This window comes from Ovis aries, chromosome 3 (genome assembly GCF_016772045.2).
Source record: "Ovis aries strain OAR_USU_Benz2616 breed Rambouillet chromosome 3, ARS-UI_Ramb_v3.0, whole genome shotgun sequence".
In the NCBI taxonomy this organism is placed as follows: domain Eukaryota; kingdom Metazoa; phylum Chordata; class Mammalia; order Artiodactyla; family Bovidae; genus Ovis; species Ovis aries.
The window spans coordinates 170734953-170879131 of record NC_056056.1 but is presented as its reverse complement, the minus strand read 5'-3'; the positions used below and the strand labels follow the sequence as shown (position 1 = coordinate 170879131).

The window sequence follows — 144179 nt, the reverse complement described above, 5'->3', positions numbered from 1 at the left end:
ATCTAAATGTAAGATCAGAAACTATAAAACTCCTGGAGGAGAACATAGGCAAAACACTCTCAGACATAAATCACAGCAGGATCCTCTATGATCCACCTCCCAGAATTCTGGAAATAAAAGCAAAAATAAACAAATGGGATCTAATTAAAATTAAAAGCTTCTGCACAGCAAAGGAAAATATAAGCAAGGTGAAAAGACAGCCTTCTGAATGGGAGAAAATAATAGCAAATGAAGCAACTGACAAACAACTCATCTCAAAAATATACAAGCAACTTATGCAGCTCAATTCCAAAAAAATAAATGACCCAATCAAAAAATGGGCCAAAGAACTAAACAGAAATTTCTCCAAAGAAGACATACGGATGGCTAACAAACACATGAAAAGATGCTCAACATCACTCATTATTAGAGAAATGCAAATCAAAACCACAATGAGGTACCACTTCACACCAGTCAGAATGGCTGTGATCCAAAAATCTGCAAGCAATAAATGCTGGAGAGGGTGTGGAGAAAAGGGAACCCTCCTACACTGTTGGTGGGAATGCAAACTAGTACAGCCACTATGGAGAACAGTGTGGAGATTCCTTAAAAAATTGCAAATAGAACTACCTTATGACCCAGCAATTCCACTGCTGGGCATACACACCGAGGAAACCAGAATGGAAAGAGACACATGTACCCCAATGTTCATCGCAGCACTGTTTATAATAGCCAGGACATGGAAACAACCTAGATGTCCATCAGCAGATGAATGGATAAGAAAGCTGTGGTACATATACACAATGGAGTATTACTCAGCCGTTAAAAAGAATTCATTTGAATCAGTTCTGATGAGATGGATGAAACTGGAGCCAATTATACAGAGTGAAGTAAGCCAGAAAGAAAAACACCAATACAGTATACTAACACATATATATGGAATTTAGGAAGATGGCAATGACGACCCTGTATGCAGGACAGGGAAAGAGACACAGATGTGTATAACGGACTTTTGGACTCAGAGGGAGAGGGAGAGGGTGGGATGATTTGGGAGAATGACATTCTAACAAGTATACTATCATGTGAATTGAATCGCCAGTCTATGTCTGACACAGGATGCAGCATGCTTGGGGCTGGTGCATGGGGATGACCCAGAGAGATGTTTTGGGGAGGGAGGTGGGAGGGGGGTTCATGTTTGGGAATGCATGTAAGAATTAAAGATTAAAAAAAAAATAAAAATAAATAAATTAAAAAAAATAAAAATAAAAATAAAAATGAGTGTCTCTGGAGAAAACTGGGGACTGGGTACCAAAGATGCGAGACTTACTTTTCACTATATACTTTTTGATATTCTGAATTTCTTTTTTTATAACTTGTATTATCTAGTTTTAAAAGCATTAAACCTTTAAAAAATTATAGGCTGGCATTTTATCATATAACACTGTTTAATATATAGTTTCCTCGCTTGTCCAAAAGAAATGTCACAAGTAAAAATAAAGGTTACTTTGAAAACAGGTAAGAATATTTTATTAACACCTATTCTCAGTAGAATAAAGAAATCTTAAATGTTGACAAAAGAAAAACAAAAGACCTTAAGCATGCATTAAAAACTGGCTGTTTGTGGCCTTTAAAAATCATATTTTAAACAAAATTACCTCTTGTCTGAAGTCTATTCAGATTCCAGAGGAGTTTAGCTCTTTTTTTTTCTTAATATATTTATTTTATAGAAGTATAGTTGACTTACAATATTTTAGGTACACAGCAAGGTGATTCAGTTATATATATACATATATTATTTAAAAATTATTTTCCACTATAAGTTATTATAAGATATTAACCATAGTTCCCTGTGCTATTTAAAAAAATTTTTCCAATTTTTTGCAGCATGTGGGACCTTAGTTTCCTGGCTAGGAATCTCAGGGATCAAACACACTTCACCTACAGTGGAAGCAGAGTCTTAACTGCTAGACCACCAGGAAAGTCCCAAGTTTAGCTCTTTTAAAAGTTGAGCTGACGAAAGTTAAAATCTAGGAGAAAAAGTCCAAGAGTCATAGAACTTAATATGAGTTAGGAAAGTTAAATTTCAAAAGCCTTACATAAGAAGTAGCAGGGCACAGCAAGAGCATAAACTTTGAAGATTTCTCACCATGTAATAGTTACAGGAATTTGAATAATGGCTTACCTATTGGTTCATTTTCTTATCTGTGAAGTTTATCAACTACCTGACTCCTTGGCTGTTTTGGATCTCCTGAGAATACACACCCCAGAATGGAGTATTGAACAAAGTTGGTTTTCTCTCTCTTCCCTTGGTATATTGTCACATAGAAGGAACTATGATGATACAAATGCTGCTTTTACTTTTTTTTATAATAAGAAGAAAATGATAAAATAACACTAAAGAAAATATATGAATGATAACATATGAAATGTTGTTCATCAGTATCATTGTCATTGGGGAAATGCACATTGAAAACCACAATGAGCTACATCTACACACATACTAGAATGACTATAATTAAAAAGATTGATAATTAACAAGTATCAGCGTGGATATGCAGCGATTGGAACTTTCATAAGTTGCTGGTGGGAATGTCAAATGGTATAGCCATTTGGAAAATAACTTGTTAGTTTCTTATAAAACTGAACATGTGTACCTCCTGTTATGACCCAACCATTTCACTCTGAAATAGTTGCCTGAGAGAAATGAAAACATGTTTAAATAAACACTTGTATGAAAATGACCATAGCAGCTTTATTCATAATAGCTCCAAACTGGAAAAACCCCAATTTCTATCAACTCATGAATAAGTAAACAGTTTGCTATATAGCCATGCAATGGAATTTTACTCAAAAGAAAAAGGAACAAATTATTGATACACAGTCATTCAACATGGATAAATCTGAAAAGCATTGTGCTAACTGAAAGAATCCAGAAACAAAAGACTACAAACTGTAAGATTCAATTTATATGAAATACCAGGCAAAATGGTAGTGTCAGAGACCAGATCAACAGGTGTCTAGGGTTGGGGACTGGGGGAAGGAACTGGCTATAAAGGAGCACAAGAAAAATCTGGGGGAGGGGATGATAAATATTCTATATCATAATTGTGGTGATGGCTGCACAACTGTACGAGTGCTAAGTCGCTTCAGTCATGTCTGATGACTTTATGAACTGTAGCCCTCCAGGCTCTTCTGTCCAGGGGATTCTGCAAGCAAGAATACTGGGGTGGATTGCCATGCCCTTTTGTAGGGGATCTTCCTGACACAGGGATCAAACCCATGTTGCTTACACCTTCTGCATTGGTGAAGTGAAGTCACTCAGTTGTGTCCGACTCTTTGTGACTCCATGGACTGTAGCCTACCAGGCTCCTCTAGTCCATGGGATTTTCCAGGCAATAGTACTGGAGTGGATTGCCATTTCCTTCTCCAGGGGATCTTCCCGACCCAAGGATTGAACCCGGGTCTCCTGCATTGTAGACAGATGCTTTACCGTCTGAGCCACCAGGGAAGTCTAGATGGGTTCTTTACCACGAGCACTACCTGGGAAGCCCATATAACTGTATACATTTGTCAAAACTCTTTGCACATTTAAAACTGGTGAATTTTATTTTTTGTAAATTATACTTTGATACAGCTGATTTTTTAAAAACTGATAGAAGATATAATGAACAACCTTATGTCCAAAATTTAAGTTTAGATGAAATGAGCAAATTCTTTGAAAAACATAACTTACTGAGGTGACACAAATAGGAAGGTTTTCTAAACTAAGTACGTTTGTGAGAAAGAAGCTAATACTGGCAAACAAACCAGCATCATACTTGTCAGGAGCATTAGAGGATGCAATTAGGACTTGTTATTTGTTGTTATTGTTGCTGTTTTGTTTGTTTCGAACTAGTATTTTGAAACCATATTCATCCCTCCTTTCTCTGTTTGCTTTTTTTTTTTTTTTCCTGCACCAAAAGGCTTGTGGGATCTCAGTTTCCTGGCCAGGGATTGAACTCTGGCCACAGCAGTGAAAGTGCCTGAATCCTAACCACTAGATCACTAGGGAACTCATTATCCCTCTATTTTCTTAGGAACTTTATCAATGAGTACTCTATTGCTTTCAGAAAAAAAAAATCAACTACATTTGTTTACCAGAAACCCGGAGACATGTATTGTTAAAATCAACTATGAAAACCACAAAAGAAAAACAAATGATTAAATATATGAAAGATATACATAACTCAGTGTGAAAATAAGTATATACCCAGGATATTACAAAAATTATAGTAGAAAGAATTTTTTTCCCCATTTATCCTGTCTTTGTAATTTCCAATTTGGTTTCAGTAGAAAATAAAATCTTACTTAATATGTCTTTATGAAGATCTGGTAGTGGGTAGGAGAGGAAGGTAGGTCTCTGGGTTGAATTTTTGCTTTCTTTAAACAGAAAACTATTAAAGAGATTATTCCTACCCCCATTTTTTCTTCCCCTTAAAAAAAGATAAAGCTAAAGTTGAATCTGTAAGTTATTGACCTTGCTTTTGTGTATCTGCACTCATTCAAACTTATTTACATAGTGTACTTCCTCTTGGATATCTTCTCATCTATTTTTGCTCTTTTTTTTCACTCAATTTAATAAATCAAGAAAAATCATCCAGGGCACAGACTCCTAAAGTTGGAGACAGATTCCTTGGGTCAAAATCCCAGCTCTTCCATTTTCCAAATTCAAATTTTCCTATGCCTAATATTAATAACAATAAAAACATCACTGACAGTTATTTACTATATGGCATAGAGCAGTTAAGTAACTTGGCCAAGGTCATGTAGCACTCGCTACCTGGGAAAAGCCTCACCTTTATGGAAATTCTATGCAGAGGCAAATTAATCTAGACACTCCCATTCAAGTCCGGGAAGCAAAATTCCCTTCAACCCACCATTGTTGATTGAGCAGCCACGGAAACAAGACAAGACTTACAACCCTAGGTCCTTGATCATCTCAAGGGGAGGTGAATGAGAAGACAGCCCAGTAGTTATGTGTGAGAAACAGACATGGGAAGAAAATTGGGGAGCTGATTTAAGTATGGATCTGAGGTCCTAGAATAAATCAGTAAAAGCTACGGGACATTGGAAAGGCAGCCTTAAAACATGCTCTTTAGAATCACCTTGGGGCTTCCTAGGTAGCGCTAGTGGTGAAAGAACCTGCCTACCAATGCAGGAAACATAAGAGACGAGGGTTCATTCCCTGGGTCGGGAAGATCCCCTGGAGGAGGGCACAGCAACCCAATCCAGTATTCTTGCTTGAAGAATCCTGTGGACAGAGGAGTCTGGTGGGCTACAGCCTATAGCGTCACAAAGAGTCGAACGTGGCTGAAGCAACTGAGCACAGAATCACTTTGAACCTACAGATGCTGCCAATGTCTGCTAACACAATTTTTGTAGTGGTTCTTCCAAAGTGAATTGACAAAGCCAGTCTGGTGAACACAGGGTTCCAAGCTGTTTACCTGGGACTGAATGGTCTCCCAGGATGTGGGACTTTCAGTTTTGAAACTGAAGAATTAAAGCAACCCTGGTCAAACTGGAAGAGTTAGTTGCCACTGCAGAAGTAAACTATAACAATGTTTGCTAGCATCTGTTGATTACCTGTACTGTGTTAGGGGCTTCTCAGGTGGCTCAGTGATAAAGAATCCACCTGCCAATGCAGGAGACACAGGAGATGCAGGTTCGATCCCTGGAGGAGAAAATGACAACCCACTCCAGTATTCTTGTGAGGAAAATTCCATGGACGGAGGAGCCTGGTAGGCTACAGTCCAGGGGGTCACAAAGAGTGGGACACGACTGAGTGACTGAGCACGCATGCCTACTATGTTAGATGGACACTGTTCTAAGAATTTTCCATATGTTTGTTCATTTAACTCTCCTAATAACCTCACCCACCATTTGAATACTATCAGTAGCTCCATTTGGAGAAGGAAATGGCAACTCACTCCAGTATTCTTGCCTGGAAAATCCCATAGATAGATGAGCCTAGTGGGTTACAGTTCATGGGGATGCAAAGAGTTGGACACGACTTGTTGACTAAACAACAACAATTAGCTCCATTAGGCAATGAAGGACACAGATGCTCAAGGTCATTGTTCCAGGAAGTGTTGGGACCAAATCCAGACATTGTCCTTCTGGGGTCGACCTTCACATTGTTCTATCCTGGACAAACATCCAAATATCCAGCTGTGCTTTATGTCTGAGGTTCTTGGATCCCCAGGAAAAGCAGAAAGGTCAGATTTGTAGGGGGCCAGTATTACAATGGATAATGCGTCTGACAAATGATCAGAAGAAAGGTCAGACTTAAGAACCAAAGCATTAAAAATGTCTCTAAATTTGAACCCAGGACTGCTAGACTGACAAGTCCATGACTCTCTAGGGCAAAATTCCTTCTGCTTTGGATGAAGTTCTAGGATGAACCACTTTGCAATTGGTTCTTATGGGCTCTGACTTGTTCCCAGACAACAATGGTTTAAATAGGACTCAGTCTCAGTACTGCTTAGCCAATATTTTTCTCTCTTTAAAAAAATAAGTTATCATTAGTTGAGAATGTACTGTGTGCCTGGAATTGTTCTGAATACCTTGCCTATATTAAATCATTTAATCCTTATTTCTTGTAATGAGTCATATGCACACCTGCAGAAGAGAAATTTGAAAGTTATCTCTTTACCCTCTTTTAAAATCGATGATGGCTCATGAGGAAAGGGAAATGTATATATTTATAGCTGATTCACGTTGCTGCATGGCAGAAGCTAAACAACATTGTAAAACAATTATCTTCCAATTAAAATATAAATTTAAAAAATAAGAAAAAAAATAAAATTGATGCTGGCTAGTTGGATAAAATAAATTGATGGAGAATGGAACATGTTGATACTTCAATTAATATTTCTCCTAGTATATAAGTAATTTTGTTTTCTCACAGATAATCTCTGCTTTTGCAATATTCTGATTTATAACCTATTTGTTTTCCTTTTAAACACAATTTAATTCTCCCCATCGAAGTTCTATAGAAGTGTTCTTGGTGATTTATAAACTCATGATTTTGGTGTTAAGGAGCTTTAGAAATGTTGGTTTGCTTGTTCACAGAGGTTTTATCAGGCAGTTTCTATGCCCCCATGCTTTAGGGGAGAATGAGAAACCACCAGCATCTGTGGAATCTGTTGAATAATTTGGCTTAGAGCACTAATACTTGGGGAAGAAAGGATTTGAATGGAGAGGGCTCCGCCCCCCACCCCACCCCTGCCCATTTCTCAACCACTCTACCAGAGCCTTGGATTTCTGTTGCTAGAATATTCTTGCTTTCAAGTGGGATTTCCACTTCTCAATTTTTATGTTGCCATAGGACTAACAGTCATAAAAATTCATGTCCTCTTCCAACCACCCCATTTTTTTTTCTCCTTCAAAAAAAGGAGGACTTTCCTGGTGGTGCAGTAGATCAGAATCTGCCTGCCAGTGCAGCGGATGTGGGTTGGATCCCTGGTTCAGGAAGATTCCACATGCCGAAAAGCAACTAAGCTGATGTGCTGCAAGTACTGAAGCCCAAGTGCCCAGACCCCATGTTGCAGTAAGGGAAGCCACTGGGATGACACTGCAGCCAGAAGCCTGTGCACACTAACAAGGAGTAGCCTCTACTAGACTCCACAATTAGAGAAAGCTAGCGGAAAGCAGCGAGGACCCAGAGCAACCAAATAAATAAATTAATTAAACTTTAAAAGACCTTTAAAGAAAAAAGCCTTCTCTGGTGGCTCAGACGGTAAAGCATCTGCCTGCAATGTAGGAATCCCGGGTTTGATTCCTGGGTCTCGAAGATCCCCTGGAGAAGGAAATGGCAATCCACTCCAGCATTCTTCCCTGGAAAATCCCATGGGTGGAGGAGCTTGATAGGCTACAGTCCATGGGGTCACAAAGAGTCGGACACGACTGAGCGACTTCACTTTCACTTTTAAAGAAAAAACCTCCAAGGAGGGAGAGACTAAAACTTTCCTTGGAAAACCAAGACTAGTGAATCAAAAGCCTTTATGGTAAGGAAAGGCAGTCACAGCTTGGATTTGCCAGTTAGTCTCATCAATGGTGAATTATATTTATAGCATTTTGTATAAATTCTTGGCAAAAATGTACTGTCCTATGTCCAGAGCAGAGCCTTCCACCAACCAATAAGTGCATTTTTTTTCTTTAACATTTATTTATTTGGCTGTGCCAGGTCTGAGACATGTGGAATTTTTTAGTTGCAGTATGCAGGATCTAGTTCCCTGATCTTGGATCAAACCTGGGCCCCCTGGATTGGCAGTTTTGAGTCTTAACTTCTGGATCACCAGGGAAGTCTCACAACTTTCTGTTTTAAAATAATTTCAAACTTTAAAGAGTTGCAAGAATAGTACAGATTCAGCAGTTATTAATGATTGCTACATTTGCTTGTCTTTTTTTATTTTGGGGGGCCCAGCTGAGATCTATTTATTATTTATGCATAAATTTTTAATAAATCAACAAATATCATGCTCCTTTATGTCTAAATAGTTTGGTATCTATGTCCTATAAACAAGGACATTCTCTTATATAGCTGTGAGGCAACAGAAAACATATATTGGTCTCTGCCCCCAATTCCTGAAATCTTTGTAAATTCCTTCGTGATAAGACAGAGTACTAGGTACATCTTTTGTTCTATTGATGTGACTGGATGACCTCCCTGGATGGCTCCTAGGTGTGGGCTGGTCACCAGAAAGACCAAACTGTGATTAGAGGCTTGGAATTTTCAAACCCAGTCTCCATCCTCCAGAGAGAGGAGGGGTTTAGAAACAAAGTTAATAACTGATCATGCCTACACAAGGAAGCCTCCATAAAATCCTGATAGTGTGTGGTTTGGTGAGCTTCCAGGTAGGTCCTCAATGGGAGGGTGACACACCCCATCTCCATGGGGCCTGAAGCTTCTGCATTCAGGATCCTTCTGGACCTTGCTCTATACTCTTCATCTGTCTGTTTACCTATATCTATTATCATGTCCTTTAATAAACTAATGAACATAAGTAAATACATCCCTGAGTTCTGTGAGCTACTCTTACAAATTAATGGACTCCAAGGAGGGGGTCTTTGGAACCTCCCACCTACAGCTAATAGTGAGAGGCACAACTGGTGTTAGAAATTAGTATGTTAGCTCACGGGGTGAAGGGCAGTCTTATGGAACTGAGCCCTTAACCTGTGGAATCTGATGTACAGTTGTAGAATTGTGTTAAATTGCAGGACACCCAGGTGGTGTCAGAGAATTGCTTAGTGTGGGGAAAAAAAAATTTTTTTTGGTGACCAGAAATGGAGTGTTTGGGACTTCTCTGGTTGTCCAGTAGCTATGACTTCATGCTCCCAATGCAAGAGGCATTGTTTCAATCCCTGGTTAGGGAATGGATTCCCACATGCTGCAAACAATGATCCCTCATGCCACAATTGAAGATCCTGCATGCTGCATCCAAGATCAAAGATCCTGCATCTCTACAACTATGACCCAGCACAGGCAAATAAATATTAAATTTCAAAAAGTGAAGTATTTTAGTTAAGTAGTAAAGGAGACTCATAGGGAAAAAACATAAAGGTGGAAAACTGAGTTTTTTCCCTTTTAATAACCATGGTGTAATTTGGGAAATTTGTTATTGTTATAATACTTAATATATTGTTCATATTTGAATTTCACCAATTGTCCCCAGTCCCCTCATTTGGAAATTGATCATAGTGAGAGTATATGTAGTTCATTTATCTATAATGAGGTTTTGTAATAAAGCACTTAGCTCTTGGCTTGACACAAAATAAGTGCTCAATAAAAATTAGTGATTGTTACTATTATCATCAACCTGTACAATGGCAGGCAGAGATAGCTAGTTCTCCTTAAAATTTTCTCAACTTTCGCCATTGGGATGGGGCCATGTGATCCAGTCTGGCCACAGGACTATAGGTGGAAGTGCCATGTGCCACTTCTGGGCTGAGGGAGAGCTTTACAAGCTGGGGCTCTTCTCCTGCCACAGTGACCCTGGAGGCTTTGTGTTCTAAACGGAGTAGCTACAAGGTGGAGATAGGCTGCCTATTTAAGTTGGTGTTGGAAAAAACTCTCTTGGTGACCAAAAGTGTCTTAAGTGGGGTGTTCTATATGAGTAGTAAAGGAGAGGAAACACACAGGTGGGAAACTAAATTTAAAATAAATAAGAAGTAAACTTTTTTGTCTTAAGCCATGGATATTATATTTTACTACAGCAACACTCAACATTTCCTTGATTAGGTAGCATGTCCACATAATATGTGAACAATAATTTGACAATTATTCAAAAGACTAAAACATACTGTTAATTCTATCTTTACTGCTGGTTGACTCTATGTTTATTGAGACTGCCTGACTGTCCTGCCAAGTGGTGATGCAAAACCAGGGTTCCTGTAATTGTGAGTATAATAGTCTAGTAGGGGAAACAGGCATTAATCAAATAATGGCATAAGCAAATGCAAAAATGTGACCAGCTTATGCTATGAAGAAGGGAGAGGACTGTAGTGCTACAAGAGGCTATGATTGAGAAGCAAGATCTGACACCAGCAATGTCATCTTGGGTAACCTGGCTTGTTGTTTACCTGCTAAATCGTATCCAACTCTCTTGCAACCCCATGACCTGTAGCCCACCAGGCTCCTCTGTCTGTGGGATTTCCCAGGCAGGAATACTGGAATGGGTTGCCATTTCCTTCTCCAGGGGATCTTCCCGACTCAGGGGTTGAACCTGAGTCTCCTGCCTTGGCGGCAGATTCTTTACCACTGAGCCACCAGGGAAGCAGCCTGGCTTAGTATCCTTAGTAGTTTCTCTATAAAATGAGTACATTGGCCTAGTTGATCCTGAAGGTCCCTTCTTTTTTAACTCTCATATTCTATATTTCTGTGTGGATTCCTCTTTTCTCCTTGTTTGTGTGAGCACTTTTTAATTAAAAAAAAAAAAAAAAAACAAATTTAGCAGAAAATTTGGCTAGCACATGAGGCAATGTGACTTCTTTCTCTATAGCTAACTTAAATTCAATAGTGTTAGGCAGCCTCCCTCAATGTTTTTGCTGAAACTTTGGAATAATGCTTACTAATCATCTGCAGGGGAAACTTGTGAGCCATGAGTAAGCAGTTTCATTGAGTGACAAAGGCAGGCGGCTGACATCCATTTAGCAAATTCTCTGGGGTAGAATTTGAAAAGTCCATGAAGAAATCTGAGGGTGGAGACAATATTTCCCGCTTTGGCTACCTGAATTCCCATATTATTCATAACTTCATAAAATCTTGAAATAGCAATGAGTTTTCTCAGGAGCATCATAGTTCTTTTTTTCTAATGCTTCAGTGTGAATGTTTTGTGGTAGCTGGAAGTCACTGAGGGATAAAGAAGAGAAAGAGCTCAGAAAAACTGAGCTTATGGTAGCTCAGTCACTGAGGGACTTGGCCAGAGAATGCAGATTTGAGTCTGTGTGCTGAGGTCATATGCTCTAGGAAGGCCCTGGCTATCAGGCTAAAGAGACCACCCACAATGAAGGATCCAGGGACACAATCCTACCTCACAATGTTGCCAAGGACCAACAATGAGTACCTGGCTTGTTCATTATCAAAGTTCACTACCTCATACCAAGTACCATAATAACATGAAATAGTGGACTTAACACAATCTAAAGAAAAAAACAAAGTACTCTGAGTAAGAAAAGCAAAAGGCGTGATTTTCCCCCCTTTTTGCTAAATGGATGTAATGATTGGAGGTCTTTGCTACGAGTTTCATAACACTTGTCTGCCCTAGATAGGTGTCAAAGAGGAAAAAACAACAGAAAAAAATTAGCACAAACTTCAGTTCATGTGACTTTGATTCCCACGTTGATGGCAGCGAAAAAGCCAATACATAACTGCAAAATAACTTTAAAAAAATTACATGACTAAGCAAAACTGGTATTAATAAGCCAGTTCTTCTTTTTATAAAGGACTCGAAACTTGCTAACATAATAGGAGCAGTTTTCTCATGCCCATAGAACCATTTTCACATCCCACATCTTGCCAGTTTGATATTTCCTTCCTTTATTGCTTAAAAGATTGTCAGACATTTTTGAAAGGAGAGAAGTCAATTAAAATACATTTAGACCATTCTTTAAAAATTCTAACAGGACAAGGAGAATTTAAAATATCAAAAATGATTAAATATGACGAGTTTATTTTTTGAGAAGGCAAGGAACTTTGGTTAATGTTCTGTATCTCTAAGGGAAAATACTATATTTTGTTCAAAGTAAATATGGTTTTTTGATTCACTCAAGCAAAGAAATTTACTTTACTTCATATTCTTGAGTTGTCTCAAACATTAAGTCCACATAAAGTTCTTCATGATAATACACATATCTAAGATGGTATGGAGACTTTGGGGACTCACTGACTTTCAAATCCTTTTCTCTTTTAATCAATGGAACTAGTGTCTCATGGGAAATGTCAACATATGAAACATATGAAAGCCACTTTGATGGGAGAGATGGCTGAAGACCCACCTCAAACTCAATCCAATATTCATGTCAAATAAACTTCATTTCACTACTTTATCACCAGAAACCAACAAAGTATCTGGCACAGATGTTTGTTGGAAGAATATGTTATGCTGCTTCAGTCAATATCAAATAGAGATCGCTTATAATACATATTACAAAAATTATAAAAATAAATAAACCCCAAATATTCATCAACAGATGAATGGATAAAATATTACATATATATATATTTTTTATATCTGCAATGGAATATTACTCAGCCATAAAAAGAATGGAATTTTGTCATTTGCAGCAACATGGATGAACATGGAGGATATTACACTTAGTAAAATGTCAGACAGAGAAAGACAAACACTGTATGATATCACTTATATGTGGAATCTAAAAAATACAGCAGACTAGTAAGCAGAGTCACAGATGCAGAGAACAAACTAGTCACAGATGCAGAGTTACCAGTGACGAGAGGGAAGGGGGAAGGGGAACATAGGAGCAGGGACGTAAGAGATACAAACTATTAGGTATAAAATAAGCCACAAGGATATATTATAGAACATAGGGAATGTAACCAGTATTTTGTGACTATAACTGGAGTATAACCTTTAAAAATTGTGAATTACTATATTGTACACCTATGATGCATAATATCAAATAGCAAATATACTTCATTATAGAAAAAACAAATTAAAAATAATGTAATAACAGAAACTACCATTTAGCATATTCTTTTTAATAATAGTAATTAGCCAGGTAACAGCCTTTGAATACGTTTTAGTTCTTGGCAAAGCAATGTGAATTCATTTTCATTAGAGAAACATATTTTGAGCTCGATAGGGTACATGCATGCTTCTGTTGTGCATGATTCTTTGGAACCCTATGGACTGTAGCCTACCAGGCTCCTCTGTCTGTGGGATTCTCCAGGCAAGAATACTGGACTGGGTTGCCATGCCCTCCTCCAGAGGATCTTCCCAACCCAGGGATCGAACCCACGTCCCTTATGTCTTCTGCATTGCCAGGCTGGTTCTTTCCCACTGGGAAGCCCCTCTCAGATGCTACAATGAACTGAAGAGCTCAAGTACCTGGTGACCACTTTGCCTGGACACTCTTCTCTGGTCTTCACGTGACTGGCTGCTTCTTCTCTTTCACCTTTTAGGCTTCAGCTAAGATGTCACTTTCTTCCAGGCCTTCAGGGATCCTTCTATCTAAAATAAGCCTTTTCCCCCAGTTATATTTTATCACACTACCCTACCCATTTCCTCCACAGAATTTATTGCAATCTATATGTACCTTGTTTATTTATTTGTTTATGTGTTGAAAGTGACATGTTCTGCCTCCTTTGCAGGTGAAGCCCAGGGCTAGGCACAGTGCCTGGCCTATTGTCAGGGCTCAATGAATAAAGAACCAAACATGTAGTGCCCCAAAGTACATAGCTGTCCATGGTGAGCTTAGAATTTAATAGGAGTTTGAAAACAGTTTTTGATTGGAATGGCTGCAGATGGAGGGGTTCCCAGCCCTGGAGAGGCAGTCTGGAAGGACAGAAGACTTTAATACCAATTGATTAATATCAGCCCCCTGTTTGAACATGCCAGACCAACTTCTTCCCATCCATGGTATTGAACCTCACTTTCTCCAACTGTAAATGAAAATAACATCAAATTTGATGTCTATTGATAAAAACCTTCTCTTCTCCATGCATACTGATATATTTCGCATGAGGCAAGGGGACTCTATGGGAGCGCCTCATAGTGTATATTTAGGAGATGGGAAGTAGGGGGTGGGATGGCTCATTTTGAGCCAGTGAACATAGTTTTATTACGTAGATTGAAATCCAACTGGGAATAGTTGGACTTTAGTTAGAGAGGGTCTACCAGTTTGTCTGAAAGACTCAGGAGCTTCCTAAAAGGCTCTTATTTCAGGGGAATTAGTTACTGGAAAAAAAAAAAAAGCCAATTTCGAGTGTTGTCTATCGTTTATCAGTCAGATTGAAGAGCTTGTGTATCGTGTCAAAAGCAAGAACTGGACAAGCTGTTTTGACACAAAGGTTTTAGTAGGACATAGTGGGGGAAGGAATGTCCCGTTGTTCTCTGTAGTGCAGTGATAGGGTTACCGAATCAGGTCCAGCTGCTTAGTACTCAAAAATCAATACTCATGAGACAAACAAATCTTGGTAGGAAAGGAAAGTTACTTCTAATCAGAATGCCAGCAATCTGGGGAGATGGTGGATTCAATGCACGCCCCCCCCCCCCCCCACACCCCTTCTCAAAACCAGCTCCAAAGATTCTGCTCAGCCATGAAAGTTTTTAAAGGGAAATAATCTCAGTTAATCATTGAGATGGGGGTGTGGGTCAGAGTTGCCACCATCCCCCACTGTTTGCAGGCTTGTCGACTTTAGATGCTCTCTTGTTCACACAGTTTGTTGATGAGGTTACTGAAGGGGAAGCTAGGGAAGAGATCCGGTCATCTGTTAATTATTTATTCTTCATTTCTACTTCTTCGATCTACAGAAAGAATCAACAGATTAGGTGAGGTATTGTGTGGTCAAAAAGATCTGAAATGTGTCCTTAGGCCAGAGATGAGTAGAGTGTGGGGGTGCCTGGTTTTGGGTTAGTAACAAGACAAGGAGACCTCCTGCAGAGAGCTCTGTCTTTACAAAATCTGCTTATAAGAGCACAGTGTGAACTCCCTGTATGATGGCATGAGTATCCACCTGTATCTACTCCCATTAACTGCAGGTTGAGAGGACATGTCTGTGGACTTTGCAGGGGGCCTAGGAATCTTCTAGTCACATCTAGAAGGTAGAACCTAAGAGATGCTCTTTATTACTGTTACTCAGTTTCCAGCTTTTCATTTCACTTTATTCCTCTATGTCTCCTCAACAGAACATTTTGCGAGTGTTAAAGAGAAGGAAGTAAATCTATGTGTGTTGATACAGAATATTCTCCAAGTTATATCATTTAAAAAATTTTTTATTGGAGTACTATTGATTGACAATGTTGGGTTACTTTCTGCTGTGCAGCAAAGCAAAGCAGTTACACATACACACACACCCACTCTTTTCTAGATTCTTTTCTCACATAGGTCATTACAGAGTATTGAGTAGAGGCCAAGATATATTCAGTGTAAAAAAGTACAGAACAATGTAAATATTATACTGCCATTGATAAATAAAGGAAATATACATATAATGCCTAGAAGACATTGGAAGGATACACAAGACCACTCAGATCAGTTCAGCCTCTCAGTCATGTCTGACTCTTTGCAGCCCTATGGACAGCAGCACGCCAGGCTTCCCTGTCCATCACCAACTCCCAGAGTTTGCTCACACTCATGTCCATCAAGTTGGTGATGCCATCAAACCATCTCATCCTCTGTCGTCCCTTTCTCCTCCTGCCTTCAGTCTTTCCCGGTATCAGGGTCTTTCCAAATGAGTCAGTTCTTCACATCAGGTGGCCAAAGTATTGGAGCTTCAGCTTCAGCATCAGTCCTTCCAATGAATATTCAGGACTGATTTCCTTTAGGATGGACTGGTTAGATCTCCTTGCAGTCCAAGGAATTCTCATGAGTCTTACTCTAACACCACAGATCAAAAGCATCAATTCTTCAGTGCTCAGCTTTCTTTAGTCCAACTCTCACATTCATACATGACTACTAGAAAAACCATAGCTTTGATTAGACAGACCTGTGTTGGCAATGTCTCTGCTTTTTAATAGGCTGTCTAGGTTTGTCATAGCTTTTCTTTCAAGGAGCAAGCATCTTTTAATTTCATGGCTGCAGTCACCATCTACAGTGATTTTGGAGAATAAAGGCTCTTTAGTTTGTAGTGATTAATTCTGAGAAAGTGACTCTAGGTGTGGAAATCCGGGGAGAGAGAGACTTTTTTATTATTTCTTTTTCAAACATATCTACATATATATATTATCACATATCTTGTATACATATAACTTTTAAAAACTATGCATTGCAAAAAATAAAATTAAAAATGACTGATAAGGAGAGTGAAAAAGTTGGCTTAAACCTCAACATTCAGAAAACTAAGATCATGGCATTTGGTCCCATCACTTCATGGCAAATAGAGAGAGACTTTATTTATTATTTTTTTGAGCTCCAAAATCACTGCAGACGGTGATTGCAGCCATGAAATTAAAAGATGATTACTCCTTGGAAGGAAAGTTATGACCAACCTAGATAGCATATTCAAAAGCAGAGACATTACTTTGCCAACAAAGGTCCTTCTAGTCAAGGCTATGGTTTTCCCAGTAGTCATGAATGTATGTGAGAGTTGGACTATAAAGAAAGCTGAGTGCTGAAGAATTGAAGCTTTTGAACTGTGGTGTTGGAGAAGACTCTTGAGAGTCCCTTGTGCAGCAATGAGATCCAACCAGTCCATCCTAAAGGAGATCAGTCCTGGGTGTTCATTTGAAGGTCTGATGTTGAAGCTGAAACTTCAATACTTCGGCCACCTGATGCGAAGAACTGACTCATTTGAAAGGACCCTGATGCCAGGAAAAATTGAAGGCAGGAGGAGAAGGGGACGACAGAGGATTAGATGATTGGATGGCATCACCAACTCAATGGACATGAATTTGGGTAGGCCCCGGAAGTTGGTATTGGACAGGGAGGGCTGGCTTGCTGCAGCTCATGGGGTCGCAAAGAGTTGGACACAACTGAGCGACTGAACTGAACTGATAAGTTAGTCTGAACTTTCTTATATTGACTATTGCTATCTAGCCTAAATAAAAGGAAAAGAACATACCATTTAGAAAATAATATGTAAACATTTTCAGTTTTCATATATATGAGAAATATTTTCACATACACATATATGTTGTCACTAAGTCATGTCTGACTCTATATGTGTATAAATATATGTATATATACATGTATATACACACATACATACATATATTATTATTATTTTTTAATAAGGAATTTTCTTATTTTGGGTAGGCTGGTTTCCTTCCCAGAACAGAACATAGCAATACTGCTTAAGAGGTCTGGCTCTAATATCAAACAGCTTGAGATTTAATCTTAGGTATGCCACTTACTAACTATGCACCTTGGGTAACTTAACCTGTCTAAGCTTCAGTCTCTTTGCCTTTGAAATGTGGGAGAATAGTCGTACCTAATTTATATGATTGTTAATGAAGATTACATGAAGTAATGCACTTGAAGTGGTTAGCGTATTGGCTGACCCAAAGTAAGCACTTGATAAGCATTATTAGAAAATGCATGATGAAAATGAAGGGCACACAGCAGTGAGGATTTGTGGGAAGTCAAATCTGTTTTCCTTTTTGAAAAATGTGGACATCCAGTGACAAATATCGATAATAAAACACTTTAAGAGAAATTCCATTGTGTAATTAATAATCTAGTAATTTCCAGTCACTGCTTGAAGTTTTGGATGTGGATTAAATGGCAGGGCTCAGTCAGTTTAGAAGAGACTGTATTACCTGTGTTATTGACACGTCTTTCTGGATGCTCTCACTATTCCCAGTTTTCCCATGTGTCACTTAACAAGGTGGATAGAACCAGGGAACAAAGAGAAAGAGAATAGTCCAAGCCTGATTATAACTAATGAGCTAAGCAACCTCAAGGCCACACTGGCCCCACTTGCAAAACAGGGAGACTGGCCCAGATGATTTCTCAGGTTCTTCTAGATCTAACAGTTCTACAAAAAAGCCATGCCTGCTTAAGCTCTCCTGGTCTCTACCGATTCTATATCCTGTGTTACTCCATTCTGATGAACTCAGGTTATGAGGTGACAGAAAGCTGTGTAAAGCGGGAGCTAAAAATAACCTCTTCCCATAAATATTTTATCAAAAGCTAGAGAGCTAAATAAAATAATTAAAAATCAGTATTAATGTCTGTTTTCTGAGAATTTTCACTTTGTTATTCATTTTGTGAAGAGAAGTTTCCACCAGAAACTAAATTAAGAACGAAAACCTTCAGAGTTTAAATAGAAGAAACAGACTTAAGTGACTAAAATCTACTAAGAATCATTCTGCTTTATATCTACTATTCAGGTGACCCAGTACTCTTTAACAGGTGTACTCATTTAGCTCATATTTTCTAGCATTTTGTAGAAATGTTATAAATTATGTGTAATAATGATTAAATGCTTTGCATTTGTGGAATTGGTGTCTCATAGTTTTACCAAGAGATTTTTACAGTTTAATAATTTACAATCAAAACACCTGTCTGGTCATGAATTTGATAATATACAACATAGCTCTTTTCTCTTGTCAAAATGATAAATTGATATTTGAGTTAGGGTTTATTTTATTTTATAAAGCAAATATTGCAAATTGGTTAAAAAAAAACTGTTCAATAGAAATGCAAAATAGGGTGGTATGTTCTGGAATGCTTCTTTTTTCCCACAATAGTGAGTTAGGCAATATTCAAAGAACTTCCTTATTTTAACTTTAAAATTTAAAACAACTTCTCTATATCAATAATAAAGTTTCTTTGTTTTTTACCAGGCAGGGAGTTCACTTCATTATTTGATATGCAACATGGGATTTGGTATAAAGCCTGTTGTTTAACCAGGCTACTAAAATCATGTTATGATACTAATTCATATGCTATAGGACCAATCTTTTATTCTCTATAATGCTGAAGTTCTCATACAAACTATGTGCTTTTGGTTTTGGAAGTTGTGACAGAAACAGCAGTAGCAAATTTCATTGTTTCAAATACCAAAGAGAAAATTTTATAAACTCATTTTAGGAATTTTAATATTGTTAATTTTTGAATAGATCAAATTATGGGGAAGTTCCGCATTGCCTCTTTCCTCCATGTTCTGGAAAATGACAGTATAGACAAGCAAAGCACTTGATTTATCTTTGGGATAATAATGCTGAAGTGAGTCATTCAGTCATTCAACAACACTTTATTGTATATTTACAATTTCTTTCCTCACAGGAAAGAAAAAGAAGTATATAACTGTGTACTTGCACATACACAATGATAATCATTAATTGCTTGTAGATGATGGTTTCAAACTCCAAGTACCAAAAATGGATACTCTAATAGATTAAAACAACAACAACAACAACAAAACACTGGGAGCAGCAGCACTAGGTTAGCCAGGGAAGGCTTTGTCCAGCACAAAGAGCTGGAAAAAGATGGATTGAATTCAAACAGGGGGAAATAAATGGAGGAAATATCCCAGGGACAAGAAGCAATATATAAAACATTATAGTATTAGTCAGGCAAAAGACATGTCCTGAAGATAGTAAATAGGTCACAAAGCATAGAGCTTAAGGGGTGGTTTGTGGACCAGTAGCATTAGCATCCTCCAGGAACTTGTAGATCTACAGAACCAGAACCTAATTCCACATCTTCAAGGTTTTTGAGTGCTCTGTATCTATATTAAGGTCTGAGAAGCTCCAGTCTACAGGTTCTTCATTTCATGGAGGAATCTGAACTCCAGAGCAATTGGATGTCTTTCCTGATGAAAATGCAAACTGTACTCTAGAACCAAAATCTAGCCATTCCTGGAAATGGTGAGTTTCCCCCCAAATTCCACAATGCCTGCCTAGTTTGGAGAGAGGAAGTAAGTCAGATATGATTGTGAAAGTATTTGATTGCCAAGCTAAGAAACTCAGGTCTCATCTACTCATGAATTCAATAAACATTTATTGAACTCCATTGTGATAGCACTGGGGATACAGAGAAGAATAAGAAAAGCCCTGCCCTTAAGGAGGTCACAGTCTTATGGAAAACTAAGTAACCAACAATTATAAATATCATTGTGAAAAAGAATTTTAAAGATTTATAACTGAGAAATTAATGATTTATTCAGTTAACATTTACTGAGTGCCTAGTATATGCAAAATGATGGTATTCAAGCATATTTGGGACTGGGGAGAAAAAGAGATGGAGCAATTAAGTGGCTACCACCTAAGAGTAGGAAATAAAGGAAGAATAAATAAAGTTTGGTTCCTGTGAATTTGATGGAAGGTCAGAGAAGAAGCAAGTCTTCATTAACTCAGAGGTGGTGGGGTGAGGTAGAATTTGGATCACTGAACAGAGAAACAGGAAAGTGGAGAGAATGAACCATATTTTGGGAGGTTTGTTTTTTACTTTTTAGCTGGGTGACAGATATGTTGGACTTTAGATATGTGAATCTTGAATGCATGTTCAAAGAGAACTTTCTAGTAAGGAGTGGGAGGTTCAGAACTGGAGCTTAAGAGAAAAACAGGGCTGGATAAATGATTGATCAGATGTTTTTTCTTCCTAACAGATCATTTGAATCATTGGACAGTAAATAGGATTGATTGTGCATTTTGAAGCTGTCTGTTGCAGGTTAATTACATTTTGTTTAAAATAAATCTTCAAACTTTCCTTTCTTAGCTGAGAACAACACACGCTAGTTCAGTGATCTCAATCACAACTATTATGTTCACTAACATCACTTTATTTCCTTTTCCTGCTAGTGCAACTGTAACAGCAAAAAAAAAAAAAAAAAAAAAATTACAATAGCAAGTTTTTCTTTCAACTCCATTTGCAAAGTCCTACTCTAGTACATTTCGCCTGTGTTCACTTTTTAAATGTGTTAGCTAACTTCGGAAACCACAGCTGTCTTGTATCCTACAAAATGTGAACAACTGTATCAACGGTTATTACAGTCAATGCGCAGCTGAGTGACTCAAATTTCTCAAGAGTTAATCATGCAATTTAATTTTAACATGCAGATTTCATGCTATATTTACCTATTATGCTCTTGCTTTCCCCAAGCTTCTGGCAAGATTTATTGACAGATTTATTCCAACTACCAACTTCTACGTGGTATTCTCATTTGGTAGGGACTGAGTCTTATTGTGGTAGACTTGGGGGATGGAGTGTCCTGGGGTGATTTCTGAGCACTGATGCCACCATGACTCAGCGGTAGATTTCTCCTACATACCTGCGGTGTTGATTCAGTTCATATAATGGAGCTTCCATGCTGGTTTTCAGAGAGACCCTTGCAATGTAGACAAATACATTCACTTTATAGAGGAAAAAACTGAGACTCCACACAAGGAAATTCAGAGTTACAGCTGATGGTATGGGCTTTGCTGTTAGACTAGGACTTGAATCTAGGCTCTGTCACTTTTAACTAGATGACCTTGGACAAGTAAAAAGAAACAAAAAAGTCAGCTAGTTTACTTTTATTAAAAGAGTAATCCATGTACATGGTATAAAATTCAAACAATATAAAGGGTATACAATAAAAAATGTCTCCCTGCACTTCAAGTCTGTAGTCCTCTGTGCAGAACAACCATTCTTAAGTGTTTCTTGTGTAAATATTCAGAATGTCATGCATTTGCAAGCACAGCATAGTACAAATGTGGCTGTGCAAATGTGCAAGCATATGTATAATTCCTACAGCTGACATTTTGGTCAGGGGTATATATATTTAAAATTTTGTATGTAGATCCTGCCTAATGGTAAATGCACTGTGGATGAGAGTGACAATTTTCCCACACAGAACTACTTAAAAATTTTACAAATTAGATAGGTGAATGTCATCCTAATGTGCTTCCTTCAAATTATTTTTTAAATATAACACACAGACAGGAAAACACACAGAATATAAATATGCTACTCAGAGAATTATTAAAGAAGCAAACAAGCCAGGTCAAGAAAGAGAACATCTAAATATTCCAGAAACTTTCCTCATGCTTCTTCCTACCCCATTTCTCCTTTCCCAAAATTAACATTATAGTTCAGTCATGATAGCTTTGCCTGATTTTGAATTTATATCCATGGAATCATACATAGTATGCTTTCTTTGGTGTCTGCTGCTTTTGTTCAGTAATGTGTTTATGAGATTTCTCCAGTATACAACTCTAGTGCTTTTGTTTTGTTATATAGATTTCCATTATGTAAATACATGGCAATTTATGAATTCTTCTACTGTTGAAAGATAGTTGGGTTGCTTAGTTTTTTATGAATAAAGCTACATACATGTTTTTGTACATGTCACTTGGTACACATGTGCATGCATTTCTGTTAGGTCTACACCTAGGACTGTAGCACTGTCACGGCCATGTCAAGATCAGCCTAGCCTTTGAGAAGATGAACCACCACATGCAGAGAGAAGCCAACCACCTCAGCCAATGTACCAGTTGCATATAGCTGCGTGAACAACTTCCAGCAAGATCAGGAAAAAAACTGCTTAGCCAATCCATATGATGGTGATAAATAATACTTACTGCTGGTTTAAGTCCCTACATTTCAAAGCAGTTTGTTACACAGCAATAAATAACTGACCTAGAAATTGGTACCAGAGAGATATGGTACATAAAAATTGCATTTCCCCATGTAAGGAAATGGCAACCCATTCCAGTATTCTTGTCTGGAGAATCCCATGGACGGAGGAGCCTGGTAGGCTACAGTCCACGGGGTCGCAAAGAGTCAGACACGACTGAGCAAATTCACTTCATGTACATGCATTGACTTGGGAACCATACTGTGAGTGGAGGCTGGAAAAACGAAGAGGTTGTTAGTGAGAGCTGGAGGACTGGCAAAAATTATTTTAGGAAAGGATAGAAAGGTGGTGAGAAAATATTAACGAAGGCTTGGAAAAGAGTGAACTGTGGCAAACAGTTGTGGAACAGTGGATAAAAATGCTGCCTGTGGTAACTTGAAATAGAGATAAATGAACTTGCTGAACTGATATATTTCCAGGAAGAAAATTGATAGTGTCATCCGGCTTCTTAGCACTGAGTTTGATAAGGTATGGGAAGAGAGAAAGGCACTAGAGAGCTTTTCAGTTTGTAAGAAGAACTTGGAGGAAATACAGAGAGCCCAGACTTCCTGGGTCAGAAAATAAAACTGTTTCTTATCCCAAGTTTTTCCAGCTGGCAAGAATTTCAAAATAAGAAATATCCCCTATTCTATAATGAGGTTTGAGAGGAAATAAAGCAATGAGAGTAAAGCTCTCACTTCTGGTATAATAACTTTGATAGAGAGACAAGCCAGTCTTGCCCTTGGGGAAAAGGGGAAGGTGGGAGGAAGGGGTAGGGTTGGTCAAGAGGGCAGTCTATAAAAGAGACCACAGACCCTCTGCTACTGTGGCTTGTGTTGTGTCCTCTGGAACAGGGGATGATCACAGCAAGACGTAGTTTAGGAAGAGCCATTAATACTGTACCTAATGCCTGCCACATCCACCCCAAAAGGACAAATGCTGGTATTAGAAAAGAACTATAATGAATACCTATTGTGTCCAGCTTCTATAACTTCCCCATTCCTGCACCCTTATTCATGCATATGGTGCATATGAAAGCAAATATGATTTTCCAGTGGGCACTGTTCTGAGCGCCGAAGAATTGATGCTTTTGAACTGTGGTGTTGGAGAAGACTCTTGAGAGTCCCACCAGTCCATCCAACCAGTCCATCCTAAAGGAGATCAGTCCTGAATATTCATTGGAAGGACTAATGCTGAAGCTGAAACTCCAATACTTTGGCCACCTGATGTGAAGAACTGACTCATTTGAAAAGACCCTGATGCTGGGAAAAACTGAAGGCAGGAGGAGAAGGGGACGACAGAGAATGAGATGGTTAGATGGCATCACTGACCCAATGGACATGAGTCTGAGTAAAATCCGGGAGTCGGTGATGGACAGGGAAGCCTGGCGTGCTGCAGTCCAGGGGTTACAAAGAGTTGGACATGACTGAGTGACTGAATGGAACTGAACTGTTCCCCTAGCCACAGCTGACAGGTCCAAGTGTGAGCAGCCTCATTACAAAGAATTTAGTGTGTGGGTGTGGGGAGAGTGGGTGCAAATGGTAGGGATAATTATCAAGCAAGAGTGACTCTGAAGTATGGCCATAAATTGATGATTATTACAGACGAGTGTTAAGTGCATGGGTGTTCTTTGTAACTATTCTCTCAAGAGTATTTTGAAATTGTGTATCAAATGAGAGTATGATGGAAGTGCTAGATTGTCTTTCTGGGAAAAAATGCATGCATACAGAAAGAGAAAATTCTAGAGATAATTTCAGTAGGTTTACAGTCTCCCACAAGTCTATCTATGGATTTCTATGATGTCAAGTTAAGAACCCTTAGTCTCAAAAAAGCTCAAAATATTCAGGAATAAGTTTAACCAAAGTAGTATAATACCTGTACACTGAAAACTACAAAATATTGCTAAAAACAAGTAAAGATGACCCTAATAAATGGAAAAACATCCCATGTTTGTGAATGGGGAAGACTCACTATTATGATGGCAAAATTTCTCAAATTAACCTATAGAGTCAGTGCAATCCTTACTGAAATTCTAATTGCCTTTCTTTGCATTAACAAACTGATCCTAAAATTCATATGGAAATGCAGGGGATCTAGAACAGCCCAGACAATCTTGAAAAAGGACAAAGTTAAAGAATTCACTCTTCCTGATTTCAAAATCTAACACAAAGCTACATGATGGTATTGTATGAGAACAATACATGAGAACAGATATAAACATCCCTGTACTAGAACTGAAAAGTCCACAAATAACTGAAAAGTCCACAAATCTGTACATTTATGGTCAACTGGTTTTCAACAGAGTGAATGACATGACCATTTAACAGAAAAATCAGTTTCAACAATGGTGTTGGAACAGCTGAATATTTACATGTAAAAAAAATGAACCTGGGCTCCTACCTCATAAATTACACACAAAAAAAACAATTAAAAATGGATCAGAGACATAAATGTAAAAGACAAATCTACAAAACTCTTAGAATATGGGTGTAAATCGATGTGAGCCTGGATTAGGCAATATTTTTTTTAGATATGACACAAAGAGCGCAAGCCAAAAAATAAAAATACATAAATAGGGCTTCATCAGATTTTAAGTTTGTGCATTAAAGGATACTATCAACAAAGGGAAAACACAATTCACAGAACTGGAGAAAGTACTTGTGAATCATGTATTTGATAAAGATCTAGTTTCCAAAATGTATAGAGAACTTCTACAACTCAACAATAAGATGACAAATAATTCATTAAAAAATAGGTAAGGGATTTGAGTAGACATCTCTCCAAAGAAGATAAACACATAGCCAATAAGCACATGAAAAGATGTTTAACATCACTAGCCACCAGGAAAATTCAAACCAAATCCACCATGAGATATCATTCCATACCTATAGGATGGCTATAAGTTAAAAGTAAAAAATAAGTGTTGGTGAGGAAGTGGTGAAATAAGAACCCTCAAATGTTGGTTTGAGGGAAGCAACCAGGGCAGTTTCCTTGGGGGGAGCAGTGGGGGAGTTATTGCTTAATGGGTATAGAATTTCTGTTTGGGGTGATGAAAATATTCTGGGATTTGATAGTGGTAATAGCTGCAAACTTCATGAATATATGAAAAACCACTGAATTGAACACTTAAAAAATGATACTATTGTATGTGAATGATTTCTCAATTAAAAAAAAGACCACATAGTCTAACGAGAAATTCTCTGACAAAGTACATATTATTGCAAAGAAACATCTGAGATGTAACACATATGTGTGAAAATCACACATCTAGTTATGATTTCAAAATGTTGCTTAGTTTAAAAAACAATTATAAATGCACAGTGTGAAAAGCCCTTCTGAAGCTTATATTTACTATACTTTTATATTTATTATATTTCATAGGTTCTGCTTCATTCTGCTTGGAATTTATTCTGCTTGGAATAAAATCTAAGCAAAGAATGTAACTTTCACTAGCAATGGAACCCACTTAAATCTTAAGTTTCTAACTTCGGAAACTAGAGAAAACTACAGTATGGTAGTTTGCAAATCAATTTACCAAACGTACGGTTACAGAAGGCATCATAACGTAGTTACTTTAGGTCTGGAAGTTAAATGATCACAGTAGATGTCCTAGCTCTATCGCTTAGCTCTTTTCCACTTCATCTGTGACTGAGATAGGTGGAATTGAAGTTCCTTCTAGCTTTAACATTTTAAACTTACTCCATCTAATTGTGGCTTTACAGTCAAAAGAATTTTGGAATTGTTTTCCTTGCTTGGACTGTATTAAAGTGTTCACATTTTAAAATTTAACATATTATTATTGTACCATAACATTTGAAAGGGATTAAATCAATTAGACCAACTGATCTCATTCCGCTGAGAATTGGCCTGAGGCAATACCACCATCTGGTGGTTTCTCTTCAAACATAACTTTCTAGAAGACGGTTTGGCCTCATCAAATTAGGACAGGTGGTTTACATATGCCTATTTTAGGAAACAAATTTAATAATGTTGCATATGTTTTAAGTTAACTAATGCTTATGTAATTGGTCTTAAAAACTTGTAATTCAACACATTGTCTCAACAGCTATTTGTTTAGTGCCCAATTATAAGAACAAAAGAGCAAACAAAATAAAAAATACTTGCATTCATAGATGTAACAGTCTAGTGAGAGAAAGTAGACAGATAGGCATAATAAGTAAGTAAATTATGTTAACTGGTAAGTTCTACTAAAAATCAGGATAAGGCGGATGTAGGGTAGGTTGCAATTTTAAATAAAATCTGAACAAAAATTTGAAAGAGGTCACGTCAACTCTACACGCTTGTCTCAAGAATAAAATTCCACTGACGTACAATCTAAGTATCTAGCTTTAATTCTATCGTGCTACTATACTTCCGCTTCCTCAAATGTTCCTTTGTAGTAACCAGGGACTGCAATACCAGGTCAACATTAACAAGGTTATTAACATATTAACAGGATAATAAAATATTAACAAGGACTGCATTGTGAAAAATGACTGTGCCCTAAAAATACATACCTTTCCTAGAGTAATGACTTTAGTATCAGGAAAGGTACAGGTGGAAGAAAGGAGGGGCTCTAACGCTGACCCTACAGACCACTGCGACGCCTAAAATCTCAATAGCCGCCTCACTGTAAGGCTGCTCCGCAATGGTGGCGCAGGGCTCTTCCTATCATTACTATGTAGTTCTATTTCCTGATCCGAGAAAGGAACCGGGGAAAATCAGGTAAACTCCGTAGGGTGCTTCTGGACCAGGAATTTCTGCGACGCCGCAACCTGCGCCCGCGCCCAGTCAGACAGCCGCATCCAGGCCCGACGCGCATCCCTGGTTGGCGGATTCGTCACTTCTTGGTGTCAGAAGTTAAAATGAAAATTCTAATTTCTCTACTTCGGAATCACTTCTTTTCCAAGAAAACAGAAGCAAGAGCAACTCGGAGTCCTTGAATCTTTTTTTTCCTCTCGTGACTCCCACAATATCTACACCACGTTTTCCGGGGATTGCGTCGAAAGCGACGACGCGGACGCTCAGGCCTCGGTTTCCAGCGCGCAGTCGCGGCGGCCCTCGCTCCCGCCCCTGCCGGGAGGTCCGACGTGGAAGTTGCTGGCTGACCCAGCTTCCAAAGAAACTGTCTGGGAGCCAAGAGTCCGAGCCGGTGCCGGAGCGCAGGCCTAGGCGAGGGGAGGTGGCGGCGCCGAGACTCGAATAGGAGTCGCTGCCGAGGTCGGGGCCGGTCTCTGACAGTGGACGAGGGCGGACAGGCGGTTCATCATGGGTGAGAGATCTGAGAAGGGAGCCTGGGCGCACTGAGAGGCCGAGGCCGAGGGGGCTGGGGTTGGGGAGAGGAGGAACAGAGGGGCAGGCCTGGGAAGCCCAGCCAGCGTCTCAGGGAGCTGGTTGCTGAGGACTTCGGTCACCTTGGCTCTTCACTAGTGTGCGTGGACTCTGCCTCGAACCTTCGCTTCCTGTCTCCCCGCGGCGTCAGGGTTGGGTCACCGTGGGTCGGTGAACTTTTCCCTTACCTCCTCGGACCCAGTGCCGCTTGCTGGACGGAGTTGGTCTGCGAACTTGGCAACATGTCAGTCGCAAGTTCGCTAAGGTTTCTTGGGTGAAAGATGAGCTCTGACCTTGTAGTGGCAGCTTGATACTGTCTCCCTGGTCGCTGGGACAGCGTCAGTTTAAAATCCAAAAGGTGTTGCTCGTAATGTTTTATTGCCAACACGGCATTTATCTGCTTGCCTGTAACTTTTTCTGTAAGAGGAATGTGGCGGGGGAAGTGGGCAGGGAAGGTATTACTGGTCAGTGATGACGTTTTAAACCCAATTTTTGGAGTGCTAATTGAGAGAGCTACATTGTCGTCAAAAGCATCAGATAGAGCTTCGCTCCCCAATGGAGCCCAAATGAAGGTGCAGATTTTTTAACTTGTTCACAACTCTCCAAGTGATGCAAATTCTTTGGGTTATTTAAATACCTCAGCTATTTTCTGGGGAGTTTCCATCTTGCTCTGAAACATCAGAAGTACTGCCTTGTCTTTTTGCATAACCCTTTAAGTTTTTTTCCTACTGCCTCTTTTTAACCTGTGAGAAAGGATTTTGTCAAGTCACACTGCTTATGTTACAAACTTTCAGGGTTCTCTAGCCCATGGTGGATTCATTTTTCCAGACTTGTAGTTTAAAATTTTGTCATTTCTTTGTAAAATAACCAGGTGTTGTTTGTGAGCATCGTTTCTGTTGTCAAGTTTTTTATATTGTCAGTGTAACTTTTTTCTAATCTTTTCAAATGTCTTTTGGTAAGAAAGGGCCAGAGTGCTTTTATTGGGTGGGGAGGGGTAATCATTAAAGAAAGAACTTATTTTAAAAGAGCATCTTGTTTGATTGTAGAAATGATAAAGATTCTGAATTTCCACCTCCGTCACTAAGATTTTAGGGGTTATTTTATTTAAACACACATCAACAATTTAATCTATTACTGGGAGGCCCTGCTGACACAGAGGATGATTTTAAATTTTAACTTTTTTTCAGCTGTATTGAGGTATGAATGACAAAAATTGAGTATATTTAAGGTGTACAGCATGATATTTTGATATATATATACATTGTGAAATAATTACCACATTCAAGCAGATTAACATGTCCATCACCTTACAGTTACCCTTTTTGTGTGTGTGATGAGAACACTTTGAGATCTGCTGTCTTAGCAAATTTCAAGGGTACAATATGTTATTAATTAAATATAGTTACCGTGATGTACATTAGATCTCCAGAACGTATCTTCTAATGAAAGTGTATACCCTTTGACTAACACTGTCTGATTTTCCCCACTCTCCCAGCATCTGGTAACCACCATTCTATTCTCTGTTCACAAGTGCTTTTATATTACACAGTACCTTGTGTATAGGAAGCTTTCTGGTAATAGTTCATGATATGTTGAATGTAGCTTTATTACTAATTTTTAAAATGTTTTCATCAAAAATAATTTTTGTTATTTTTGGCTTCTGTCTCAATTTCTTTGCAAGTTACATTCCTTATGGAGAATTCTAAGTGATTGAAGGTACTTACGGTACTACTGTTGTACAACAATAATAATTGCTTTTCATGTTCAAGGACTTCATTGTCCCACTATCATTCTAATTTGCCCTTTAATTTCTAGGGATAATGAGGATATCATGTTAAGCTATCCATATTCTCTAGTTTAGAAAGTGAGCTACATGAGGGGAGTCATATTTCTCTTATTTTTTGCCTATATCTTCTGAGCCTGCCTAACATAGTATCCAGGACATTGTAACAATCAGTAATTACTAGTTTGATGTTAAATGATGTATTTCATTGGAAGCAGTGTTCCTATGAATGGAGGAAAATACTACAATGTTATTGAATTTAGTATAGCTTTTAAAGAACAAGATTAAATGTTTTGTGGATCTAGTTCTTGAAATAATATTGAAATACATTTTTGTTATTTTCTAAGGTGGCTTTTTCTCAAGCATTTTTTCCAGTCTGTTTGGAACTCGGGAAATGAGGATTTTAATTTTGGGATTAGATGGAGCAGGAAAAACTACAATTTTGTACAGATTACAGGTTGGAGAAGTCGTGACTACTATTCCTAGTAAGTGTTGGTATGATTAATTATAGGATAGGGACTTTTGTTTTCCATTGAAAAAAACTCTATTTCTGAATACATATGTAATGTAATTAATAAGATTTATAGACTTCTATGAGCATAATATTGATAACTTTTTTTTCATATATTTATGGACAGCTTGGTGTAATTTATGAACCCCTGTCCATGGCTGGGTTCTGCTGTTTAGAGCTGTTTTAAAAGTTGGGTAGAGTTAAGCCACATAATATCATTGAGAGCCAGTATCTTTATTGATAAAATGAAGATAATAAATATTCATTCGCTTTGAAAATAAAGCCAATGAATAGGGAAAATGAATCAAGTATATAAAATAATTCGTAAATCTGAGTAAAGAATTATCAGTATGTCGATACTAAGTTATACTATTACATGTGCAGTGTTTTTTTTTTTCTGTACTTGTTATTATTTGATTAAGATTAGGTTTTTGTTTTTTTTTTTAGTAATCCTATTGATTATTTTTAAAGATCTGAGTTGAAGAAACTGAGTGTTGAATTAATCTGGAACTTAAAAATATCAAGAGAAGTGACACCTTTAAATCAATTGATATCTTAGAAAAATATTCTTTAGTAGTACTAATTTACTACATAAGAAGACTGTTCTGTTACTTATACTATTTTCATTTTTTTACCCTGATCATTAGTATACTTAAACTAAGTTTAATAGTTCGTAGAGTTTGTTCAAGAATGTCTTTAAGTTACTCCGTCACTCAAGGTATTTCTATTTAGTACTATTTAAACTTCCAGATTAAAAAAGAAAAGTCTAGCTTTTACAAAAGAACTTTTTGGACCATGTCATCTGTTACTTCTTGCTACCGCATTCAAGAAATTTCAGTTTCTTTGGTTTTTGGTTCTCAAATCTCCTATCTGTGCTGCAGTTGAGTCATGGTGGCCGTTGTGGTACCCACAGCTCAGTGGATTGCGTTTTAGCAGATGTGGTTTATACCACATTCTTTCTGCAAATAAACAACATTTGTAATTGAGGTTGAAGATGGCGATTACACTGCTACCTAATTCTAAGGGAGACATCATGAACTTGCTTTTTACTTTTTCGCTCAAGATGTGCTATAGTAATTTTTTTATACTTGCCATATATACTCTTAAGCATCATTTACCAGTATAAACTTAAATCTAAAAAATTAATTGTCCAATTATAGCTGTAAGTTACATCTTACTTTGATTTTTTTTAAGTTTATAAAATCTTAGTAATTTTCATATGTATAGCTTCTAAGTTTTTTCAGCATCTTCTCCAGCTCCTCTGGATTCCTTTCATTGAAAGTAATAGTATCTTGCTTTAGGCATGTGATGCCAAGCTCCACCTAAGAAAGATGGCAGGGAAAGGGGTTGAGACTCTTCCCTTTTGACCATCTAGCTGTGACCTTACTGTCGATGAGCTCTTGAGGAAGTCTTCAGAAGGTCTGTGAAATTCCCTGCCTTAGCGAACTCAGCTTCCATAAAGAGGTATACAGCCATTGCTGTGCCTTACTGAAGTTTAGAATCTAGGCTTTTATCCTATTTGCTACATACCAAAATTCCATTTTTTGTAATACGTTTACAACTGTCCTTTCTAAGTATAACTTTCTGAACACTTTTGTATGCCATCGTTTAACATAATAGGATTTCCATTGAGCAAATTATCTAATTGCAGAGGTGGCTGGGGGTTCTTATATACCCTGAAAGTGGGGTTGATCTTGCTTATTGGGGGAGGGTGGTGTGTGTGTGTATGTATAGCACAGCATACTGTCGTAAATGGAATAATATTTGAACTAATAATGTGATTCAGCAATTACTGCTAATTGCTGAAACTCAGACTGCACACTTTGAAGACAGAAGGTATTAGTCTACATATACTATTAATTTGCTTTCTCTTCCAGCCATTGGATTTAATGTTGAGACAGTAACATACAAGAACCTTAAATTCCAAGTCTGGGATTTGGGAGGACAGACAAGCATCAGGTATGGTATAAAGGCCAGACCATTTTGTAGTATTGGGATCTTTATTGCTCTTTTAGGGTTAACAGCAATAAACCAAAATATGTCTTCTTTTGTAATGTAATGGGAGCTACCTAGTTTAAAATGAGGTAAAACCACCTTATTCTCTCAATTAAAATCTGAGAATTAAAGATTTTTAACTGAAAATAATTAAAATTTACAGAAGTCAGTTTTTCCTATATCACTTAGATGAAAATTTTTTCCATGAAAGTCTCAAGACCTGATTACTTCAGTAGTTTTTAAATAAAAAGAATCCTCTAGTTAATACTTGTCAGTCCCTTCCTCTGTGAGACAGACTATTTTGGATTTCATGAAAATACCTTTTGGGCCCACTATTTAGGAATAGATGCATTCCCCAAGCACTTTGCTACCTTTTAACTCATTTTATTTCTTGAACCACTTTGGATTCATTTGTTAATTTTAGCCATTTCTACTTCTTGTCTTCAGTGATCAATTTAAAGTCTGTTACTAAAATTATTTTTAAAGAACCCATTTCTCTTAAGGAGTTTCTAGTTAAAGATTTATAAGATACAGTGATCAGGTCTGCATGAAACATTTTTTCATCAGTACATTTAGTGATTTTATAAATTCTTCTCTCAGCCTGTAGTCTAAACTTATTCTGAAGCTCCTTGATCCTATGTTTTCTCAATATTCTTTCTACCCACTCCCATCTAAGGGATATGATACATGTCCATCAGAAACACTCATCATGGCATTGATACTGATATGGGTGCAAAAGGATTGGCAAGTAACACCCTTCACCCCACCATAGCCAAGTCCTAGCATATAAATTAACCTATCAGTTTCATCTTTCAAATAATAATATATTCTCCCTTTCTGAATTTTCTTTAGGCCATACTGGAGATGTTATTATTCAAACACAGATGCAGTCATTTATGTAGTTGACAGTTGTGACCGAGACCGAATTGGCATTTCCAAATCAGAATTAGTTGCCATGTTGGAGGTAAGAAAACTTTATTAAAATGTGGGTAAGTCATTTATATTTGCTTGCTCTTTTTATTATTTATTGTCACATGCAGAAATACGTAAAAGGGAAACAGGGGTCTTCCCCACACCCATGTCTGTAGTATCATTTTCTTTTATGCAAATTACTTTCTATTCCAAAAATACTGTTGGGAAGAGTTGAAGACAAAAAAAAAATTCCAGTCCTGTAACTTCCTTTAAATAAAATTCCTTAATTTCCAGAAAATTCAGAGCTAAACCCTTTCTAAACTGAAGTGACTATTCTACGTCACTTCTGTGAAGTGATTGTTTTTTTTAATGTCTTCATTTCTGGTTGTATAAATTAGCATATGGAAGCAGATTTATTATATAAGTGTATAAATAATAAAGTATATTTGTCTTAGAAACGTTGAAGTTCAGAATGGATTTCTGGCACAATTCTGGCCCCTGTTTACCTCTCCCAGCTTTATCATTTTTTTACTCTTTCCTGTGTTTACAGTACTTCAGCCATACCAATATTTCTTTTCTTTGCTCAGTGAGTTTGTGTACCTGACACCTGGTTTAGGGTTTTGCACTTGCTTCTCCTGCTTGGAATTCTCTTTCCCCAAATCTTTGCGTGGCTGCCTTCTTGACATGTTTTATCTCACATGTTTCTTCCTCAGAAAGGAGGTCTCAGTTATATTCTAACCCTTTATCTTACTTTATTCTTTGTAACTATTTACCATTTCTTTCTATTATTTGAAACATTTGTTTACATATGTATGCTTCCCACCCTAAAGTGTAAAGTTCTTTGCCTTTCCCTTGTACCCCTGATGTGTGGAACAGTGTATCACAGCTCTTAACGAAGAACCCAATACATTATATTCACTGAGGATTGTAAGATACTGATAAGCTAACTGAATTTAGAGGGTGCATTAAGTAGTCATCTAAAAGATTTAAAAATTGTTAAATAAGCTTCTCAAATGTACTAATGATTAACTTAATAATGAAATTGCCTTTGCTTGAGAAAATTAGATGTATAGGTTTCCTTTTCCCACTAAAACTATGATTCTGAATTACTCAATTATTGAATGTTTAAGTTCCAGGCAACTTGATTCCTAGTTAGAACCAAAACTTAGAATATTTTGGACTTCTGAGTTCTTGGATGATTAACTTCTTAGTAGCTTCCAATTTATAAATTTCAACCTAAAGTTTTAAAGTTTTGCCAAATTTTTTTTTTAAACAACATAGCATCACATTTATCATAAAAGCTTCTTAGACCAAATTCAAAGTATAAGGAATTTTAAGGGACTGGTTAAATGCCTCAGCTATAACATATTTTTAAAATATAAGCTTTATTTAGCTGTAATTCACATGGTATAATAAACTTTTATTATATGAAGTATGGCATAAAAGAAATGGATTATTAACTTCAGTTCCCAATTCTCAAATTGTATTGGATTGTTGTTAGGTTTTTTGTAGTATTAGGATTTGACTTGTGTAATCTTTCTCCATAGAAAACTAAAAGTTGTATTCATTCTTTAGGAATTAACTTTTAATTAATTCAATCAATATTTATTTATTAGTGATATAAAGTACACGTGGAGGTTGAATCAGGACTATTATATTAAAACTTACAGACACAAAACCAATTTGTTTTACCTTTGTACACAAAACATCTAAATGGAGTAAAGAAATATAAAAAGGAGTTAGGAAATATGCTTTTAAAATAAGATTTTTGTTTTGACATTTCTTCCTAAACTCAGGAGCAAATTGATTAGAGAGTATTTTTTTATTTTACTTAGGAAGAAGAGCTGAGAAAAGCCATTTTAGTGGTGTTTGCAAATAAGCAGGACATGGAACAGGCAATGACTCCCTCAGAAATGGCAAATTCACTTGGGTTACCTGCCTTGAAGGACCGAAAATGGCAAATATTCAAAACTTCAGCAACCAAAGGCACTGGCCTTGATGAGGCAATGGAATGGTAAGTATGTTTCCAGAAGCCATTTGTGGATTTGTGTGTACATGCATTTGTAATTTCCCTTTGGTCTTAAGGATGAAATCAGATTACTTTGCATTTTATCATATTAAATTCCTCCACCTTTTTCTTCCACTTGTTTTCATGTATATCTGCTATTGTTTTAGCCACACATACTAATTATAGTTAGGTAAACCACCTCTCTGCTGTATTAATAGCTTTTTCCTTTACTCAGCTCACCCTCCAGTTCCTTATCCTTCAGGACTTAGGTTGAGGCTCTCTGCTTCTCGAGTCTTTCTACCTCCAGGCCCACTGCCTTACCACACACACAGATGTCCTTGTCAGAGATCAGTGATATAATAGTACTTGTTACACTGTCTTGTAGTTGGTTTGTGCATCTGCTCATAAAATTATCATCTCCTTGAGAACTGAGGCTAGTTTTCATCTCTGAATCATCTACATCTGACCTGGCTATAGTAAGTAGCAGCCTGGGAAGTAGCGATTTTTCATTCAAAGCATAGACAAAGTGAGAGCTAAAATATACCCTTGTGGAGACTGAGTCCACAACTTCATTCTTCTAATATAACCATCTTAACCTTCATCATTTAGAGTGCTTTGGAATTCATCTTCAGTATGAAATTTATATTATAAATGGTCATTCTCTATACCTGAAAATTTGAAGTTAATTTTATGAAACTGTTCATGTTCTCTTCACAGGTTAGTTGAAACATTAAAGAGCAGACAGTAATTCAGTCACTTTTGCTCCTCTGAAACGAAGACCACATCACATATCCCTTTGGAAACAGTTAAGTGTGCTCCACACTACTAAATGTTAAAGCTGTCTGATTGTCAGCATATACCGAACTGACTGGAACATTTGTAATACATATTAAAACTAAGTATTTGGTTGGAAGGGTAACTCATCGTGATTGAACCAACTGAATGTCTGCCCTATATAATGTAAAATATTCCTTCCTTGTTATCTTGTGTTAAGGTATATATTCTATTTGTATGCAGTCCTATTATTCAGATACAGTCCTATTAAAGAATGTACTCTTAATGAGGAAAAAAACCCTCCGATTTTTAAATTAGTGGTTGCATCTTGTTTGTATTAACACTAATGAATATCTTAACTCAGATTTTTCCCTCTAAAATGAATTAGGTTTTTCCAAAGATTAGGCTCAATAGAGAAGGCCAAGAACTTAGCATGGGTAATTATAGTCTTCATTTGTTTAATGACCACTTTATCTAAGCTGTTTCATTTAAAAGCTTTTGGTTATAGGCATGAAATAATTATTTTGGTGGCTAACTTCACTGACTTATCTGTAATTATTATTTTATACTATTTATAGTTGTTTAGGAACTTTTTTCAGATTTGGACCTACTCAGTCAATTTGTTCAGGAATCCTGCCATGTAGCTAGAACATCATTTTTACATCTTCATTTTTATGGACATGGGCCCAAAATGCTGATAGACTGGCTTGACTAAAGTCACCTGCAAGGGGATCTTACAGTGAGATTTCAGGGTCAGAAGCTTGTCCCATGAACTATACTATAAATTCCTGGAAGTGCCAGCATTGACAACACAGCTTAATTCCTTATGTAAAATTAAGCTAATAGAAGTAGACATAGTGCATTCAAAATAATGTCTATAAATTTTTCCATACTAGTAGAGGTAGTAGAAATAGTCCTCAATGGTTATATTTGATCAAATTCACAACACATTAAACAGAATTTCATATTAAAGGAAATTTTTTGAAAACAAGACTTATTTTAAGAAGCATTATAAAGGATGTTTTTTACTGTCTTTGGTTCCTTCTATCTACCTGTAATTGAACATGTGACTTTGAATGGTGAAAAGTCAAAATCTTATTGATTCTAGAGGGAGAGAAACTAAGTATTCCTGATTTAAAAAATTAGACTTACTGCTGCTAGACTATCAAAAACAATTATTTTCTAATGGACTTTTTAAAGGAACTTTACAAACAACCCAGTCTACAGTGAGACAGAAGTAAATAGAGACCTTAGTAATTACTAAAATTGGGAGCAATTTTTTTCAGGCCTTCTTCCAGGAGCATGTGTTCCCAGTGTACCCCAAAGTACTAACAGTATATAACTGACATCGTGTCCTAGTTTGCAAGGCACTCCTGATGAGCAAACTGTCTTTTTCATATTCATATCCCTAATGTCCAGTATGGTACCTGGCACATTATGGCACCTCAGAATATGTTCATGGTTAAAAATGGTAGGCTGTATGTCTGTCAGCTAGGAAACTAGTACATCAGCACTTTATACTTGGGTCCCTTTCTGGTCAGTGGCACATATCTAGTGTTAGACTTGTACCTAAATGGATAAGCACTCCCCGGTGGTTCAGGAACACTGTGAAAATAGAAGTATGGGGAGGTACAACCTTGGCAGGCAAATGCTGCCTGACAAATAGCCTTGGTAGCAAAGGCCTGCACTTGGATGATCCTGATCCCTCTGGTTTGCCACAAAGAATAGGATGGGATAAATAGAGCATACACTGACATTAACCTGGTATAAATGAGAAGGTCCTTGTCTAGCAGGAAACAGCTGTACGTTACAGGAGGTTGAATGTTTATATTTATAAAAATCTACTGAGTCTTGTTTCATGAGAAGCCTGAAAAGGACCAAACTTGAAATCAGAGCATATGAGTTCTAGGCACAAAGGGCCACTCCATCAGTTTCTGTTTGGTTTTTCTTTTTGTACAAATAATATCAAAGGTTTCTTTTAGCGCTAACATTCTGTTTTATAATTCTGTTTAGTAGTTGTGCTGTGTCATATGATCAAATTTAGAAAGAGAAATTGAGAGTGGAATTCTATTATCAGAATACCTGAGATGCACTTTAAATTGTGGAACTGTAAGCTCCTTGAGGGCAGGGACCATACCGTATTTACTGTTAGAATCCCTTGCATCTAGCGTGGTGCACCTGGCACATACTTGGTACTGGGCTCTCAATAAATATTTACTGGAATAAATATTGATTAAATACTGATTAGAATGATTAAATATTGATTAAAACAAAGCTGTGCTCAATATACTTGAGATATTTATTTTTCCTGACTTTGCCTTTAGTATTAATAACTTTTGATTTATAAACTTTCTATAAAAGCAAATACCTGCACTTTAAATCACTTAGAATTGGGTCTGCTTTCCAGGATGCCCCATGTTTATCCTTTTGGGATATTACAAACACCTTGGAAGTGTGAGAACTCCTGTTTGAGATACAAACTACATCACAACACAAATTGTGAAGTTCATGAATGTTTGAACATTTGATTCCTATGCCATATGCTGTAATATTCTAACCCTGTCACCATAAAGAGCATGGGCGTTCAGTCCCAGGTTTAATCTTGACTCTGCCACATTCAACCTGTGTCACCTTTAGGTAGATTATTTAACCTGAGATGAGATTCCTTATCTGTAAAATAATGAGTTTTAGGAAGCTGTTAGAAAGACTTAAATAAATGAGTTAAATAAAATGTAAAGTGTAGGATTTTTCCTCCCCCTACCCTTCCAAATGTATTGGATACTAAAGAATATTGCTTCTGTTTAATACATCAAGTGTAGAGAGGCAAAAGATAACATATGGTTGAACAACATAATGCCATACTGTTTTCCATAGTATTTTATAAAAAAGTTCCCTTTCTTCCTCCACGCTTCCCCACATTTGGTATTGTCAGCCTTGTTAATCTGAAGGGTTCAAAATGGAGTTTCACACACATGTTAATCTGCATTTCCCTAATTATTAACAAGGTTAATACAGGAGTGACTCAAAAAAAGGACATAGCTGATACCAAAACCTTACTAGTACAGGTTTTAGTCCTTTAATTTCTGGTTTGGTGAGACAGTGGTGTCTAGGGACTCCTACAGCCAAGGTGGCGGTTTTGAAGTTCATGAGTGCCACCACGAGCTGGTCTCAAGACAGTGACTTACTAACCAGTACACAGTTCAGTTCAGTCGCTCAGTCATGTCCGACTCTTTGCCACCCCATGAATTGCAGCACGCCAAGCCTCACTGTCCATCACCAACTCCCGGAGTTCACTCAGACTCAGGTCCATCGAGTCCGTGATGCCATCCAGCCATCTCATCCTCTGTCGTCCCCTTCTCCCCCTGCCCCCAATCCCTCCCAGCATCTGAGTCTTTTCCAGTGAGTCAACTCTTTGCATGAAGTGGCCAAAGTACTGAAGTTTCAGCTTTAGCATCACTCCTTCCAAAGAAATCCCAGGGCTGATCTCCTTCAGAATGGACTGGTTGGATCTCCTTACGGTCCAAGGGACTCTCAAGAGTCTTCAACACCACAGTTCAAAAGCATCAATTCTTTGGCGCTCAGCCTTCTTCACAGTCCAACTCTCACATCTGTACATGACCACAGGAAAAACCACATAACCTTGACTAGACGGACCTTAGTCAGCCAAGTAATGTCTCTGCTTTTGAATATGCTATCTAGGTTGGTCATAACTTTTCCTCCAAGGAGGAAGCGTCTTTTAATTTCATGGCTGCAGTCACCATCTGCAGTGATTTTGGAGCCCCCCAGAATAAAGTCTGATACTGTTTCCAGTTTCCCCATCTATTTCCCATGAAGTGATGGCACCAGATGCCATGATCTTCATTTTCTGAATGTTGAGCTTTAAGCCAACTTTTCCACTCTCCTCTTTCACTTTCATCAAGAGGCTTTTTAGCTCCTCTTCACTTTCTGCCATAAGGGTGGTGTCATTTGCATATCTGAGGTTATTGATGTTTCTCCCAGCAATCTTGATTCCAGCTTGTGTTTCTTCCAGTCCAGCATTTCTCATGATGTACTCTGCATAGAAGTTAAATAAGCAGGGTGACAATATATACAGCCTTGACGTACTCCTTTTCCTATTTGGAACCAGTCTGTTGTTCCATGTCCAGTTCTAACTGTTGCTTCCATACCTGCATACTTAAGGCAGGTCAGGTGGTCTGGTATTCCCATCTCTCTCAGAATTTTCCAGTTTATTGTGATCCACACAGTCAAAGGCTTTGGCATATTTAAGCAGAAGTAGATGTTTTTCTGGAACTCTCTTGCTTTTCCATGATCCAGCAGATGTTGGCAATTTCCAGTTGAGCTATTTCAAATCCTGAAAGTTGATGCTGTGAAAGTGCTGCACTCAATATGCCAGCAAATTTGGAAAACTCAGCAATGGCCACAGGACTGGAAAAGGTCAGTTTTCATTCCAATCCCAAAGAAAGGCAATGCTAAAGAATGCTCAAACTACCGAACAATTGCACTGATCTCACATGCTAGTAAAGTAATGCTCAAAATTCTCCAAGCTAGGCTTCAGCAATACGTGAATTGAGAACTTCCTGATGTTCAAGCAGGTTTTAGAAAAGGCAGAGGAACTAGAGATCAAATTGCCAACATCTGCTGGATCATGGGAAAAACCAGTACACAAGTACTGGTTACAGCCTGTTACAGCCATATTTGGTAACTGGGTTAAGGGCCACTTACGTTTCCTTTGCAATGCCGATTTCTATCTTTTGCCACTTTTTCAACTGTATCATCTTTGTTGGTTTTTGGTATTTGTTATCTAGCCTGGGTGCTGTTAATCCTCTATCAGTATAAGGTACATACCACATCCCGGGTGTGTCATCTTATAAGTAGTTCTTTTCTCACATCATCCCTCTCTAGATAGCACTTACTTTTTGTCTTATTTTTCATTCTTTGACAGGACAAGCCCCTTACGCTCTTCTCCTTTTTTGAGTATCATGGCTATTTTCGACTTACTATCTTCCATATAAATTTTAGAATCAGCTTGTTGGGATAATACGAGGAACTCCTTTGGGATTTTGCTCAGATTTGTATTTAACCGTAGGTTTCCAACTGGGGAAGAACCAGCAACTTATGATACTAAATCTTCCTACCCATGAATGTGAACTTCTCCATTTGTGCAGATCTTTCTTAATGCTCAAGTGTTCAGTTCAGCAGTCGCTCAGTTGTATCCAGCTCTTTGCTCCAGGCTTCCCTGTCCATCATCACCTCCAAGAGCTTGCTCACATTCATGTCCATTGAGTTGGTGATGCCATCCAACCATCTCACCCTGTCCTCCCCTTCTCCTCCTGCCTTCAATCTTTCCCAGCATCAGGGTCTTTTCAAGTAAGTCAGTTCTTTGCATCAGGTGGCCAAAGTACTGGAGTTTCAGCTTCAACATGAGTCCTTTCAAAGAATATACAAGACCGATTTCCTTTAGGATGGACTGGCTGGATCTTCTTGCAGTCCAAGGGACTCTCAAGAGTCTTGCTCCAACACCACAGATCAAAAGCATCAATTCTTGGGCACTCAGCTTTCTTTATAGTCCAACTCTCACATCCATACATGACTAGTGGAAAAACCATAGCTTTGACAAGACAGGCCTCTGTTGGCAAAGTAATGTCTCTGCTTTTTAATATGCTGTCTAGGTTGATCACAGCTTTTCTTCCAGGGAACAAGTATCTTTTTAATTTCATGGCTATCATCTGCAGTGATTTTGGAGCTCCCGTCTGTCACTGTTTCCATTGTTTCACCATCTATTTGTCATGAAGTGATGGGACAAGATGGCATGATCTTGGTTTTTTTAATGTTGACTTTTAAGCCAGTTTCTTCACTCTCCTCTTTCACTTTCATCAAGAGGCCCTTCAGTTCCTCTTTGCTTTCTGCCGTAAGAGTGGTGTTATCTACATATCTGAGGTTATTGATATTTCTCCCAGCAATCTTGATTCTAGCTTGTGCCTCATCCAGCCCAGCATTTCTCATGATGTACTCTGTATATCAGTTAAATAAGTAGGGTGACGATACACAGCCTTGACATACTCCTTGCCCAATTTTGAACCAGTCTGTTGTTCCATGTCTGGTTCTAACTGTTGCTTCTCAACCTGCATACAGATTTCTCAAGAGGCAGGTGGTCTGGTATTCCCATCTCTTGAATTTTCCAGTTTGTTGTGACCTACACATAGTCAAAGCCTTTGGATTAATCAATAAAGCAGATGTTTATTGCTTTTTCTATGATCTAATGGATGTTGGCTATTTGATCTCTGGTTCCTCTGCCTTTTTTAAATCCAGCTTGAACATCTGGAAGTTCACGGTTCACGTACTGTTAAAGCCTGGCTTGGACGATTTTGAGCATTACTTTGCTAGTGTGTGAGATGAGTGCAACTGTGTGGTAGTTTGAGCATTCTTTGGGACTGACTGGAATGAAAACTGACCTTTTCCAGTCCTGTGGCCACTGCTGAGTTTTCCAAATTTGCTGGCATGTTGAGTGCAGCACTTTCACAGCATCATCTTTTAGGATTCTAAATAGCTCAGCTGGAATTCCATTACCTCCACTAGCTTTGTTTGTAGTGATGCTTCCTAAGGCCCACTTGACTTTGCATTCCAGGATGTCTGGCTCTAGGTGAGTGATCACACCATTATGGTTATCTGGGTCATGAAGATCTTTTTTGTATAGTTCTTCTGTGTATTCTTGCCAGCTCTTCTTAATATCTTCTGCTTCTGTTAGATCCATACCATTTCTGCCCTTTATTGTGCCCATCTTTGCATGAAATGTTCCCTTGGTATCTCTAATTTTCTTGAAGAGAGCTCCAGTCTTGTCTCCTTGCTATTCTTTGGAACTCTGCATTCAAATGGGTATATGTATCTTTATAAATATCTATGTAAAATTTTATAATTTTGCAAATCTGCTTGATTTACTAACTTCTTCTACCTGCTGTCTTGCTATTTTAATGTGTATTTTTAATAAAAGAAAACTACATTTTAAACTAGTGTCAAATGCTTTTTAGACAGTGAAGATACAGTAGTAGTATGAAATATTTTAATTAAAAACAAACATGAATTATATTAAACTGTATAATATACAATCTATGCCAAAGTTTAAATTAAATAATAAAACCTGCTATGATTGTGGACCAGCAGGTACACCAGAAAGTTCGTGTTTCCGGGTAAGTTCGGACACAGCACAGGGAGCACTTTACTCCACCATTGCTAAATCTTTCAGGCTGTGGCTCTTTTGTCTCTTGGCCTTATAGCCTGGACGCAGGAACTCAATCTTTCTCTTCTTTGCTTCACTTTTATTTTTGTGTTTCTTCAGCTTTTTCTTGGCAGCAATATCAGGATTAGTTACAAACTTGAAAAAAGAATAGAAATTTTGTATTACTTTTAAAGTAAATGTTAAACCAATGAAATTCAAATGCAGAAATGAATCATTTTTGAACATCACAAAATATGGAGCCCCAGCTATAAAGTCCCACCTCTCAAACATAGCCAATTCCTCTTTCCTCCCTGGGTAAGTATGACACATACATGCACACACGCCTGGTTAAAAACAGTTAAGCCCAATGAACAGATCAATTTGAAGCAGCAAGCCTACCTCCAAAGCCTTTCTCTTTTTCCGGAGTGCCCTTTTCTCAGTAGCCTGTTTCTGTACAGAGGCAAAGGCTAATGAGAAGCTCTCAAGCCCGACCAGCTTTTTCAGTAATTCTATGATTTCCTGGGATAGATTCTTCAGTGAAGGATCTAATGATACACAGAGTAACAATTAGGAACACATAGGAAAGGACATATTTGAATATGTACAAAATTAACATGCAGAATTTAAATTCCCAAGGCATGATCGCTTTTGTTACTTCAGCATTAAACACTGATCTGAAAACTAGTCTGTTTCTGAGTTCCTGAGAGGAGAATAAGCAGAGGTGTTGGACACAGCATTCCATGGCACCTCCTCATCAAGGATGCGGCCAGAGATCAGAGACCATGAAGCACCTTCCCACGGGGACCCTGGCTCAGAAGACATGGAAGTAATCTGAGAACTGGACAGACGCTTTGTGTTATCTTTATTAACCTGCTCAGGTCTGTGCAGATGGGGGCAAAGAAAGGTAAGCATGTATCTCTAGGTCCTCTCTAATTCATGGGTCACAGAGGCTTGGCTCTGGCTGTAACCTCTTTTTTTTGCGGGGGGTGTGGGGATCAATGACTCCTTTTAACCACCAGTGCCTGGCAAATATTTGGCGCTCCATAAGTGCTGGTTGAGAGCCAAAGCCAACCTGACCTACTCTAAAACACTCTCAAGGTTGTAGGAATAAGATAGCTACTGTTTTGACATTTACTTCATTTATTAATATTTTAAAACGCTTAACATTCACTTTACTCCCTTGCTTTCCAATCCCGAATTTCCACTAGTCCTGTTACCAAGAGAGAGAACTTAAGGATCACTGAGGGAAAGTTACCAAATGAACCAAGCAAGAAAATATACTAGGAAAAATGAGAACATCTGAAGTAAAAACTATTTGATAGTTTTGCCTTATAATTCTTAACAGACTTATAGTGACATTTGTTCAGTATTGTTCACAGCACTGTGAGGTTTAAAACCACCCCAAATTGGTTTTCTTTTAATATTTAATCTACACTTAGGAGTTAAAAAAACATCATCCTTTAGGAGAGAAACCTTGACTCTTAGACACAAAAAAGCATACAGAAGATAGTAAAAAATAACACAAATATGCTTTATTTGTTTGCTGTCACCTTGATACCGAGCAAGTTTTCTTTCTTAAACTCTGGCAGAAAGGGAGGACAGAAAAGAAGAAGGAAGCATTCAGGAGAGAAGATAGGTATTTTAACATGTAGAAGACGATGCAGAATTACCCTGCTCTGAATAGGTGCTGTTCAGTTCCCGGAACAAAGGCGCTATGATCACTGGGAGGTACGACTTCACCTTGTCTCTTCCAAGGTCCATTGCTATGGCTCCGAGACATTTAAAGATGCATGTTCTCTGAAAGTATAGATCATTTTTCTTTTGTACTTGTAGCTACAGAGTTAACTTAGAAAACAAGATCTTTTTAGGGGCAGATATTATGCTACAGTTGTAGGTTCAAAAGGTTTTAGGGACTTGGGAGGATAGCTAGTGTCATTAAAAAAAAAAAAGACTACTTTTAGCCATTTTGCATATGTACCACACCTTTAAGGGGTTTCTAGGTGAATACGCAGCTTCCACTTTTGCAATCCGGGACAATTTCTGGATCAGCCAGAGCAGTGTGGCTGGCCTGCTGTGCTCTTCTTTCTCATCTGCACACGGCTTGTGTTCTTCCACACCCTCTCCGGCCATGCCATCACCTAAAACTTCCTGTTCTTCCATGTCTTCTTTTATGTCCCCTTGCTTGTCCCCAGAATCAGGTTCCAATAAATACAAGACTTTGGCTACAAACAACAAATTCTTAACAACCTTAAATAAAGGGGGTGTGGGGAGTGGGAGAGAGGGGAAAGGTAAGAATTAGATGCTGATTTTGCAATAAATATGGCTTGGAAAAGCAGAAGCTAAAACAGTATCCTACAATTAGACAATAAAAAACTGGTATTCCAATATTCATGAGCAGTCCCTTTTTGTAAAAATTCAGTTTACCTGACAGTGTGTCCAAATCTATTTCCACGTAACTTTTATCCATTTGGCCTACTTCTGTTAAGGTCCCACTGAGTAATTTCCTTCTTGACTATCCATTTATATTTTTCAAGAGAGCTTTCATCCTCATTGCATTAAATTCCTTCATCTAGTCCTCATAGAAATAACAATTTTCATTTTCTGAGCACTGACTAGTTGCTTTGTATACATTCCAATTCACCTTTAAAATATCCCTATCAGGTGCTACTGGGCTTCCCGGGTGGCATTAGAATCTACCTGCCAATGTGGAGACGCAAGAGACATGGGTTTGATCCCTGGGTCAGGAAGATCCCCTGGAGCAGGAGATGCAACCCACTCTAGTATTCTTGCCTGGAGAATCTATGGGCAGAGGAACTTAGCAGGCTACAGTCCACGGGGTTGTGAATAGTCAGACACAACTGACCACATCAAGTACTATTATCAGCAGGGAAAATCAAGGCAGGCTCAGAGTTGTTGAATCTCACCCAAAGACAAAGTGGTCAGCCGGAAGTCAAAGGTCTTTAGAATTTAAGCCCAAGTTCTTATATACTGAGCCTCTTCTTTCCCACATATCCCATTAAATCAAACTGTCCAGGGGTGGTTTTTTCAGTCTTGTAATAATGGACCCATTTATCGAATCCTAATCTTGGGACATCTATGAAATCTCTGCTGTGGGTACGTCACATCTATTGTGTGATGGAGGAAATCAAGTTGGTTTTGAGCTCCTTCACCATCCTGGCTACTCAACAGAGTAGCAGCCACGAGAGTCTACTGTGTGCCTGAAGCTCCCCCAAAGGTGGCACTCAGAGTACTGCACGCTGTCCAAGGCTAGCCTGGCCACCAAGAGTTAATGCCAAGTGTATCCCTTCCTTCTGGAAGCTGGGCCTTTGTGAGGACAGTACCAGATTTAGAGGCCTTTCCCTCCTTAACAGCTCCTTCACATTGTTAACTCCAAGACTAAGATGAACTAAAATCCATCATTTCGTTCATCCTGAGTCAGTACTAGTCAATCTCTTCCCACCTGTCCTGGGTATGTATGGTTTATCAGCCTCTACTAAAATATATTGTGTGAGACCCCACCCACTGTCCACCCTGGACTTCTTTGGCCTCACTTTGCTATCCATTCCCCCTGCATTGGGAGCACAGTCTTAACCATTGGACCACCAGCAAAGCCCCCAAATATATCATTTTTATTGGTAATTTTAAACAGAGCGAGGAGTAATCCCAGTTTGGACTCCAGAGTCGATTAGATATGTGTGCCTAATTGATCATGTATATAAGTGTTTATTTATATTTCATTTAATTCCCCAAGACTTAACTAGGAAAAACAAAAACCAAATGTGAGCTTACTCCTATACTGCTGGTAGCATAGGTCCCTTATATTTAACTGGAAGGATCATGATACTTACCTGCTCTCCTAGAGACTGGTCCAAGAATTTGGAGTGCAACTGATGGCAAGAGGCTAGGCAGATACTTTTCATCTGTGAAAAGAAAATGGACATTGGTAGACACAATACAGGGTATTCCTGATTGTTTTCAAAGACTTCAAGTAACTGTAATAATGCAACTATGGTAGTAGATTTTTGTCTGAATGAGCACCTGCATAGATCTAGAGAAGGAAGGTTCATGAGCAGAAATTAAATGTTCCCTTCTGTCTGTCATAAGCATTTTAACTAAAGGACATGGGGATATATAAATCATAATCTTTAGATTACTGGTAGACAACTTTACAACCTTCAAATACTTTTCCTTCCTCTTTTCTTTTCTTCCATCCTTCACTCTCTTTCCTCAGAGAAAAATCCACTACCTTAGTTGCACTATTATAGTTACCTGAAATGTACCAAGGGAACATTTCATGCAAAATGGGGACTATAAAGGACAGAAACGGTATGGACCTAACAGAAGCAGAAGAGATTAAGAAGTGGCAAGAATACACAAAAGAACTGTACAAAAAACCAAACAAACAAAAAGAACTGTACAAAAAATACCTTCACGACCCAGATAATCATGATGGTGTGCTCACTCACCTAGAGCCAGACATCCTGGAATGCAAAGTCAAGTGGGTTTTAGGAAGCATCACTATGAACAAAGCTAGTGGAGGTCATGGAATTCCAGTTGAGCTATTTCAAATCCTAAAAGAGGATGCTGTTGAAGTGCTGTGTTCAATAAGCCAGCAAATTTGGAAAACTCAGTAGTTGCCACAGGACTGGAAAAGGTCAGTGCTCATTCCAATCCCAAAGAAAGGCAATGCCAAAGAATGTTCAAACTACCACACAATTGCACTCATGGCACATGCTAGCAAAGTAATGCTCAAAATTCTCCAAGCCAGACGTCAACAATATGTGAACCATGAACTTCCAGATGTTCAAGCTGGATTTAGAAAAGGCAGAGGAACTAGAGATCAAATTGCCAACATCCACTGGATCATAGAAAAAGCAACAGAATTTCAGAAGAACATCTATTTCTGCTTTATTGACTATGCCAAAGCCTTTGACTGTGTGGATCACAACACTGTGGAAAATTCAAGAGATGGGAATACCAGACCACCTGACCTCTTGAAAAATCTGTATGCAGGTCAAGAAGCAACAGTTAGAACCAGACATGGAACAACAGACTGGTTCCAAATTGGGACAGGAGTACCTCAAGGCTGTATACTGTCACCCCGCTTATTTAACTGATATACAGAGTACATCATGAGAAATGTTGGGCTGGATGAAGCACAAGCTGGAATCAAGACTGCCAGGAGAAATCTCAATAACTTCAGATACGCAGATGACACCACCGTTATGGCACAAAGAGAAGAACTAGAGAGCCTCTTGATGAAAGTGAAAGAGGAGAGTGAAAAGCTGGCTTAAAACTCAACATTCAGAAAACCAAGATCATGGCATCCAGTCCCATCACTTCATGGCAAATAGATGGGGAAACAATGGAAACAGTGGCAGACTTTATTTTTTGGGGCTCCAAAATCACTGCAGATGTTGACTGCAGCCATGAAATTAAAAGACACTTGCTCCTTGGAAGAAAAACTATGACCAACCTAGATAGCATATTAAAAAGCAGAGACACTACTTTGCTAACAAAGGTCCATCTAGTCAAAGCTATGGTTTTTCCAGTAATCATGTATGGATGTGAGAGTTGGACTATAAAAAAGGCCGAGTGCCGAAGAATTGATGCTTTTGAACTGTGGTGTTGGAAAAGACTCTTGAGAGTCCCTTGGACTGTAAGGAGATCCAACCAGTCCATCCTAAAGGAAATCAGTTGGTCCTGAATATTCACTGGAAGGAGTGATGTTGAAGCTGAAACTTCAGTACTTTGGCCACCTGATGTGAAGAATTGACTCATTTGAAAAGACCCTGATGCTGGGAAAGATTGAATGCGGGAGGAGAAGGGGATGACAGAGGATGAGATGGTTGGATGGCATCACCGACTCAATGGACATGAGTTGGAGTAAACTCTGGGAGTTGGTGATGGACAGGGAGGCCTGGTGTGCTACATATAGTCCATGGGGTCATAAAGAGTTGGACACAACCGAGCGATGGATTTGAACTGATCCTCCACTCATTCAATGTGTTTATGGTGTTCCCACTATAAGCCAGGTGTTGTGCTAGGCCCTAAGACATGGGAGACAGATAGAACATGGTCCCTGCCTAACATTTTCATGAACATGCTGATCTCACTGAGGCATCAACAAGGTTATGAAGGAGGCACGACAGACAATATCTTCCTTTCTAGCACTGATAAAGAACTTAAATATGTAATGGAGGATACATGTGCTAACTAAGCAAATAAAAAATCTGATTAGGGTCTAAAATTTTTCTTCGAAAAACCTTGGCCTTGAGGGTGACCCCTCTCTAGTTACTAATACTCATGTGGATCCACATGTACATCAAGTTGTTGACTGGAAGAGTTCCTCCCAAGGGCCAACCCTAAGATGGTAACATGAACCAGAATGAATACCTCACAAAGATGAGGGAAGGAAAAGGTGTTAGAGAAATCTTACCTTTTGCTCAAGGTCACTTGTTAGGAAGCGGATTGCGACAGGTTCCGAGACTTTGTTTTTAGTTTTTCTGACATGCCATTTTCTAATAAGTTCCTCAGGTTGGCAAGAAGCAAAGAGTAATCCAAAAATCTGGGCTGCTGTGAGCCACACCCAGCTGTGCGGATATCTCAAGTGGGACTGTACGTGACCTGAGGGAGCCAAAATGCATTCTCAGACGTCTCAAGGCTTTCCTGACTCTATGGTGGCGAGCATGACTAATTTAGGCATTTCTTGAGTATCTATTATATGCTTGAATTTAGGAACCAAAGATGAACAAAATAGTCCCTGCTTCTCAGAAGTGAGGTGGAGACTGAAATAACTAGAGAACCAACTTCTACCATGAGAAATGACATGACGAGAGAGATCTGAGTAAGCCTAAAAACAGGCCAGTTTCATAAGAACTTAGCTTCAGATTCAAGGAGGTAAGGTAGCATCAACAACTGCAATTTCAAATTAAAATTAAATATATATATGGGTACACGCGTTTCTCCTAACTGTTGAAATCAGTGGCACCAGGTAGCTGACTGGAAAGGTATCATTTAATAAGGCATTCTGTGCGCCAGCCACAGGCTAAGTGTATTACACATATTAGCTCATTTAGACCTCACAACAGTTCTGTGAGGTTGGAATTGTCATTCACAGTTTATAGTTCCAAAGGGGGCTAAGTAATGTGCCAAGCTGTACCAGGCAGAACCAAGCCTGGACCCAAGCTCAATCTGGCCCCAAAGCTCATATCCTTAAATATGGCCTCGTAAAGGATCTTCATTATGTGCCCTCAAAGCTCTTATTCTTATGCTACTCTCAGAGCCACTCTCCATATACCACACTTGGGAAGTGCAATAGAAAAGCCTTGTGTTGGGGAACAGGACTAAAATTTTGAACAATCCGTGTCGTATCTGAGTTTTAGTCTATGCTATATTTTATGAAGATGGTTTTACTTTTTCTTTTTATATGAACCATTGTAATATCTCAATGGAGCCATACCAGAGTAGGCTATACAGTAACTTAGTAACTGGATTATTTTTCTCATAAAATCATGAGTTCTCTTGAAACAAATGGTTATTTAAAGCATTCATTGCAGTGTCTATTTCCTAGTATTTAGTTTTGATTAATCAAAGCTAAAATGTTTAATTAATAATTCTAGGATCTTATTTTTTATTTAAAGAGTGTTACATAACAAATATTTCCATAGCAATGGAATGATTTAGTAAATTATGGCACATTTACATACAATGGATTATTTATAGCCAATTAGAAGGATATCTATTAAATGTTATATATAATATGCTTACTTAAATATAAATAGGATATAAAAGTTATATGGAATTAGGCAACCTCAAAAAAACCCTATGGCTATTTGACAAAAGTAAGACTGGATGGAAATGTGTAACAAATAAGTAGCAAGGAGGACTTCGGGAAACTTCTTCCTTTCTTTTACTCCTCCATAATTAACATAGCTGGGCTTCCCTGGTGGCCCAGCGGTAAGGAATCCACTTGTGATGCAGGAGACACAGGTTTGATCCCTGGGTCAGGGAGATCCTCTGGAGAAGGAAATGGCAACCCACTCCAGTGTTCTTACCTGGGAAATCTCATAGACAGAGTAGCAGCCTGGAGGGCTACAGTCCATGGGGTCACAAGAGCCAGACAATACTTAGCAACTAAACAATAATTAACATAATTTATTTATAAATGAAATATATTATTTATGAGATTATACTAATTTGCTTTTCCTCCCAGAAAAACATACTTTCACTGGGTGTCATTGCCTTCTCCGAATCAATCTGAAAGGCCTATTAAATCTTTTTTTTATGAACTTTCCCCCGATATTATATATTCCTAATGTGTTTATTTTTAAAGAAAAAGGAAATACTCACTCCAGATTTTACTCAGAGTTTCAGAGGGCTTGGTAAACTGAATGATATTACATTCCTTGATGAGTTTACTTATCAGTACAAGAAAACTGAACAGAAGGCGATCTGCAGCTTTTTCTTCAGTCTCTTCCATGATCTAAAAGTAGGAAGAATGTTTAATTAATTAAGACAGTAATTTCAAAGTATTCTACGGACATTTTTACTCCAGGATGTACATCTATAGCAGGGTTTCTCAACCTCAATACTGCTGACATTTTGGTCAGGTAATTCTTTGCTTTGGGGGACTGTGCTATGCATTAGAGGATGTTTAGCAATACTCTGGCATCTACCCATTAGACGACAGTAACACCCTTCTGTCCTCCAGTTGTGACAACCAAAACTATCTCCAAACATTGCTCAATGTCCCCTAGGGGCTTATGAAATTTTGATCGTCATATACTATGGAAGATAACTTAATCTTCATTTCAAAAAAGAAGAACTGCACTGAGTTCTTACTTTTATTAATAAAAATTTTTTTTTGACACAAATATTTAACCTGTTAGCTACACTACCTCAAGTAAAACTACAAAAATAAGCCAATACTTTTACTCCCTAACAAATAACTTACATCTGTAAAGTTTTCAGGATCAATCTCCTTTTCAATCACAGGGAGAACAATTCCAAGTCTTCTCTCAAAATTGACTCCTTCACTCTCCGCAAAAAAGCCACAGATCAGGGCAGCTAGTTGTCGATTTAAGCGCTACAGAAAATAAGACCATGACAAGACAATAAACTTGGGAGGCTATTTCTAAAACTGAAATGAAGGTGGTTATGACTGTCCTCAGTAGTTCTTTATGATACCAGAAGTCAACAGAATGTGGATTTTTGGTAGCTAATATGAAAAATACAAAGAAATCTTCATCTCCCTAGAAGAGAAATTTTAAAAAGTGGTATTCATGATTATCCACTGAATAACTCTTTTCTCATTTTTTTATTTAAAAAAAAAAAAAAAAGCTTTCCAGGCCCCCTGCCCAAAATCCCATTCTGATTTTAAAGCCAGTGTTACATTACGATGTGTTGTTTGTATTCCACAAAGATGGGCCAGTGATGATAGGGATAGATTTAGCAAGTTGATACAATTATTGGCAAAATACATTCTATAAATTGCATAAGCAGATATTCATCAATGGAGATGAATTGGAAACAAAGATATCAATGGAGATTGATTAAGTAAATTGTAATACATTCATGTAGTGGAGTAACTGGGCAACCCTGACCCTGCTGTGGGAAGACAGGTGATTTTTATGTTGTTCTCTATTTGTTGTTACTCTCTATAACTTATTACCATAATCAAATAAAAACAATAAAGCTACTTGGGAAAAACTAATTCAACAATGTATAATATGTATTCTTAAAGTATAAACACCAAAAGCTCAGTATTCTTTGCAGTATGACTATAAGCAACCCTGACCTTCTTTGCCCCAAACCAGGTGGTAACCATATCGAAGAGCCAATCTTTTTTCTCAAGGCTGATTTTACTGAGTAAGGATTTGATTGCCATGGATGCCATCTTCTTACACATGGCAGAGTCATCGTTCACCATCATTAGACAAAGAGGAATAAAGAACATTCCACAGTTCTCATGGAGCAGTCCCTAAAAGAAAACAGATACTTATGAGCACACTGAGACCAGAATTCTCACATACGTCCTACCAAAGGAGGACAAGGGGCTCCCAGGAGCCACAGCTAACAGAGAGTCTGTCTCTGTGATTCACAGTACCTGAGGGAACGTGTCAAAGAGATAAGCAATCATTTCCAAGGCGGACTCTCTCCCGGTCTCATGTTCATAACTAGGGTAAGAACATCAGAAGGACTTGTTAATAACTTTAAAATTGACCAATAATTATTTTTAAGAATTTAAAATATTGCCTCAAGGTGCCAGTCTATTTCTTAAAAAGTGGGAAAAAACTCCATTTTCCCAACTTTAATACAGGTACTTATCAGGCTACTTTGCAGTTTAAAATATAACTGTTAGATTTTTACTGTTCTCCTAAGCAGACTTTAAGGACAACTGATGATCAGACCGAACTGAAAAGCAGCTTACAGAACTGCTCTATGAAGCCATGTACAGTGCTTGGCAGTCAAGCCAGTGGTTCATAGGATAGCACCCTGGGAAAATGTGCCATTATGTTTTGACTTTGCTCTTTTCAAGACAGCCCACACATTAAAAGGCAGCCCACTGCCTTGTATGGTTTATGACTTCAACTTACGTCAGTTGAGCAAGCATGAATTCCAAGTTTGGTCGCAATTTGTCACCCAGAGGATAGTCAAGAATGTATTTCAGAAAAACCTAGAAACAGAAATCACACAAGAGCTTATCTGGAGCCCGTCTCTCAGGATTCCTTTTTCCTGACCTGCTTTCTGGGACACACTGGTAGGCTACGAATAGTGGGGTGATAAGTTAGGTGAAGTCTGCCTCCTGAGTCCATAACTGTGCCTCTCCCCTCTCCTCCCACTTCACTTCCTCAGGTCCTGCCTGGTGAAGAGTCAAGCCCTGGCCCACCATGAGCCTGGATGTTTAGAACTCCAAATCTTAGCTCACACCCTGGCAGCTCATCACTCTGAAAAGAGGCTTTGGTGAACTGAGTATGGACTGTGGTTCAACCCCATATTTCTCCTGAAATAAGACTTCCCTGGTGGCTCAGATGGTAAAGCGTCTGTCTACAATGCGGAAGACCCGGGTTCGAGCCCTGGGTTGGGAAGATCCCCTGGAGAAGGAAATGGCAATCCACTCCAGTACTATTGCCTAGAAAATCCCATGGACAGAGGAGCCTGACAGGCTGCAGTCTATGGGGTCGCAAAGAGTTGGACACGACTGAGTGACTTCACTTCACTTGACTTCACTTCAAGAATAGCAATAACAGCGATAGTAATAACCATTGCATTTACTGAATATCTTCTGTGTGTCAAGCACAGGATGAAGTGTTGCTCAGTTGGTTTTCATACTCCCTTAAGAAGTAGATATGACCCCTTTTACAGATGAAGAGAATGGAACGGGCACAGAAGCTAAGTAACTTGCTCAGGTGATAGTACCAGAATCCCATGCCTAGTGTATCTACATCCAAAGGCTCTCGTTTCAGAGCCTTCAAACTGCTGTATTATTCAGCTTCCTTTATTAATAAGCTGTGAGAACTAAGCACACCATTAACCTTTCCAAAGCCTGTTTTTCCGTCAACCATAAAACGGTGGTACTGTTTCCTTTGAAGGGAAGTTACAAATAGAAGCCGTGTATGTAAAGTGCTGGGCGTGCAGCTAGTGCTTAATAAACAGCACCTGGCCCTCCTGCTTCCTAAATAAGTTAGCTTTCTCTGAAGACAGCCTCAGCAGCCCAGCCCTCCTTTAACTCCAAGTTCATATTTGCAATTCAGAACCTTCTATTTCCTGGGTTGATATGTGGTCATATTATCAGGACAGATGTATGAAAACAAATCTGCTAATGTCATTCCTCTGCCTACTGATTTCAATGACTTTTTGTTATTCTTAGAACAAAGTCCTAAATCTTTAACAAGACTACAAGGTCTTGCCATATCTGGCACCTTCAACAAGCTAAGCTCTTACCCACCTCAAGGCTCATCTTCCAGCCTGCAAGGCTAAGCCTTATTCTTTCCTCAAATTCTGCTTACATGCCAATCCTCAGGAAAGCTTTCCCTCACTGTCCCACTAGGGTGGTCTTCCACTGTGTCATATGGTTCTTCCATATTTTGTAGACTTTAAGAAGTACAGTTTTCCACATTTTAACATATCAGACTGAAATTGAGATGTCTTACAATGAATGGCATCATACCACTATGTCAAAGTTTTTTTCCTTCTCTGAGGTATAATGGTGTGTCTTTAAGTGATGAAATAGAAATATGACAGTATTGTTTTCCTCATGGCACTTATGATGATTATAATTAAATAACCATTCATGGGATTTCTTTTTTTTTTTTTTTTCATTTGTGGGATTTCTGCTTTGTGTGTGTCTGCTATAGGACATACAGGGACTCTGACGGGACCACCATATGGAAATCTTTCCTGCAGGTTACCATGCCGCTGAGGAAAATGTATTTCTTCATCCATCTGAAATATGCCACATAAGTGCTATACTCAAAATGCTCCTTATACTGAAAAACAGCCCTGTACTTGGTATGTGAATGGGCTCCTGAGTCTCAGACTCAAGCAACAGCATGACACAAAGTTTTCAGAATTCAAGCAGTGTTGACATCTCTCTACCTAAAAACCAAACAGAGAAGGGCGGGCCCAACCATGGGAACAAACTTCTCTCCACAAACCTGTCTGCACTGGACTCTGGCAGGTTCGCTTTGTGCAGAGATTGCCAGCTTGGATACTTTCCGCATGACATCATCAATTTCTGGGACCAACAACTTTCTTGATAAAATGGCCTAAAACACAAAACAAGAAGACATACTCATTTCATGTTTTACCGCAAATGGCCTCTTGTTTACTAAGCCGACCTGATGTTCAAGTAGCCTCAGGCAGTTTTCAAACATAATGAAAGTATCTCCAAAAGAAAAAGAATATAAACTTAAAAAAATGGTTATAATGGTCAATTTTATGAAATGTACAAGTAAAGTACCTGCCTTTGTACAGAATTCCCTGAAGTGTAATATAGAGCTCACGTTCAAACATTTTGGTAAGTAGATATGTTAGCTTATAATTAATCAACCAAAAAATAATAATCTTTTTAAGAACTATCTACAGCTAGTCAGAGCACTATGTTCCATGTAATTCTAAATATCTGACATGAGGCTCGTACACTGTACAACCCAACAATCTGGTGATGCCATACCTTTAGAAGACCAAATGCAGTGGCTTGTCTTGTAGTATCATAGATGTCCTCCTCAGCATATGCTAGTAGAACTTGAAGCTGCTTTTGAGTTATCTGGTACGACTTCACTTTCTTCACAAGTATGGTCACACACTGCAAGTCAACAACAGTGAGGTTAACAGAACATCTCACAGACAAGCATCCAGTGTTATGATAAGGACTCAATACAACAGCAATGTTTTTTCACACAGTTTACTAACACTCTGGCCTTACCAAATAAATCTGGAAGAAATTTTGACCAAGACCATAAAGGATGATGAGGAAAATTCACTATGTTGCTAGTCCTGGTCCTGGCTTTTTCTAAGTGCAAGTGAAAACACCTCACCTTGAAACAATTTACCACCAAGTGGAAGTTCTGTCCCCTGGCAGCCCCGAGTTTTGCATAGTCCTTCAGCAAAAGAAAAAGGTGTTTTGTCAGCTGCTCTGCTTCTGTTTCTATAGATGGCAGGAGGAACCTCAAGATCCAGATCAGGCATTGCAAAGCACCTGTGATCACCTGAAAAACAAAAAACAGAGGAAGCCAATCAACTGAGGAAGTGACCAAACTCAAGAATCCAGCACCCGAGGCTGTGAAGACTCTGGGCAATCAAGCTGAAGGAATGAAGTGCTCTGGCAGTCTACTCAGGAAGCACTATGCCCGAAGTATAAGAATAAGATAAGGAACTTTCCTCTTTCCTGTTGGAGAAGCACCACACAACGGAAGGTACAGCCCAAGCAAGTGAGAAAAGGTGCTCACTTACCACATTCTTACCCTACTATGTGTAAATGATTAGATGAGGTGGCTAATTTTAGCACTTTTTTTAAAAAAAAATCACATTATAAATCCCTTTCCAATTTTCTAGAATGGTTCTTTCATGTTATCCATTCTCATTGAGCTTATGTCATAAGACACTCTACAGAGTGTTAGAAATATGACAATAAAAAGGATGCCATTCTGCATTTAAAGAGTAGATAGCTGACTCAGAAATTAAGCATGAGAACTATGACCTATAATTTGATATAGTTATGTGGAGTGCCAAAGATACAAGAAATGTGCTGGGATCAAGTGACTACAAAAGGATCCCTGAGTCTTCGAGATTATCTAGATCAGGTGGTTCACTTGGCTCAGCTCTACCCAATAGATGCCTACACTCTGATTGCCGGAATGGCCTTATTGGCCTAGATCAGATGAAGACAGAGGAAAGAGCTTAGGAGTCAGAAAAACCAGGGCTTCAATCCCAGTTCTGCAGCTTATTACCTGTTTGACTGCAGAGGTGTTCCTTTACCTCTTGGCACCTTTACTGTAAAACAGGCCATCTGACAAGGTTGGCAAGGTGTGGGCTTTGGAGTCTGATAGACTGAGGGTCACATCCTAAATCTGTCATAGGCGACAAGTCACTTAGCTAAAGGCCTGGATTTCTCATCTTTGAAGTAGAAGCATAAATAATATATACTTCATGGGCTGTTATGAGGAATCATGGCAGTGAGCAGTAGTGACAAGGAGAAGGAGATGATCACTGCCATGGGGACAGCACCAGTTACTCTCAGGAAGTTGTGAGGATCAAATGAAACAACTAAAGTACCTAGAAGGGCCTTTTTTTTTTTTTTCTTTCGGCCTCATTGAGTGGCATGTGGACCTTCCCAACCAGGGATTGAACCTGTGACCCTTGCATTGGAAGCACGGGGTCTTAACCACTGAACTACCAGGGAAGTGCCTTAGAAGGGCTTTTATAATTATTAAGGGCTCTCCATTATTATTAAATTGCTATTAAGGGAGCAATTTAATGCACGGAACAGAGGTGGTTCATGTTGTTGTAAATGTCTTTAAAAACTCAATCACCCTGTGAAGCATGAGCCTAGAAACAAGTTTTAGGTATTCTGCACAACACAGGTCCTGTGAAGCAACAGATGCTCACCTTCACATCCATGGAACCCAGGCAGTCTATGAGGAGAGACACAAAAGGATCCAACATTTCCAGGACATGTTCACTTGAAGACTTGACCTTGGAGGTCTTCAGACTAAGGTGCAACAGCTAGAAGTTTTAAAAAGATACTTCATAAGACTGAGGTTAGGCGTAAGAATAAGATTAAGACTAAGGGCATAAGAATGAGGTTAAGGTGAAATGATTTTGAGACTAATGTGAAAAGTTAAGATGCTTCTATTTGAAATCAGAAAAAGTGCAAAGAAAAGGGAACCACCTGGGAGAGTCTCAGTAAATGGAGAAAGTGGGAGCTTACCATGCAGCTGAGATTTGAGGTTCATTTAAGAAGTGGTTATTGCTCAGCATCTACGTTGATTCTATGCACTGGCCCAGCATGAAGGATGTGGCAATAAACCAAGATGGGCAGGGTCCTGGCCCTGATGGATCTTGGCCAGGAAGACAGACTCTAGGGAATAATTCACTATAAAAGGAGGGTGCTTTGAGAGTTCTGTGGGGACCTGGGCAGAGGGAGGAATAGATGGTGAGGTACTGGGATGGGAAAAGTGTAGTGACTCTAGAGAACGGAAGGGAAGCCCTGCATCCAGCATGAGGCCATTCCCCTTTGGCCCAAATGAAAGACAAGGCTCTCTCCTGGGAAAATGGGAGCCAATGAAGGATGAAAAAAATATATACAATAAAATGATCAAACTTGTGTTTTCAAAACCTCACCATCTTTTTAAAAGATTTAAGAGTAGTTCAGAGGTACAAACTCATAGGCAAAGCAACAGTGAAAGCACCGTAAATATTAGGTCAGAATCACTAATTCTGAGAAAGTTCTACCGTCAAAATAAGTAACAAATAGTAAATGGACCAAGGTACCTCAAAACGAATTCCATAATTTATGGTAAAAAGTGTTTCCAGAGGAAATGAGCAGTACTGGACACTCAGCAGAGGATTAAAAGGCACAGGCTCACTGTGGGCTGCAAGTCTTACTTAAGGTTAATTCTTACCCGAAGCCCAGACTCAATAAATATGTGCATGTTGGTTTTCTTGCTCACGACAGCTTTCTGTCCGCCTCGAACTGGAGTTGGGGGGAGCAGAAGACAGCTCTGGGGTGGCAGGCGTGGATCTGGTGCGGGGGCTGCTGGATTTCTGTCAATCAAATGGAATGAAAACCAGTGGAAACAAACACATTGAGATGCTGCATCCCCAAAAGCTACTGTCTCTTTCTGGTGACAAGCCTCCAGCACCAAATACTGTGCTCTTGGCTGTGGGGTTTTTCTCCCTTAACCATGAGACACAGAAGGGATGATCAGGTTGCTGATCAAAGTTTCAGAGGAGGTGAACGCACATCTAAGTTAAAATCAACAGCAAGAGGATGCTCCCTTTGACTTCTGAAAATAAATGCCAAGGAGTCTTTCTTAGAACACCCCAGAAGCAAAATCCAAAAGAAGTTCACAAATAGGTATTTAAAAATCTTTGGAGGTCTAAGACTCTGTTTGGTCAGAACAAGAAGTACATATTTAAAATCTACCCTAACTTGGATTGAATAAATATCTAAAAAGTGGTGTCAGAGAAATGTTAAAATAATTGGTTGCCTTCATAGCTACTTCATTCAGCAGAAAAATAATCTTGTGTTGACATGTTATCACTTGGAAGGACCTCAGTCCACAAAGTAGTACCGTCTCACAGCTCAGATAAATATACCCTTTTTTTTCTCTTTTACTAAAGCCAGTTAGTTATTAAATGAATCCACTTAAGATGCTGAGAACTGAATGGCTTATTTGAAGCAAGCACCTAAAGGATACTCGTTTTTTTCAAACTTACTTTTCCTTCTGTGTTAACAGGGGGAGATTTTCGCTGACCAAACCATAACTAAGCAACAGAATGGATTCTGCTGTCATTTCCTGGTTTACAAGTAATCCTGCTATGATTCGGCGTAAGGTTTCGTGAACTTTCCGGGCCAGTTTTAAACTTGTGGTATTTTGCAAGATCTAAAGGCAAACACAAATGCATGCTGAGGTGACAGAATGGCATTTTGATTTGTTATAACAGTAGTTTTATATATTATTTTTAAAATGTTTTTTCCTAATTAAAAATGAAACATTTTAAATAAAATTTCAAATGTAAGTATAACATAAAATCAAATTTACCCATGACCTCATCCCCAGAAATAATCACTGCCATTAGTGTATGCCTCTGGAGTGTTTGGGCCTCCTCTGTATTCTCTTTGTTGTTGAGGTCTGGGCACAGGGCTGGAGATAGGACGTGACCCTTGGAAGATGCCAGCCTTCCAAGTACATTGAATGCAGTGATTTAGACAAGCACATACACATCAACACAATGCAGTCACTCCTCACAGGAAACCATGCTAATGAAGACAGATGACTGCCAAGTCTCAAGGCTGGATATTAGGTATTGGGCCAAATCAGAGGAACTTAATGGGAGCTTAGCACCTCACCCCAGGAAAACACTCAGCGTGTCACAGCTAGTCGTCTGCATAGGACATGGTATTAGTAACTTTCATTACCTTGAAGGGACTTGATAATTTACATGGAAAACGTGTGCTTTGTTGACTCTTTTTCATCTTAAAAACATATCTAATGTTCTTAGATCAGGCTCAGATAAGCTAAATGTATTTCAGGAACAATTAGGGAGTGAATCTAGCATCAAAGCATGTGGAATTAGTTGATTTACATCATTAGATAGGGTTTTTTGCTCTAGGTTTAGAATGTAAAACTGTAATAAAGTGAATTAATAATGCTTGTTGAAAGTTCACCCCTGCAACAGGCACAGTGAGCACTCTGAAGGCAGGTAAATTACAGTCCCTGCCCAATAGGAGGCAGAATGAAAATGGAAAGAATGTGAGCTTTGAAATTCCAGCTTCAGAAAGATCTGGCATGAATTCCTGGCTTTTCTCCTTATTCAAGTTTCTTTCTACCTTTTTGAGCCTGAATTTTCTCGTGTGTCAGATGGAAGTACTGTCAGTCTCAGGGATGGCTGTGCAGATTAGAAGACATAATGAAGCACAGTGCTAAGAACACAGTGATATGTTCAATAAATGCTGGTTCTCATCCTCTTGGCAATCTGGGAGCAGCAGTCTCCCTCCAAAGGCTAGTCTCAGTTACTGATGGGACTCAGCTGTGTAATCCACCTATAATTCAATTTCTGTTGCCCTTGCTTCTGCATCTCATGGTTCACATCTGACTCCTGGATCAGAATGCCCATCTCAGGGCTGCCAGACACATGGTACTCGTGTTCTTAGTACTAAAGTGAATCGCAATGCTCAAGGCTCTTTTCAAGAACTCAAGACACTGAAAGGTGGTGATTCCCTATATTACATTCAAGTCTTTACCTCTTTCAGTGGAAGGATAAGTTTTGTAACCTGATCTTTTCCTACAAACTTGCCCAAAATTTCGTAAGAATCGTAACTCTTGCTTCTTCGTGCCTCCATGACCTTGGAGAGGATCTGCTTTACTTCCTTCTCTTCAGCAACGGCACCAAACAACTCGTGGTTAAAAATCTTTAAAAGGAAAAAGCTAGATGGTAATTATGTACACTCAAGCAAGATATGCCAACAAAAGCAGTCTCTGCTTATGGTTAATTTCTATTAGATTCCACTTTTTTTCCAATGTAGCTTAGAGACCAATTACAGAAACACTTCAAGATTTATACCAATGGAAAACAAAAGAATACTACACAGATTTACATATATAACTATATAACATACAAACAGGGACTTTTTTTGATATTAGCAAAAGATACCTTAATTTCCCTTTAAGAAAGTCTCATGATATTTGATATTTAACTATCAAAATTAATTCATTTAAAAACACAGTATCTAAACTTTTAATGTATAAACAAGATTGTGTGCCAAACTTAGTGTCTTTCTAACCCACCCTCCAAATTACTGTATTATCCAATTTTAAAAGTTGAGTGTTATTAATTTTTCACTATTATACATACAGCTCTGGTGAATATACATTTGTACAAACCCCAGATCACACCTGATTATACCAACTCAGGACCTACAGCAGGGCACCCATCTCATGTCACTTGAATTTTAGCTTTATAAACCTCTTCCAGCCTAAGAGGTGAGATAGTACATTATTTTCATGTTTATGTTTTATATTTACTATATGTTTATATGTTTGTTTATAGGCTATTATTGTGTCTTATTTTGTGAAATGATTTGTGTTCTTTGAACTCTTAAAAAAAAAATCAGAATTCCTTTCTCCAAATCTTACCTCAATCATTATATCCAAACAAGAGTCCAAACTCCCGACCTGGAGCTTGTTGGTGAGGCCTTGCAGCAACATATAGACAGTGAAAGTCAGCACATGAACCTGAGGTGAGATATATGAGAAGAGCACAGATGGTCAGGACCACCACAGTAGGAAGAACAAGATCCAGGAGGACTGCAAAGGGTACACTCTGATTATCTATCTGTCAGCATTGCAGGAAGCTTTGCTAAATGACACATACTTATATCAGGGTCTAAAGTCCTTTAGCCAAATGGTCACTTTGTAGAAAAGATACTCAGAAACACATCACATGCATAGGGTCTATCACTGTGACCAAATCAGGCCAATCATTTATAAAGAACAGCATGCATGCTAATTTGCTTCAGTCATGTCTGACTCCATGGGATGGATTCTCCAGGCAAGAATACTGGAGTGGGATGCCAGGCCCTCCTCCAGGGGATCTTCCCAACCCAGGGATTGAACCCAGTCTCTAATGTCTCCTGCATTGGCTGGAGGGTTCTTTACTATTAGCACCACCTAGGAAGTCCATAAAGAACAGCACAAGTCTTGAACTTTTAAAAACCAACCTCTGAATTAAGGAGCCTACACGAAGAAAACAAGTTTCTGCCCTTAACAGTGATCACACCTAGCATTCCTTAGAGCTTACTATGGGCTAGACACTGTATTACTACTCACATGTACTATATCGCTTATTCCTCACTCACTCTATCTATGGTGTAGGAGAAATAGCATCAGTGCTTTCACTTGAGGAAGCTGAGACACAAAAAGGTCAAGCAACTTGCCCAAGGTTATAGGAACAGGAAGTGGTGAAGTCAGGATCTGAAAGCAGATGGTGCCAGAGTATACACAGAGTACGTTCTCTACACTGCTCCCACTGCTGTAAGTTATCAAGGTAAACAGGTAATGACCATGTGCTAAGAAAATACACTTGGCTGTCAATATACAGACTGTATTTTAAAGGCATAATTTCATATATATCCACTTACGATCTTTAAGTACCTTTAATATATTTAAAGTGTTTGCTGAAGACGCTGGACGCATGGAACCACTACTGGGGAAGAACACCAGAGTGCAAGTACCACCAAACTTCCAATCAGTTTACCCCTGTTTTCTATATGGCTATCCCCAAGCCAATATGGAAATCATGCTAGGATTCAGAGAAGTCTATGAGAAGTCCTGTGGCTTTAGGAATAGGAGAGAAAACTCAAGAATGTTCCAAGAGAATAAGGAAATCTGTTTTTGTTTTTCTTTTCTTCATTTCCAACACCCCAAGGAGCCTGTGGTGATGGTGGCAGTGGCCTAGACACAGGGGCTGCAGCAGCCACAACTCTGCAGGGAGACCTTCCTTTCCTTCAGTGGGACTGCAATTTGGAAAGGGTGGGCCCACAAGCTGCTTTTCTCCTCTCCAACTTGCCACTGCCTAGCCTCTGTGTGGTTACAGCTGTGGGAAGTGTGTGGTGAAGTAGGAGAAACAGCCCCAGCTGGAGATCTGAAACATGGAAAAATAAAGTGTTAACAAAGAATCAGAAGATATAAGGAACTAAGGAAACTTGAGAAGTGAAAAGAAAAATAACTGACATAAGAAAATTTACTGGATGGGTCCAACAGCAGGATGGAGATTAAGAGGAAAGAGTCGGTGAACTAATATGAATCAACAGAAATTATGTAATCTAAACAGAAAGGAAGAAGACTGAAAAACAAATGTGCAGCACGCATCAGGGATGGACGCTGTTACTGCTTAGTTGCTTCAGTTGTGTCCAACTCTGTGTGACCCCATGGAATGTAGCCTGCCCGGCTCCTCTGTTCATGGGAATTCTCAGGCAAGAGTACCAGAGTGGATTGCCATGCCCTCCTCCAGGGGATCTTCCTGACCCAGGGATCAAATCTGGGTCTCCTGCATTGCAGGCAGAGTCTCTATCGCTGAGCCACCAGGGAAGCCCCCAGGGATGGATGGGACCCTTCAAAAAAGTTTAATATACAGTTCACTGAAGTCCCAGAAGACAAGAAAGAATGCAGTGCAGAAAAGTATTTGAAGAAATAACAGCTGAAAACTTTCCAAAGTGACCAAGAAGCTCAACAAACCTCAAACAGGGTAAAACCAAAGAAATCTGTGTTCATAATCCAACTGCTGAAAAAGAAAAAGCCTTTAAAGCTGCCAGAGAAAAATAACGTGTTACTCAGAGGGGAAGAACAAATTTATCAGAAAGGCCAGAAGAAGCGGCATGACATTTTCACAGTGCTGAAAGGAAAAGAAATAGCTGTCAATGCGGAAGTGTATGTCCTTCAGGAAAGAAGGTGGAACAAAGACAGTCACAAGGCAAAGAAAACAAACAGGGTCTGCCGCCACCACACGTGTCCTACATGCTTGTCTAGACCAAAGGGAAATGATAGCAGAAGAAATCTGGAAATTCAGAAATGAAGAAAAAGCAGTAGAAACAATAAGAATCTGAGGCTTAAAAACAAAACTCTGCGCTGCACTCGCTGTCTGCAGTGGCCCACACTCTTGTCTGCGGAGCATGCTTCTCTCTGAATCTGAAGAAGTCTACTTCTTACCTATCAAAACAAAACAAGGCAAAACAGCCCTAACACTGCCTGATAAGTTTTCAACATATGGTGAAGTAATACACAAACAACTATTAAACAAAGGAAGGGTGAAGGGATCTGTATTTTTACATTCCACTTGAAGTAGTAAAATATTGACTCTAAACAAATTATTAAAAATTAAGTATAGTTATGGTAACCTAGAGCAACCACTCTACCAGGAGTCTTGGCTGGTTACTTCAGAAAAACAAGCTGTAGTGTTTCTCAAACTTTCGATCACTTGGGGATCTTTAAAAATGCAGATTGTATAGGTCAGGGCTAAGGTCCTGATTGTTCTCCTAACAAGTTCCCAGGTGTTGCTGATGCCACGTGTCCAAGGCCCACATTTAGGAGCAGCAAGACAGCCAGGTAACTACTCAGAGAGCTCTGCATCCCACCTGGTGCTCTTACTAACTTCATGACATGTATGTTTCAACTCAAAACAAATTTTTATTGTTCACATTTGTGGCAATACATTCAACAGGAATTTTATTAAGAACTCACGGAATAGAAAACCTGGTATCAAGTGATTCGAGAGAAAATCCAGATTCTTCCAAAAAATAAAAAGGCTTTTTAAAAACTAGATTTTTTAAAAATATGGATTAGAAATTTTTAAATATTCTTGCTTGCACTCTTAGTACATCAACTTTGCAAAAGATAGACCCAAAGTACCATGACTTAGTGTTCAAAGTGCAACTATGTGAACTCCAACCCAATTTGAATATAAAATGCATGATGCAATTTACCTGATAGCCACGCACAAGTGTAGTCTGTAATTCTTTTAAAATATATTGTAGATAATGCACACCCAGATCCTCTATTATTTTTGCGAGAGTGCTGCGTGCAATGTCTCTGATTTCCTGTGCTCTGTTCTTGAGGAGGGCACACACTTTCAGCAAAATACTAGAACATGAGTTGAAAATCTAATTAGCAGAAACAAATAAAAATACAAATATCCTTTTGTTTCCTAATTACTCATAATCCAAATTATTCCAGTTAGGATTCTAAATTACAGCCAACTGTGACAGTGCTCCTCTAACAAAAAAGAAGAACCAATTTCTGATTTGTCACATAACATACCTTGGCAGATTAGTTTCCATAACTTCTCTTGGAAGGGATTGCATTAGTTTAACCATGGCAAAAGCTAAAGGAACTCGAACCACTTCCTCATCATTCACAACCTTCGATTTTATGAGTTTGTGTTCTTCGTCTCTTTTAGTCTGTAAGAAAATAGATAAATAAACTGAAACAAAAATAAATGGATTAGGGACCTACCAACACTACAACCTTGAAGCTGAAAAATTATCTACTGGTATCAAAATGATCATGAAGAAGGATCACTACTCCCTTAGCTGCAGGAGAGGAATCTGAAGATGAGGAGATAAGAGAAGGAAAGTGAAACGTGAAATGTAGAAAAAAAGAAAATCCAAAAGCTGATGTCAACCCACGCAGTTAGGAGCCTCAGTCTGATATGGCCCCACAGACACCCAAGTTCAAAAAGACCTGCTGGGTCCCAGACAGAATGATTACCGTAGATGCCAGGCATTTATGGAGCCTGGGCAGGATGTCCCCAGTTATGGTTCCTTGGATATTTTTAATTGTTCTCTCCAATTCTTCCTTATTCCGAGGAAGGGAGGAGATGGACTTTGTGATACACTCAGATTCCTTAGCCGCTGTCCCTTCATAAACAGCTGGGTCAGGGTTCTCTGGCTCTTCATTCTTGTCCGACAAAGTCTTATTACATTCATCCTCCTTCTCGTCCTCATCCATATGCTCTAATTCCATGGCTTCGTGCTCTGGCAACTCAATCGCTTCTGGGGTATCTATGTTTAGTAAACAACAAAAGTCAACTTAGATAAGGAAACAACACAGTTGTGTTAAGTAGTCTTTTCTAGCAACATCTAATAAACAAAAATCACCAAATACAAGGGCACGATAAAGACTGAGGAAACAGAAGTAAATGACAGTGTTACGGCTCTTTTTACTTTCTTACAGTTTAGTCTAATGAGGAATAGAGGCAAGTAAACTGATAATTATAAAAAAGAGTGGAATAGCAAGTACAGGGTACTTGAGGAACACATGGAGAGGCTGGGAAAAAGGTTTCTAAAGCTTCCAAAGTACTGTGGTTCAGTTCAGTTCAGGGGCTTAGTTGTGTCCAACTCTTTGCCACCCCATGCACTGCAGCACACCAAGCTTTCCTGTCCAGCACCAACTTCCAGAGCTTACTCAAACTCATGTCCATCAAGTAGGTGATGCCATCCAACCATCTCATCCTCTGTCGTCTCCTTCTCTTCCCGCCTTCAGTCTTTCCCAGCATCAGGATCTTTTCAAATGAGTCAGTTCTTCGCATCAGGTGGCCAAAGGATTGGAGTTTCAGCTTCAGCATCAGTCCTTGCAATGAATATTCAGGACTGATTTCCTTTAGGATGGACTGGTTGGCTCTCCTTGCAGTCCAAGGCACTCTCAAGAGACTTCTCCAACACCACAGTTCAAAAGCATCAATTCTTCGGCACTCAGCTTTCTTTATAGTCCAACTCTCACATCCATACATGATTACTGGAAAAACCATAGCTTTGACTAGAAGGACCTTTGTTGGTAAAGTAATGTCTCTGCTTTCTAATATGCTGTCTAGGTTGATCATAGCTTTTCTTCCAAGGAGCAAGCATCTTTTAATTTCATGGCTGCAGTCACCATCCGCAGTGATTTTGGAGCCCAAGAAAATAAAGTTTGTCAGTGTTTTGTTTCCCCATCTACTTGCCATGAAGTGATGGGACCAGATGTCAAGATCTTCGTTTTCTGAATGTTGAGTTTTAAGCCAACTTTTTTACTCTCCTCTTTCACTTTCATCAAGAGGCTCTTTAGTTCCTCTTTGCTTTTGCCCTAAGGATGGTATCATTTGCATATCTGAGGTAATTGATATTTCTCCCGGCAATCTTGACTCCAGCTTGTGCTTCATCCAGCCCAGCATTTCGCATGACATACTCTACATGTAAATTAAATAAACAGGATGACAATATACAGCCTTGACATACTCCTTTTCCGATTTGGAACTAGTCTGTTGTTCCATGTCCAGTTCTAACTGTTGCTTCTTGACTTGCATACAGATTTCTCAGGAGGCTGGTCAGGTGGTCTGGTATTCCCATCTCTTGAAGAATTTTCCACAGTTTGTTGTGATCTACACAGTTAAAGGCTTTGGGGTAATCAATAAAGCATAAATAGATGTTTTTCTGGAACTCTCTTACTTTTTCGATGATCCAGTGGATGTTGGCAAAAACCTACATTCTTGAGCATGAATGTAGGCCAACAGGGCTAATGCAGAAACATCCCTTATTACAGGATTCAAACTGGGCAGTGTGGTGGGGCAAGTCCAGACCTGGCTCTGCTAACAAGCCATGACTAACTACAGTCCATTAACTTAACTCTTGTGAGCTCTGGATTCTTCACCAGTAAACTGGAGATGGTTTACTTGCAAGGCTATTATAAGTATTAAATGTGATAAAATCTCATTTCTGACACTTCATTGACCTTAATAAATAACAGCTATATGTTAGTCTTTGTTTTGTTTACGTGCTGTGCAGCTTTAGGAAAGTTACTTTATATCTGAAATCTCAATTTCTCATATAAAAAATATGGAGTAACACCTAAGGTTCTAGTAAGATTCTTATGAAGACAAATGAGAATTTCTGTGTAAATAACCTTTAGCTCAGATTTTTGCCCCATACATTTTAGACTGGACTTCTCTATTGTTAAACAAGTTTTCAGAATACTACTCAAACCATTCATATTAACTTCCTCCTGACTCATTCACTGGTCACTGCTACAAGAGCAGAAAAAGGGAGTTAAGCTGAATTTTGCCTTCTTTAATTCATAATAATAAATAACAGAAGAATAGGAAGGAATTATGGTTTAAGAAAGTTTAAAAAACTTACCCTCTTCACTCTGAAGTTTTCTCATTTGTTCTTCAAGAGTTTTGTGGTCAAAGTGGAATGCTTCTAACACTATCACTAGCAAACTGTTAAAAAAAAATTTCACAGAACCATTCATTTGATTAATAATATCATTTGACTCTTAAAAGAAGTTAGACTTCTAAAAATTAATATTACTTTTTCCTATTTTAGGTATTTTTTCACTTTAACAAATCTTAGTATCACCTCATTGATACAAATTAAAAGTAAACTGGGATTATACGAAGGTTATTTCAGAAAGGAATCAAAATTTTACATTTCATAAACAAAACAAAAATAAGAAGTTTGGCCATACCTGACACCCAACTTTTGATTGATCTGTCCCGCCTGTAAGACATGAATGAAATGTTTCAAGTAGTATACATATGCTGACCAAGAGAGACGTTTGCAAACAGCTCCAATGACTTCTGTGGCAGCAATGGTTATATTTTCATGCTGTAAAACAAATCAAGGGCATTAGTAAGAGTAAGTATTTGCAAATAAAATACACACACACAGCTAACTTGGTACAATAAAAATCTTAGATAGCAGGTGATCAGAAATTATAGAAAGGAAAGAATGCCCAAACTATGTTAAATAGTTTTCCTCTAGCTCTGGAAAAGCTTCTGTCAATTTCAAATGATATCTTCCTTTCATTAAAGGATTTAACACATTTTAGACTCTATTTCACTCAGACCTCCTTTATAGGTTCAAGCCTACAACTGTGAAGTAAATTCAAGGTATAAAAGTTGATAAATGTTAAAGTTAACTATAGACTACACTATTGAGCACTCATAAGAACAATGCTTTGGAGACAACTCTTTCAGACCTCATGAAGAAGAGAAGCTGGATTTACTCTCATACCTTAACTAGGAAAGTAGAGAAGAATATATCAAACAATTTTCAGACTTTGAACATCAGTACAGGACAATGACCCCTGACAGAAAATAAACAAATAAAGTGAGCCTTATAACTACCCTCAGTTGATTGTGTGGGGATGACTGTCAGGCCATAGCACAGGAGAAGAAACCCCAAAAGAGACCTGTATCTCCTTGAGTTAAGGGGTCAGAGCTCAGGCTGTGGAGCTAGAGTCCGTAGGGCAGAGTACCAGCGAGAAGAGTTCAGAGAGAAAAGCTGCCCAGAGAAAGAGCCCCTTAAGCTTCAGCTGAGAATTGACCAGTACACTCTGAATAAGGAAGAGATGAGGAGAGAACTACCAAAAAGGAAAAGATGCACCAACCATCAAAGACCATACAGGGACAAGAACAGTTCATGTTCCTCTCAGCCAGAGTGAAAACCCTCACGATACACGGAGGACTGGGTATTCAGGTACTCAGAAGGTTAGTACCTCAGTGGCAGGTTCAAATGAGCACCACACCAAGGGCCACTTGTGCCTAACAGAGCTTAAAAGTGAGCCTCAAAAGGACCAGACTACTCACAAGTAGCCTAACTGCATCTGAAAACAATTCTCAGAAATACTCAGAGAAATACAAAAATACCCCGCACCTAGCAAAGTCAAATTTATGATGTTTGGCATCTGATAAATAACTACCAAGCATACAAAGAAGCTGAGAAATAAATCTAGTAAGAAGAAAAATCAAACAACAGAAGCATAGAAATGACACAGATGACACAGCCCTGAAAACAACTGATACAACTGTACTGCATATGATTAAGAAGGGAGAGGAAAGCACGAGCATGTTACAGAGACACATGCGAGGCATAAGAAAGGCCCAAACTGTACTACAGAGATGGAAGAGACAATTCTGAGGGAAGAGATACTGGATGGGATTAACAGTAGATTACACATGGCAGAAGGAAACACTAGTGAATTTGAAGACATAGTAATAGAAAAATGAAACCAACTGAAACCCAGAAGGAAAAAAAAAAAAGCCTCAGTGAGTTATGGGATATGGGACAATTTGGAATAGCCTAATATATGATGTTATCTCCAAAGACAAGCTGCTACTGCTGCTGCTAAGTTGCTTCAGTCGTGCCTGACTGTGTGTGACCCCATAGATGGCAGCCCACTAGGCTCCCTCATCCCTGGGATCCTCCAGGCAAGAACACTGGAGTGGGTTGCCATTGCTTTCTCCAATGCATGAAAGTGAAAAGTGAAAGTAAAGTTGCTCAGTTGTATCTGACTCTTAGCAACCCCATGGACTGCAGCCTACCAGGATCCTCTGTCCATGGGATTTTCCAGGCAAGAGTACTGGAGTAGGGTGCCACTGCCTTCTCCGAAAGACAAGAAGGGGAACCAAAAATATCTTTGAAAAAGTGATGGCAAAAAATTCAAAGTCTGACAAAGACTACAAATCTATAGATCCAAGAAGCTCAGCAAACTTCAGGCACAAAACAGTAAGGCAATAAGGCACCTGATAATCAAAAGGCTTAAAACTAGTGATAAAGAGAAAAATGGGTGGGGGGTGGGAGGGGGAAAGAGATGCTCCACTCAGAACAAAGGGCGACTTCTTTTGGAAACAGTATAAACGAGAAGTCAGTTCGAAGTATTCTTCAAGTATTAGGGGGGAAAAATCCAAAACCTGTCAAACTAGAATTCCATACCTAGAAACATTATCTTTCAAAAACAAAGATGAGAAAAGACAAACAGAAGCTGAAAGAATTCATTACCAGTAAACCTGCACTACAAAAAATTTAAAGAAAGTCTTCTTGTCAGTAGTAAAATGATACAGGGTGATTATCTGGACCCACACAAAGGAATGAAGAACACTCAGAATTATAAACATGGAAACAAATACAAAAGATCTTTTCTTTAGTTTTAAAGATCTCTTTGAAAGATAACTGATGCTTTGAAGCAAAAACAACAGTGTATTATGTGGTTTAAAGCTAACATACAGGTAAAACTTATGAAACAAAAACAGCACAAAGATAACAGGCCAACAGAAGTAAAATAAAATCACTAAAAAAATATCCAGTTAATCCAACAGAAGAAGAAAAGGAGGAAAGAGAGGAAAAAATGGGACAAATAGAAAATAAATAAGATCATAGATTTAAACCCAACCATATTAATAATCATCAAATGCAAATGGTCTAAAACTAATCAAAACGTAGAGATTCTCTGAGTAAAAAAGCAAGATTCAGCTATATACGCTACCTATAAGAAACCAACTTTAAAAGTAAAAGTGAAAATCACAAATAGGTTAAAAACAATAGAAAGGTATACCAAACCAATATCAACCAAAGCTAAAACAGTTTATTTTTTCCACCTACACCTCCTTCCTGTTTTACTGCCCTCTATCCCTGAGGTGCTTAAACTAGAATTTAGGGACTCATTCTTTTACCTACTTAGGAAGTTTAAAAAAATTCTTTAAACATCCTGAAAATACAGAAGAAACCTATCCTTGAACAAAATCATATAATCAAGTCACAAATCCTGCTATTAGGTCAATTAGACTTAAATATTTATCAAGTCTTTACCATGTGCAGGCACTGTTCTTAGGCACTGTGTCAGCTGCACAGCTGGGTCCGACCCTTTGCGATCCCATGGACTGTAGCCTGCCCGGCTCCTCTGTCTATGGAATTCTCCAGGCAAGAATATTGGAGTAGGTTGCCATCTCCTTCTCCAGGGGATCTTCCTGACCTGGTTCTCCTGCATTGCAGGTGGATGCTTTACTGTCTGAGCTACTAGGGAAACCCATTCTTAGGCATACGTAGTATATACCTGAAGATATTCTGAGTTCAAATATAGGTTCTGACTGTATGTCTCTGAGAAAGTTATATAACCTCACTTATTCTCAGTTTATTCTCCTATAAAATAGCAATACAGACCCTACCCCATAGGGTTGAGTTGCTGTGAGGATTAAATCAGAATTGTGATTATCAGATTGTGAGGATTAAATCTGGTATAGTGCTGAAGAAAGGTAGCTATTGTTTTATTTCATTTCTTACAAGCCATTTGGGAAAATAATGAGAATTAAGGCCTATGATACAAAAATAAAAGTATGACATCTTGGTGATGTGATCATTTCTGTGAAAGGAAATATTCTGTGGTTAGCCTTTGTGAGCTAATAATAGTGAACATAAAATAATAGCCACCATTTTCAGAGCATGTACCTGGTACAATTTTAAGGGCTTTTATAAGATCTATCTTTAAAAGAACTATTTTAAGTCTCTAATTATGGTGAACAACATCAGTATGGATGCCACCAACCCCACCTACACTTTGCAGAAGTTCTGTCATGGTACAGGGAAAAATTTACTGGCTTCTACAGCTAAAGCCCTACCTTGAGCATTTTCTCATCAAAAACTGGTGCCATAGCATAAGGCATGATGTAATTCTGAAGAGATTTAGAAGACAGCACGACTTTGCCTTCCGTTAGTTGTTTTGCCAGTTTCTTCAAGGCTCTTGCTCTTCTGTGGATCTATGAGTTAGATAAAATATAAATTAGTTACTGAATGAGCTCACCAACAATCAGCTCCATTTCAGTATCACATTCCTCTTCGATGAAAAGATTAAAAGAGTGAAATACAGTCCATGTGTTACATGAGCAAACACCTGTGCCTTGATTTGTTTCCAGAGACATAATGCATAGCATTTCTTTACCAATGAATCCCAGAGCATTTAAATTTCTTAGCAAATGGCAGGGAAAGGTGACACTATTATTATGGCTTGTGATACCACCAAGCAAACAAGCATGTGCTATGCAAATCTGATGACCACAAAGACCAAGAAATGAGAAGCTCAAAACTTTTTGGAAAATTAAAATATATCTTTTAAAATGAGAACCGTTGAAATGTTTGTTTCAAAGACAAGGGGGAAAGAAAAAACAGAATTGTCTTCTACCTGAATGTGCTTCATATTCTCAAAGAAGTCCATTTCTGGATCGTGGCAGTCAGTAAGCTGAACCAAGTCTTTAAATTCTGGTTGATTTGGAAAGGTTTGAATTAAACAGGAAAGCAGTGTGGTATAATCCTGTTGAATACTCTGCAAATATCAAGTTAAGAAAAAAAAATTTTTTTAAGAATTTGATTAAGTAATACAAAGAAACACCAAAAAGTCATTAAATTTTTTTAAAAAGTAAAACACTGCCAATGTAAAAACAAACTATATAAAATTAGAAATGACTACTCTCTTCTCCATTCCCACTCCCCTGTTAAAAGTCTGGTGAGTATTTATACAATCAGGTATTTTAATTAAGTGTACTAACGTTGACTGCTTTTCCACAAATTATAGCAGAAGTACAGGAAAACAAACAAACAAAAACCCCACAGATAACAAGTACTTAATTGCAACCCTCAATACCTCTGTCTGGCTCTTCAATCCTTTCCTCAATTTCTCCAGGAGAGAACGATGAATGATTTCTCTATATTCTTTCTCTGTGACATTCAAAGCAGCAATCTTTTTGATGATATTCATCAAGCACATGCTTGCATTATCACTTAAAGACATGTCTCCTAACTGGACACAGGAAAAAGCCCAAATTATACTGTGCAATAACTGTAATATGGACTATTATTCCCTACTGAAAGAGCTTGTAACATTTAGCCACTCTTCTGTATAAAACTCTCTACTAAGAAATGTCCCACAGGCACTTCACACTTAAGGAAGAACAAATATAGGGGTGTGAGGAACACAGTAAGCAACTTGGAAAATCCATGCTTACTGAAAAGGGTTGGTTATTTGAGAAAATACTATGATATGTTCTTTTGTAAAATTACTGATTTTGTCTTTTGAAATTTGGTATTTTGTACATCATGGCTTTTCTCCCCCCTCCCCCCACTTTTAATTGAAGTATGAGATACAGTTTTTAATTAGCTTTATTTCTCAAAGCAAAGAGAATAAAAGGTTCCCTAAAGCCAGTTTCAATATTCAAAATCAGCCGTTCAGTTAGAATGACAGAGTTGGCTGGTGTCATTCTGGTTAGCTGCTCCAGAGTTCATTTATAAAGAAGGTAGGCTGTAAGTGTAGAAAAATATTCTCTACTACGCTAACGAGGCAGTGATTCAGAATGCTGCATGTTGAACTTTGATATATGAAAAATGAGCCCCAAATGGGGAGATTACTTTTTCCTCTATTACTTAATCCTTAATATTTGACAAATAACAATAAAATACCACCGAAGATTACTGATACCACTACATAGTTAACTATTAAGCAAGGGTTTCATTTTCCCTATTTTTGAAATTTAATTCATTTTAGCAACATGGCACTTAATATATAGCTCCAAACCTTTTTATCTCTACTGTATCAATAAAAGAGGGAAACTGTCAAGTAATATGGCTATTTAACTTAAAATTGATAGGTAACTGACACACTGTGAAATTTACCCTTTTAAGTTGTATAATTCAATGGTTTTCAGTATATTCCAAAGGTTTTATAACCATAAAACCACTAGCTAATTTTAGAAAATCTTTACCATCCCCAAAAGAAATTTTGTACCCATTATAATACAATCACTCAGTCCTCATTTCTCTCTCCCGTCACAGCTCCTGAGAACCACTAATTTATTTTCTGTCTGTGAATTTTCCCATTCTAATACACAGCTTTTGACTTTTCAAAGTGCTTCCACATACATTATTTTTTTCAAAATATCTGCCTTTCATATCATGAGAGTAACAGTATGGTCTTTGCTAAACTAAGTATTGAGCAACTAAAAGAAATTTTATACTAAAAATCCCATCCCTCTCAAAAACCAAATTAAGAAATTAGGTTATACGGTTGTACTGTCAAAAGAATAAAAAATAATCCATAAATTTTTACTATTAAAAAACCTACCTCCATGTTATAGAAACAATTATGCATAACCGGAATTAGGTAGTTAATGTCTACAGTTTGCATCTCTTTAATGTAAGAGGTAATGGTCTGGAACGCCGAGAAGCGAACATCAAAGTTGATATCATCAAGATGTCTTTGATCAAAGGCGTTAAGCTATAAGAAATGCCAGTGAAACCATATAAATGAAGGCATATAAATCTTAAATAAGGAAAATAATAACAGTTTTGAAGCAAAAGAGACTTAAGATTTTCTTTCTTACCTTGACAACATCAGTAATATATGTTAATCCACTCTCAAAATCAGAAAGGGTCTAAAAGGAATGAAAGCAGTATATTATTAATGAATATAACCTTAACTTTTCTGCTCCCCATCCTCTTTGATTCCCTCCCTGCACTCAAAAGTACATGAAAACATCATATTGGTACCAAGAAAGCTGCTAATATACATTCCATGTTATAGTGATCTTTGGAAAAGGAGTGATTTAGGATAAAAATGAGTATTACAGACCTTGAAAACTGCACAAAGCAACTGTCTTGACAATTTGTTCTTAATAACTGAGAAGAGTTTTGCTAGAGGCTTGAGGAAGCTTGTAGGCTCCAGACAATGTTTCAACAGGTTTTGTATTGTCACCAGAATGTCAATTTCTGTATCCTTAAGAAGTAATAACATTGAGAGAAATAATATTTCAGTAGTTCAGAAAACTGGCCATGTTGTTTTTAATATATTACAGCACAGAAAACAAATAAATATGTGTAACAAGTAAAAGTAGTAGTAATTAGGAAAGTTATTTTATGGTCTTTTAAAGTTCTTTACATTTTAACTTGATCAAAAACCCGTAATAGTGTCCACCAACAGTTTCTTCCTTTAGTTCTAATAGAAAATATGCATGGTTTTAAAACATAATTTCTTATATTTTCTAGTCAAAAAAGAAACAAAGAAAATGAACTTGCTGACAAAAAAACACACACTTTCAGCTGTGCAGAAATGCGTGGTCTTCTAAAACTGAACTGCTACACGGTAAGAGTCATTTAGTATAACTACTAAGGCTTTATAAATGAGTGTGAGAACTGGGGAGACTCTTCTAAAAATTAAAGGCTAAATTAGGGTTTGAAAATCATACCAGAGACTCTCAGCAATGTGTGAATATAAGTGAATATGAAAACAGTTTGACTTTTCATTCAGCTTGCCATTCATATTTAAGATCACTATCATTCACATTTAAGAGCAATGTACACCTCAGGTTCCAGATTTGTGACTGATCAAAGCCAGAGAGGGGAGAAAAACCCTGAAATGGATAAGAAGCTAAACAAAGGAAAACAAAGAGGTGAGACTTTTACTGTAATAGTAGATGATGAAATCTTCACTTTCTTACCTGCCCTCATTCATCTCTGTCCCAATTTTTCTCCCCTGTTTTCAGTTTTATATTGCTTTATGAAGTCTTCTCACAAATACTCTGAGACAAATATCTCACAGACTCTAACCAATAAAATTATTTTTCACAAATAAACCTAATAATAAACTGTCACTTCAAAGACAAATAACCGCTGTGAATTCATACCTGAGCAACACTGCCACGGTAGAGGAACGGCAGGAGCAGTGTAATGAGCAGAGAACTTTGTTCTTTTTCTTTCACAAACTTGCTGATCCTGGAGAAGGAAAAACAAATGGGATAGGTAAGGAAGACATGTAAGATATTTCCCAAGAAGTTAAACTTTTTGTAGAAAAACATCAGCGAGGGAAGACCCAGGTAGCTTGTAACTATGTGAACATGTGTACAAAGTTTAATTCAGTTTTTGAACAGTGCCCACTCTCCTTCCATCTTCAGGTTGGTGGCTACCATTCCATTGTTCTTGTTACATCTGATTGTGCATCGCTGCTGCTGCTGCTAAGTCGCTTCAGTTGTGTCTGACTCTGTACGACTTCATAGATGGCCTCCCACCAGGCTCCCCCATCCCAGGGCTTCTCCAGGCAAGAACACTGGAGTGGGTTGCCACTGCTTTCTCCAATGCATGAGAGTGAAAAGTGAAAGTGAAGTCGCTCAGTCGTGTCTGACTTTTAGCGACCCCATGGACTGCAGCCTACAAGGCTCCTCTGTCCATGGGATTTTCCAGGCAAGAGTACTGGAGTGGGGTGCCATTGCCTTCTCCGGATTGTGCGTTGGTAACTGCTTATTTTGCAAGGAAATAACATTTTTAAGTGTCAAGATTTGCTTTAGGCTTTATATACATTTCAATTTAACTTCCACAAAAGCCATATAATGAGGAATTATTAACCCCACTTTGCCCAGAGAAAACTGAGGCTCAGAGAAACTGATGCCACACAGAAAGGAAGTGGCAGAGCAGGGTTTGAAAGACCTGGTCTTTCTGGTGCTAATAATCATCATCGTCTCACTACCACATAGCCTATGATAAAATGTAATAAATATATTTGGTATGGTTTCCCGTTCTATGTAAGTTAGAAATACACTAGTATAACCGAAACATTTAAAAGAAGTTCCTGGAAGATTTAACACATCATTTTCTGTTGTTGCTCAAAGTAACAGAAAAAATAAACTTTCAACAACTAAGTCCTGTAACAATTTAGAGTTTAAGATATAACCATTCTGGGGGAATTGCCTGGCAGTCTAATAGTTATGACTCCGTGCCTCCACTGCAGGGGACAAAGGTTTGATCCCTAGTCAGGGAACTACGATCCACATGGCACGTTCCATCCCCCTACAAAAAAGACACAATCATTCTGTGCACTCAGATTTACCAACCAGACACTTTATAGAAATCACAGTTACCTACTACCAGGTCTATAGTATATAGAGAATTTTTAAGAAAATCTTTAAAAATCCTTACAAGATCTTGACTCTTAAAAAAAAACAAACATAGCAACCTGCTCTTTTAAGTTAGTTACTTTAATCAATCCCACTAAAAAACTACAACTTTATGATCTCACATAACTCAAAATCCTAATTGAACAAAATATGCAAAGGCTAATAAAGCAAATCTATTAGTCTACTTTAGAATTCTGAAAACTCTTGTTATATTTTATAATAAAGACAGATGCTATAAAAGGTCTATTCCAGCAAAGAAAACGAATTCTACATAAACTTAAAACTGGAGGACATTTAAAATACTGAAAACCTTTTTAGGTTTAACCTAAAACCTTTAACCTTTACCCTGCTAAAGCAAACGAAAAGCCAAATATAATTAAAAAAAATTAAAATCACAAGTGGTAACATTACCTTTTAAGAACCAACAGACCACTTACTTTGAAAGAATGCCAAGTTCCTTACTGACTTGTGCTCTATTCTTCTTCTTCTTTAACTTTTCTGCACTTATTGTGGTTTTGCTGAGATATTGGAGAATAGCAGGTACATGAGGTAGAATTAATCGTCCTCCTATTGTGATAGACTCTGAAATATAGGTAAACGTACTGATTTTAATTAACTGCACTCTTAAAAGATAACTGTACAATATCTTCTCAATGCCAGAAAAGGCAGGCACTCAATTACCATGAAGCTTTCATACATTTCAACCTTCAAGATTAACTAAATTTCTTCTTAGTTAAAACATCTATGCTGTTGTTCAGTCACTAACTCATGTCTGACCCTTTGCGACCCCATGGACTGTGGTACCCCAGGCTTCCTTTATCATTATCTAAATTGAAAATCCAATATGAGACCCTTGAGGTTTTATTTAAACCACTTTCAGTAGCACTAAAAGAACTGTTAGGATAACATGGTAAGAAGAATTCAGAGACATGACAGTGGAAATCATTCGATAATGTCCTAGAGGACAGTTGAGCTTTCTGGAGAGTAAATAATCTGAATTTCTAACTACTGCAAAGAAAATTCAGTTTATATAAACTGAATTATTAGGTATTTAATTAATCTAGATATTAATTCCTAGAGAAGAGAAACTCTCTTAATAGCCTAGATTACCTGAAGAATCAGATTCTATTGACTTTTTCGTTCTGAGAGTACAAATGATACCTCAAAAGCAGAAGAACCCTTTTTGCTCTGTACAGCTTACATACCATCTGCACTTTCTGTGTATACACATCCTGTCACCGGCAAGCTCAAAACTGTTTCTGAGGGTTCAAAATCTGGAAGGCTAAGAAGGTCGTCGGCTATTTCCATCACAAGACTAGCTGTGGCTTCAGAGAGGTTCTTTGCTGAGAGAATCGCAAAAACATTGGTCAGGATATCACATTCTGGGTGCCCAGGTTTCTGTTTAGCCAGGAAACAGAAATATCTGCAAGAGGAAGCATTGAAACAGTCACCTTCTTTCTCAATATGTTTACTTCTAAAAACATGTTCCTTATGGATTTTCAGTTTAATGAAGATATATGTGTATGTGTGCAGATGAATGCTTGCTAATAAGCTCAGAAGGGAAATTACTTTAAAATTTGATGGATTATAATTCTAGGCACCATACAAACATTGTATTATCTTGACACTTTATGTGTATTTCTCATATCATCTTGGCACTTTATATATATTTCTCTTTTTATGTATATGTTAATCTTCCTAACATCTCCGTTAGGGTGGTATGCTTATCTCTACATTACAGATGCAAAAACAGAACTGTCCAAAGCCACTAAGCTAATAAGTGGTAAAACTGAGCTCTGAACTGCTAGTTCTAAGAAAAATGTACTAAAGACAGGCTATTTTTCAATTATAAGCCTTCTAGAATGTGAATGTTTATGCTATTGCTGCTAAGTCGCTTCAGTCGTGTCCAACTCTGTGCAACCCCATAGATGGCAGCCCACCAGGCTCCCCTGTCCCTGGGATTCTCCAGGCAAGAACACTGGAGTGGGTTGCCATTTCCCTCTCCAATGCATAAAAGTGGAAAGTGAAAGTGAAGTCACTCAGTCGTGTCCAACTCCTAGCGACCCCATGGACTGCACCCCACCAGGTTCCTCCATCCATGGGATTTTCCAGGCAAGAGTACTGCAGTAGGGTGCCATCGCCTTCTCCGGTAAATGTTTATACACTCACATAAAAACCAATGTACTACAACACGAAAATTAGGAAAACAGACCACAGGTCAAATAAACAATTGCTGATCTAGGATATGCAACATTCAGATTAGGATCATTTGTGAAAGGAAAGGTGATGAACCCATCCCCAATAATGAAAGCCTCAGATAAACAATGCCCCAAAGAGAAGGGAACACAAAAGCTTTCTAGCTACACATCAACCAGCATTTGTTTTACAGCAAGAGATGCGATCCTAACAATCAGTAGGAAGGTCAAACTGAAAAAATTCAAATAGTTTGCTTTACCAGTTCATCATCACTGGAAAAAGAGCTCAAGCACTTGAACATGTTTAATCTTGACAAACTCAAAGAAAAGTTCTAAGAGGTTATGTTCATACAAGTTTGTCCAGTAGATACTGGGGACAGTGTGGGCAGGCACCAAACAAGACAGTTTACTTATTATCATCTCTACTGTCAACGAGAAAGAAACTGTAGCAGAGAATGAAAGGGCATCCAGTGACGTGGCTCTATCCTTGATGAGGACCTAATTAACATAAAAACGGAATCACTATTGTAAAGCCTTCTTCGGTGAAAGTCCTTCATACCTTAATTGTGTAACAATGATACAACCATAAAACGTTTCTCAAGTATGCCTATGAAGTCCTGCTTATAAATGTCCAATGAGAAAACAAGATATGAAATCGCTTTATCCAACTGGGAATTAAAAGAGCCCTTCTGACAGTAAAGACAAAATAGGCTTTCCTGAGGAAGACAATATCAAGGTATTCGGTTTGTTTTTGAAGACTATTTAATGACATGGGGAAATGTTCATGACAATATACATGAAAAAACAAAATCAAAAGATAGCTATACGGTATGATCCCAATTTTGTAAACTGATGCCAAGATTTTAACATCACTGAATCAATGATGAAACACATTCTCCTTTATTCTATCTTTTGTTCTTCAAACTAGATAGGACAAACAAGTCTGCTTCCATCACTCTTCAGTAAATATGCATTTAGTTTTTGTAACAAAGCATCTCTGAACCATCAGTCAATGAAGGTTCTGTTAATGGCTCATAATGGCCATAAAGGGATACTGTATCTGTGACCATGAGTGCTGCATGCAAATTTAGATGGCGTTTTATAAAGAATAGAAGAAAATGACCTATAAAATCCAGGAAACCTATGAATTTTTTTTTAAGTGGGAACTGAGAAAAAGACTAGAATGCCAATCACAAATCAGCTTTTACTGATTTTCTATTTCATTTTATATTTATACATAGATACACATGTAAAAGCATTCTTCCTGGATCACACTACACCTATGATTCAGCAAATGCACTTTTCTTTAAACTATGGATTTTGAAATTCAATGACTTTATTCTCTTTAACTGCACTAAACATAGGTCACTATGTGGAAAGAGCAGAAATGACACTGTTAGTTCCCTTTATTCGTTTTGACTAGATTAGTCTAAAACACTGCCATTTTTAAAGGTACAAAAAAAAAAATTTACCTTGCATTTCTGCACCAGATACTAATTAGTTTCAGTAGAGGAGTAGGAGAATACTGACTTTCAGATCCAAGCCTGCTGATCTAGATACAAAATAAAAACAATACAAGATAAGAACATATACAGACTTGAAGGAAAAAATCAAACAACTAAAAAGCAGAACAAGAACAGAAGCCACACGAGGATAAAAGAGCCAAGAGATAGAGATTAATATTTAAAGGATAAACTGAACAGTGAGCAACTGTGCCTAAGATCAAGTCTCTGCTACAGTCTTAGCTATAACTACACCAGTTATCATCACCAAGTGTGGACAACCAGAGAAATCAAACAAGAAAACATGCAACAAAAATCCCGGTGTGTTTTTCCTCATGCTTGTCAAAACCCAGAGGCATACCATGTGAGGTGCTATAAAAGTTATATGGCATTTGCTTAAGAGACACAGTCATATTCAAATTAGCCTTAAGTATAAATGCTACTATACCACAGAAACTAGCTCTTGAGCTTTTGGTGGTAGTGGAAGCAAAGAAAAGTGTTCTAAAACTTCCAGAAACAAAGAAAAGCTTGACATGACAGAAAAGGCCAGGATAAGCGTTCATGCCTGTGTGTAGACTGTGCAGGTAAAGCAGTAATAAAGGAAAAAGCAGATGGTATCTGGGCAGAATGTGGAAATCAAGGTTTACCTGGGGCCAAACTACACCATGAAATACTGCATCAATTTCTTCTGTTCTGAATGGATAGGACTCCCAATCCAAAAAGATATCAGTTACCATTTTGATTCCAAGACGTCTTAAATTTTTCAGTGGGTTAATAAACCTCAGCTGTATCTGTAAAATAAAGATCTTCTATTATAAGAAAGTATTGTTTTTATCTTTGATTCCTCAGGGAGGCACTCCTGCTCAGAGAGCTAAGAATCAAGCTGGAAATCCTGCTAAGTCGGTTGACTCTGGTTCTGATTCACATGGAAACATCAGTAAGTCATATCACTTTTCTCACCGAACAAGAAGGGAATACAGACTTCAAAAAAAAAAAAAAAAGAAAGAAAATCAAGTGGTGATATGTGTTCTATTATCAATGTCCAGCAAAATCACACTAAGTATCCTCAAGGCAAAACAAAATCTCAGTGGGAACATCTGTTTTGTATTCCACACTGTTTTACTTTTTTATTCAAGCAAGTGTCTCAAGTAAAATTCTGATTTCTTTCCACAAATAGAACACTCTAAACAAAACTTTTTCTCCCATTATAATGCTTCGGATTAGGAAAAATAAAAATCTAAATGTTCATTTCAAATGAAAGCCACTTTTCTATTTTTTTATATTTGTATTATTATTTTTACTTTTTTTTTTTTAAGACTATGAGTTTTTGGTTATTGTTAAAATTAGTCCACAGGACTGAAGAACTTATAATTTCTTCAAACAGTGAAATACTTTGTGCAGTAAAGGAGAATGAAGTGACTGAATTAAGGCCTGCAAAGATCTCAAAATATACAGCTCAAAGGAAAATACAATTTGGAGAAAAATAAGATTTATCTGTTTAGAGGCATAGAAGCTAGAGTCAGTAGATGTCTAAATTAACAGCAAATTTCTTTTATTAGCAGGTTCTGGCATCTCCTTTCCTACGAGTTATAAAATATAAATAATGTAGCCAATTTTTTTAGGCTCAGAGTAGAAAAATATACTGAGCCTATACTAATGAGTCCCATGGTATGCTAGCCATAGTCCTGACCTCAACTTATAATCTTCCTGAACATTTATTAAACTACATGAGAAATGAAAAATAACAAAGATATCTGACTTAGGACAAGAATTACTATAAATTAGAGGAAGGTTAAACTTCAGGCAGAATTTCCACTGGATCTTAAAAGATGAAGAGATTTAGGTCAGGCAGAGGGAAAAAAAGGCCTCAGAGAGATTTCTCCCAAGCACAGAATGTTGTAAAATCAAACAAATGGGAGACGATTCAAAACCTAATTGTTTTTCCACTTGATTAACATATTGCGAGCTCCAGATATATAAGTGGCAACTTATTTTCTACACTTGACTTTAATTAGTGACATTTAAAGCACACTAAAATGTATGAAGACAACGCAAGTGCTCTCACATAATGAACATCAAGTCTTGTGGCCACGATAACATGGAGAAAACTCTTAAGTTACTTGTCATAAGAATCTGATAATCTGATGAACGGAAGTATCTGAATATGAAACTGAACATTTTAAATTCAAGAGAGTATGAAGATGCCATTAATTTGCTATGTAAATCTGAGGAATCATGATGGCTGGCATACCCATCAAGTTTCTACCACTCACTTCTAACTAATTATTTCATTATACAAGTTACAAAGAGAGGAAGTGACAGACAAGCACAAGACAGTGACTCTGTTACAAGTCATTCTGTTTTGCCTCAGTTCCACTGGCAGTACTTCCATTGTTCTCTGGATCACATCTGGCGAAAGATAAAAACTATTACTGATATTTGAAGAAGCACGGTATCAAGATCCCCTGGAGCAATAAGAAACTAACCTTGGCAAACATGACACCAAATCAGAGGCCCCACTTTCCCCCACCTCCATCAGCCGCCCAAGGCCCCCATCATGTAGAAGCTGCATGTTCTATTCTCTTTTGTAACTACAGGGCCAACTGCCCAGTCTTCCCAGTAATTGTTGAGAAATTAAACTGGAGAAAAATCCTAAGAATGAGCAACTGCAGACTTTAATTCCTAGAGGAATACTCCATATGACAGAGTTTATGGACATTTACAAGTTACTTCCTTACTTAAATATACCAAAACAAAAAAACACAAAAAACTAAAACCAAATCAAAACAACCTTCAAGACACCATTTCAGTGTCAGTCAACGCCCTGAAGGATCTGAAAGATACCAAAAAGTCAATGTTTGACTTCACTCAGACACACAAGTGCAGAACTTTAACTCACTTGAGCATATTACTATGTGATAATTCATTACAGAAACTCAACGGATTCCCTGGACTTGTCCAAGAATTAACAAGAAGGAAGAAAAGAAGGCTCTTATGTGTCAGGAAGGCTAGCATCTCACTGTCTAATGAACTGTGAAACTGCATAAATGATCCTCTGAATTACTGATTGTTGACTCAGGAGTAAGGCTGCATTACTGAGTAACATCTTCTAAGTTAACCAGAAAGTCAGAGGACTTTCGTGATTTAACATGCCCATGTACAGGCAGTCACTGTCACTCACTATAAGACAAAAACTAAAGTTCTGTTTCTTCCTGGGATATGTCAATACTGCTCTACCCCAGGACTTTGTGCTACTAGTTGCTTTCTCTGCCTGAAATGTTCTTCCAGTGGCTGGGTAGGTATAAGCTCAAATATCAGCTCTTGAGAGGTGACCCTGAACACCCTACTAAAAGCAGCACCCATCTACCTCTGGTTATTTTAAATTCTTTACATCTTCATGTCTTTCCCTAACATGCTCATGCTTTCCTTTACTTTTGTGAATGTATGGCACGTATTTCTTAATGTCCTTGTCTAATTCTATCACCTGTATCATTTCTGGGTCTGATTCTATCCTTTTTTTTTTTTTTTTCCCCCCATTACCGGCAAAATCCTCCTCTTTCCTGGTAATACCCGACTGGATGTTAGACACTGTGAACTCTAATTTCATTTAAATCACCCAAAAGGTTTTGAGCTTTATTCTGGGATGCAGTTGATTTACTCAGGAAAAGTTTGATCTTTTTAGGCTCTGTTAGGTGGAGGCACAGCAGCTTTTATGCCTGGGCTAATCTGGCTCCACTACAGAGACAGTCCCCTTCCAAGGACACTCTGTGATGCCACATTTCATGAGGTTTCTGCTCTGGCTGTCAGGAACATGAGCTGCTCCCAGCCCTGTGTTAGCTGCAGGGCTGCTGTGCCTGCTCTCTTCAGGTGGTTTTACTGCTTCTAGACATGATAAAATAACAGGGACCAGATTTAGCCTCCAGTCTCAAGACGCTAAAGAATATATGAAACAATGATTTTCTGGACACTGGACAGCAGTTAACAGAGGATAGTCATCCCTGAGAGAGGAGAAACAGTCGAGATGAGTCCTACACATTCCTTGGCTTCCTGCCTGCAGACTTTCAGACCTTGGTATGGGAAGGAAGTGCCCAGAATGAGGGGACAATGGTGCGGCTCGGGGAGGCCAAGGTGGCTAGAAGTCACGAACAGAGGACTGAAGAGAAAACGGACACAGAGAATGACTTACAGACGTCTGCAGAGGGACCTCCTGAGTTTATTTTCCTCTTAGAACTTACCAACTGAAGGAATTTATTTATTAAAGGCTGTAGTCCCTCTCGAGCCTCTCTTTTGAGAGGGTATTGTTTCCAGTTAGGAAACCGAGTGGGATCTCAGAGGACAATGATGACTGGTTCAGCTTGGTGGGTTCGTCCAGGAATCCCCTGGTCCCACACCTGGGGGTTAATTTTGTCCTCCCATAGTTTTTGGTCCCTCTCTATTGGAGGTGCAATAGGTTCTTCAGTAGTAAGCAGGAGCTGCAGGGCTCTAGGGGCTGAAAAACTTCCCATCTAATCTCCCCAAGATACTGAGCCCTTACTATTTCATTTTCCATCTACAACAATGTCTGGCAGATAGCAGGTGTGAAGTAAATATTTACTAAATATTTAAATGGACAGGAACTTTTGTTTGATCCTTCACCCCAGTGCTTAGTACAGTGTCTGACACAGTAGGGGCTCAATGAATAAGGCAGCATAAAATTCTGGCTGTATCTGAGAGGCAGTTTACCAGGCACATCGATAAAACAAATAAGTTTTAGCCAAATTAAAACTGTGCCTATTTGTCATTAACAACAGCAGAAACCTGAGTTATGAATCAACAGCAGAAACCTGAGTGTGGATTTTCACTTCAGGTCCTATCTCCTTCAAGAAGTCTTCAGTCCATAAAAACATTTTAAGTTCCCCTAAACTCCGCAGAGTAAACTTATGTTCACACACCTGTTTCAACAGAACATAAATGTATCATCTTCAGAATCCTTCAGAAAACATTTCCTAAGCACCATCTCATGAAGTCTCCTGGCAGTTAGCTAGTTGGCTTATCATGCCCAATCTTGTTACTTACCTTCACTTAAAACACTGCATTTAGAGTAGGTAAGCATTTACTTTTACAAGACTTCTGGGCAACTCTATCTCAACAAGGACAATGCCAACAGTGTTCTCTTCATTCTCCAAATACTCTGAATAAATGAGAGTTAGAAGATGTCTCTCATACTTTCAGGCTTCTGAAATTATAAATCTAAGAAACATCAGTTCAACTATCCCAGACTTTGGTCTGTGAGACACAGATAGAACTAAGTGCCTCCCTACCATTTCACCTCCTTTTTAAATAGACACTTGATATAATCTGCGTTTTCTAGCTATTCATAAGCATTTATAACAGTGAAGATTCCCAAAAGGAAAGGTCATTTTAAAGAGACACCTTACATAAGAAAGATTTAACCTAGAATGATGTTAGCTATTCAGGCTCCAACCAATTTTCCAAGTAAAACACCGACCTGTATTAGCCCAAGAAGAAAGTGATAAAAGTTGCTCAGTCATGTTCGACTCTTTGCAACCCCGTGGACTGCAGCCTGCCAGGCTCCTCCGTCCATGGAATTCTCCAGGCAAGAATACTGGAGTGGGTAGCCATTCCCTTCTCCAGGGGCTCTTCCAGACCCAGGAATCGAATCAGGATCTCGTGGATCACAGACAGATTCTTTACCAGCTGAGCTACCAGGGAAGTCCTATTTGCCCAAGAAGAAAGCTAAAGTTTAAAGTGAATCTCGCTCACCTTTTCTCGTTGGTCAAGGATGTGAGATACAGTTGCAGTCATGCAGAGCAGTAGCTGCAGAATCTTTGGTAAATATGCGCTGATCAGGTGACTAATGTTCTTCAAGACTATCTCAAGGCTATTTAATATGCCGTGCTGACGACCCAAAGGAAGAACTTTAGACAAATCTAAATCTTCTACTGCTTGAATGACAGCAGAATGGCACTCTCCTGGTAAAACACAGAAGAGCAGAGATAGTATGTGAAGTGAAATATTAGCTCGTTCCCATTTACAATTATAGCTTCCTTTCAATTTCTCCCAATAATAGAGCATTTTCTATTGTTATAATTTACAGATAATATATTTTACTTATTTTTTTCTCCTTTTGATTCTTACCAAACATTAAATGAGCTAGATATAGTAGGTTTTACTATTATCACTTTATAGATGAGGAAACTGAGGAATAAGAGAGAATAAGAAACCCGTGAAAGAACAAAGTCTCTAAGCCCAATTCTTCCCCTATTTATACAATTCCTCAAAACCTGAGGAATTCCATTTTATTAATATTCCGTCTATCAACTTTCCACATTTTCCCCTCTGAGCTTTCATGGACTATGCTAATTTCAGCAGTTTCAAAGAAAATACCTTGCTATGTGATAAGCTCTTTAAAGGCTGAGAATCAAATGTTTTATTTCTCTTGCAGCTGCTTGTGAATAAGTAAAACAATGGTCCTTTATGAATGGGTGCCAAACTGATTCCATAACTTACTTAAAAGACTTGAATTGTTATTGCTTGAGCTTTACTTCAGACCAACTGGTATGAGATCATGAGCTTGCTGATTCACACACCTAAGTGGTTTATCCATAAGGGTATCATTTATCGCTACGCTCTTACAACAGAGGCCATTGCACTGAACAAAACCTTTTCTATTTGTTAACAGCCAACTTTCTTCACAGGGCAATATTATACTGAATGAAAACTTTTTAAACAGCTATACTTATTATTAAAAAAACAAAAAGCAACACATTACCCTACAAATAAATCTATGTTTGCCTAAAGCAAACCAATTATAAAACTGGAAGAGAGGTATTGTAGTCAGGAAGATCTGGGTTCCAATCCCAGGGCAAAGTACCTACCTCTCTAAGCCTGTTTCCTACCTGTAAAATGGCAACAAATAAATACTGAACCCTAATGTGGCTGCTTTAAGGGTCAACTGAGTTTTAGGTAAAGGAGCCTGTCATTAATTCTGGCACAAAGTAGATGCTCAATAAATGTCAGCCAGTATTACTTTTAATTACTAACCTCGCATACCGGAGAACATATGACAGAACATCACATTGTATACAGTTACTAATCCACTTTGTTTAGACTGTGAGGTTAAGAGCAGAGGTTATAAATGCTCGGTTTTCTATTTTCAACAGTGTCCAGGGCACAGGGGGTATTTGACAAATCATTATTTAGTAGGTGAATGACTCAGTGAAAGAATACCTGCCAGGACAATTAAGATTCATTCTGCAGCACACTTTAAGTTTCTAAGGAAAAACCTTTTCATCATATATGTCTGAGAGGTACCACTTTTCAAGGGCTTGCTTCCTTGGTGGCTTGGGTTGGTAAAGAATATGCTTGCAATGTGGGAGACCTGGGTTCGACCCCTGGGTTGGGAAGATCCTCTGGAGAAGGAAATGGCAACCCACTCCAATATCTGTGCCTGGACAATTCCTACGGAGAGAGGAGCCTGGCGGGCTACAGTCAATGAGGTCGCAAAGAGTCAGACACGACTGAGTGACTAAGCACTTGGCACATGCTCTACAACTTGGCATCACTTTTCAAATGGCCAAAATGTACAATAGAAGCAGAAAATACACATTTTCTAATCAGGGGCTTATTAGCACAAGGCTGATGATAATCCCAAGAACATTTGTGAGGTCCACCTAATTCAATCAAAATTTAAATGAATTGCATGTCAGCAAAAGACCACCACTGAGACTGGGAGGAGCAACCAACCCCCTGAGAAAGATGCCCAAGAGCGTAGGGGAACAGCCTGAGACAGCAGAGGTCTGAACAGAGAATGTGCATTCAGAGCACGGCAGGCAGTTGATACCTACCATTCCTGAAGTGCTTCACAGGCTCAAACAGCAGGTCTAAGAATATCTCGATCTCTTCTGGCTGGGTCCCAGCCAAGAACCTCAGGACGATGGACATGCGGGTACCAGAAGCAGATTTCCCCTGAGTTTTACTTCCAGTCTTATTCTTCATTCGACCATACAAAATTCTAAAATGTCCAAGAAGGTTATTTGTTTGCACATTAATCCTAAAACATTATTTTTTTGCACATTAATCCTAAAACACAGTTGTTTTGTTTTCCTAGAAGGCTGGAATAGCAGCTCAACAGATTTAAGTGAATGTTTCTAAAACAGGGAAGAATGAAATAAAAATCAAATTTTTAACATGGAGACTTTAAAATAACAACAACAAACAAGGCAAAGGGAAGCAGGAAGAAGAAAATGATAAAGACAATGACTGGAAGCTGGTTCTTTGGAGGAGGGAAAAAAAGAAATAAAACAGGCAGGCCAGAGATAAGTCTCAACAAGGAAAAATGAAAACAGGAATATATAGATTAAAACGAAGTAAAATAAGAGTGCAACTATAAGTAAAACAAGGAAACTGGAAAGATTTCAATTAAATGGGCAATCTTCTGGAAAAAATCGACATCTATAAATAGTCAAAAGGAACCTAACAAAACCTGAAGAGATCAGCAATCATGAGTAAACTTGGAGTCAAAACAGTTTTACAGATGAATTGTTAAAACTTTCAGGGAAAAACAATCCCCATGATATAGTTCCACAGCAGGGAGAAAGGAACTAGTCCTTTTTCAGGGATGGATCTAGAGATTATCATACTAAAGTGAAGTTAAGTCAAAGACAAATATTATATGATATCAATTATATGTGGAATCTAAAAAATAATACAAATGAATCTATATACAAAAACTGACTCATAGGCACAGAAAACAAACTATGATTACCAAAGGGGAAAGAGATGGGGAAAGGGACAAATTAGAAGCATGGGTTAACAGATACAAACTACTATGCATAAAATAGATAAGCAATAAGGATCTACTGTATAGCACAGGGAACTATATTCAGTATCTCATAATAACCTAAAATGTAAAATAATCTGAAAAATATATACAAGTAATAATCACTTTGCTGTACACTTGAAAGTAACACAATATTATAAACACTTCAATAATAATAACTACATAATGGGGTGGTGCGGGAAGTCTACAACATTTCTGAAAACTGTACCCAGTGCTGCATTAAAACGGTATTAAAGCTGAATAAGGATTACTCCAGGAAGGCAAGAAAGAATCACCACTGAAATCTATTAATACAGATCAATGGCTCATAGAAAAAAGTTAATATGATCATCTAAATACATGTCAATAGGCATTCTAATAAAATTCAACATCCATTTAGAAAAAAAACTAAATAACATAGTAATAAAAGCTACCTTCCTAGCGTGATAGAATTGCTGACTTCACATAAAAAGTTTAAAGACAATGGTTTTCAAACTTTTTGATATTAGGATCCCTTTTTACTCTTAAAAATTACTGAAGAGCTTTTGTATATGTGACTTTTATCTATTAGTATTTATACATTTTTAATAAAAACTGTATTTTCCAAACCTGCCCCTCTCCAAATGAGAGAGACCAGAGGCATTGTTGTACATTTTTTTCCTCTCCAAATTTCTTTATTGCTTGGCTTATTAGAAGATAAACGAATCCTCCTATCTGCTTCTACATTCAATCTGTTGCAATATACTGTGGTTGAAGAAAATCCAGCCTTACACAGATACGCAACTGGAGAAGGGGAACATATTTTATAAACTTTCAGATAATTCTTCTCAGATAATTGTGAATATTCCACTTTGATTCTACACCAAAGCTCAAGAAGAGGCAGTTTCTTAAAGGCTAGTTGCAAGGTGGAATCTAAAACCATTATCAGTGAACTTTGTAAACTCTGTTACATCAAAATCCATCTGTCTACTCTGCACTTTGAACAGATCTTTACCCATGAATGATTCTGTAATATGCATCAGTTACTTGGAAAACCTGATAAAAAATTCCATGGAAACCAGTGAGCTGAAGTGTTTTATGCATACCTCTCAATTCATACAGAATAATAAAGACAAGTCGCTCAGTCGTGTCCGACTCTTTGTGACCCCGTGGACTGGAGCCTACCAGGCTCCTCTGTCCATGAGATTCTTCAGGCAAGAATACTGGAGTGGGTTGCCATTTCCTTCTCCAGGGGATCTTCCTGACCCAGGGATCGAACCCGGGTCTCCTGCATTGGAGTCAGACACTTTAACCTCTGAGCCACCAGGGAAGCTCAATAAAGACAAGTACTCAAGGCTCAAGATGCAATAAGGGCAGTGAGTGAAACCAGCTTTTAATTTTTAACTCTAGGTTTGTGGCAATGAAGAATGACTAGCACAGTTTGGAGCCACTGTCCTGATTCATGCTAAGCACCTGGAGTTTTATACATCATTGCTTTTTCCTGGTCAGCACAAACAGGAGCACCGTGAGAAAAGGGAATGTCTTTATGAAGAAAGTTTTAACCTCGTGGATGTCCTAGAAGCATCTCTGGGACAGCCCCCACCAAGAAGGAGCAGACCACACTTTAAGACAAGAACAGCTGTTCTAGAAACATTACTGTTAAATACAGTAGCTAGACAAGGATAACCACAACTACCACCACTCCAATTAATTCATTAGGCTCTGTAGGGAATATGTAGATCAAATGACAAAACAGTGAAGAGGGTATTTATATCAGAAAAGAGAAGACAAACTTCACCCTACCACTACTGCCTAAGAGGCATGGAGTTTGTCTTCTGGTAGAGAAGACAGATAGTAAGAGGCCATGATGGATGATTAAGTACTGTGAAGAAAGACTGTGGTGTGGGCTCTGAGAGGGGTGGTAAACGAGAGAGATGTTAGAGAAGCAGGTCTGGGCTAGGTCATGCCCGGCCCTTACGGGAGCAGTAAGGACTCCATCTGTTGTTCTCAGTAAAATGGGACCTCAGAGGTTTTTAAACAGGGACTAACAAGCTGACTGATGATTGTTATTTACAATTATTTTTTGACCCAGAAAAATCAGTAAAAACTATAATAAAGTTTTATATATGGTTAGTTTTTATATCTCATAATTCGTTACCTATCAAACAAATACATTATTTTTACTATTTCTCAATGGTTTAAACCTTAGAGAAATACTGGATTTAATTTTAATAGCACTATTAAAAAAACACAATGTCAAGATCTTTCCTCTTATTAGGGAAAAAATATTTAAAATAAGTCTCTATAACAATTTGACTTTCCCCAAAGAACCAATTATAAAAATGAATAAAATTCAAGATGAAATATTCCATTACAATTGCTGAAAGAATCATAATACTATATTCACAACTGTTTTTGTGATCAATCCTTATGATCAGTTTTGAAAGAGTATAAATTACCTCATCAGAACAGGAAACAGCTCTACTCGGTGGGCTGCCTTCACCACTGTATTGTCTTCAGAAATGCTAAAATGTACTATCTCTTCCTTAAAGTTTCTGTCTTCAAGCAATCTTTGTAGGTTTTCCCTTTAAAAACAGAATTTAGCACAAATCATCACTTAAAACTACTTTTTAAAAATATAATTGAGTAATAAATATATACATAAAAGAAATAGGCATTAAGAATATTTTACATCGTAGCTGACATCCATAAAAGAAAGTCTTCACGCAAATACCTTCCCAAATGGCAAGTTTCAAATTTTAAAAGGTAAGAGGGATCATAGTGAAAGTGAAACTGGCTCAGTCATGTCCGACTCTTTGCTACCCCATGGACTATATGGTCCCTGGAATTCTCCAGGCCAGAATACTGGAGTGGGTAGCCTTTCCCTTCTCCAGGGGATCTTCCTGACCCAGGGATCAAACCCAGGTCTCCAACATTGCACACGGTTCTTTACCAGCCGAGCCACAAAGGAAGCCCCAGAGGGACCATAAAGGGTTAGTCAATAATTCAGCTGTTTAAAAAAGCATAATATGAAAGCTTTCTTCAGTTCTTGGAACGTAATTACGATGATCCTTAAGTAATCACCAAGATTTTAATGCCATTATATAAAGCAAGAAGAAACGACATAACCTCAACACATATTTTTCAATTAATATTCTCTCTCCTACCTTATTATCCATGAAGAAGCACTCTTAACAAACAAATATATTTCTAGTTTTCATTTCTTACCTGAAAATAGCATTATGATTACCTTAGAAAAGAGGGTTAATTTCCTGGGGCCTTTAAAAAATTATGAGGCTCTTTGGTAAAAAGAGTAAAAATAGCCCCCTAAACACCATTTCTTTAGCTTCAAATAACTTACCTGTAAGGGAGAATATGTGGATGTTTATATGTCATTATGCAATCCAGTGTTATTTTTTGTACCATCTGATCCTGATGTAGCAACAACTAGGAATGATATTTTATAAAATAAATGAATGAAGTCAAATATACACATGCCATCAGATAGTAATTTACTTTTACTAATTTGCTAAATTAAAATTCTTAGAACCTAAATTTTTAGATGTGGGTTAAAGATGATTCATGACAATAGCTTTACATTGTCCTGGAGGTAACATAAGATAAATAGAATGTATGTAAGGAACAAAACAAAAACACAACTCTGACACCTGCATCCCACATGCCAAACTCTCAAGTCTGTCTTTTGGCCAAGGCCAATTCCCTACAGGACTTTAGATTTACACCAGCTGGATTGGTCCTGTAATGAGGGAAAGCTCTTATACCATGAAGGTAACCAGAGTCAGTAAGACGCCAGGAAAGACCCAGCTCTAAGGCCTCTCTGATCAGTCCAGATCTTTGCTTCCTGTCGACAACTGAGAATTTTGACTTCTGATTTTATAAACAAGTTATATCTGAATTATAGACAAAATAAGGATAAATTCTGCCAAAATAATGTTTCATTTAAAAAATCTCCAAGTGAAAAGAGAAAATCTTATTTCCCCAGATGGCTAAGAATGACATCCCATGCTTTACTCTGCTTCTGACATCAGTTTTTTTTTCCTTCTGCAACATTTTCTGGAATTTAAGGTCATATACTATAACTGCAACGGACTATTACTCCACCTACTTTCATTCAGTCTACCAGACCCTGAAACCCTAGGGCTCCATAATGCTAACTTGCCTAGCAGTGAAAAGTAGCAGCTCTCTTGGCACAAACGCCTACTCCCTTCTAAAACCTAATTCTCATGAGACAACGAACACTTTGCTACACCCACTGTTAACACAGCCAATCAATGTTTAGTCACCCTCAATTTCTTTAAAATCCACTAAATCAGTACTGTCTAAAACTGTTCCTCAAGGTATAGACAGTATCTGTTAGTTAAAAAAATATATACTTAAAATGTAGAAATCAGCCCTAGTCAACAATTACTGAAAACCTAGACGTTATTTGGGTAAAGAAAATGGTAGAAAAAAGTTCACAACTAACTACAGTGACAAGAATTTATTTTACTTACCTGAAGATACAGCTCGTATAATTTGGATTCCAGATATAAGGCTCGTGGATTTGAAAACTTAGAGAAAACTTGCAAATGAGCAATTAACTGCCTAAAATGCAAAAAACAAACAAACAAAAGATATAGAGAGAAAAACAGAAAAAAGAAAAACCAGATATAAAAACAGACATTATTTTCGTAAGATGAAAGTATCTACCAATTTTCTCTGACAAGTACTCTAAACATCTCAAATACAGTTTCACTGTTAATTACACTAGCAAGTTTTAATTACTTGAATTTAAGAAATCATTCTCCAGAAATTCCAAATCTCAGACAGGCCTTTCCCCGAAATTCAGGCTCCCAACCTCAGAAAATCATTCAGGATGTGCTTGCTAGTTGCTAAGTCATTTCAGTCGTGTCCAGCTCTATGTGACCCCATAGACGGCAGCCCACCAGGCTCCCCAGTCCCTGGGACTCTCCAGGCAAGAACACTGGAGTGGGTTGCCATTTCCTTCTCCAATGCATGAAAGTGAAAAGTGAAAGTGAAGTCGCTCAGTCATGTCCGACCCTCAGCGACCCCATGGACTGCAGCCTACCAGGCTCCTCCATCCATGGGATTTTCCAGGCAAGAGTAATGGAGTGGGGTGCCATTGCCTTCTACCGCAGGATGTGCTTAGAACGGTTTAAATGAAATCAAATATAGAAAGAAAGTAATCAAAACACTAACATATTCCAAAATTGAACACAGATGATTTTTGGAATGATCCTTTTTTTTCTGTCTAGTTTTTATGCAGTAGACAGGAAAGTGGAACATACTACGCTTCCTCACTTTCATATAACATAAAAACTGATGTCAGGCAACAGGGGTCCAAGTTTGGAAAACCATGGCTCTTGCTTACCAAGAAACAGAAAGATAGCACAATGTTCTGTGGTTGGAATTTAAATTTGAAGATGGGGTTGCCTTCAAATAAATGGTTCCATCTAAACAGAATGAGCAGACAGCTTCCACTGCATTTACATGTTCAGCTTCCTAATACTTAAGACTCCGTGATGCTTTAAAAACACGTGAGAAAACTGTTTTCTGTGTATAATTTAAAAGAGGTATTAAACTTAAAAAACTGAATGAATAAATTAAGATCTTGAGAAATGTTATTTGCCTATTTCAAGAACCTAAGCAGGGAGAAGTGAAGAGAGGTAGAAACCAAGCCACATGTATGGTTCTGCCATTCTGAGCTGCTGACTTTGGGAAAAGTCCCAGAATGTCTCAGCGTCTCATTCCTTATCTCAACAAAGAACAAGACTTCCAGCTTTTCTGCAGGACTGAATTAAAGAAAACAAGTTGTGGTACTTCAGTTCCTAAGAGCTTAGTGAACAACACATTTCTTTGCCTAAGAATAGGCGAAAAAAAAAAAAAAAAGCAAAACTGAAAGTCTTACTAGTTAATAAAAGCAGCCGGAAATTATGACCTCTTTAGATATCGTAGAAAAACAGGGGTAAGGGAAGCACTATTATTACATTCAACCTAAATGCCTGTGACGATTAGTCTTATGTGTCAATCTAAGTTACCGTCCCGGCTATATAACAAAACACTAATCTAGGTGTTGTGACGAAAATATTTTTGTACATGTGGTTAACATCCACAACCAGTGGACTTTAAATAAAGGAGATGACCCTTAATAATGTAGGTAGGCCTCATCGAGACAACTGAAAGCTGGAAGAACAAAAACTGATGTTTCCCAGAAAAGGAATTCTGCCATAAGGCTGTCACATAGAAATCCTACCCCATGAATTTCACATGTAAGACTACAGCATCAAATCCTGCTCCAGTTTCCAACCTACCCAACAAATTCTCTGGTAAGCTCTGACTGATACAATGTCCCTGTAATTATTTATCACTGAGCCTTTGCAGTTTTACAAAACATAATTTTAAAATCTACTGAAACATACATTCCTTCCCTCAACATTTACTAAGTATTTTTCATGTGCCATGTAGCCTTCAAGAGACAAATAGAAGTTAATTTACAGGTTCTCATTAAATACCTACCAGTGAGGGGTGTGTTCCATGGGTTAATAAAATTGGACTATGAATATACTGAGATGGCCCCCAGAAGAATGTGATTATCCATTTACTTACACTTTCAATGATGGTGAATGCTAGCAACATTCTAGGTTTGGCTACACGGGGCAGGGAAATTAATCAAGACATGGAACTTGTCTTTAAAGAGCTTTAAATTTACTTGGAAGATTTATTTTTAAAAAAATTAATATCCAAGGCAAGGAACAGCATCTGACCAGAGGAGCTGCTATCAAAGTTTGAAGGTAGGTAGATAATTAGATAACTTCAAAAGACAGGAAGAGCTTCACTGAAGAGGCAGTGTGAGAACTGCGCCTTGAAGTTATGACTAGAATTTCCCTTGGCAGCAATAAGGCAAGGGCACTGCAAAAAGAATGCTATAGCAAAGGTCCAAGGATAAGAACAAAAGATGTATGAGTGCTTGAGTAGCTTATTCATTCACTCAGCAAACAAATATGAGGACAAACCCTTGGCCAGCTGTTATGCTGAAGCACGTGAAGACAAACGCAGCAATCTCTGTCTTAGGGGAAGTAGTAGGCGACAGAACACTCAGAGCTGTGGAAAGGCAGGAGCAGGGAGGCTGGGATGTGATCTTTCTCGCCCCTGTGCTTTATATACTATTTCCATCAGCCAGCATGTCCTGTGCCTGGTAAACTTGTTTCTCAGCTCCAAAGGTGATCTCCTCTTTGTAAAAGTCTTCCCTTTGTGGTAGAATTATTATTATTATTATTTTTACTGTGCTCCTGTAACTTCTTTAAAAACATTTCTTCTATTAAAATATTTCACCAGGCATTAGACTGCTTTCAGCTCTGCAGAGGCTAAAGACCTCTGTAGCTCTGCATTTAGCAGAAGAACCTCAATACAGCTGCTGAATGCTAGGCGAATAGATGACTCATGGGAAAGACTCAACAAGTGGGCACATGAGATTGAGATGCAAAGTGTTACAGTAACACAGCAGCACCAATCTGGTGAATCCCTGACACTTCAATTCAGACAATCTTTAAGTGAGCTGAAAGCACAGTCCCTTCTTTTTTCTAAGATTTCTAACAATTTAGGTAAATGAATAATCCAGAGAGCCAGAAAGAGAATATAACAGCATGAAAAAGCAAAGAAAGCCAAAAGTAATCAAGACAGAAGTCAAAAGACCAAGTTGAGAGTGCTGACACCCTTGTTTATGAAAGAAAATATGTTCCATTCTGTGTTCCCCTAGCACACAAACATAATGTCCCAGTGCTATGAAAGCGAACGGCAAAGGTCAAGGCCATTTAACTGCTACAGGGCCCAGGGCTCTCATCTATAAAAAGGTGCTATAAGCAAATGATTCCAAAGTCCCTCAACTCTAACACACTGCAGCTAAACAAGAAAAAATAAAAAATAAGCAAGCAAAGAAAAAAAACTCAGAACACTGGCAGTTTTCTTTAGGCTGTAAAAGAAAATCCTGGGAAGATGCAGCAGTTTGGTAAATAATTATCTGAGTAATTTCATCTCATTCCTGGCTACTTCACAGGCGGTCACACGAGGTCTCTTCCTGCTCCTCCCGGAGCCCTGACTCTTTCAGCAATGCTGAACCTACTTTGCCGCAGCTCTTCTTGTCTTTTTCTTCTGTGAGGGCTCCTCTTGAGGCCCCAGCTCTTCCTCCAACTCGTCCTCGTCTCTGGCAGCAGTTTCCTCTTCTGCTTCCTCTATTGCCAGCCCTCTGCCTTTTCTTCGCAGATCCTGGGTTGGTGCGACCTGAAGATCTGCTGGGTAATACTCATTGCTACAGTGGAAAGAGATCAGACAGATATCCTAAACGCTTGTGACCAACGTGTGCCCCCAGTTCACAGACTCACACACAGAAGAAACGCCAGAGGCCCCTTAGTGGAGGTCTTCCACAGTATTTAAATGCAGCCTCTCTTAAGGACCTTATTTGACAAGTCAATCACTAACTGCAGAAGAGAGCCTGCTTCACTGTTACACTGTTGAGAATAACTGAAATGTCTATTTTGGACTAAGCTGAAATCGGCCTCCCTGTCTCTGGAACCACAACTCGGGGAGGAGTGTGTAGGGGTAGATTATATTACAGTATTTAGACCATGCTGTATGTGTATCCCAAATACATTGTTTTGAAGATGTCCTTTCAAAAAGAGTGCCACAACAAATTCCAGTCCTCCAGGTATGGCCTGGTAAGACAGGGAGGACTATCAGTTCTGTTGCTTTTGAGGGAAGTCACAATATGACAGACTCGAATGGAATGTCCACGCAATGAAAATCAGTAATGCTTCATGTTTTGGCTCCTCTAAGCTTCTGCAGTTGGTATTCATATGTGTTATTGAATTCCATAGCTTAAATTTTGGTCCCCTGTTGTAGGTAACTAATACTACCTTGAAGGCTATTGTTCAGTGCACTACTTTTGTGTCACTTTGAGTCATTAATCTAACAATTATAAATATGTTGTCTATTCTGTGCATGACGCTGGGTTATAGATGTGAGGAAACTGATCAGACTGACTTTAAAGTCCTCACTCAAAAATATGCTGACACATGTTTGAGGACAGCATCCTATAAACACACCTTAAAGAAATATACTACAGGTTAATACACTACACCACACCTGGAGGGCTGAGACACCACCAGGCTCAATGCAGTATTCTTAGCTAGCAGGCTCTTCCCCTTAATAAATTAAAAAAAAAAAAAAAAGAATGAATGAATGAAATGAACAAAGTTGCTCTGTCCTTTACAAACTGTACCATCACTATTTAAAAACATCCGCATTATACTCTCAACGCTCAATTAACCAAATGAAGTATTTTTATAAATAAGACAGTTCATACAAAGCACTTATAAGAGTGTCTATAAGACACAGCAAGTAGTCATTAAATGTCACCTATTATTAAGATACTGTTTCTATTGTTAGTCATTCATTTCTGCTGCTGGTTTGGGGCTTCTTAGAAAATGTTTACAAGGGATTCACGGTTAGTACTAATATCAAATTATTTGAAAAATATTTAGAAGTATAAATGTATAAGCCCCCAAAAGAAAAAGCCCATAATGTATTTCAAAGCCAGACTTAGAGGTGACTCTTGGGTTTTCCATTAGTTTGGATCATCTATCAAGATATTGTTTATAGGTATTAAGTGCCAATTCACCTTAAACATTTTTTAAAAATTATATCTTTTTAGTCATTATCTTTTTAAACTCAGAGACTCACTTTCTGTTACAGCTTCCTCTCTCCATCCCCACCTCCACAGTACCTAGTCCTAACAGAGGTAGATGTTTACATGAGGCTAAGGAGTAATTTATTTCTTTACAGAAAAAGTTTAAAAAATCAACATGACAGGAACTTCATATCCTACTAACACCTTTAATACCAGCTTACATAGGTACAGCTCCTTGAAATTCACAAAACAAATGATAAACATTACTTTACATGATCTTCAAAACAAGGAAAGGAAGCTAAATGTCACTGTTCTTGTTCTAGAAATAAATTAAAGCCCAAAGGGTGAAAAAGAGAAAATCATTACACTACTACCACCGTATCTATTGACCTGTGTGCATCTTTGCTCGTAACCTTTCCCAGAATGAATTATTCATGCAAACCTTTTTATTTATGCATGGGATCCTTTCTCCCCTTACCTATTCAAAGACAGGGCTCTAGCGATTTTACCCCCTCTGGTGTGACTAGTTTCCCCCCACTTTTGGATCACTCACACCAGCATTACATACATAGAGACTGTCTAATTAAGTTAAACAGCAATACCACCAAAGGCCTTCTTTCTATTCCCACATTTCCTTCCACCTATGTCTGCTTCCTTTCTATGAGAACTGTCCATACTTGCTGTTTCCATTTTTCTTCTCCATTTTCTCTTAAGCCCATTTTAATCATACTTTCATCTCTATCAGATTAACCAAAACAACTCTTGTTAAGGTCATTCTAATGGAAACAACCTAGATGTCCATCAGCAGATGAATGGATAAGAAAGCTGTGGTACATATACACAATGGAGTATTACTCAGCCGTTAAAAAGAATTCATTTGAATCAGTTCTGATGAGATGGATGAAACTGGAGCCGATTATACAGAGTGAAGTAAGCCAGAAAGAAAAACACCAATACAGTATACTAACACATATATATGGAATTTAGGAAGATGGCAGTGACGACCCTGTATGCAAGACAGCAAAAGAGACACAGATGTGTATAACGGACTTTTGGACTCAGAGGGAGAGGGAGAGGGTGGGATGATTTGGGAGAATGGCATTGTAACATGTATACTATCATGTAAGAATCGAATCGCCAGTCTATGTGTGACGCAGGATACAGCATGCTTGGGGCTGGTGCACGGGGATGACCCAGAGAGATGTTATGGGGAGGGGAGGTGGGAGGGGGGGTGCATGTTTGGGAACGCATGTACACCCGTGGTGGATTCATGTCAATGTATGACAAAACCAATACAGTATTGTAAAAAAACAAACAAACAAAAATAAACACTGTGGATCCATCCCCCCCCAAAAAAAAAAAGTCATTCTAAAGTCAAAAGTCAACCCTTATTCTTCATCTAATTGATGTCTTAGAGATCTGATTCCACTGATTACTGTAAGAAATACTGAGTGGTCTTAGTTCTTCTATTACTCTGTCCTGGACTCCTCTGCTGGTTCCTTAACCTCAAAATATTACAGTTGGTCCTTGGAAATCTTTTCTCCCTGCATTTACACCCCAGGTGTGACTTCACTCCCTATCTCATAATTTTAAAATCTATCCATATACTGATGAGTCTCAAATTTATTATCTTAAAACCAAACCTTTCCTTTGAACTTTAAACTCCACAATCAACTGTCTACTTGAAATCTCTACTTAGATGTCTGTTTAGTATCCCAAACTTAATATGTCTTTAAACAAAACAAAACCAAACAACTCTTGATCTTCCCCACAAATCAGCAAACTTCTGCATTTCTTCCCATCTCAGTCAATGGTAACTTTCTCCTTCCATTTGCTCAGGCCCAAAAAACCTTATAGATACCCTTATTTCCTCCCTTTTTTCCTTACTGCATACCCCCCACCACTCACAACCCCTATCCTACATGTAATATTAGCAAATGCCTCAGGTTAATCTAGTTGCAATTCTTCAAAAACGTACCTTTTTAAACTGAAATCTGAAAAGTGTCCAGAATTCATCCACTTCTCACCATCTGCATTACCCCCACCATGGTCAAGTCACCACCGTTTCTTGCACAGATTTTTGCCATCTCCTCCCAACTCCCCTCCCCAGTCCCTGTGCTCTCACCACTTCTGTCCCACAGTCCATTCTCAAAACAGAAGCCAGAAAAATTCTCGAGAAAACATTCGTTGTGTAATCCTTGTTTAACCTTCCCAAAGGCTTTCTATTCCACTGACAATAAAAACCAAAGTCTTTACTGTCACTTCAAAGCCCCTACACAAATTCATTCTCCTGTTAAATTTTTTGCTCTCACCTCCAACTACTTTCTTCCTGGATCACCCTGCTGTTCCTTGAAAAGGCTGGCAGGCTGTGGTCTGTGGCCTGCCTAACCCAACCCTACACCATTTTCCCATGTAACAAAATGATAACAGAAAATTTACCTTTGATTGACTAGTACTGTTCTATATTTTGCACCCCTTATCTTTAGCGTTTTAAAGCAATCTGACTCTCACAGAGCATATCTAGTCAAAGTAAAACAGTACTCCAGAAAGTTCTTGTTATTCTTTGAGAGCACATTCCTCAGCATCATGAGAAACATTCAAGAGGTTCAAAACAGAGTGGCTCAGTCATTAAGACAGTATGGTACTGGCACAAAGACAGAAATATAGATCAATGGAACAAAATAGAAAGCCCAGAGATAAATCCACACACCTATGGACATCTTATCTTCGACAAAGGAGGCAAGAATATACAATGGAGTAAAGACAATCTCTTTCAACAAGTGGTGCTGGGAAAACTGGTCAACCACTTGTAAAAGAATGAAACTAGATCACTTACTAACACCACACACAAAAATAAACTCAAAATGGATTCAAGATCTAAACGTAAGACCAGAAACTATAAAACTCCTAGAGGAGAACATAGGCAAAACACTCTCTGACATAAGTCACAGCAGGATCCTCTATGATCCACCTCCCAGAATACTGGAAATAAAAGCAAAAATAAACAAATGGGATCTAATTAAAATTAAAAGCTTCTGCACAACAAAGGAAACTATAAGTAAGGTGAAAAGACAGCCTTCTGAATGGGAGAAAACAGCAAATGAAGCAACTGACAAACAACTAATCTCAAAAATATACAAGCAACTCCTGCAGCTCAACTCCAGAAAAATAAACGACCCAATCAAAAAATGGGCCAAAGAACTAAATAGGCATTTCTCCAAAGAAGACATATGGATGGCTAACAAACACATGAAAACATGCTCAACATCACTCATTATCAGAGAAATGCAAATCAAGACCACAATGAGGTACCACTTCACGCCAGTCAGAATGGCTGCAATCCAAAAGTCTACAAGCAATAAATGCTGGAGAGGGTGTGAAGAAAAGGGAACCCTCTTACACTGTTGGCGGGAATGCAAACTAGTACAGCCACTATGGAGAACAGTGCGGAGATTCCTTAAAAAATTGCAAATAGAGCTGCCTTATGACCAGCAATCCCACTGCTGGGCATACACACTGAGGAAACCAGAATTGAAAGAGACACATGTACCCCAATGTTCATCGCAGCACTGTTTATAATAGCCAGGACATGGAAACAACCTAGATGTCCATCAGCAGATGAATGGATAAGAAAGCTGTGGTACATATACACAATGGAGTATTACTCAGCCATTAAAAAGAATACATTTGAATCAGTTCTGATGAGATGGATGAAACTGGAGCCGATTATACAGAGTGAAGTAAGCCAGAAAGAAAAACACCAATACAGTATACTGACACATATATACGGAATTTAGAAAGATGGCAATGACGACCCTGTATGCAAGACAGCAAAAGAGACACAGATGTAGAGAACGGACTTTTGGACTCTGAGGGAGAGGGAGAGGGTAGGATGATTTGGGAGAATGGCATTGAAACATGTATACTATCATGTAAGAAACGGAAGTGCCAGTCTATGTTCGATAAAGGATACAGGATGCTTGGGGCTGGTGCACGGGGATGATCCAGAGAGATGATATGGGGTGGGAGGTGGGAGGGGGATTCAGGATTGGGAGCTTGTATACACCCGTGGTGGATTCATGTCAATGTATGGTAAAACCAATACAGTATTGTAAAGTAAAATAAAGTTAAAAAAAAAAAAAAAAAAGAGTGGCTGGGGTTGAGTTACCTGAAAGTACTTTAAAGCCCTAGGCAGACAAAAAAACAACGAACAACAGGGCAAGAAATAACAAGGCCACTGTGCACTGACCTAAGTCAGTATGGCCTTTCTTACTTTGCAACCTGGAATTTTTTATTAAAACCATTTATGAGCTGGTTAGATTTTGATTCATGTAAGAACAAGTAAACACAACTAGTTTATTTGTTATCCATAGAGCCAGTGCTTTAGAGATGTGCTAGTGATTTGAAAAGAAGACAGATATAAGAACTCAGCCAATCTGGGAATTTCACTTTGTACCTTCTCTTCCTCACACACTACTAGCGACATATTCCTAGGAAAGAACACTTACTTGATAAATCTCAAGAAAAGTGGAGAAAGCTCCCTGGACCGAGGCTCTACCCTTTCTGGGAATTTTGCCAGAGCTTGCCAGAGCAAAAAACGAAAATTGGTGTGGTCCAGTCTTTCCTGAAGGTCAGTTTTCAATGTCAACTGCTTGTGATAAAGAGCTCCAACGCTTCCTTCCTGAGTCTGCTCCCAATTTGCATCTCCAATGGACTTCTCCTCATCTCTTGTGTCATTCTGCAATGCTTTCTCTGAAAGAAAAAAGGTCATCATAACCACTAGAGAAATGTTACTAACAACATCTATGTATGTCTTCCAGTGGGAGAATTTCCTTCTCTAGTAATACAAGCAAACAATAAACCACATACAAAGGTTATTAAAGATAATCTATTTCTCATTTCTGTTTCCCAATTTCATGTGTAATTAAGCAACAGTAATTAGGGAATTCCCTGGCTGCCTAGTGGTCAGGACTCTGCCCTTCCACTGTAAGTGGAACAGGTTCAACCCCTGGTTCAAGAACTAAGATCTTGCAACCCTCACAGCATGGCCAAAAAATAATTAAATGAACAATCTTTCCCCCCACCCCTCAGTTCTCTTCTTTAAATTCCTTTACATACCAGCATGTGTAGCTGCTTTTTCTAGATGCTCATAGTAGACTTTCCAAAACTGCTTGTTTTCCATTTCATGTGCATGAGAACTAAGAGTAAAGATCATAAAACAAATATGTAGTATAGGTCTTATTTTGAGAGATCTCATAGGGGAAAATAAAGTAAAAAAGGATATGATTAAAATATTAAGTTATCCCTGAATGTGAGTCATAAGCAACTTTTGTACTTCTTATTTTTCAAAATACTTACACTACTTAGAACTAATAATTAGGCTTTTGAGAGGGCATATATATTTCCAATCTGACAAAAAGGGTAGACAATCTGAAGACAAATGCCTACAAAAGAATAGATTTCTACAAATGAGGCACAACATATGCATTTTCATATGATTATGACAGTCTTTTTTAGAATTAAAGGGTTTTGGATACTAGATAGCAAAGGTTTTAAGAAGTCTTATTTTAAAATTAAAGTTTGGCTCAATGATTTTATATATATAAATAAAACTATGTATTAAAATTTTTACTTTTATTATATTAGTTACTATAAAAAATTCAATAATACAGACATGCAACATTAAGTAAAAAAGAGAAAGTTCCTCAAAGTGATTTCGAAGCACAGAGAAATATATATAAAACATCTGACTTGTCAAACAATTGGTATCAGATAGAATAAATCAATGTTTATCTTTTCTTCACCTTGTCCCATAATGTCTTTAAGGTAACTATAAATACTATACACATCCAGTCATTTAAATCACACCCTGGAGTACAATACTGGCTCCATCATTCTGCAGTAATGAAAGCACAACAGCTTCATCCATTTCACCCAGGCTTACCTTATGAGTTCAATAACAGGATCCCAGAGAGCACTGAAGTTTACATGCAACATGCCTAATAAATAACGAAGTGGCACCTGTAATCATAGACAACTAGTTCAGATCAGCATCAAAATGCAAATATCCTGACTTAGGACAACCTGAGGTTTGGAAGGAAGCTTGTGTTTTAAGAAAAAAACTTCTATGTATCAATACAGATTTCAGTTACAGTAATTTTCCTCCTCTCCCCAAAATGTCACTGGCTATTCAACAGAGAAGAATCACTAAAGCAAACATAGTATTCGAACTCACTCCAGATGTTTATGCAGGAAGAATGTATCTGAATCAACAGATTTGACTCATGATTAAACTCACTCCTAACAAACACTGCTATCACCTGACAAGACAAAACGTGAACAGTAATTAGGAAAGTACAGGTGCTTAAGAACCCAGCACAGTACTGTGAGTGGCAGCTGGGGCTTCATGAGCAGATATGTGAGTTCTTAAGACTATACATCAAGAGTTTAGTTCAGAGGACCTAAAGTCTTCTCAATCCCTTTTGGAATGATAACCATTGTCACCAGCATCCCCATGTGCTCAGGAAGCATCATGCAACATAGTCGTTTCATTGTTATTGGGGGGTGGTGCGTGTATCTACTTTAGCAGCAGAACCCTTTTCCAAGCGAAACATAACACAGGACATACAAAACAAGTTAGGGACAGAACTGCTCTGACAGAAACGGGAATGCCTCCACTTGGCCTTCTTCCCAAAGGGATCATGATATATCAAGGGTAATGGACAGAAAATGCCTCATAGAAAAGGTAGAGGGCTGACATCCTGCTGCATTGAAAAAATCGTGAGGTGAGTTGCTATTCAGTCGTTAAGTTGTGTTTGACTCTCTGCAACCCTATGAACTGCAGCATACCAGGCTTCCCTGTCCTTCACTATCTCCTAGAGTTTACTCAAACTAACGACCACTGAGTTGGTGATGCCATCCAACCAAGAGACTCTTCAAGAGTCTTCTCCAGCACCACAATTTGAAAGTATCAATTCTTTGTACCTGATTGTTAACTTGACATTGCTCCTCCTGCTGCTACCTACTATTTATCCTCACACATGTGTGTGCTTAGTCGCTCAGCTGTGTCCAACTCCTTGAGACCTCACAGACTATAGCCCACCAGGCTCCTCTGTCCATGGGGATTCTCCAGGAAAGAATACTGGAGTGGGTTGCCATGCCCTTCTCCAGGGGATCTTCTCAACCCAGGGATCAAACCCAGGTCTCCTGCATTGCAGGCGGATTCTTTACCGTCTGAGCCACCAGGGAAGCTCCCTTATTCTCACATACTATACACACTCAGGAGAAGGGAGGATAATAGAGTATTGTTACTATTGAAAAGGCTGCAGAGTCATTTAACTCAAAACACTGAACAGAGCTGGGAATTTATTTAAATTCTTTTTAAAAAGTTCTTTTTTAAAAAAATTCTCTCCACTTTTCTACTTGGTATACTTCCCTCTTTAAAAAAAAAAAAAGCTAGCTAGGCAGATCTTAAAGTATAAATTAAATATTTTTTAAAAAGTGTTTTACCTCCTGTAATGGCCCATCAGGGACTGCAGACTGCACTACATCATGCCTGAGTTTTCTCAAATGAAGAAGCTTCTCTCTGTAATCATTCACAGTGGCTGGCACGAGCTCTGCCTGGCGCAGTATAGCAAAAACAGACTGACGCTCTGAGAGCCCATCATCCTGAACAACCACAGGAAACCAAGAGGAAGGTCAGTGTTTTTATTTTCCAAAAAGAGTTATCAAATGTGCACAGAAGTCTAAAAGATAAAAACTGGCATATATTAACGTTTTAAATTAAATAAGTAACATATTTTTGGAGTAAATGATTCTTTCTTCACACTATTTACTTTTTGGTCAGTAATTTATGTTAAAGGTCTAGCACAGGCATGAAAAGTAAAAAAATCTCTAGACTGGCAACATTTATCAAAATAAAGCAAATGTATATATACTTTCACTGTATAATTCTACTTCTAAGTAGAAGTAATTTCTACTTCTGGAAGCAGTCATTCATGTTACTGTACAGATATCTGTGTAACAATGTATACAGCAGTATTATTGGAAATGATGAAGACTACCAATAACCCACCTAAGCATCCAGCGAGAGAGAACTGGTTAAATACAACATTTTAAACAGTGGGGCACTATTCAAACTTTAAAAGAAATGAGGTAGCGCTGGAGGAACTGATATGGAAAACCCTGTGTGACACCATTTGTTTAAATTATATAAGTATGTACTAAATTATATACATATGTACGAAAGTCTAACAGTCACCAAGTAACTGGATTTTCAGTGATGGCCTTACTGAAAGGGCAGGAAAAAGAATTACAATTTTTTTTCTTCAAATTTTGTGATAGATATTTACACAGTATTTGAATTTTCTGCAAAATTATCATTTTAGGAAAAAATATATCATATTACATTTTTTTTTAAGTTATTCAAAACGAACAGTTAAAATACCTCCATTAATTCCGGAAGCCGAACCTCAAAGTGGTTTAGGATCCTTATTGTCAAAAGTCGAATCTACAGAAATTAAAAAGCATGTTTCAAACTCCAAAGTTGAAAAGCAAGAAGAAACTGACAGAGTCAATGAGAGCTAGAGTTAAGTTTCATGGAATTATAAACGATATACCTGCCACTTGTCAGAGTAATACATGTTTATTCTATCTTATTTCATATTCCAACACCAACCAACACCTGACTCAAACGGTCCATGGGAAAATTAATGACCAGACTAGACTGAGAAGATAACGAAACCATAAAACCATGCTCATAAAACCATGCTGTTTCTTTGAACTATGACACTATAAGCATCTCTATAAATAAGTGCAAAGATTCTGACTGAACTTCTAATTCCACTGAAATTAGTGATCCTTATTTACAAGTAACATGTTCAGGTATTTCTATACATCTTAATGAGCAGCAGAATCACCTAGAAGAAGTCTTTGAAAAATCGTGTAGATATTTTACTTCCACCCTATGCCTGCTGAATCAGAACTTGGGACTGTGGCGACCCAGAATCTATATTTTTAGTAAGCTCCCCAATTAATCCTGCTGTAATCAGCTAGTAGGTCAGTGTTTAGGAATCACGGCTTTAAACAGAAACCACCTCAAAGCAGCATTTTCTGATTAAGGAGCTCTGACAACCCCTGGCAATACAAATAAAAACAAAAGATGAGAGGCAGAGAATACACCACAAAACCATAGTACCTTGGATATACCAGTCGAAATATTTGCTTGTAACTTGGGAAATAATTCCATTAAAGCCTCCTCTGAAAGTGGCCCCCTGCAGCCACATAAGGATAATCTCTGATAATAGAGATCAGCCAACAGCAACACAGATGGCTCCAAAGGAAACGTTCTGCAACGAGATATTTATTAGACCCCAAGTGTGCCACACACCCCAAAGACGTCAGGCTATACTAGAAACCACAGAAGATTATCACTGACGGAAATGTAAGACAGAACACATAAAAGTTAAACGTGGACATTTAGCATCACTTAAGACATGAAGAATCTGAGGCTTAGCAATAGAGAGTCACAAGCTCAAGAACAGACACACAGCCAAGTGGAGGCAGAGACAGGATTATAATACTGTATTGTGACTAAAGTCCAATGCTGTCTTTTCAGCAATAAATGACAATGCCATATGAGAGGATGTGTAATATTTGTGGGGTGTTTTCCATGTCCCAGGCACTGAGTTATGAGGGAAGAGGTACAGAGCAGGGGCCGGCACACCAGCTCTGGGGTAGGGTAGTCAGCCCATCCGCATCAGCGATGGAACCCCAAATAAGCCACTTAACCACTGTGTACTATCCTCCAACAAATATCTATTATCTATCACGTACCAGTGACTTTTCCTAGATATAGCAGGAAACCACGGAAAAAGTCCCTTATTCTAATAGCAGAACGTAGCTCACAAGTAAATAATTAATGACAGTGGTGAGGATGGTGGACAAAAACAAACTGGGGAAAGGAGGCTGGACTGAGAAGACTGGTGTGGGGGGTCGGGAGAGGTGGTCATGGAAGGCAGAAACTGAAGGAAGTCAAGAAGTGAGCTGCAGGACACCTGGAAGAAAAGCATTCCAGGCACAGGGAGCAGCAATGCCAATTCCCAGATAGGTGTGCCTGCCCCTGTGAGCAGAACTGAGGCAGCCACTCCAGCTGGAACAGGCTAAACGAAGCATGATGGGGGATGAAGTCAGAAGCCAGGGCTAAGATTATAGAGCCCCAAGGAACACCATGAGGACTGTGGACTTCATCCCGTAGGAGCTGGATACCATGAGAGCAGGGTTTCTCAACAGTGGCTCCACTGTTGTGTGGACCAGGGACTTCGCTGTAGGCCCGTCCTGTGCACTGCAGGACACTCCTCTACCCACCAGACCCCACTGGCAGCCCCCAGTTGTGACAATCAAAAGGTCTCCAAAATTGCCCCTGGCTAAAATTCAGTGTCAGAGGGTTGTTGGCAAAAGAGCGACATGTACTCTTTCAACTGAAAAGAATCACTGTTGATGGGTACAAAACAGACAGCAGCAGGGCCAGGATGGAAGCAAGGAACCTTGTTAGGAAGCTACTGTCATCACCAGATGAGAGATGGTGGTTCCCAACATAGCAGCAGTGGGTACTGAGCACCTAGGATTCTGGATTTACTTAAGAACGTTTTTTGGGTTGTGCTGGGTCTTCACTATTGCACGGACTTTTCTCTAGTTGCGGAGAATGGTCTACCCTAGTTGTGCTACGCAGGCTTCTCATTACGGTGGCTTCTCTTGTGGAGCAATAGGCTCTAGGGCATGCGGGCTTCCGTAATTACAGTTCCCAGACTCCAGAGCACAGGCTCAGTAGCTGTGGCTTACGGGCTTAGTTGCTCCACAGCATTTGGGATGTCCCCAAATCAGGGGATCAAACCCGTGTCTCCTGTATTGGCAGACGCGTTCTTTATCACTGATCCATGAGGGATGCCCCTGAATTTATTTGAGAGCTTTAGTTCTCCCTTTTATCATGTGAACAGTACTTCCAGTTCAGGGAGTTGTGAAGACTGCATTAATTAACATACAGAAAATACTCAGAAGAGTGACCAGCACAAAATGAAAATACAATAAATGCAATTTGCACAGTTACCACTGCACTCAGGGTTTGATTCCATCTCTAGGAGGGAAATACGGCTATTCCTTTTTGAGAATAAAGTGGAGATGAACTAACTCAAGGCTATTGAGCTGGTAAGTAGTAGAGACAAGGTTCAAATCCATATTGTCGTGGCTGTGAAACCTCTGGCTTAACAATAACCAGCCCACATCCAGCACAGAGGCCTCCACCTACAACTTTTACAACAGGAGCTTTCACCGCCACCCTCCAAGCTGATCCATTCCCGTTAGAGGTTTCCAGGCCTCCAAGGCTAAGAGCACCTACCTGGGAGACCAGCTGGCCTTCTGCAGGGGACAGACAAACCCTACTTTGTTATGAGTGCCTTTCTGTTTCAAAACCTCCACAGATGCCTTAAATTCTTCCCACTAAAGAACACAGTGTGAGAAGTTTGATGATTTTAAAGAAACAGTGGCTGGGGGGCAACATATGTAATATGATAAGTAGGATGACAGCAAATTCTCTCCTTAAAGGAATTTAAGGCAATTCAATTCACAATAGAGACAGGGCTGCCTTGCCCAGATTGTATTATTGCAGTAAGTCTCCAAACTGGTCTCCTTTATCCTCCTTCAGTCTCTTCTCAATATAGCAGCTGGAGTGATCCTGCCTCAGCCTGAGTTACTCCCCTATCAAAAAAAAAAAAAAACCCGGGCTTTCCCTTTCACTCCCGAGTAAAAGCCCAAGCCCTGCGATGGCCAGATGTCAAGCTCTGCCTGCCACCTCCACCTCTCCTATCACCTACTCCAGGCTCTGCTCAGGGACAGTGGCTCCCTGATGCTCTAGTCAGGCACTTGCATGGAGCCCCAGCACTCACATCTCCCCCAAGGCCCCGACATCCCCATGGCTTACTCCCTCACTGCTTCTGTGATTCTGCTCACATGTCCCCTTCTTCGTAAGGACTCCCCTAGTTAAAAATCCTATTGTTCCCAACCTCCAGACTCGCCCTATCCCAACTTTACTACTGTCCAACAGGCTACATATTTTAAAATATGCAGTTGTTTATTTTGTTTAGTGTCTCTTCTTGCTAGTGTGTTAGCTCCATGAAGGCAGGGGATTTTGTGTCATATACTGTGTCTCCCAGTGCCTAGAATAGGGTCTGGTATATGAGAAAAGCAATAACTATTTATTGAATGAAGTAAATGAACAAATATATTTTTAAAAGCATGGAGATAAATTGGATTAGACTCCGGAAACGGAAGCAAACTACAAGATTTTCAAATGGCCTGATCTTTAGAAGGGGCGCTAAGCTGAATGGCTCTGAGTAATGGCCCTGTGTTACAACTCAAATAAAAATAAACTTAAGAGACCAAAAACTGAATTGGCTGGTATATAGTGAAGGACCACAGCGGAGTTTGCTAAATGTGTAAAGCTGAGAAAGATGGTGAAAGCAGCAGAAATGTATATGCTGGAACCACAGTGCAATGTCATGCGACTGACATTATCTACCCACAATACTCTGTGATACTATAAATCTACATGCACAGTACAATACCTTGTACAAAGATGAATCATCTTTAAAGACTGTATCTGAAATGTTCTTATTTTAACTGAAGTATTTAAATCAATAATAAATTTGCTATGTGAATACAGCTCAGGTAAAAAATAGACCCAAGATTTCACAAACACAGAAGCCTTTATATCTGATTCATCATTAAGCTGAACGGAAGGTACGTCTACTCACAACACTAAGTTCCTCACACGTTCCACAGGAACCAAACGAAGAAGTTCGGGAGATTCTTCCAAACCTAGCAGAGTATTTACAGCTTGACAAAGAACAAATAAGTTTCCTAAAGGCAGAAAAACAGGAGAGACCACATTTATTTCTTTGATACAATAACTATCATAGAGTTCCTAAATTAAAGTCAATCTGTGCCTTCTGAAGGATTTTCTGTCAAATGTCAGAATATAACAGAAAGGAACTGAAAGAGGTTTCAAATCTTTAACTTTCTTAAGAGAAAAATATATTCAGAAATAGAGTAAAAATGTATGTTTCCTTCAACTGAGATGAGAAAATTCAATGGTTCTACTGACTGGCATTATCAAAATTAGAACTTTTGAGGAGAACAGACTTAGACTTTCTAAAAGCTAAGAAATTATCTTTGTATAAAACTCAAGTTGATTTTATGACTCCAATTTATAAGAAATCAAACAATCCACTCCATTTATGTTAGTTAGATAATCATCTAACCCTAGATCAAAGGTTGGCAAACTATGACCCACAAGTCAGATTTTGTAGGTAATCTGGTTTTATATGGGCAACAAAATGAGAATGCTTTTCCCATTTTTAAAAGGTTGTTTAAAACAACAAATAAACAGAATATGCCACAAAGACTGAACGTGGCCCACAAAAGCTAAAATCTTGACTGTGTGGTCCTTTACACAAAAAAATGGCTGACCTCTGCTCTAGCCGTAGAACAAGGCTATCCAATAGAACTTTCCGCAATGGTAGAAATGCTCTGTACATGTGCCAGTGTGTAGCCACAATCCCATATGGCAGTCACTAGCCACACGTGGCTACAGAGCACTGGAAATTCTCTAAACATGTCTGCTTAGTATCTAAACAGATACTAAACACAGAACCTAGTACATTAATATTTAAATGAGTGACTACCATATATACAGATTAGGAACAAAAAATACTGAGCTAGAATAAAACAAAATACCTTTTATTTATTTTTTAATTGTAGCAAAATTTTAATACTTACCTTCTTTTGATCAAAATGCCTACTTTTAAACTGCTGTTATCAGGGAGTAGGGAGAGATGGACACGTATACAACAGGAATGGTGTTTGGGACAGGGCAATCCAATTCTGCCTGGATGAGTCAAAGGCCTTCTTAGAGATACTGTGCTGGAGTTGCTTTGAAAGCTAGGAGTTCACCGAATGATGACAGACCCAGAAAGGACTCCAGGCAGAAGGGACACATACATAAGGGCAGCTAGAGGGGGTACAAGAGAGTGTCTTGCCCAGAATAAGTAAATGCTGAGGGACAAGTGTACACTGGGGCTGGACTGGGCATAGAAGACGCGAATAAGACACAAGCTGGTACTCGAAGTTGTATCTCATCTCTTTGACAGTAGTAGCATTCTGCTGCTTTACCTTTGGACTCAGGCAAATGTTCAGACCATCCTGACCTGGTCACCACATTACGAGGTGGTAACCTTGTAATTACATCTCAGCCTCTTTCTTCCCTATTTACATTCGGGGGGTTCTGCCAGAATATAACGCCGGTACTATTCTCTGGTACCCATGTGTTTACAGTTCCTCTGGGTGTGCCAGGAAAGACAACAAGAGAACAAATGGTGATTGTAACTGACCTTTTCCAAAGCTCCCTCTGTCAACAGTCATGAAGAGGGACTCAATGAAGCCGGTGACTAGTGGTGTCACCTTCTCCTTCTCCAGGGGCCTGTCCAAGAAGTGGAGAGAAAAAGGGAAACACTCAAACTGGCATGCAACAACTTTCTCATGAAATAGCAAAAAAATGACTACTAAATATTTTCATCAGTTTGCTAAAATACTTTTCACAATTAAACACAGTTGATTTTCTCACCTAATATGAGGTAACACGACAAGGGCCGCCCAAGAACATGAAAGGTAAGTAGTATCTTGATTCGGGGGTGACTGAATTATAGATAAAAGATGGTCCAACACCGAGATCTGTTCCTTTCCTCCCTTGGATTTCGTCGTCTTCTGCCTTATATAGGATCTGAAAGAAGAAAAGATGAATACTTAAAATAAGAAAAGGAGGTAGTTGCTTTTGCCCTCTGAAGCTTGAAATAAAATTGGTTCCTCCACTGATACTATGTATAAAATAGACAACTAGGGAGAACCTACTGTATAGCATAAAGAACTCTACTTAGCACTCTGCAGTGACCTAATTAGGAAAGAAAACCAAAAAAGAGGGAATATATGTACACATACAGCTGATTCACTTTGCTGTACAGTAGAAACTAACAACACTGTGAAACTATACTTCAATTAATTTTTAAAAATTGGTTCCTTTCCATGTGTGGAGATTAGCAGGAAGGAGGGAACTGGTGCTGACGGTTGAATACAAATAACTAAACAAATATGACTCATTCACTGATTTTCAGTGACAAGGTTTTTCAAACCCACTGGTTCTGCTTTCTTTTTCTATTTTAATTTGCTTCATAACTTGCAAAGCAAGTCTCTTCCAGTTTTAGGTATTATTTCTGAATTTGAACTACTGATGGACAAGTGTTTAAGGTAATTTACTGTATGAACTGACTTCTTCCATCCCCCCCTTTCCTTTTTAACATGATAAAATGATTAAGGGGCTTCCCTGGTGGCTCAGACAGTATTAGAAGTTACTTCCTCTGCTGCTTTAATCTGGTAAGTGTTTACTCAATGATATTTTCTGACATGACACTCAGTTTTAGCTACCTGTTACTTTGGCAGTATTCTTGTTTACCAATGAACTCTACCTCAGTCTTATTTCAAAGACAGACTCTAACAGAAAAAAAAGTCAAAGAAACAATAAATAAAATGATCTATTATAATTTATCCTTCCATGACCAGTCTGGTAAAACTTGTTATGAAATTGAAGTAGAATATCAGGTTTTTCTTCCTATATCTTTTTATCTTTAAAGTTAATGAAAAAGTTGCACTCTGTTTTGTTTTATACTTATCAGGACACTGAATGCTTGGAAACTACAGTAGATAAAAATCAAGTTAATTTTATTGGTAATTTCTAAAAGTTGTTTTAGAACTTGTTTATACAGTCTTTCTAGTACTAACCATGACTCATAATCTGCAAGAAATCTTACAAACAAAAAAAAAATGAGATGCTTTATAAAGGTAAGTCATTAGTTGCTATGTCATCCCCCTGCTTTATCACACCTGCCAATGAGCTCCTCCGATAAAATCCATAACTCTTACCTCATCCTGCAAGGCCCTGGGTGATCGACCCTTGTCTCCTCCTCTCACTTCCTCTACTTCCACTCTCTTCCTTTCTCGATGCTCTTTACCTGCAGAGGCTTTCCTTTAGTTCCTCAAACATACACACTTATTCCAATCCTACGGTCTTTGCAGGAACTCTCCTCTCTGTCTGAAAAACCTTTCACCCAGCCTTTCTCTGCCAGGCTGGATCCTTCTACCATTACAATTGGACCAAAAGTCCCCTCTCCAGACAGGACTAGTGCTGTTCTCTATCTACTCTCTCTCAACACCCTGTTTTATTTTTCCTTTCTCACTATCTAAAAGTATCCTATTTACCTGCCTCACAAGCCTGCCCCACAGAAAGTGTCATCTCCTCCAAAGAAGCCCTTTTTCATTATTATATCCCAGTGCCTAGAACAGTACCTGATATGATAAGTATCTGTCAAATGACAGAATACATTTATCTTCTGAAGACTCTTTTCACATCTATTATCTTCTTTAATTTCCACTATAAATTTGTGGATGAAGTGTGACCAGAAATATTCAGAAAAAGACAAGTTATTCTACAGGGTGACAGAAATTTTCTTAGTGATGGAAGTTTTCTTACAGAAAGAAAACACAGAACCTGTGGCACTTGCTTTAAGTTAATATGCTTCCATTTATTAGGAATGATAATTTCTATTTGAAAAATAGTAAGCAGAATCCTTTCAAATAACTCCATAAACTTTAACTTCCAAAGAGTATGTATCATTTTTAATAAAACTGAGAAAGTAATCCACAGTCCTTTTAACAATTCAAACAATGCAAAAGTGTATAATCTAAAAGCTAATAATCACTTCTTTCTTCCTCTTACCATCCTTCTGACATAAATAAAGGTAACAGTTTTGTGTATCTTTAGGGAGTTGTCAAGTCTCTCCAAACTGACCTTTAGATTTAATATAATTCAAAACAAAATCCCAGCAAGGATTTTTTTTGTAGACATAGGCAAGTTTCTTCTAAAATTTATACAGAAGAAAGGACCAGGAATAGATGAAGCAATTTTGAAATGAAGAACACAGTGGAAGGATTTAAGATTTCCTGATTCATTTTACTGTAGTAATAAGACAGTGTGGCATCAGAGGAGAAGAGACACATAGATCAGTGGAACAGAAGAGACAGCCAGGAAGTCCCACACATTAATGTCCAGTTGATTTTTGACACAGATGCAAAAGTAGTTCAGTGAGAAAGAATAGCCTTTTCAACAAATGTTGCCAGAGCAGTGGACATTTAGAGGCAAAAAAGGAAACTTGATCTAAACTTCACACCTTATAGAAAAATTAACTCAAAATGGATCATGGACTTAAATGTAAAACATAAAATGATAAGACTTTAAGAAAAGTAGGAGGAAATACTTGAGAACTATAGCTAGGAAAAAAGTTCTTAGACTCGACATCAAAAGCATTATCCATAAAAGGAAAGTTGATAAACTGGACCTCATCAAAATTTAAAACTTCTGATCTGTGAAAAATCTTAAGTGAAGGAAGATAAGCTACAGACTTGGAGAAAATACTTGCAAAGCAGGTGAAAGGATTTACATCACAATATATAAAGCATTCTTGAAACTCAACAAGAAAGAAACAATCAAGTTAGAAAATGGATCAAGGAAATGAACATATATTACACTAAAGACAATATGCAGATGGCAAATAAGCATATCAACATCCTTAGCCACTAGGGAAATGCAAATTAAAACCACCATAAGATAATACTACATCCTATCGGACAGCAAAACCAAAAAATTAGTGATAATATCAAATGCTGGTGAGGATGCAGAGAAACTGGATCACCTATACTGCTGATGGGAATATAAAACCGCACTACCACTCTGCAAAACTACTTGACAGCTTATCAACCTGAACATGCCCTTATAATATCATCCAACAAGTCTGCTTTTAGGCATTTATCTCAGAGAAATGGAAAGCTATGTACATGAATGTTAATAAGAGCATTATTCATAATAGCCAAAAACTAGGAATGGCATAAATATCTTTCAAGAAGTGAATGACTAAACAGACTGCTCCATCCATTACCTTGGAATACTACTCAGGAACAACACACAGAAATATGTTCAAAAAATAACAGGTTACTGATGCACAAAACTTACATAGGTCTTAAGGGAATTATGTTGTGTGAAAAAGTCAATCTCCAACGCTGTAGAGTATAATTTTATGTATATAATATTCTTGAAATGACAAAAGTGTAAAAACAGAGTGTAAGATTAGTAGTTGCCAAGAGTTAGGGTTGGAATGCAGAGCCGCAGGGTGACTGTGGCTACTGAAAGTAGCACCAGAGATCCTCGCAGTGAGGGAACAGCTCTGTATCTTGACTCTGGTGGTGGTTGTGAATAGACATGATAAACCTGCACAGAACTATATATCCATGTACATTTACACACACAGATGAGTGATGTAAAACTGGTAAATCTGAATAAGGTTGGTGGATTGTACTGACATCAATTTTCTGGCTGTGATATTGAAATAAGTTTATGTAAGATGTTGCCACTAGGGGGAAACTACAGGAAAGGTATATGGAACCTCTCTGTTCTGTTTATTATGACCACACATGAATATATAATCGTTTTAAAATAAAAGGTTAAGAAAATTAATAGTGACTTCTTTCTTCCACTTACCATCTTCCTGAAGTTAACAACTTAACCTGTTTTTGTACCATTCCACGTGTTCCTATGCTTATATGTACTTTTGATTCTAACTTTGCAAAATGTCATGGTATTAGAAGTACTCTCCTACAACTTATTTTTTTCATGTAACAACAATATGTCAGAGACATTTTTCCAGTTAATACATGTAGATCTTCAGTTTTTACAATATTCTGAATGTGTTATTTTTAAATGGGTAACCCTACCGAGAATATAAGAAATTAGGATTTTAGAACTTACCCCACCGTCTGCTGGGAGAAAAGCAGAGGGTACTTCTCAATCGCCATGGAGCCAGCAGTGGGAGGTGCTGCTTTGTTAAGAATGAGCTTGGCCAAAATGGCCAGAGCTTCATCTCTGACTGCAGCATCATTCATCAGGAAGCAATTCTCAATATACAAGAGAAAGCTGGGTAGGAAAAGCTAAAAATAAAAAAGGAAGTCACACTTATTAACAGATGTAAATTTCAGAACATCTAATGAAGAGAATATCCTAACACTTCCACAAAGAAAAAGAGATCATAAACAAAGATACCAGACCTCTCCACAGGAGCAAAGGAGGCAAGAAGACAATGGAGCAAGGCCTGAAAAACTGAGGAAGAACCTAAAATGCTATACCTGGGGTACTGGCAGTGTAGAGTGAGGAGACAAGACACTTTCAGACATACTAAAGCTCAAAATCTTACTACCGTTCACCTTTTCTCAGGAACCTCTGGAGAATGTGTTTCATCAAAATAAGAAAGTGAACTACAATGTAAGAATGCAAGCTATAGCAAGAGAAAGACATGGGACCCAGGAAATAGGCAAGTCCCAGTATGGCATCTGTGCAGTGGGCAGAGAAAGCAACCCGTTCAGAGTTAAATGGCTCTGGGAAGACTGTCTCCAGAAGAGAAAAGATCTGTTAAATGATCTGCTAGTTTGCTGTGTGAAAGGCATTCTACGAGGCTGCTGGAAGGCTCGCTGACGAACAATTTTAAAGAAGCAATTTCCAGTTTTTAAAAAATGAGGCAACTGGAAAAAATGAAAGGGTATACAAAAACGGAAATGTAAATATAAAATACTCCTTGCTTATAAGAAGGACTGAATATGACCTCAACCAAAATTTGTGATGTTAACTCTCTACTGAGAAGAGTAGTATAAAAGAAAAAGAATCCACCTACTCAGGAGGAAGCCTACAGATGAGGACTGAAATTAATGTCAAGGAAAAGCAGTATATTCAGATGATTTAAAAATATAAAGTAAATATTAGAAAAAAAATAGCTAAAAAAAATCATTTGTGCTTGTTACTGGTGAGGAAGATGGGGGTGGGAATTAATAACTGTTTTTTAGCCCTGTGTGACCTTTCAAACTACATGCATAGGATACTCTGATAAAAATAAATTATTAAAAAAAAAAAGACCAAAAGGAACAGAGAAGCAAAAGATGCAGCTGCCAAGAAAATGAGAGGGCTATAAAGGGTCCTCACTGGGCAGGAAAGAACAGAGCTGGGACATGTCTAAAGAAGTGGTGTTTTTTGTTTTTTTTTTGGAGACAACCAAAAATATATATTATTAAAGACTAAAGGGGAAAACGAGAGAAGAGATAGATTTCTATGCAGTACATAGTAGGATCATCAGTTTTAAGGAGTGGCAAATGTTCGATGGGGGTGAGGGGAAAAGATAAACTCAGGATTTGACGACACATTGTTTTATAACTTCCTAAGTGAAAAGTGTAAGTGTTTGTCGCTCAGTTGTGTCCAACTCTTTGTGACCCCAAGGACTATAGCAAGCCAGGCTCTTCTGTCCGTGGGATTCTCCAGGCTACTGGAGTGGGTAGCCATTCCCTTCTCCAGGGGATCTTCCCAACCCAGGGACTGAACACAGGCCTTCCACATAGCAGGTAGATTCTTTACCTTCTAGGCCACCACTACAGGCTATAACTTCCTAAAAGATTACTAAAACCAAATTGGTTACCTATTATAACTGAAAATGCTTAGCATGTGGAATAAAGTTTCACATGTGACCTAGAACTGGAATATAATTGCTTCAAAAAAAAAAGAATTAAAACCATCAAATCCTTTTCCTTTCAAAACACAAAAATCACAGGATTTTTTAAATTGATTATTTTCATCATGACAGAGTCAAATCCAAGACTTAATAATCTCACTCACCTGCTCAAACTGCTTCATACCAAACATGACTTCTGAAAAATCCAAAATTAAGCGTCTTTCAAAGTTGCTTTCAAAAATCTGTGGCAAAGAATACTAATGTAAGTACAAAGAGAGTACTCTCCCATTCCTGAAAATAAAAACATCCCAAATCTTCAAGGCCCTCTAGCTTGCAAGGAGGAAGTAGTGGGATGCTCAATACAAGTTAAAGTAGTCATGGGAAGCAAGAAGAACTGGACTGCTGAATCTGCCACTGCCAGGTGTGAGCCCAGGCACTGGGCCCCCCTCCACAGAAAAGGAACTACTGAAGTGAAGGAATGGTGGGCACACTCCCACCAGCATTCTAAGTGCTCAGCCTTCTCCAAAGGGACTTAGATTCGAAGGGCACTGTACTTCCAGTGATTAACACAGGAGCTCTGCCTAAGACTTGCTCATTCTTTCCCAGCTACACAGAAACATAAAAGGGCAAGCAACACTTTATACCTTCTTTGTAACTTTACACTGCTGCCCTACAAAGAACCTAACTGATTTTTACTTTCAGTCCCACCTCCCTCCAATTCATCTTCTTAACTCACTAAGATGCCAATCTCATTCATTTCCCCGTTTATCGTTTTCTCAGGACCCTCCACTACTTGCAGAGGGAAAAAATCCAACCTAATTTTTCAAAGCCAAGCAGAGCCTTACTGATATATATCACACTTCCTGTGCCCACAGCCCATACATTTTTGAACACATCTTTGTTCTTCTCTCTCCTAGAGTTTTTAATTCCTTCTCTGACTGGCAGACTGATATTTAACCTTTAAGGACTATCCAAAATATAAGTCTGTTGAAAAGCGTTTACTGTTCCACAATCCCAGACAGAATTAACCTTTAAGTTCCAGTTCAGTTCCGTTCAATTGCTCAATCGTGTCCAACTCTTTGCGACCCCATGAACTGCAGCATGCCGGCCTCCCTGTCCATCACCAACACCCAGAGTTCAATGTGACACAAATGCTGACAGACTGATTCAACAGATTTTAACTATATACTACCAAGACGCTCAGAGGTTAAAGCGTCTGCCTGCAATGCAGGAGACCTGGGTTCGAACCCTGGGTTGGGAAGATCCCCTGGAGAAGGAAATGGCAACCCACTCCAGTATTCTTGCCTGGAGAATCCCATGGACAGAGGAGCCTGGTGGGCTACAGTTCACGGGGTCGCAAAGAGTCAGACATGACTGAGCGACTTCACTTTCATCAAGACACCACCTCCCTAACAAAAAAATCACAGGCAAAAAAACCACAAAAAACTGTCCATCCTACCATATCTAGTTCATAGCCTACACTTGGTTAAGTAATTATTTGTTCAGGTGAATATTTGCTGAGCAGATTTAGCTTTTATCACATTTGTTTTATTTCCAATACAGCATGTGATTCACATCCCCTTAACAAGATTATAAATTCCCTGAAGGCAGAGCCTTTGCCAGGCTTCACTGGTATTCCCCTAAAGGCTTACTCAGTGCTAAACATAATATTAACTACTCGATTAATATTTGCTGAAGTAAATTACTTTTTCTATGGTTTCTCTGATGAGGGTCTCTGGCAAGGAAACATTTTCGCCTAGGATCAAAGCAGAAACTACATCCAAGAGTGTCTCCCGGCAAGATGTAGAGAGATGGGCTGTTTGTAATGTTTGAGACAAGACCTGTAAAACAAAAGGGAAAACAATGAACACTTAGCAGTCAGCTTCTAACAAACATGTTCTAAGCAAACTAAGTTGGGAACTTACTTTACAAACATCAACAGGTTTGGTTATCTTTGATCCATTTCCATGTTTTACAAGTATCAGGTATGTTTCTAACAACCTTTTAATCTGTTCAGAACTTTCACCACAGTTAGTTTCGGTTACTTTTGTATGTAGGTCCAGGAGTGATTCCTGCAAACGAAGAATTTAAGAGAAAAACTATCAACTATCAAACTCATCTGTTAATGAAAATATTATGTGAAGCCACTCAAATTTTCACAATCTTTTGCTTTGAAAGAAAAAGACACCTTTACTGGGAGTCACTAATGATAACCATGAATGTTACTCCCATCCAAGTACTAACCAGGGCTGACCCTGCTTAGCTTCTGAGATCAGATGAGATTGGGTGAGTTCAGGGTGGTGTGGCCACAGACATAACCAACAACGTTTCTGAGTGCACTGTTTCAAGTTCTTAACAAGTATTTCCTCACCATCCTCACAGGTAGAGAATACTATTACTCTTAGTTACCAGATGAAAAGAATGAGGACTAGACACTTAAATGACTTTCCCAAGGCACAGGAGCAGTAAGTGGCAAAGAGGCCATCTGGCTCCGAAGCCTGTGCTCTTAACCACTACACTCCACTGCATGCCTCTCAAGATACTGAAAGCAAGTAAAAATATCAGTACAAGGGGGAGAGGGAAGGAAAATCCTAGGAAGTGTGTAAAATTATGGTAACAACAATTATAGGATATAATCTCCAGCAGCAATCCACTGAGCTAAGAACAACAGCAATCAACTCCTGGACTCCTAGTTACACACAAATACTTAAAAACCACAACTCACTTGCAAACATTCAAAGAATATTCCAAAATGTTCCTTGTAGATATAGAGTGCAGTGGATTTGACCATGTTTTTGAGTGTTTCTCCAACTAAAATCCATGGAAGTTGAGCTTCTGTTTCTGTAACTGGTCCGAGCTTTTGCAAAATTAGCTTTATTGCCTGTGGAAATCCAAGAGTCATGAAAATGAATGTGTACACTCTTAGTCTCAAGTACTACACTGTTATTTCCACTCTTGATTATTCTCCATTCTGATCAAGCTATCTTAAAATCTGATTCAGGATAATCAAGGATATGACAGTTTTGGTGGTTAACTATGTGTCCCAAAACAATTTCAAAACTAGGATTACGAATTTTATCATACAACTGCCCACCCACCATCACCCTCACTCACTGATCAATTTGTCTTACCTTCCAGCATGCAGGATGAAAAAGAGAGCAGTGATTTTTTACATGAGAAATACCTAATAACCCAGGGCCTATACTAGGTAAGCACTGCTTTTAAAGCCCTAATGCTCCCCAAATGTTTTCTATTTATTCTACGTAATCCTCTCTCTGAATCACCTGTGTATATCTCATCCATTTCCTTTTTAATCCTTTTCACAAAGACTCAGGGAACTCCTCTAGCTTATTTACCTTCTCTGTGCAAGAGTGAAACATATTTCTAACTCCTTTGCACATTTCAAAGAGCAACTGTCCAACGCCTTCTACTTTTTCTGGATGTTCATCAAGATCAAGAAACATTAAATTGAAAAGTGCATTTTTATCAGAAACCTAAAACACAAAATGCAAATGGAAAACTGCATTTACAACATAAACATATCCAAAAGAAAAATTACTATTTGCTATTCTACAGATTTATATTTAAATGTAATAAGGAAAAAAATTCTGAAAAAGAGACACTTGCAATGATTTCAAACTACTGCGAGAGTACAGTAACATTTTTAATGTTACACAGAAGTGATTAATTCATTGGTATAATATGACGGTATGTACCAAGAAAAACTATATAAGGCAACATTCTATCATTTATGAGTATGAAAGAAATTTAATAGCAATGATTTTATTATAAAAACTCTTATAAAAACAAAAACAAATGACACTATACAACCAGTTGCTTACAGGAAACTATTATAAAAATCCCTGTTAATCTCACTGCTCATGTACAGACTGACGTGAATTAGAGAATGTATATACACCATATAATAATAAAAGAAACAACCAAATTATTTCACATTAGTAAGCAAAAACAACAATGATGAGATAACCTCAAAACAGTAACTGGTTTCCATTTTTATATATATGTCAGTCCATAATAACCATATTATAAAAGATATTGCCTTCTGTTCATCAGATTCTTGAGGATTAATGAGCAATAAACATATAATTATCAAACTAACCTTTCTCATCAAAAAAGTAAAGCTTTCAGCAGCAAAATTTCTTATATGTAGCTTTTTATGAGCCAGAAGTGTACTATACATGCTATAAATGAGAAAATAAGATGTTTAAGTAATCATTTTAATAAAGATGCATTAATAGTACATGTCAATTATGTTCTTAACACTATGCAAGGAATGCAAGGAAGGTATAATAACATAAGCAGTTTAAAATCTCATTTGATTACATGACACTCACATGTCAAATGGAAGACTGACGGTAACAGACATTAAAAGTTCTAGGATTGGCTCTTGTCAGTATCAGTAAAACCTGCCTGGACTTCCCTGGTGGAGTAGTGGATAAAGAATCTGCCTGCCAAAGTAGGGGACATGAGCTCGATTTCTGATCCGCGAAGATTCCACGTTCTGTGGAGCAACTGAGCCCTGTGCCGCCACTCCTGAAGCCCACGCACCTACAGCCTGGGCTCCACACACTGAAACTAGACAGCAGCGCCTGTTTGCCACAACTGGAGAAAGCTTGTGTGCAACAACAAAGAGCCAGCGTAGCCAAAAAATAAAAACATAAAAACCTCCCTTGACCAAAAGATAAAAACTTAACACAACTTAAACACTAAAAACTATCACTGTAGAAGAGGATCACTCTTCTGAGGGGCTTCGAGCACACAGTTGTTTCCACAGAGGAAATCTTATGTTCGACAAGCGCATATTGCTTTTGCTCTCAAAGTGATACAGATGGGGAGCAGGACTGACTGCAGAAGGGCATGAGAAATCTTTTGGAGATGAGGGAAACATTCTTAAACTGGATTGTGGTGATCGTTGCATAACTTTATAAATTTACTAAATAGCACTGAATTATATACAAAATAAAATTTTTAAGCTAAAAAAAAAAAAGAGGAAAAAAAGAAAAATGTGTATGAGAGAAAAGGGTTACCTGTATATATGGGACATGTCTTTCACCATCAGTCTCCAAAGGTACTTGTACAGGTATGACAGAGAGGTGAAAGCCCATTCTAACAACTCCGTGTCCTGAGTCTCCAGGATTGAGGTGATGGTCAGAAAAAAATCCTGAAAATGGGGATAGAAGTCTGTCTGCAGATCTCGTGCCAACTGTACAACCAAACTGGATGAAAAAAATAAAGAAGGTAACTGATTCTGAGACATGAAGATTAAAAACCGAACACTACGAATCTAGTTCACAAATGATAACCAATCGCCTATGATGAAAAGGTTAATTGAACCTTCTAAACTAAGTTTCAAAAGAAGTATAAAATTTTTCATGTTTTAAGAGTTGAGCAAAGAAATCAGGCTAGAGCAAGAAGATACACTATCACAAGTTACGGTTAATCGTTTCAAAGCTGTCAAAAATCAGGTTCTTATAAAAGTAGAGAAAGCAAAAGAGTATATATCCTCAAGATTCTGCTTTACAGTAATGTACCAATATTTTAATCTAACAACAACCACAAAGGTAAATTCTTGCTTCTACATTACAAACACTAGATCTAAAGCACATGTAGCTATAAAGCAACCTTTCTTAAAATTCAGATAAATGTTGTCACCTTTCTCTCAACATGCTACTTACTCCAAAAGGGGCTGATAGGCGTAACTGTTCTTGATTTGCAGGTGAGTCTTCAAACTCTGAACTATCTCATTTTGATGGTACACCAGCTGATTGAATGACTGGCATTTGTCAATAACCTCTTTGTAAAATTTCCCTGGGTAGAGGAAAAAAAAAGTTCTACTTTTCCATCACACCACTCTTTAGCTGTTTTGACCATATTCAGTGCAAATGACAGGTGAATAAAATAGAAACAAAACAGAAAATACCAAAGTGTTCCGTCAGGTTCAATTCTCTCCACTTCAGCAGACCCTCAAAAAAGTAGGTTTCAACTTCCTGCCAAGATTAAAGCAGTCCATCAATCAGACAACTCAAAGAAAAACTATAATCAAGGTAAATAAGAATAAAGATACATTAATATTTTAAGACAATGATGATAGACAAGAGTTGAAAAAAATCCTTAGTTTTTTTTTTTTTTAGAAAAGGGCATTAACTAACACACCTTAAAAAGCAATCAGGGATACAATACTGGTAGCAAATTTAAACATATGCAATAGTCACATTTTTTTAAAAATTTATTTTTTTTCACAATTTTAAGCCAGGAAAAATGTTGACTCTTACAGTTCTTTCATTCTGCTTTTGGAAAAATGAACTGCTACACTATTACAGAGAAGTAATCTGGCATTTCTATTAAAATTAAAAACAGGTATGTCCTTTAACCCAGTGATTCCATTTTTGGAGATTTTCTTATAAAATTTGTGATTTTATAAGTATAAAGATGTTCATTCAGCTTTATTGTCGGGGGGGGCATACCTCATGGTCTACACATAATAAGATATACCATGTGTCAAAAATTATATCTATTACTGAATTAGAAGGATGTTGACAGTATTCTTTCAAAGTGAGAAAAGCAGGTTTTATAGTGAGGAATATGGTAGGAACCAATTTTTCTTAAGAGGAAAAAAAGAAAACCTCTTTAAGTGTTTGCACGTATTTATATGAAACTAAAGTTCTTACTTAGATGACTACCAAATCATCAAAAATGGTTGCCCTGACTCCAGTTGTGCTCTTTCCTCCACATTAAAGCCAAAGAGATCTAAAACTTACACTTGGATCATGTCACACACTCCCCTGCCTTATAATCCTAGAATGATTTCCCATAGTTTCAGGATAAATTCAAACTTAGCTGGATATGAAGGTTTTCATGGTCCTTAATTATCCCTTCAGCATTATCTTCCACCAGCTACCCCTTTCACCCATTCAGTTACCATCAACACAAACATCCCACATCCAATTATAAGCATACCAAAATGCTCTGCAGGTTCTTGAATGTGACACGCTCTCCTTAGCCTCTATTCCTTTATAAAGGTTTCTTCCTCAGCCTGAATCAGCCTTTCCTGCTTTCTTTGCCATGCTAAAACCCGCAGAAACAAGACTCAATTCATGTAACACTTGTCTACTTAATCTTTTTTGACACCTCACTTTACACCCCTAAAGAATCTTGGTTAGGCTCCCTTCACTGTGAGCTCCCAAAGGATTATGTGCCTACCTAGATAACATCACTTAGCTGAATTCACATATTACAGACAAGACATTCAAAGTGACAGTGAGCAGAGCCTGACTAGAGTCAAGTGAAAAGCTGTAAAAACTGAGGTTGAATCCCAAGTTGATGCATGTTATAAAAATTATGGCAGAGAAATGATGCAGGGATTTTTGAATAGAGTTATGGCTGAATTATAGCATGGTCAGAAATGGAAAAAGTTATATGGTCAAGCCCCCCTTTTTTTAAATAAAGGAGGAAACTAAGCCCCAGTAAAGTAACTTGCTCAGAATCTCTTTAAAACTGTACTTTCAGGAATACAGATCTGCAGCAGGGCTCAGAATGCACAAGGGAAGGAAGAGACTGGAGTCAGAGGCCACCTGAGAATCCAGTCAATTTTCTAACATCATCCATCAGAACTTTTGCAATGATGAAAATGTTCCATATCTGCATTTGGCCAACATGGTAGCAACTGGCCACATATAGCTACTAGAATTTTTTATTTAATTCTATCTACTAATCTGTCAAGTGTGGCTACTGTTTGAGACAGCAGAGGTCTAATGCATTTCAGGTTCATAAAAGAATGGCTTGAGAAATAATTCACATCTCAGACTGAAAAACCAACTATGAGTACTTGAAGATCAGCTAATTTAACATTCTCTTACCTCGTCATAGCTTGCAGTTCTATCAATCCGGTGAATAATGTCGATATTCACATTCCCCAGTCGCTCAGCAAATGTAAGAAACTGAAGGAGAGGAGTATATTTAAAACACATTATCATTTTATACGTTTCACATCTTGAATATCTGTTTTAGTGCTATATAATCATGTTGACAATTTCCTTGTGAAAGTATAAAGTTTAAAGCTTCCATATGCCACCTCATGTTCTATCATTAGAAAGGATGATAAGCTTTACTTTCAATTTCAGACTTGTATTTTCAATCAATCATAAAATGTATAACTGAGTGTTACAACTAGAAGTAGACATCACTGATGAATCACAAAAGACAACTTTAAACAAACGCACTGCACTACTATAGGAAGAAAATGAAATATTTCTATATCTGCAAAATGTTTAAAATCAAATTCCCATGCTAAACTGTGTTAAAAGACAACAATGTGGCCTCGCTAGACCTACTGCTAGGTTTCATTCATACCCTACTGCAAGCACAGAATCTGGCGAAGTCGTTTCACCAACTGTATTTTTAAATATACACAGACCTACGGTTGTGGAGTAACAAAGAAACCCTCTAGAAACAAACAGAAAGGGCTGTTATCAGCCAGAAGCTGTAAGTCACTTACCTCCTCTACCGACCCGCCTCCCCAATTCGATTTTCAACGACAAAAGAGCAAAAAAAAAAAAAAAAAAAAAAAAAATTCCTAACCGGTTAGTCTGTGATACTGAATTGGTTGTCTGGAGTTCCGGCTTCCTTCCCCATCCCATTATTTATTACGCTAGGAGAGAGGAAAACTCGTTTGCCAGAGCCTCCGGACAAGAGACTCCCGCTCGGGCCGGAGCACGGTACTCCTAGAATCCCGCTCAGAATCAGGCCCACCGGCAAGTTCCCTCGCTCACCCGGTACGTGTTCTCGGTCTTGTGGGAAACCGGCTTTGGCTTCATGGCTGCAGAGGGGCAGCGGCCCGCGAAGATCTCGGGAAGGGTCGAAGGGATGCTACAGGCTGTAGAGAAAGAAAACTGGTTCACACACTTGCACTCCCACGTAATTAGACTAGCTCACGTGCGGCTGGAGTTACTGGGAGCCGCCATGTTGGAAACGGGGAGGAGCCTAGGTGGATCACGTGAACGGAAGTAGCGGACGGAGCAGGAGCGCCAGTCCCCAGAGCCTTCTGGGAAGGGCGGAGCGTCTAAGTGAATAGGTGGGTGTGGAAGTTTATCAGCTGTCTTGAGCGAAGGTTTATAAGAGAAATGTGCGTTTTTATCGTAAAAGAAAACACGGCCGTCGTCATTAACAGCTGACCATCACTAACCCTCACTATGTGCCCTACACCAAGCAAAGTTCTTCACCTTCATGGTTTCACAGTAAAGCGCATTGTGACCGTTCAGTTCAGTTCAGTCGCTCAGTCGCGTCCGACTCCTCGCGACCCCGTGATGATTCGAAATGAGGTACATATTTTTAAGTCTCTTCGGCCTACGAAGAAAGCAAGGATTAGCAACCGATAAGTGGCAGTCTGGCAGAGGTCACTCAGCTTCAAAGTCTGATACTCTTAACCTGCCTGCCAACGCAGGAGATGTAAGAGACGCGGGTTCAATCCCTGGGTTGGCAAGATCGCCTGGAGAAGGGTATGGCAACCTACTCCAGTATTCTTGCCTGAAGAATGCGATGGACAGAGAAGTCTGCTGCTACTGCTAAGTCGCTTCAGTCGTGTCCGACTCTGTGCGACCCCAGAGACAGCAGCCCACCAGGCTCCCCCTGTCCCTGGGATTTTCCAGGCAAGAACACTGGAGTGGGTTGCCATTTCCTTCTCCAATGCATGAAAGTGAAAAGTGAAAGTGAAGTCGCTGAGTCATGTCTGACTCCTCGCGATCCCCTGGACCGCAGCCCACCGGGCTCCTCCGTCCATGGAAGTTTCCAGGCAAGAGTATTGGAGTGGGGTGCCACTGCCTTCTCCCACAGAGAAGTCTGGAGGGCTACTAGTCTGTAGGGTCGCAAAGAGTTGGACAGAACTGAAGCGACTTAGCACACACACATCGCACAGTAACTCATGGTTTCATGCACAACCAATTAGCTTTTTGTTATTTTCTTACCAGTTTTATGTCCTGTTGTTAAACATAATTATATGAACGTGTGTGTGTGTGTGTGTGTGTGTGTGTGTGAGAGAGAGAGAGAGAGAGAGAGAGAGAGAGAGAGGTTTTTTCACTTCATTCAATATTTCTGGAGAGTCTGCTATGGCCGGTGCTCTGTTCTATTTGAACTGCAGTGTTGGAGAAGACTCTTGAGAGTCCCTTGGATTGCAAGGAGCTCAAAACAGTCAATCCTAAAGGAAATCAACCCTGAATATTCATTGGAGCTGAAGCTTAGATACTCTGGCCACCTGATGCAAAGAACTGACTCAGAAAAGACCCTGATTCTGGGAAAGATTGAAGGCAGGAGGAGAAGGGAACAGCAGAGGATGAGATGGTTGGATAGCATGCCTACTGGGTGGACATACCTTTGAGCAAGCTCAGGAAGTTGGTAGTGGACAGGGGAGTTGGTAATGGACAGGGGAGCCTGGTGTGCTGGAATCCATGGGGTAGCAAAGAGTCAGACACGACTGAGCTGAACTGAATAATATTACTATTAATAATAATTTTGTTTGGAAATGTTTATTCTGGTGTGCTTACATCGTAAATACCCAAGGAGAGATATTCAGTAGACAAACTGAATATATTCCTGCTTAGTCATGTATGGATGTGAGAGTTGGACTGTGAAGAAAGCTAAGTGCCGAAGCATTGATGCTTTTGAACTGTGGTGTTGGAGAAGACTCTTGAGAGTCCCTTGGACTGCAAGGAGATCCAACCAGTCCTTTCAAAATGAGATCAGTCCTGGGTGTTCTTTGGAAGGAATGATGCTAAAGCTGAAACTCCAGTACTTTGGCCACCTCATGCAAAGAATTGACTCGTTGGAAAAGACTTGATGCTGGGAGGGATTGAGGGCAAGAGGAGAAGGGGATGACAGAGAATGAGATGGCTGGATGGCATCACCGACTCCATGGACATGAGTTTGAGTGAACTCTGGGAGTTGGTGATGGACAGGGAGGCCTGGTGTGCTGCAATTCATGGAGTCGCAAAGAGTTGGACACGACTGAGCGACTGAACTGAACTGAATGCTCAGTGTAGAGGTCAGGGCTGGAGGTGTGACTTAAATACACTTAACTGAAAGTGTGAAGTTGTTGAAAACCATGGAACTGAATAAGATGATTTAGGGAGAGAGTGATGTAAAGGAGAAGGAAGAAGAGAAGAGAACCCAAGTTGAGCAATAGAATGCTCCAACATTTCGCAGCAGCCAGAAGCGTGACAGGAAAGAGAGTCATTGACAGAAACAGACTAGTCCTGGCCTAGAAGCAGAGCCAGTCACCCACTGTAGTGAAAACAGGAGAGAGAAGTAGCTGCTGGATCTGACAAGGTTATGGTCACTGGTGACTTTGAGAAGTGCTGTCCAGTGTGGAGGAAAGGAAGGAAAGGAAGTGAGCGAAATATGTATGGTGAAGAAATAAAGTCGATATTGTACTTTTATATTGTTATTGGTATTACATGTTTTCCCATGTTGTCACAGGGTTGTAAAAAATAATTTTTAATGTCTCCATAACATGTATGAGACTTAAAAAAAAAGTTTTTATAGGCGTATACTTGATTTACAATGTTGCATTAGTTTCAGGTGAGTAACAAAGTGAATCAGTCCTATATATACTCACTCTTTTTAAAATTCTTTCCCTCTATAGTCAATTACTCCCCTAGTGGCTCAGAGGTTAAAGCGTCTGCCTCCAATGTGGGAGACCCGGGTTCGATCCCTGAGTGGGGAAGATCCCCTGGAGAAGGAAATGGTAACCCACTCCAATATTCTTGCCTGGAGAATCCCATGGATGGAGAAGCCTGGTAAGCTACAGTCCATGGGGTTGAAAAGAGTCGGACACAACTGAGCGACTTCACCTGCACCTTCACCTTGATAGTCAATTACAGAGTATTGAGTAGAGTTTCCTGTGCTATTGAGTTTTACTTTTTAATAATAAAATATAGAAGCACCCAGTGTTTGGCTGGCTTCCAGTAGGCTAATTGACTTTTTTTTCTGTAGGTGGTTGTTCACTTTGCTGGATCACAGATTCTTTAAGGAAGTCTAAGAAAGTTGTAGATTTTCTCTTCAGAAAAATGCTAATAAGCTCATTCACACTAAAATGCATAGATGATTTCAAAGAGAAGTCTGCAGTTACCTGAGGGTAAAAGCCCATACTTTAAGCAATGTTCCCAACCTATTCTTAAAATTATCCCCAGATAATTGTGTCCTTTTCCTTCTCTTATTTAGTTTTTAAAATGAAGTTAATGGGACAATAAGGAGTAGAGAGAAACATGAAAATCAAAAAGCTGACACTTGCAAGTTGTATATTGCATTATTACTCCTTATATCATCCTTACATATTAGCAGCTCTGGTTGAACTGTTTATTAATACACCATAGTGTTTAAGAGCATAGATGCTAGAACCAGTTTACCTGGATTTCGTTGAATCCTAGCTCTGCCATTTATTCCTGGTGTGGTTTGGGGGAAAGTTACCCTCTCTGAGCATCAATTCCTTCTATGTAAAATGGAGCTAACAAAAAGTACATACTTCATAGGGAGTGTTGTACAGAGTTAAGAAGCTAATGGATGAAAAGTACCATAACTGCACAACCTTTCACAAGTTACCTAACCTACCTGAGACCCAACTTCCTGACCTATTAAAAAGAAGTGACATTAATAATGATACCATTTTTAAAAGGAATTGTATTGGCACAGAGGATGGAATAAATGTTTACTGAATGGATAAATGGTCTACTATCTTCTACTTGACAAGTTCCTTAAGGACAGAAACCATGTACTTTTTCAACTTTGTATCACTAGTGCATCCCCTGAACTTGAGGTTAATGAGTGTTTGTTGAATTAACAAAGTGTGCATTTTGTTTAACCCTGACAAACTGAAGAGTAATGTAACTTCCTACATTGAACATGGTTTGTGTCACAGGATTTTTAATATTTCTTCCAAAACTGTTTCTTAGGTTCTATGGAATATCCAAAGCAGTCCTGAAAAGCACCACTGTTTACTTGGGAATCTGCTTTCCCCCAGCTATTGCCCTCTATGTCAGTCTTCAATACCCAATGCCATCCTCTGTTCCCTTTTACGACAATGGTTCTGCCTGCCCCATCCCTTCCAGACAGTTCATTTAGACAAATTCTTTCATTTCTTCCTTCATAAGCTTGATTGGGAAGTCTTGGCAATTTTGCTCTTTAATCTTTGTTTCCTCAGTGCCCTCTAATTTAAAGCCCAGGGATTACAAAAGCACAAGGAGTTTGCCTAGCTACATGAACCTCAGTTTAACTCATCCACAAATTAAGGGTAATACTAGTGCCCCTCATGGAGTTGTTCTGAAGAGTCAGTAACCTAATACTTTGGTTATCAAATTGTGGTCCCCAACCAGCAACATCAACTCTGTATGGGAACTCGTTAGGTGTGAATTCTGAGGCTTCACCTCAAACCTGTGGAATCAGAAACTGGGGATGAGATATTTTTATTAAGTATTTGCTATTGTCATCATTTTATTCTCCTATCCATATCACCATGGTAGGTTGTATTATCCTCACTTTAAAGATAAGGGATCTGAAGCTCAGAGGACTTCTAAGCAGTGGAAGGATTTGAATTTGGGTCTTACAGTGTTTTTTTTTTTTTTTACTGTCCCATTTTTTTTTAACTTTTTACTTTATATTGGAATATAGTTGAGTAACAATGCTGTGTTACTTTCCGTACAGCAGAGTGATTGAGCTATACCTATACATGTGTCTATTCTTTTTCGAATTCTTTTACCATTTACCTTGTTGTGTGGTACTGAGTAGAGTTCCCTGTACTATACAGTAGGTTCTTGTTTTATATTTTAAATATAGCAGTGCTGCCCCGCGTCTTAAGAGTGTGAACTAGGAGGGACAGACTTAAAGAAATAAATGCATGGATATCATGGTGGACATTTGTAGATTTCTTGACAGTGTGTGTTCTTTCTTCTTCTGGAAACAACATCCTGATTTTCCTTTCAGGACTCACTCTTCCCTCATTCTCAGTATCTGAAGTTCAGATTAGACACCTAGGAGGGCCTGTGTCCTAAGAAGTATTTCTTTGACCAACTAACTGGTTCAGAGGTGAGTATGTGTCCTAAACTGGACCAAGGGCCCTATCTGGAAGTTTCATTAGAGCTGTTGGGAAAGAGGTGCTTCTTTTTCTTGGATTTTGCAAGATGATAGTAGCCTTAAGCTGTTGGTGGCCATTGTGTGACTTCATGGAGAAGTCCACCTGAGAATGAATTCTGTGCAAAGTAAATGAGAGAGAGAGAGAGACAGAGCAGAGACAGAGACAGAGACAGAGACAGGGAGAAGGGGTGAAGGAGGGAAGGAGATTAAGATGAGCCAATGGATCCCTCTATCCAGTTCTTGGTCTTTTCAGTTGCCCTAGTTCATAGATTCCCTCATTGTGTGCTTAAGTCAATTTTAATTGGGTTCTGTCACTTTCACCCAGTTCAGTTCAGTTTAGTTCAGTCGCTCAGTCGTGTCTGACTCTTTGCGACCCCATGAATCGCAGCACGCCAAGCCTCCCTGTCCATCACCACCTCCCGGAGTTCACTCAGACTCATGTCCATCGAGTCCGTGATGTCATCCAGCCATCTCATCCTCTGTCGTCCCCTTCTTCTCCTGCCCCCAATCCCTCCCAGCATCAAAGTCTTTTCCAATGAGTCAGTTCTTTGCATGAGGTGGCCACAGTACTGGAGTTTCAGCTTTAGCATCGTTCCTTCCAAAGAACACCCAGGGCTGATCTCCTTCAGAATGGACTGGTTGGATCTCCTTGCAGTCCAAGGGACTCTCAAGAGTCTTCTCCAACACCACAGTTCAAAAGCATCACACTTAACACATCTGATTTAAACTTTTAATGTTGCTGATAAATAAGACTAGAAACTTAAGCCTTCCTCTCAATGCAAATGTTTATATGGTGAGTCAGAGTCAAAAAAAAAAAAATCAAAGACAAAATCTTGAAAAATAGGAATCAGTGATAGACTGGAAAGAATATCAGACCAGGAGTCATAAAACCTGGTTTCTAATCCTGGGAGGTTCACTCAGCTGTGTGACTTTGTAAAATTAATGCTGCTCTGAAAGAAGTAATGTGTACATATGTGCTTTGAAAGTTCCATTGAGGTCAAATAATTATTAGAGTTTCTCCTTAAACTTCTTACATGTTTACAATGGTACATTTTCAGTTAATTTAGTGGTAGAGATAGAGGAGATGCATCTCAGTTTCTTATGTACCACTCTTTGATCTGGGTGATAGAATACTTTAAAGATACATTTAAAAATACATCTTAAGAGAATGGAAAGGCAAGTCACAAACTTTATTTTTAAAAGTAAAATATTTTTATTTTATAAACATATAGCTGGTAAAATATCTGAAAAATATTTTTAAAACATATATCTGGATAAAAGATGTGTGTCCAAAATGTGCAGAGAACTCTTATAATTCAGAAATGAACTGAGTTTAAAAATGGGTAAAAGATGTGAACAGACACCTCACCAAAGAAGTTATACAGATAGAAAATAAGTGAATGAAAGATGTTCAACATCATAAGTCATTAGACAGTTGCCTAGGTGTTAGATTGACTAAACTGTAAAATAGAGGTCTCCAGCCTCCATACCACAGACCAGTACCAGTCTGTAGCCTGTTAGGAATGGGGCCACACAACAGGAAGTGAGTGGTTGTCTTCCACGAAACCAGTCCCTGGTGCCCAAAAGGTTGGGGACTACTGCTCTAAAATATTGGCAACACTAAATCCTGGGGAGGAGCAACACAAACTCTCATTCATTGATGGTGGGAATACACAATGGTACAGCCACTTTGGAAGACAGTTACCTGTTTTTTGTAAAGCTAAACATAGGCTTATCATATGATCCACCTGTCACTCTCCTAGGTATTTATCTAAATGAATTGGAAATTTATGTCCACACAGAAACCTGCATATGGATGTTTATAACAGCTTTACTCATAATTGCCAAAATTTGGACACGTTCACGATGTCCTTCAATAGGTGAATGTTTGAACAAACTATGGTACATCCTCATTGTTCATTGATGAAATGAATCTGAAAAAGAATGGATATATGTATATATATGACTGAAGCACTTTGCTATACACCTGAAAATAACATTGTGAATCAACTATACCCCAATATAAAATAAAAATTCAATTAAAAAAATGAGCTATCTGGTTTCAAAAAAAATGAAAGAAGCTTAAATACATATTGCTAAGTTTAAAAAACCCATTTGAAAAGCTGCATACTGTGTGACTCCAACTTCATGACATTCTGGAAAAGGCAAAATTATAAAAATAATAAAAAGATTGGTGGTTGCCAGGGGCTGGGAGGAGAGGGTAAATAGGTGAAGCATAGTGGGGTTTAGGGCAGTGAATCTATTCTGTATCATACCATAATGGTGGATACATGACCTTATGCATTTAAGAGTACTCACAGAACAGTAGAACACAAAGAGTGAACCCTCAGTTAAATACACTTTCGTTAGTAACAATATATCAGTCTTGGCTCATCCATTGTAACAAGCATGCCACAGTTAGTTCAGTTCAGTTCAGTCCAGTTGCTCAGTCATGTCTGACTCTTTGCAACCCAATGAATTGCAGCATGCCAGGCCTCCCTGTCCATCACCAACTCCCACTCAAGCTCATGTCCATCAAGTCGGTGATGCCATCCAGCCGTCTCATTCTCTGTTGTCCCCTTCTCCTCCTGCCCCCAATCCCTCCCAGCATCAGAGTCTTTTCCAATGAGTCAATTCTTTGCATGAGGTGGCCAAAGTACTGGAGTTTCAGCTTTAGCATCATTCCTTCCAAAGAACACCCAGGACTGATCTCATTTTGAATGGATTGGTTGGATCTCCTTGCAGTCCAAGGGACTCGCAAGAGTCTTCTCCAACACCACAGTTCAAAAGCATCAGTTCTTTGGCGCTCAGCTTTCTTCACAGTCCAACTCTCACATCCATACATGACTACTGGAAAAACCATAGCCTTGACTAGACAGACCTTTGTTGGCAAAGTAATGTCTCTGCTTTTGAATATGCTATCTAGGTTGGTCATAACTTTCCTTCCAAGGAGTAAGCGTCTTTTAATTTCATGGCTGCAGTCACCATCTGCAGTGATTTTGGAGCCCCCCAAAATAGTCTGACAGTTTCCACTGTTTCCCCGTCTATTTCCCATGAAGTGATGGGACCAGATGCCATGATCTTAGTTTTCTGAATGTTGAGTAATGCAATGCAATTAATACTCAGGGACAGACTTCCCTGGTGGTCCAGTAGCTAAGACTCTGCACTGCCAGTGCAGGAGGCCCAGGTTTGATCCCTGGTCAGGGAACTAGATCCCACATATTGCAACTAAGAGTTTGCATGCTGCCGCTATTTATAAAAAATACCACGTGCCACAATTAAAAAAGAAAAAGAACCTGCATGCTGCAACAAAAACCAAAGATTTTGCATGCCTGAAAATAAGCCAGTGTAGCCAAATAAATAAATAAATAAAAATAAAACAAAAAATGGGGGAAATTGTTCGGGAAGGGAAAGTTGGCATACCGGAGTTCTCTAGCTTTCTGTTCAAGTTTTCTGTAAACTTAAAGCTGCTCCAAAATAAAGACAATTAACTTAAAAAAAGTTGCATCTCCTCCTAACTCCTTCTTGTAAACCCAGAGTTCTTTGGAGAACATCATGACTACTTGAGATGGGATCTGGAAAGACAACATCCTGCTCTTGAATCCTGGGAGCTCCAAGAGGAAGTTGGATCAGAATCTCATTAACACTGGAAACCAAGAAAATCTGGATGTGTGATTCAGAGTGAAAGAGAAGCAAGTGACTCAGAATGCCAGATAGGGAAAAAAGTCTATTTACATACTCGATGAATTTCTATTGAGTGCCGGCTATATGTCAGAAACTGATTTAAAGGCTTAAGAGACAACAGTAAACAGATGAATTCCCTGTCTTTGTGGGGCTCGTGTTCCAGTGCGGGGAAATAAAAAATAAATATGTAAATGATGTTAATCTATAGTAGATCATCAGATGGCAATACATTCTATGGAGATGAATATACCAAGTGGAGAGTATGGCAGAAACTTTTAACTATTCCACAGAATTCATTCCCCTTTTCATTTTTTAGAAAAAGAACCCTTAGCTCAGCTTTTAACTGATAACATGGCCATGGCATTACAGTCTGCATTTCCCCTGCCTTCATTTTGCACCTGGATATATAGTGCTGTGACCAAGTTCAGTTCAGTGGGGTATGAGTGGAAGTGTTTTGTGTAACTTTCAGGTCATTAACTGAAGGATAAAGCCACTTTCCTCATATCCTCTCTTTCTCCTTCCAGCTGGCTAGGAGATGACACTGACTGGATCATCCTTGGAAGCCAACTATGGAAGATGACAGAGCACCCAGATTTAGAGTGCTCAATTACTGACTATTACACAAGAAGGAAGTAAACTAACATAAGCCACTTTGGGTTTAGATCTCATTTCTGGGTCAGGAAGACCTGTCGGGCTACTTACTCCAGTATTCTTGGTCTTCCCTGGTGGCTCAGCTGGTAAAGAATCCACCTGCAATGTAGGAGACCTGGGTTCAATCCCTGGTTGGGAAGATCCCCTGGAGAAGGAAATGGCTACCCACTCCAGTATTCTGGCCTGGAGAATTCCATAGACTGCATAGTCCATGGAGTCGCAAAGAGTCGGAGATGACTGAGCAACTTTCACTTTCACTTTCATTGCCACTTAGCTAATACTTAATTTGGAGAGCACCAGAGCAAAGTGGGGAGGATTTGCAATGTTATATAAGGTAATCGGGGAAACAGAAGCATGAAGGAAATAGAGGGAGGGAACCATGGACATGAAGACAATTCCAGGCAGAAGAACAACAAGTGCAAAGGCCCTGAGGCAGTATTGAGCTTCAGTCTGGTCCAGGAATAGCCAGAGGTCTAGCATGTCAGGAACACAGCAAGTAGGAGAGGAAGTCAGAGGGTTGAGGAGCAAGCAGATCGCATATAGTGAGTTATAGATCATACTAGGAGATTGCTGAAATGGCCTCTTAGAAAGAGTGGCCAAGGTCCAAGGGCAAGGACAATGAAAGAAGGCCCATGGAAGAGGAAATCACCGGATGTCTCATAGGAGCAGTGAAAGAAGACTGCTGTGCATTTCTCGATCAGCTATAAGTTGATTTATGCTTATATTCATGGGGAATTATAGAGACAAAGACATTATGATTTCAATATATACTCTTGGATGTATTCTATTAAACAGATACTGTATTTGTAATCAAATGCTGTCTGGGCAGGTGCGTTTTCCAGAGATTCAGTGGGGATTTAATCTAAGTGATGAGTAATCTTCCACCAAGAATAACCACAACCCAATGCCCAGGAACATCTTTGTCACAAGAGCTATGCAGTCACATTGTTACAGGCATTCCCCATTTTACAGGCTAGGGTAACCCAGAGAAAGCAAATGACTCATTTGAGATGACACAGGAAATTAATGGCAGAATTGGGAACTAGAATCCAGGTTTCCAGACCCCCAATTTAATACGCTTCCCATTACAATTAACTTTACTTCATGCTAACTACAAAAGGTGATGGTGGATATTTCTAGTCACAAAACAATCCTAACGACATTTGCCACTGGATTTGGCAGTATTCTTGCTTGGAAAATCCCATGGATGGAGGAGCCTGCTGGGCTTGGCGGGCTACAGTCCATAGGGTCGCAAAGAGTTGGATACGACTGAACGATTTAACAACACTTTGGCTGAGGAATCCATTATTTTGTCAGCAACAGATTTTCTTCCTCTAATGATTCTTTGTCCAAAGCACTGTGGAATGAAAAACTGCCTTGATTGCACACAGTTAGATAATCTTGATGGAGATAGTGTTAATAAGGCCTTTTATTTATAAAGGACTTGAAGATTTGTAAAGAATTTAACATCTGTCAACTCCTCTGATCCTTACAGCATCCCTGCAAGGTAAACAGGGTAGATATAAATTCTGTCGCATTACAGATGAAATAAAATAATCCCAGAGATGAGAAGTGACTCAGCTGAGGTCACGCATCTCTAACTGATGATGCCAGATTTTCTCGCTCCAGGTTCAAAAGACTTCTTGCAACATGTATCCACCCAGATGATTAATAGCTAATACTTTACAGCTCTTGCTATGAATCAGGTACTCTTCTGTGTTTTGCATATTATGACTCATTTACTTGTCTTACAAGGTAAATTCTATTATTATTCCCATTAGTGATGGGAAAACTGAGACTGAGTTACTTACCCAAAGTCACAGTTTCATAAAGCAGTCAGAGCTGGAACCCAAATATATGTAGACTGTATCCAGAACCTGTGCTTTTGGCCACTGTACTGTGCTGCCTCTCCAGTTACGACTCTGAAGCAATTTTATGATTCAGGTAGTTCATGGGCATACATCAGGAGTCTGTGAGATGAAATTAAGATACCTCATAGTTCAAGTGACTGTCCTAAGCCCTTCTTTAATGTGAATGGCCTCTTGATCATTATCTACTTATATGATAGATGTAATCAAGATTTGATTTGTAGACCATTCTTCTGGGTGGGATGGAAGAAAACTTGTGCATAACAATAGCTATTTTGGCATCAGTGTTGAAAAGTTTTACAGATAGTGAACCGCATATATTCTGCAAAAGAATGAGTGCTGAGAAGTCATTGCTTCACTCTCTTTTTCTTTAATTCATTAGTAATATGAAGGAGTAGAGAAGAATATAGACAAGTACAGAAGTCTATTCAATAGAATACAGTGGAAGTAGCATGTGACAGTTCTGAACCTAGGTCTTGCACTGTTCCAGGCTCTCTCAGGCCTCTAGCAGGGCAATCAGAAAGCCCAAGCTAGCCTTTTGGGTGATGAGAGACTACATGAAGAAAGCCTTGTAGCCAAGTCATCTAAAGCCAAGGCCATGAATGCATACATGCTAAGTTGCTTCAGCCGTGTCTGACTCTTTCCAACCCTGTGGACTGTAATCTGTCAGGCTCCTTTGTCCATTGGCTTCTCCAGGCAAGAATACTAGAGTGGGTTGCCATGCCTTCCTCTAAGGGATCTTCCTGACCCAGGGATTGAACTTGCATCTTTTATTTCTCCTGTATTGGCAGGTGGGTTCTTTACCGTTAGTGCCAACTGGGAAGCCAAGGTCATGCATAGTATTCATTAGTCTTTTGATAGCACTACTTTACTTTTCTTTTAGGAAACCCCCTCTTTATTTATTCTCAGTCCATGTGTTTTTATCACCAGCCCATCTCCTATCTCCAGGTTAGATGAAAGTGATCCAGACCCAGGCACAGTGCATCACCCTAAAAAAACAAAGTGGTTGATCAGGGATAGGTGTGTGATCCTAGTCAGTCCAGTGAAAGTTGTCTCTCATATGTTTACCTGAACTATTAGAATATAGGCGTTCCTGGTGGCTCAAGCCATAAAGAGTGTGTCTGCAATGCAGGAGACCCAGGTTTGATCCCTGGGTCAGGAAGGTCCCCTGGAGAAGGAAATTGCAACCCCCTCCAGTACTCTTGTCTGGAAAATCCCATGGACGGAGGAGCCTGATGAGCTACAGCCCTTGGAGTCACAAAGAGTCAGACACGACTGACACACACACACATTAGAAAACAGAAACTCTGTTTCTACTTAACTAATAGAATATAACCTAGAGGCTGCTGGTGGCCATCCTGACCCATGAGGGAATATTTGCGTGAAAATGAAACTAAGACAGATAAAAGTAGAGCCAAGAGTGGAGAGAATCAAGTTCCCAGTGACAAACTAGGGCATCTAGATCTAGCTGTGTCTACTCTTGGACTTTTAAATAATGTGTGTGCATGCTCAGTCATGTCTGACTCTTTGTGACCTGACCCCATTGACTGCAGCTCGCCAGACTTCTCTGTCCATGGGGTTTTCCAGGCAAGAAGACTGGAGTGGGTTGCCATGCCCTTCTCCAGGGGATCTTCCTGACGCAGGGGTTGAACCCATGTCTCCTGTGTCTCCTGCATTGATAGGTGGATCCTTTACCACTGAACCACTTGGGAAGCCCATATGAACCAATAAATTCCCTGGTGTGTTTAAGCAAATCTTAGTCAGATTTCTGTCACTTGCAACCTAGATTAATTTTCCTGATTAACTGTTCTAGTTAATACTGGCATAATTCATACACTAGACTTTCTGCTTTGCCTGAAAGCAAACTGTGTCAGTTAACTATTGACACAAGAAAGCTGCATGAAAAACAGCCACAGTGGCATGCAACAAGCCTATGGCTGGATGGTTCTCATGTTCTGGGTTGGTTGTGGCTGATCTTGGCTGGGCTCGTTGGTGCTGGTGGTCTGCTGACCAGTTAGGGGCTGGCTGATCTAGCATGGCCTTGGCTTGGATGACTTGGCTACATACCTCTGCTTCATGTGGTCTCTCTTCATCAAGCAAGCCAGCTAGCTTGGGCTTGACTCATGGCCAAGAAGAGGCCTGAGAGAGCCTGAAAGAATGCAAGACCTAGGCTCAGGACTTGACACACCACTGTCACCTTACTCTGTTTG

The 144179-nt window shown here is 38.6% G+C and overlaps 2 protein-coding genes and 1 long non-coding RNA gene across 4 annotated transcripts; 2 read left to right on the top strand and 1 right to left on the bottom strand.

Annotated features, from left to right (window-relative positions):
• Positions 1-27810: 27810 nt before the first annotated feature.
• Positions 27811-38340, top strand: ARL1 (ADP ribosylation factor like GTPase 1). 2 transcript variants are annotated; one of them, NM_001126367.3, is made up of 6 exons: positions 27944-28013; positions 30203-30340; positions 32244-32325; positions 33214-33325; positions 35109-35287; positions 35999-38258. In NM_001126367.3, exons 1-6 carry the CDS (start codon positions 28010-28012, stop codon positions 36027-36029), a joined length of 546 nt encoding a protein of 181 aa, NP_001119839.2. In that variant the 5' UTR covers positions 27944-28009; the 3' UTR covers positions 36030-38258. The 2 variants fall into 2 exon arrangements, with proteins under 2 accessions (XP_027821517.1, NP_001119839.2); XM_027965716.3 differs by lacking the exon at positions 30203-30340 and having other exon boundaries at positions 27811-28013; positions 35999-38340.
• A 4758-nt stretch (positions 38341-43098) lies between these two features.
• UTP20 (UTP20 small subunit processome component) lies at positions 43099-130636 on the bottom strand. Its single transcript, XM_012174896.4, has 62 exons — positions 130420-130636; positions 129508-129588; positions 127572-127638; positions 127327-127459; positions 126679-126867; positions 125751-125832; positions 124987-125124; positions 124356-124511; positions 123556-123702; positions 123337-123471; positions 121795-121872; positions 119890-120068; positions 115606-115761; positions 115373-115461; positions 113738-113843; positions 110128-110278; positions 109378-109440; positions 108441-108599; positions 106876-106952; positions 106050-106129; positions 105440-105683; positions 99369-99554; positions 95743-95833; positions 94590-94675; positions 93688-93813; positions 90276-90442; positions 88192-88400; positions 83076-83219; positions 82399-82478; positions 79937-80154; positions 79169-79313; positions 77469-77556; positions 76418-76561; positions 76170-76220; positions 75911-76063; positions 74438-74593; positions 73979-74119; positions 73419-73556; positions 69491-69630; positions 69160-69242; positions 66761-67053; positions 66311-66450; positions 65977-66133; positions 62633-62731; positions 61741-61908; positions 60213-60379; positions 59396-59537; positions 58380-58496; positions 56810-56980; positions 56446-56577; positions 55928-56038; positions 53867-53946; positions 53377-53446; positions 53068-53250; positions 52225-52356; positions 51621-51753; positions 49708-49895; positions 47117-47188; positions 45252-45515; positions 44939-45065; positions 43668-43813; positions 43099-43424 (listed from the first exon to the last, which is right to left on the bottom strand). Exons 1-62 carry the CDS (start codon positions 130462-130464, stop codon positions 43269-43271), a joined length of 8349 nt encoding a protein of 2782 aa, XP_012030286.3. The 5' UTR covers positions 130465-130636; the 3' UTR covers positions 43099-43268.
• A 2639-nt stretch (positions 130637-133275) lies between these two features.
• Positions 133276-140101, top strand: LOC121818959 (uncharacterized). Its single transcript, XR_006059027.2, has 3 exons — positions 133276-133437; positions 135617-135718; positions 139975-140101. It is a non-coding gene; the product is annotated as an uncharacterized LOC121818959 (long non-coding RNA).
• The last annotated feature ends 4078 nt before the right edge of the window (positions 140102-144179 follow it).

Bases quoted from the DNA above. Each gene is read 5' to 3' on its own strand.
- UTP20 (XM_012174896.4), bottom strand. From the start codon at position 130,464: ATGAAGCCAAAGCCGGTTTCCCACAAGACCGAGAACACGTACCGG. The intron at 109,441-110,127 runs GTACTATGGTTT...TAATTTCTGTAG, and splicing joins TTTCGACTGGTATATCCAAG to ATTCGACTTTTGACAATAAG. The intron at 52,357-53,067 runs GTCAGGGTTGCT...TATTTTCTGTAG, and splicing joins CCTGGTTTGGGGCAAAGAAG to CGCTTAAATCGACAACTAGC.
- ARL1 (NM_001126367.3), top strand. The intron at 32,326-33,213 runs GTATGGTATAAA...AATTTTCTTTAG, and splicing joins GGAGGACAGACAAGCATCAG to GCCATACTGGAGATGTTATT. The intron at 35,288-35,998 runs GTAAGTATGTTT...TTCTCTTCACAG, and splicing joins CTTGATGAGGCAATGGAATG to GTTAGTTGAAACATTAAAGA.